A 144,179-nucleotide genomic window follows, 5' to 3' on the forward strand; every position below is an offset into this window, starting at 1 on the left:
GTGATGGGTTGGGAAACACTGCCGCATCTGAGCTAAAACTCAAGAGGGAGATGCTGCCTGGCAACCTAACGGCTTGGTTATGGACAGTGTAAAAACGGGGAGTAGATGGAAGCTGGAGACAAAGGTGCATGATTGCTGACCAGGGAGAACAGAGTTCCGATACTAGAGACTGGGTAGCTGGGTGATGCCATATTCACCCCTACCACATGTGCTCCTACATACCTACAGGTGCCACAACAATTCATCCCAGTAAGCTAAGCAGCGCCATCTAGTGGAGAATGGAACCATTACACTAAGCCCTGCTCACCTGAGCCAACCTCGCTCTTCGGGTACAACACAAGTCTTTCCGCCTGCTTAGTGTATGGACTATAAAGTGCCTCATAGTTCTCCTTCTAGGGGAAAACGATATAATTTTAATCATACTTCAGTCTGTTTGCTGGTCCATTTATTCAGTTTTTTTTCTTTTTCTTGAATACAGAAAGAGAAAATATTTTTATAATTCTGTTTAAGGAAGTAATAAAGGAATAAAGATTTCTTCATGCTGAGTATATAGATTAACACTATGACCCTCACTGGATCTGTGGGTCACATGGGTATGCCCATGTCATGGGGGTGTCATCCTGAGTAGGGAAAGAGGTTCTACACTGATGAGGGGCTGACAATCAGGCCTTTATTAATCTATTTGCTTTCCATGTACTGTAACCCATTGTTCTATACAGGAGCCCCATTAAGTAGTGTTATTAATATTTTTTACTTTTAACTAAAATGACCCTTACCAAATGAACAAGAGCCTTGAAATATTGCTATTTGAAGATAGTATTAAAAATGCATGAGTATGTAGAATAAATAGGAAGAGCTGGTACTTCCACTCTTAGCATTGACTCTTAAAAGGTAAAATCAGGGTGATCTAATTAGATCTGAAAAGCAGTTAGCTAACAAAATTCTAAATTTTTAGTCAGGCACTATTTATATCATGAATTTATATCCACAGCTGTTAGTTGTGACCCTCATCTTGGGTCTCTGATGTGTCTTGAGACAATAGTCTTTTAAATGTACGTATTTTGGGAGTATAAACTCAAATATGTTTCATTGCAAAGAAAATACAATTTATAGGGGCACCTGGGTGGCTCAGTCGGTTAGACGACCAACTTTGGCTAGGGTCATGATCTCACAGTCTGTGAGTTCAAGCCCCATGTCGGGCTCTGTGCTGACAGCTTGGAGCCTGGAGACTGCTTCAGATTCTGTGTCTCCCTCTCTCTCTGCCCCTCCCCTGCTCATGCTCTGTCTCTGTCTCAAAACTAAATAAAAACATTACAAAAAAAAAAAAAAAAGAAAATACAATTTACAAGTTTTGGGGGCTACTTGTTTAACAGAACTCCTGCACTGCTTGAGAATCCAGTAGTTCTGCTTGAGGACCTCTCTGGGAAGAAAAAAATGGGTTATGAGAGCACTGTGAGTCCTTTCAGTAGCTGGAATATAGAACCATGGGTTGGCAGCCCAGGGTAGGTCAGAAATTGAGAACCCAGCTTAATGCACTCTTCTGTTGCCCAAGAGCAAAGGCCAGAGCAGTGGATCCACAGACCTTGCACGTGATAGTTCCCTGTGTCCACCTCCAGTGTTCCTCCTCCAGCCCCACCACTGACACTTGCTAATGGACACTACAGAGACAGAAAACTAAGCACCTCACTTTTCAAGGAGACAGTGCCTCAGATGAACAATATTTTTAGTTTAATTGCAAGTATGGCTCAGCTGAACAGCTGGGTGGTTGTGGTGTAAAAAGGGAGGGAGGAAGGAAAGGCAAGAAAATGGAGCAGGGAGAATTTGAAGCTAATGCCGTGTCGGGTGAAAATTGTTAGCAGCATTCCTCTCTAACTCGTTTAGTCAGTAAATATTTACTGAGGGACCCCTCTGTTCAGATCAAGAGCATGTGGTTTCTCAAGTCTCATGGACTTTGTAGTCAATGTCAATGTATCTGTTCGAAGTTACCCTCTGACCTTTTTCTTTTGTACTGTTCCAGACATGTTACCCTTACATTCATTTTTTTCCTCTTTCTCTGCTTAGCCCCTTATCATAAGGAGATAACCCTTCAGGCTGTTTCCCAGGCTGTTTTGTCAGCTTCTTTACAATGGAGTCAACCAACAGGAGGCATTGGTGGGAGACACGAAGGGAGAAACCAGGACTATTTCTCCTCTCTAAGCCTTGGGGGAAGCTCAGCACTGGCTGCTTCTCAGTGATCCACCTCTTGCATCAGGACCATCCTGATTCCTTTGGGTTCTAGTAACATGGCCTCTTTCCTCTTTAGCTTGTCAATTCCTTAATTACATATGTACACAATCTCCTGCCTTGCATTTCCTCATTTAAATACAAGTACAAGTTTCTATTTCTCTGGTTGGGCACTAATTAATACATTGTTTAGATTAGAAGTAAAAAGGTGATCATTATTGAAATACACTTTACCACTTAGTTGCATGGTACTTTGCATCTGCCTCTAATTTTATTTCCAGCAAAGATTTTTTTCTATATAGATACTTTTTCCCCTTTGCCTTAAGAAATTGCCAAGGACTAGTTTTATTTCCAATATCCTAAAGGGATATTATAAGAAAAGTGATGGAGTTGATTGATAAAGCAAAATCCCAATTTATAATTGGTGAATCAGAGATCAATCTATATGATGGTGATAGGTCCTAATAAGAATATTTTCCTTCATTTCCTCTTTGCAGAGAGATCCCTGAAAGCACATTATCTTTAATAGGACTTTTTTATTTATTATCTTTTAAACGTTTGGAAGGATGAAGAGTTTTAAAGGAAAATTGAGATGAGTTTAGGAAAAGATTTCATGCAGGGAAAGATATATAAAATAAACCCTAGTATTGTCTTTGCATATGCAAATGAAGCATTTGACATATTTTCAGGAGGACACATTCTCTTGAGGTTTTCTAGTAATGGGAACGGTTTTATAGATAAATTAATTCTCTCTCCTGCCTAATCTACCCTTTGGTATGTAGGAAGAATGCAAAGAGAAAACTACAGTGTGGGGCTTAGTAAAGAACAGAAGTTAGCAAACCATTATGGCCTGTGGGCCAAATCTAGCCCACACCCTGTTTTTATAAATAAAGTTTTATTAGGACTTAGTTGCTTTTTGTCTATAGCTGCTTTCATGTTACAAAGGCAAAGTTTAGTTACAGCAGAGGCATTGTGGCCTGCAAAGCAAAAATGTCCCTTTATGAAAAAGTTAGCCAACTTCTGCTATAGAATACATTCCTTGTTTTTATGAAGGTCATTTTGGCCTTTTGCCTTTAAAGATAAAATATTTCTGGAGCACCTACTAGTGCCAAGTACTGTCTAGATGCTATGTAGAATAAAAGCATAGATAAGAAATAATCAGTGTACTGGAACATGTCTCACGTAGACTCTTTCCCATAATACACTTCAAGCCATCTCACCAACTCCCCAGGTCAACTCCAGCCCCTCCTTCTATATAACTCAGCTTTTCTTTCTTTCTTTTATTATTTTTAATTTTTTATTTACATATAATTGATATACAAGTTACATTAGTTTCAGGTGTACAGCATAGTGATTTGACAAATTTATACATTATGCTCTATTCATGAGTCACTCCCAGGTACCTTGATGGCCTCACTGCTGGCTTGCCAACTTCCCTTCTTCAGATTTCATCCCGGTCTCTGAGGCCCATCCTTTCCCAAACAAGACTCTAACTTAATAAAGAGACTTTAGATATTCAACAAAAATTTTAGAAGAAGAAGAAGAAGAAGAAGAAGAAGAAGAAGAAGAAGAAGAAGAAGAAGAAGAAGAAGAAGAAGAGGAAGAAGAAAATAGTGTAGATAAGGAATTCACTACGTAGTAGAGATGTACATAAGGACTGTTCTAGAAGATAAATTTCTTCCAACTGAGGTGGAGCCCACACATTGGGGATATGGATTTTGCTTTCTTTTCATATCATGAAGGCACAAGTCCTCCAAGGCATATAGAGAAAAAAAGGTCTAGGCACTATGATTTGTGCTTTAAATTTACCTGTTGGCCTCACATACTTCCAAAGAAAGCAGGATTTAAAAAAAAAAAGATTAAAATTAGGGGAAAACAAATTTGGATTATTATCAATCCATTTGTCCATTTACTCATCAATATGTGAGTATCCTCTCTTCCAGACACTGTACTTTGTGCTGTGTGACAATAAACATGGCAGGAAATAGTTCTGTCTCCAGGGAGTTTATATTGTAGTGAGTAGGTATTATATACACCCAAGCTCGGCCCACTAGCAAAGAATTCCATAGAAATCCAGTGGAAGCTTTAGGGGAAATCTTCAAATCAAGGTACAAGAAGAATGCACAGAAGTGTTGATTCAGGAGAGCTGGGAGTTGGAAAGCATGGGTTCAGGATTCAAACTGCCTAGGCTTGCTTTTAGGTTGCCCTTTATCAGTTGTGTGACCTGGGGGAACTTACTGAACATTTCTGTGTATCAGATTCCTCACCTTGAAAGTGAAGATGATGATAGAATCTAGCATAAGAATGTTGTAAGGGTAAAATGAAGGCTTGTTTGCAAAGTGCTTAAATTGGTGAGTGCCTGGAACATAGTAAATGCCTTGTGATATTTATTAATAGAAGAACCAGCCTGACCCTTTGCTTGTACTTTAAAATTGCCCACATTTTTTAAATCTTTTGAGATACCTCTCATAGGATGAGTGAACAAATCTGAGAAGAGTGAAATGTTTTGCTCTTTATTTATATTTTAAATAAAACACTTGAGGGTTAGAAAAATCAAGCTAGCATGAAGTTATAATTTAATTAGCATGCTATGCTTTCTTTACTTGATTTGGAATTTTTTCCTCCATATATGCAGGACTGCTTCTTTCAAAGGTCCCAAAATGTTTTCTTTGAAAATATGCAATTTTCCATTGAGTGATGAAAAGCAAAACCAAATTATAATCATCATTGTCATCTACATTTACTGAATGGCTACTGCATACTAGTTTTGCAAGTTGGTTTAATGTATTAATTAACTCTTTTTATTACTCATAGAAATTCTATGAGTAATATAGAAAAGCTAATGTTGTGATCCCATTTTAAAGTCAATAAACATGGGGTGCCTGGGTGGCTCAGTCAGTTAAGCATCTGACTTCAGCTCAGGTCATGATCTCACAGTCCGTGAGTTCGAGCCCCACATCGGGCTCTGTGCTGCCAGCTCAGAGCCCGGAGCCTGTTTCAGATTCTGTGTCTCCCTCTCTCTGACCCTCCCCCATGCATGCTCTGTCTCTCTCTGTCTCAAAAATAAATAAAGGTTAAAAAATTTTTTTAAATAAAAAAATAAAGTGAATAAACTCAAGTGATCCTCTCAAGTCACATGTGAGGAATGAGACAGAATAAGGACCTGTTCACAGGAAAACTTGACTTCAGAGTACGACATCTTTCTTTCCTGTGATGTGGTGTGACCTCAAGGGCACATAAAGTTAACATAAGTTAACTATAAGTTAACATTTAAAACACATGACATCTTTTAATAATAAGGTGTTAGTATTATACTTTATATAAATGATAAAATTATACTTATTTCTCTCATTTATCATAAAAGCATTACATATTTATTAGAGAAGTTTTGAGAAATTTAGAAAACCATGAGGAAGATGTATGTCAACCATAATCTTATTCACTAGAAATATCCATTATTAATATGTTTTATATATTCTTTTAAACTTCTCTCTGTCTTTTTATATACACGCCACATACACATTTATTTTTTTAATTTTTTTTTAGTGTTTTTTTTTTTTTTTTTTGAGAGGCAGAGAGAATGAGAATGAGCGAGAAGGGGCAGAGAGAGAGGGAGACAGAGGAACCAAAGCAAGCTCTGCCGTAGCAGCACAGAACCTGATGCAGGGCTGGAACTCATGAACCATGAGATCATGACCTGAGCTTAGTCAGATGCTTAACCAACTGAGCCACCCAGGAGCCCCCATATGTAATTTCTAAATGGTTTCTTACTATATCTTAATTCTGAGTTTTTTAAACATGTCATTAAGAGTTTTATGGGTTTTTTTATTAAAAATTTTTCAATATCCACATGATATAGATTTATGTCTATAGCACAATAAGATTTAACGAGATATTTTGAATGCTTTCATTTTTTTATAATTATAAACAATTTTATAATAAAATGCTGATGCATTTTTGATTCTAGGATTATTTATAAGATGAATTCTTATAAGTAGAATAGCTAGGTTGAACCATTAAAGTATTTTAAGGCTACAAATGTGTCTCCCAGACAGACAACATGAAGTCAATGCTAATTCATCTAATGGCCTTTTGGAACACAGAAACATCTATATAGTTTCCCACCTTAGTCATCAGGAACTTTATTAATTTTCAGGTTATACTTGGCACTGGACTGAACAATACAAATTATTTAAGGCAGCATGCTATCCCCCTTCTAAGGTTGTATAATCCAAGATAAAATCATTCAAACAATCATCCCTTCAAGCAATAGGTATTTGTTTAGTGCCCATAATTTTCAAAAAGAAAAATGGTAGGGCTAGGTGCTAAAGTTAAAACTGTAACTTTTGTGTGTTTCTGACTCTGTGGGGTGTGTGTGCGTGCGTGCGTGCGTGCGTGTGTTGGGGAGAGGTGGTGATGTGGAACATTCCCAGGAATTTTCTAAAATCTTCCAAAATCTATGGATATGATAAGCATTCCTAGGATACTAGTATCCTCAGGAGTGTAGTGGTAGCCAAAGTTTTTTGGGAGAAAAATATAATCTAATTCCTAAAATACAGAAATTAATTTCAAAGCAACACTTCACAATTCTATACTTCATTATATTACCTAGGAAATAGATAATCAAGTTCTGGATCATGTAGCCCTGATACCCCAGTAAGAGCTGATGATACCAGAGATGGCCCTTTGACTTCATGATACCCAATGCTGGCACAGAGAGAAGCAGAGAAGACCAGAGGAATTCTGGCATGTTGATGGTTGAGCATCAAAGAAAAACCAAAACAATGCCCTTAAGAATGAAGTTATGAGCTGTCTCGGTGCCCAGAGGCCTTGCTTGGCTCCTTGAAATTTCCTGAACTATGTTCTAGGTTCTGTAAAATTCAAGCCTCTTTGGGGTTTAGCTTTCTAAGGATATTTTTAAGGTTTTCTTTGGGTTTCTGTGAGACCTAGATGTTGTAAATCTCCATTATTTGGAGATGATATTATCTCTATTAGTTGATGCAATCTGAATGAGCCTCTATTTCTTGTTTTATACTACACTAATAAAGAAAATGAATTCTGAGGATTCTGAAATGTTAAGCTTTTACCCTCTATGTGCCATCAGCAATAATTTGGAAGTAAGAACTAAGAAAGGCACAAACAAGATTATAACAACTAAGAATAAAAAAGAGAAAAAAAAATTGATCTTATTCCATAATGGTAACAGTCTCCCTGAATAGATAAGTCATTTGTTAAACAGCCTTTCAATTAAAAAAAATATGAATGCATTAGTATTATAGTACATCTTCTAGCCTCTACCTGAGTGTCTGAGGATCATGTAGAGATTTGATAGCAGAAAAGAAAAACATATATGGGACTATAAATCTTTCTGCTGTCCCTGAGCAGAAAATGTGCTCTGTAAAAGGAATTGTAAGAGTCGCTGATCCCACTTGAAAGTAGGAGAGTAATTAAGCACCAAACTGATGGTAACAATTGAGAAGAAAATGTCCTCTAGTGGAAAATTCTCAGTAATTCAATTTGTATTGATAATAAATAATCTTCCCCAACTTTCTTTTGAATGTTGTATAATCTCTTAATGGCCTAGTTGTCAGTGGGAGGAAAATTAATGCTTTATTCATTGAAAAGGTTAGAATATGAAAGGACCATCCTCCTTGGTTGAAAGTGCAAAAGAAAAAAAAAACAAAAACTAATACTGATATGTTTAAGATATTCTTTTCCATATTTCTTTGAAATAATTTTGCAAGTCTCATGAAAGACAAATATTTTATTCTGCCAACAACATTTTTAAGACCTTTAACTATGAATAATCTGAAAAATGTTAGAACCTATGTACCACTAGCTTTAAATTAAAACTCCTAGTATAAAAAAAAAGGCATGTTAAAAATTAGAATGAAAGATAGGGAACCTGGGTGGCTTAGTTGGTTGAGCCTCTGACTTCAGCTCAGGTCATGATCTTGTGGTTCTTGAGTTTGAGCCCTGCATCGCGCTCTGTGCTGACAGCTCAGAGCCTGGAGTGTGCTTCAAATTCTGTGTCTCCCTTTCTCTTTGCCCCTCCCCCACTCTCACTCTGCCTCTCAAAAATAAATAAACATTAATTTATTTTTTTAATTAGAATGAAAGCTGATTGGTAGAGCAAGGTTATTGTTAATCAGAATGCAACTAATCAGAATTGTTAATTCAGTAATTACTTTATTGTGATACAAAAGCATTGAACACACAAACACGTACACAGGCTGGTATACATGTGTGTATATATGTATACATGTGTATGTGTACATATACAGATACACATGCATATGTGTACACATACATGTGTGTGAATATATATATATATATATATATATATATATATATGGCTGGTATATTGACAGATGATTATTAATATATCACTATCCACATATATTACTAAGTACTCAGCACACACAATGAATTTAAGAGAATATTCCATTTTACAGTATGATCATAGACATGATAAATACAAATGATGAAAACAGAAAATAACATGTTACAGGGTTGCTAAATAAATGGTGTAGATGTCTGATTTTCACACTGGACTGGAGACACATCAAAAACAGTGGGCTAATAACAGTAAAATTCCTAGTGAAAGTGATTATCTTTTTAAAAAAAATAATAAAAGCACTTAATGCTCTTACTAAAAATTTGCTCCTATCACTCAGTTGATCTACAAAATGTTTAAGAAAAGAATTTGGAGTTACAACTAGCTTGCTTAGAATTATACACCAAAGTGTGCTTGACATAACCAGTGTTTTGGTTATGTGTCACTTGGTGGACAAAGTTTGTTGTTCTTTGGTATACACAATAAGTACAGTCAACATGAAGACATGGACCTAGGATGTGTCCTGCTAACACACTGTATCATTTCTTTCTTAATCTTCCATATCTAAACCCCAAAATAATGATCATAATATCCTAGGTTGTCTTCGCTTGTACAGCTAATATTTATCCTTACACCAAACAGTAAATAGGAAGTAGGCCTTACATACATAATACAAGCAGGGAGAGGTATGGACCACACCTCAGTTATGTAGTAATTTTAGCTGACTAGGAGATCCTTCTTCTTGAGCATTCTGTTTAAGCAATGTCTTACTGTATGAGAATAAGACAGTCATCTTGACTATGTCCTAAACTAGTTTATCTTTGAAGTGGACAATTCATAAGGTCTCTAAAAATCATAGTATTTTAGAAGTATAAAGATCTACTCTTTGGGAAAGTGGTGAATTGGCCTCATGTATCCCATTTTATGGATGACTCAGTTAATTAAAGAGACTTGCCTAAAATAATGACTACCATATTTATTCAAATATAAGACATACACACATTTGAAAACACAACAACCACTTGACAGCTGAGAAACAGAGAAAGTGATTTGTGACAGTCATGACTGCTTGGGTCTCTATGAATCAACCATGCATGGAAGCCCATCCAATCATCCACACTGTTAATTTTCCTGGTATCACCACAAACAATTAGAGTCTTAACTTATTTTTATACTCTTAACTTACCACTAAGATTTCTCTAAAAATGTTCATTAGGAGACCATTTGCAATGAGAAGTTACTGCACGTGAAGTAGATAGCATGCCGCATGCTGTGCGAAGCCCTCAAAGGCAGTAGAAAGTGCTTGATCCTTCAGCGTAAATCTGAGTAAATCTGAGAGATCTCAGACTGTTTTGTGATTGATCCATGTGTCATAAAAGAGTATCACTTAGGCATGGAACATCTGTCAAAAGTGTCTTGCTGGTATTCAAGAAAAGCTTTTTAATTTAATTTTTAGAAATACATAATTCCATCAGAGAAAAATAAATGAAAGTAAGAGTTTCAGCAAATGGGAAATGAAGATGGAATCTTGTTATTGCTCAATTATACCATCCCTTCTAAAGAGGTTGAAGAAGTTAATCTAAGTTTGGAGAATAAAAAATCAGCTTTCCCTTATGGCGCTTTACAGACCCACAAAAGACAAAATCATTTATGAGATTTGTTAGATTGTACCTGTGGAGACATTTTAGACTCTTAAATGTTGCTACTGAAATTTAAGTAGTAGCCTCTTTAATGAAGGCTACAGTCCGTTAGCTGGAAAACCTGATGTCTTTCCTCTACCACTACCTTTCTTCCCCCAAAGCTGCTTTTAAATTCATGGTGAATTTTACATTAATTGGTAATTTAGCATAAAAGAAAATAGTCATTGGGGTGCCTGAGTACCTCAGGTGGCCGAGTGTTCGATTCTTGATTTCAGCTCAGGTCATGATCTCAGGGTCGTGGTATCGAGCCCCTTGGCGGTCTGTGTGCTGAGCATGTAACCGGCTTAAGATTCTTTCATTCCCTCTCTCTCTGCCCCTCTCCTTCTTGCTCTCTTAAAAAAAAAAATTAAAGAAAATAGTCATTGATGACAAAGATAAAACTGAAATTCAGGGCTCCAAATTTCAAATCCAGTAAGTTGCTAAAGTCTTTTATATCTACACTTTTGTCCTGCTACTATCTTTGGCAAAGAACCTTATGTAAATATCTTAAATCTCTGATGAGACATAGTGTATGAGACCATCGCTATTTTTTTTTCAAGAAAGTGTTGATATTTATCTAGGTGAATTAGTCACTCTTCTGACACAGAGAGCTACAGCTTGAGAAATCATCAATCTCTTTCCCTGCTTCTGAAAGGTCTGTATCATCACAGAATAGATTGTTACCTAAAATCTAAGAAAAAAAAAAGGAGTCTACAATTCCATGTGAAATTGGAAGCCCGACTGGTTTTCAAATATTAATTTATACATCAAAATAGTATCATTACCTCTTAATTTCCCTTTTGTCATTCACATTATACACTCCTCCAGTCCTACATTGTTCAATATGGTAGCCACTAGCCACATATGGCTGTCTACATTTTTTAATTTAAGTAAAAGTAAAAATTCAGTTTTTCTGTTGTACTAGCTGAATTTGAACTGCTCAATAGTCACATGTGACCAGAGACCGTTGTATTAGGCAGATATAGACCCTATCCATCGCCACAGAAAGTTCTACTGGACAGTGCTGCAGTTTAGTGAAAAAGAAAATCTCTTCAAGGATTCTTGGGTGCTATTTAAGATGAGCATTGAGGAAAATGATCTTGCCTCAGGTTGTAATCAGTAGATGTAGACGTTTGCATGTTAAATTTGTAAGGTGAGCTAGTCATAGAATTTTATATCTGTAAGGACCCTAGGAAGTAATTTAATACAGTTCCTCTTATTTTAGTGTTGCGCAAACTGAGGTGCAAAGAGGCTAAGTGTTTTGTGTAATGTCACTTAGGATTTTGTGACAAAGTTTAATCATCAGAATTGTTAGTGACATACGTTCACAAATTTTGAAATAAGGATATAAAATTAATTCTTGCCCTGAAACCAGGTAGTGCTCCCACTTGGGCAGATTCAAATTGGTGAGTGTGCCCAAGAGACCAAATTCAAAGTTCCAGTCTGGAAATATTTTTATCTAGTCATTCAGACCTGGTGTTTGGTTGATTCAATTAGGAGTATCTCTAAATGTGCACTAAAATACTTTTTTCAGCTTTGGCAAAACACTTTACTTTTCTGAGGTGTCTATTTAGCTAGACCTGTAACTGGTTTAAGGGTTGAGGATCTAGGGTAAGAGGTAATAAGAGGAGAGACTAAGTCCCAGCATATGTATTGCTCCTAAGCTTTCCTCATTCAGCTTGATCCTGAAGTGACAGGCAATTTTGCATTTAAACCTCACACTGACATTTAGTAGCATTGTGAGTCAGCCCATTTGGTCTAATATAACAAAATACCACAGAATGGGTGGCTTATAAACAACAGAAATTTATTGTTCATAGTTCTGGAGGCTGGGAGTCCACAATCAGGGTGTAAGCCTTGTTAGGTTAGGGCTCTGTTCTTGCTCCCAGACTTCTCATGGTGTCCTCAAGGGTGGAAGGGGCTGGAGAGCTCTCTGGAATCTCTTTTATAAGACCACATATTCCATTCATGGGGGCTCCATGCTCATGACCTACTCACCTCCTAAAGGCCCTAATTACTCTATGGATCATTTCTGGGGGATTAGGTTTTTAGCATATGAATTTGGTGGTAGTAAGGGGGTACATAAATATTTAGACCATAGCAGTGACCTTGCGTAAGATTAGGTGTATCAATTACTACCTGCCTGCCCACTCCACTTTCTGTAGGTAGCTTCCTGTCCTTGCTCCTGCCCAAAGTGTCCATGCCCACTGCTTCTCCAACTTCTTTTTTTAAAAAAATTTTTAATGTTTTTATTTATTTTTGAGACAGAGAGAGACAGAGCATGAGCAGGGGAGGGGCAGAGAGAGAGGGAGACACAGAATCGGAAGCAGGCTCCAGGCTCTGGGCCATCAGCCCAGAGCCTGACGCAGGGCTCGAACTCATGGACCGTGAGATCATGACCTGAGCTAAAGTCGGATGCTTCACTGACTGAGGCGCCCCTCCAACTGCTTTAACCAAGGCACAGGTGCATAGGTTTGTGCTTAGTTGGGTGCTGGATCCAAGAGCAGCTGATCCTTAAGTGGGCTGATGACATAGAATTTACAAGGCCTGGTTCATTTAGAATAAACCAGGTAAACAGTATTTTGAAGTTTGCAACTGGAATGTTAAGAGACCAGGCCAGTTAGTAGTGAGGGGACTACCCATAATTCAGGGTGGCCAAGACACAGAGACTCCTGCTGAATGATTTTGAGGTATTTACAAGGGGCAGTGATAAAGCACTAAGAAACTAAAAGCAGAAAAAGGTGGGTAGTGACAGAGGATGTAGGACAGGCCTGTAGAGAGAGAAACAGAACCAGACAGACTGCTTCAGAGAAGCTGAGAGTTGCTTGCGGAAGACAGGACAGCTCCTGAGCAAGCAGCAGCAAATTTTGAATAAAACCCAATTGCATTTGTCGGAAGTTTGTTTTCCCTAAGACTTTTCCCATTTGAGTCTCCATTAGCCCTGGGTCTCTTCAATATAATTTCTCCTTTTAGGTTTTTTTTTTTTTTTAACTTGAGGTAATCTATTAATTTTCTGTTATTTGCCGCCAAAAATTCTGATCTACACTGGGGCTAACAATAGCAATCTCAGTAGCTTGTTGCAAGCATTAAAAGGAAAAATAAAGATTCCATCCCCTGGAAACTCAATAATTCTTTTTTAAGATAGTCAGTTATATTCGGAAGGAATGAAGTTAAACAAGTTATTTCCCTCAAATCTATGGGGAAAAATGTATTTAGAGTTAAGATAACATTAGAGTTTTCTGAAATTTCCAATTAGTCTTCTCCAGTTTCCAGCACCTGTTGCAGTGAGGGATAATTCCCAGAAGCCACATACTATTAGAAAGAGGCCACCAGGAAAACTGAGTTTTGGACCACTCCTGTGGTAGAGATTACCGATGTCCACCCATATCTGATTCTCCTCTACTTTCTGGACACACGAAATACTGCATTTTCCAGACCCTTGTTACTAGTTTTGGCAATAGACTATGGGCAGAATTTACACATGTCATTTCTAAGCTGGGTCTGTCTTGACTAGCCCTGGCAACTCATGAGCTCTCTTCATCTGGCACAGTGTTTCTAAAAGGGCAAAAATATGATGAGCTTACAGAATGGAAACTGTACAAGTCTATAAAGTCATGTCTTAGAAGAAAATCATGACTTAGAACAGCACTGCCCTGGTGAGCTGTCCAAATTGTAATAGATTTTGTATAGGCAAAAATTTTAAAGGCTAAACCACTGAGATGTTGGGGTTTATATGTTACATAGCATAATCTTTTGCGTCCTGACAATGCCATAGGTGAAGAAGTCACTGCTTTTTCCTGTGCTCCAATATCCTCATGCATATAATAGAAGTTAGACTAGATTGTCTCCAAAGACTCTTCCAGGGTATACATTCATTCTGTAATTCTTCTCTAGTGCCTGCCCTACTTATCTTGCAGATTTACTGTGAAGATGCTTTGGAAAACTAACAAGGGCCTTACCAATACAGTCTTATAAACAAAAGATGTTGCTGTCAAAGCTGACAGCTTCCCAAAGAGATCTTGCTATTTCTGAATTAAGCATTTGGAATGACATCAATTTTAATTTTTAATTTGGCTATGTGCAAGTTTTTATCTTTTTCAGTGGGAAGATTTGAATAGACTATTTCCTCTTGTTTTGCCAGTATTTGAAAGCACAATTTTGAGAGTGCAGACAACCATAACTGACTGAGCAAGTCTGTTCCTCTACTATGGGTCTTCTTTGCTTGCTTTTCTCTATCACCCAATTGTGAAAGCTTCCCTCCAATGTGCTTAGCTAGTACTTTGATTTGTGAGGTCAACCCTGACCAAGCCTTGATGTAAAGTGGGAGCTGTAAAGCAGTCTCCTATTTGATCTTCCTGCCTCCATGCCTAGTCCCCTCTTACATCCACCTTCCACACAGTTTCCATGATTCAAAGGCTGCATCTGATGATGCACCTGCTCCTTCAGTTGCTCTACATCTCCTATGGAGGAAAGTCTTGACTGCTCTTCATGGCATCTAAAGCATTTGATCTGATAATGGAAATGATACATGTGGCTAACATTTACTGAGCATTCCTATGTACCAGATCCATCGTACTAGATTTTTTTATGTATATTACTCTACCTCTTAAAATAGTCTTCTGGAATAGATACTAGTATCCCTTTTATAAGGAAGAAGAAACTATTTCCAAGATTTGTTTGCCCAGTTAGTCAGTGTTAGAGATGAAATTTGATCAAGATCAGTCATTCCCCAGAGTATATGCTCATAGTACACTTCCTTTGCTCTCCTAAACTAAAAGGACAAATAAGAATAAAAGCTTCTTTTTATCTTGTAAGAGGTCCAGTGCGTAATTGAACAGAAGTGGTTTCAGCAAAAGTCTTGCAATTCATTTGAGGAAAAGCTAAAGTAGTCAGTCAAGTGCCTCAGATGAGGCTGTGATTCCTTAAATCAATGTTCAGGCCCAAGGCAAGCAGCTATGGGGAGCATTTATACTTTGAAATACTCACCTCCTCAACTTTTCATATGATTCACACTTTTATCTGTTATCGGATGATACTTTCAGTGCCTCTTTTGTCAGCTAAATGCAAGTTTCCAAAAGCCACTGGGGAATAAACATTTTAAGTGAGACCTAATAGCATGGCCTCCCAATCAGTACTTCTGTTTCATCATTATCTCCACTTTTGTCTGTGCTGAAATATTTGTTTTTGTAACTATTGGGAAATTTTACTTTGCTTTATTTTTTGCTTTGATTTTTTGGTTTCAATTATAGAAGAGCAAAATGTACTGACTATGAATATATATTTACATTTACATTTGTGAACACCTTTTAAGATTTAAGCAGGTCAGCTGTGTGTTGAATTATGAAGGAAAAAGAAAAATTCAAGAATATTCTTGTTCCTGGAAATTTATCATGAAAAGATGTGCTTAAAGGCCAAACTGTGATTAGGATTCTCTAATATTATTAATTGCTGGGAATGGAAACCCTCTTTTTTAACATACACGCACAGTTTGAATCACGCAGTCTATCTTGAAGTGTGTTTCCAGAAAGATGCTCTTTCTTAGAGACGAGGACATATGTGGTTTTCAGGTTTTCTGCATGGAGAAGGAAGGGATTCAAATGTTTGCACCCTCATTTTCCTAGCATCATCCTTTCTATTTGCTTAACAATCTCACTCAGAGGAACTTTTTTTCATTTTTACCAACAAAAGTACACTGTTGGCCTGGTGCTTGATGTGGTATGGAGCCAGTAGGTAGAGGCCTCTCTGGGGGAGACTGATTAAGTAGGAATTTGGGTAGCAGGTAGACAGCTGGGAGAGCGGTGAAAGTGAGCCTGTGAGGAAGGCTGTGGCAGCAAATAGAAGCTTAGTCTGCCTCTGGTGACAAGATCTTCAGAGACTCTTCCTCCAGGCTGGATTTGCAGCTGGGAACATCAATCTCCCTCCTGACCAGAGGCTTATTAGCATTCTGAGTATCGCTTTCAATTAAATTTCTTGAATGCTCATTTAGTTTCTAGTTAATAAGGCAGGATTGGATGTCATGTATGATCCAGCAGGTTGTTTTTAAAGGATAAAAATAAAAGGAGCCCTGGGATATGTTAATTGGCAGCCTGGGTCCCTGTGCCAACATGGTGCCCAAGTCCCCAAACCACTGTCCACTGTTGGCCTTGCAAATGGACATGGGGCAGGGTTATTTTTCCTTAATGGATGATTTCAAATATTCACTCTTAGGAAAACCAACATGTTATTCCCTGATGGCTACACAAATTCAGTCAGCTTTTTCAGTCCAAATTATTTGAGATTTATGTAGTAAAGGACTACTACAAGTAGGGGGCAGAGGTAGTTCTAAGTAGGGAAGATAAGATCTGTCACTCTGACCACCTTTTTTTGAGGTGATAATGCCAATAATAAAAATTTTTGCAGTGAGAGTCATTCTTTTTTAAAAAAAGTTTAACATTAATTTTGAGAGAGAGAGACAGAGTATGAGTGGAAGAGGAGCTGAGAGAGAAGGAGACACAGAATCTGAAGCAGGCTTCAGGCTCTGAGCTGTCAGCACAGAGCTCAACATGGGGTTCGAACTCATGAACAGTGAGATCATGACCTGAGCCAAAGTTGGATGTTTAACCGACTGAACCACCCAGGCACCCTGAGAGTCACTCTTTACTGAGTGTCCTCTATCTGTCTATCATTGTCGTCACGATTCACTTAATTTTCATATAATCCTGTGAGGCAGGACTAATATCCAATGCCAGAGGCTAAAATTAAGACACTGAGATAAATTTGCTCATGATCAAGAACTAGTTTGTACTAATAGAGAAATGGAAATTGTACAAATAAGGGTCAGGTTTTCATCCTTAGTCTTCACCTTTGACTCTTTTCCATTCCTCTAAAGTCTGAAAACACAGTATGGAATAGTCTTAGCACTGGACAATCTTTCCCTAGTCTTACTCAGGTGGAAGGGTGACTGAATGGGAGGCAGGCAGGGAGAAGGATAATGGAGACCTCATTATGTCAGAGGAGTTGTGAGGAAAAGATGCAGAAAGTCATCACTTTCCCCTCAAGATCATCTTTTTATGCCTTACCTATAATTCTAACTTAGGGCAGTGGAGGACTGAACGCTCCAGGGCTCTGGAGTCACAACCTCATCTGAGCTCCAACTGTGCCTTTTTCCAGTTATATGAATCTAGGAGAGTGACTTTATTCTAAGCCTAGGTTTTTTCAAAGGCATGACTTTCCCAGGTCAGGTCAGAAACCTTGACCCTTGATCACAGGGGTGGGAACATGAACCAGGCTTGTCAATTGCAGCATTGCATTCCTTTGGACACAGAAATGGTCCAGAGATAGTATTTGCACTCTTGTGAGCCAGGTCTGTCCAGAGAAGTAGGCTGTGTTTGGAAAGAGTCCCAGCTCTGCCACTGAATACATATAACCTTGAGCCAGCTTTTGACCTTTCTCTATGAGGCAAAAATCACGCGGTTGATTAGATTAAGTTCTCTACTTCCAGCAAACTCTAACGGTCTATTTTTCCATCTGAAGGAAAATACACAAACAGCTTTTCATTCAATAGTTTTGGGTTCTATGAAATATCAAATATGGGGGTGGAGGGTGTTTTGAGGACAAATCTCTGTTAGGTGGACAAAGGTATTTTTTAAATGAGTTTTACAAAAAAGACTGTTCACTGGGGTTTGATGCCTCTTGAGAAATAATCTTTGAAAACCAGCCCACTCACAAGAAACTTAGTAATCTTTGGTATATTTTTTGGCACATGACTCCAGACTCATAAAGGAAGGGAGGTTTCCCTGGGCCAGAGTTGATAAAAGACTGAGGGGCTGTAATTATAGTATAAGAACTTCATATAGAAATGTGCAAACAGGAAACAACAAGCAACATTGAAAATAAGAGACCCAAGGGGGAAAACAAATTCATGAAGAAAAGATCTTAAAATAAATACTTGCTGAGTACCTAACAAATTCAACAAAAAGGAAAACCCTTAAGTATATACATTTTCAATTGAAAATCAGAAGGTGGCAGTACTGCTTACTGAATAGACCCAGATGAGGGCTCCAAGGAAATCTGCAGAGAGAATAACCCATTTTGTAGGTTATGAGTAGCAGCTAGAACTTTACCACTAAAAATGAAATGTGTCTTGGTAAAATGTATCCCATAAACTTCTGAGCATCTTTGTGGGTTGTGCACACCAGCCCAATTATGTATGGCTTTCACCTCCAGGATGCAATGAACCCAGAAACTTACCAGAACTAAGAGGGAGACTAGGCACTGTTTCTGGCCTTTGGCTAAAGTCCTTTCCATCAGAAATAAAAAGTAAAGGCCAAAGTGTGGTCAGTCTCCACAAGTGCAGCATCAGAGCCACCTGGAAATTTTTAACAAATGCTAGTTCTAGCCCCACCCCAGACCTACTGGTCAGAATTTCTAGTGACAGGGTCTAGAAATCTGGGTATTCCAGGCTTTCCAGGTGATTATAGTACATATTCATCTTTGAGAACCAAACATATAGATGTTGAGGCAACTTTTATCCGCATTTCAAAATGTAGGGCAAATCCTCAAGTAATAGGAGGATTTACCAATTCTATGGTCTTCTTTATAACTTAAAGTTATAAATGAGTTTGAATAGCAAGTGTAGTCAAAGAAGGGTAACATGAAAGAAAGCAATCCCTTAGAAATGGACCAGAACAATCAGTGAGAAGTGTAGGAAGAAAGTAGTTTCTCCCCACCGTCACATCATTTGAATTTCTACCTACTTGCCAATAGGACAGAAATTTTCAGAAAAATAGCGTTATTTTAAAGTAATTTTCTCTATCAGAAATGCTCACAACTCATACAATGAGAAATAAAGCTCTGAAAATGATTTTTAATTGTTCTCAGGTAGAATAGAGGCATAATAAAAGTATAATGCAACCTAGCTGTTCAAACAGGAAAAGAAAGAAAACAAAAGCTGGATGTGAAAAGTCAATCACACTAAAAAAGCATAAAGACTCTTGGAAAAAGCAATTTTGCCACTTTAATAGGCATTGACTAAAGTCTAGTCCAGAAACATTTCTGTTTTATTAATTAATTGTGTGGTTTTACAGTGGATGGTAGATAATGGAACTGTTATTCCATTAAATAAAACAACACAACCACAGACAGCAAGACCACAAACACTGACCACTCACTCTAAGAGGACCTCAAGAAAGGGCAGTCCTTTTGTGTGGCTACACATTTCCAAGGTTCCATCTTAATTTAGTGGATCCATGACATTAATTTTGGAATGGCATCCAGACTTGCTCCGTCCTTCAGAGATGGTCTCTTTTTATTTATTTATTTATTTTTATTTAAAAGTTTTTAAAGTGTATTTATTTTGAGATCAAGAGAGAACCAGTGGGGAAAGGGCAGAGAGAAAGGGGACAAAGGATCTGAAGCAGGCTCTGTGCTGACAGCAGAGAGCCCAATGCAGGGCTCAAACTCACAAACCGTGAGATCATGACCTGAGCAGAAATCAGACGCTTAACTGACTGAGACACCCAAAAGCCCCTAAAAATTTTTTTTAAGTAATCTCTGTGTCCACTGTGGGGCTCAAACTCATGACCCCAAGATCATGAGTCACACGTTCTACTGACTGAGCCAGCCAGCTTTATTGTCCTTTTTCTCTTTTCTTTTCTTTTCTTTTCTTTTCTTTTCTTTTCTTTCCTTTCCTTTCCTTTCCTTTCCTTTCCTTTCCTTTTTTCTTTTCTTTTCTTTTCTTTCTAATTTAGAGATGGTCTCTTTTTTAAAAAAAAATGCTTATTTATTTATTTTTTAGAAAGAGAGCATGAGTGTGGGAGGGGCAGAGAGAGGGAGAGAGAAAATCCCATGCAGGCTTCTTGCTGTCAGTGCAGAGTCCAACTCGGAGCTGCATCTCATCAAATGTAAGATCAGGGCCTGGGCTGAAATCAAGAATCAGATGCTTAACCAGCTGAGCCACCCAGGTGCCCTGAGATAGTCTCTTTTTAACCAAATCTATGAGAGACTCTTATCAATATTACTTACCATACCAACTTTTTTTTTATTATTCAATTTGCTATGAGCAGCAGAAGTAAAGAGCCAGCCAGAGAGTTTTTTAGCTGATTGATGCACATGTAGCCTTCCTGGTGAATCTAAATGGAGAGTCAAATTAAAATTAGAGGTGTGCTTCAATGAACATAATATTATATCACAAGAAATTAGAGAGGGATTTTAATATCCTAGTGCATCCATCTCTGCTATGAGGGTACACTTGTCAAATAAACCTGTTCAGGTTCATAAGTTGTGGCATTATTGCCCTGGACATTGTATTCTGCCTTTGTGACTGATTTGTCCATATTTTCTACTAAACTACCCCCTGTACCCAGTTGACATTTTCTTGTTGGAGGTATGTTAATATCACTTATTAGGATTTGAATAACTTCAATTAAATTTCCAAGTTCCAAGAAGAACTTGGTCCTGAGAAATACTTTTTGTTATAGTTCTGTAGGGCTGATATTCTTGATGATGGCTCTCATGGTTGAGTGCCTCACAGTGCTAAAACCTTTTAATGCCAGAGAGCTTAGTTCTAGACCTTCTCAGTTTACATTCCAATTGAGACAACAGACCATAGCATAGGACATGCAATGAGAAGGGAACTAGTGGGCAATGATCCATAAGAGGGACAATTGACCCTATTATTGAGGTCAGGAAAGCCTACCTTGAAGAAGTGGTCTTTAAACTGAGACCAAGGCTAAGGAAATGGGAGAGAAAGAGGGAGAAGTCTAGGCAAAGTCAGTGGCAGGTGGCAGTGTAGAATCCCAAAAGGAAGGAAGAACATAACAGATTTGATGAATCAGATGGATTAATATGGCTCCAGAACAGAGTAGAGGGAATGAGGGAGAGTGAAATCGAGGAAGATCATATTAGAGATGTAAGCTGGGGCCACATGAAGAAGGATTTCATTAATGTCGCTAAGGACTTTGCTATTTACGTTAATGTGATATGAACCATTTAACAGTTTTTCAGCAGAAGACTGACTCAGTATAATTTGTATTTTAGAAGGCTCTTTCTGGCTACAGTATATACTATAGATTGAAAAGGGAACAAGGCTTGAGGGAAGAATAACTTAACATTTCTTGTTTTGTTTGTTTTTCAGTATAGTCCTATATGAAAGTGAATAATGATAGCTAATAGTTTTCTCTTATTATATACCAACAATTTTACACAAATTCCACTTAATGTTTGAAATAATGCCATAAGGTAGGTTCTATTAATATCACATTAATATGTTAACATTGGGGCACCTAGGTGGCTCAGTTGGTTAAGCATCTGACTTCTGCTTAGGCCACGATCTCACAGTTTGTGAGTTCAAATCTTGTGTCAGGCTCTGTGCTGACAGCTCAGAGTCTGGAGCCTGCTTCAGAGTCTGTGTCTCCCTCTCTCTCTGCCCGGCCCCTGCTTGTGCTCCGTCCCTCTTTCTCTCTCAAAAATAAATAAACATTAAAAAAATGTTAAAATCAGCACAAATAAGAAAAACTTGTTAGGAAGTTTAAATAACTTGCTCAAGTCACACAACCAGTAAGTGTTACAGTCAGGATATGAACTCCGGTTCTTACCCCCATACCACTGCCCCCATATTAAAGGAGAAGATGGTGTGAACTAGGTAGAGGCAGAAAGAAAGCAGAGACCACACATTTGAGAGGTACTAGAAATGGCAGGTCTTGGTGATTGCTTGAAGGTAGGTTGTGGGTGGAGTAAAAGAGATGGTATGAAGTCTTAAGCCTGGTTCCAAGTCCCTACAAGTTTTGCTCCCAACTTCACTTGCACCCTGTATACCTTTGCACAGATTTTTTACTTGTTTTCTGGCCCCATCTCTTTTTCTTCAGAGCAGACATCTCCAACGTTATCTATTCTTCTGCAGATGCTGTGCTATTCCATCTTCCCTCAATATCAGTCAGTAGTTGATTAGATATCCTACTTATTTTGAGATCTTTGGCTAACACTGGTGATGATGTTCTTTTTTTTTTTTTTTTCCCCCCAGGACCAAATTGATTAACTGGTTCTTTTTCAAAACGTTTAGAACATAATATGAAGAGACAGAAATCAATGAAAAACAAGACCTCTTTATTTCCTACCCATTATAATATCAAACAAGAGAATCTATTTCCAGCCCTGGTTTCTCAGCCTTTTGCTAGAGAGGTTTTATTCTTTTGTTTTAAATGCTCAGGACTTCTAGCCTCAGAAGGGACAGATAGTCAAAATGTTCACCGATGGTAGAGCCTTGTAAATACGACTTGGTCACTCCTTTCTCCAGAAATGGCAGGAGGTTCTCTGACCCTCTTCTTAATATCTACCTACCTACCTACCTACCTACCTACCTACCTACCTACTTACCTACCTATCTATCTACCTACCTACCTACCTACCTACCTATCTATCTATCTTTAAGTTTGTTTAGTTATTTTGAGAGAAAGGGAAAGACAGAGAGTGAGTGAGTGAGTGTGAGCAGGTGAGGGGCAGGAGAGAGGGAGAGAGAGAATCCCAAGCAGGCTCTGTACTCTCAGAGCAGAACCCAATGCCAGACTCAATCTCATAAACTGTGAGATCATGACCTGAGCTGAGATCAAGAATCAGATGCTCAACCGACTGAGCCACCCAGGCACCCCCTATATTTTAGATGTTTGTAGTGATGATATCCACTATCAACTTATTTTATCATTTGGGCCAGAAAGGCTTGACTTTGCTGTTTTCAAATAGAATTATTACAAAGTAGCAGACATAATCATGCCAGAGAAAGATTCAGTTGCTTCCATTTCCTTCCATAGGAAGAACTTATAGAAATAATTTCTTGAGACAAAATGGACAAGGCCTTGTGGTACCACACTCTAGTAACATTGGTTTGTTGAGCCAATTGCTTCCCAAATCCAGGAAGAATTATCACAGGAAAATGTCTAAGAAGATCTAAGATAGTGTACTTCTGAATTTTTGCTGTTATTTGGAGCAGTTAGAAATACTAATCTTTGTGACATTGTGTTACTTTGCCACACCTATCATAACAAGATACCACAGGCTGGGAGGCTTAAACTACAGAAATTTATGTTCTTACAGTTCTCTAGACTGGAAGACCAAGATCAATGTGTCGGCAGGTCTGGTTTCTTCTGAGACCCCTCTCCTTGGCCAGCAGGTGGCAGTCTCCTCCCTGTGTCCTCATGTGGCCTTTACTCTGTGCACAGCTATCCCTGGTTATCTCATCCTCATACAAACACCAGCCAGACTGGGTTAGGGTGTACTGTAACAGCCTCATTTTAACTTAAAGATCTCTTTAAAGATGCTGTCTCCATATATAGTCACATTCTAAGGAATTGGGGCCAGGGCTTTGACATAGGAATTTTGGGGAGACATAATTCTGTCCATAAAAAGCACATCCTTGTATTTATTTCTACAGTTATCCAAAAATAACAACAACAAAAGAAAAAGAAGAAAAAGGCTTCTGGCCCAGAAAAATATAGAGCTATTATAATAATGACACCCACTTTTTATAACATTTCCATGCTTTGAGACCAGAGAGTTTTCAGTGCTTGCAAAAAGGCAGACATGAATATTTTCTGCTAGGTTAGCCTTATTTTGCTTTCCTTAAAATAAGCCAAGGGTCCAGAAGTTTCAGGAGTCCAATATAAAAATCTTTGAGACAGTTGCCACTCTCCTTTATTTCTCTATTTTAAGCGGTAATAAACATACTGATTATTATCCATATCGGTTCCATCCCTCTGCTTATGAGATTTTATTCTTTTTAACGTGCAAGCAAATCAGCTTTTCACAAGAGTGACAGAGGGTTTGCTTATAACCAGGCATCACCATCAAAGGGGGGAAATATACTGGGTCTCTCATAAGCTTCCATGGTAACTACCATCTTCAGGTATTTGAGGTGTCAAATGAAAACCTGAATTTGTGAGAAAAGAGCACACAAATATTGTTCATAAATTACAGTTAATTTTTTTCTAAGATAAATACAAAGTCATTAACTAGAGCAATTAGCAATTATTAGGGGCCTTTGGAACGTTCAAGGGGCAATTTCTCCTGGTTTACTCTCACAGCTATCGTTACCTCCCCAAATCTCTCTAGATTTCTGTTACTCATATTGTTCTCCCTACTTGTGTTGGAAGATGGGTCTCAGGTCCAGTCCAAGCCCCCTTCATGTACTCTCAGGACTCCACCTTCTTCTATTTCCTCTGGGATTTTGCATTTTCAACTGCCCCTTTCTAGGCAATATCACACGTCACCCTCTGTTGGTTTTCTCCTCCTAAACTGCATACATGCTCATGCCTCTTCCCAGTTACATACTCTTATGATAAATCTACCTTTGTGTCTGCCTAAAAACTAAATTTCTCAAGTACAAAACCCATCTTGTTTGTCCTATGTCCCCACTGCCTAGCATGGTTCCTAACTTATTCTTGCTCCTTGGTAAGCATCTGATAAATGAATGGAGAAATGCATGAACATCCAGGCAAAGGTTTGAATAACTAGTTGAACATATTTTAATGATGCCAAATAATTGGATACTATTTAGAAAGATAAATTGAATGTTTGATTTCATGAATGACAAAGTTCATTAAAATCAGAAAATTTTATGGTTAATTATTTAGAAAATAAAATTTCTGAAAAGAGTCAGTACTGATAATTTGGGTCAAGATTACTTTCCCCTTCACCTTACTTAGACAGAATTGGGGACTTAATTTGTTTGTAAAAAGTGATCCAGGGGCACCTAGGTGGCTCAGTCAGTTAAGGATCTGACTTCCAGCTCAGGTTATGATCTCACATTTGGTGAGTTTGATCCATGTCAGGCTTTGTGCTGACAGCTCGGGACCTGAGCCTGCTTCGGATTCTGTGTCTCCCTCTCTTTCTGCCCCTCCCCCACTCACTCTCTGTCTAAAAAAAAAAAATATCCAACTTTCCTTTTATTTTTATTTTTTTTGGCTATGTGCTACATGGTACAAACTTAGAAACTAAAGCCTAAACGTTTTAGTGCAATACATCTGTATTTCTGATCACTTAGACTTTTTTCATGGTTTACAAACAGTCAGGCCATGAGAGACTCTCCCAGAATTTTTGGGATTATTTTTAACGATAACCCTAGGGTGGATAACTATCTACTACATCAGTCCTTCAATCAATAAGTGTTTGCTGAACTCTTAGAAATGCACAGTAACTGTGTTAAGTATTACATAGAACATGGAAACCTATATGAATGTAACCTTTATAATTGTCACCATCTACATTGATTAACAAAAGCAATAGATGTGTAGTAGAGAAGAAATGGTTATGATCTTTACCAATTGTTACAACCTTAAAAAATGTAAAACAAAAGAGTATTTTTTATTTTCTGCTTATAGCAGTGACTAGGATAGGTACTTACAGTATGCTAGATATTAATTATTACCAGCTTATTTAACTCAGTTTGTTGGAATTTAATCAGACAAGTTTCCATAAAGCAGGAAAAATTCACTAAGACTTTGCCCTCACCTGAGCTAAATAGAGGGTCTTGAGCTGTGGCCTGAACTTGTTTCTGACTGAAGGTGTCTCCTCCATCATTCTGGTCCCAGAAGACATCTCTCAGTTTACAACACATTTTTAAGGCAGGATGCAGTGGTGTGTGAAAAGGCTAACATTTCTGCAGGAGAGAAATCTGTCTGACAGATAAACATCCCTCCAGCCTTTCCTAAGCCCTATTTGTAAAGAAAGCTTGATGGAAAGGGAAATCTGTAAGACTTCAAGGAGAAACAGTGGAGCGATAGAATCAATAGGAGGCCTCCTTATTCCCATCTCAGGAAATCCGGAGATCTGTGTGTTCTTATTTCAGAAGGCTGGCATCCAAGAAGGTCACATAGTGACTTGCAATTATCAGCGTCCCAAAGGATAGCGCAGGACAGTGCAAAAAGTGTGAGACTGGGAATCAAGTGACATGGGTTATATTCTCAGCCCTGTCAAGGACTAGCTATGTGACCTTGGGAGAGACACTTTAGCCTGCTTCCTTGGCTGTGTGATGCACATTGTCTTACTTGCCTGACAAAGCTTTTGTGAGGATAGAATGAGATAAAATATGTAAAAGCACCCCTACAGTGCTTGGTACATAGTCAGAATTAAAACTGCAATTATAGCTAAAGACCTCTCTAGTCCATGAGCATGCTGCCTGCCTGGGTGATTGGAGGAAGGCTAGGAAGCTTTTACCCACTGTCCCCCCCTCTCATTACTATGGTCCAGTCTCCAGGACATACAGCTTCTCAGCTGATTGCTTAAATATCTTAATAAGGGACAAACTGTTTCACCCCTAGGTGGGGAAAATTAAGGCTGGGAAACAGTGTGGCCATATAGCACAGGGTCAAAAGGGGAACTCTGGGGGCTAAACGTTCTGCTCTAGAATTCCTGTTCAACTACTGCTTAGCTGTATGGACTTATAAGAGAGTTATTTTATTATTTTTTTGAATCTCAGTTTCCCTGTCTGTAAAATGAAAAATGATAGAAATGTAGGATAGAACATTTAAGCTGGACTAAGATGGAAAGGAAGGACAGGTAACTGCCTGCTCTTTCAGTGGATGTTCTGCCTGTGAACCACACATCTGTGACCTCTGTTGGAAGGGCACAGACTCATTACTACTTATGATACTTGCCCTGGAAGCTCTCCACTCTTGCGTTCCCTCTCCTCTTCTGAGTCTTCCTTCTCTGTGTGAGATGCTCAGGGTGACTTGTGGAAGCCCAGGAGCCCATCCCTGCAGCCCTCACCTCCCTAACGCAGGACAGGGATCTCCCAGAGTACTGTACTTAGAGACACAGCCTTCCCTCCTACCTGTCTCCAGTTTACTTCCCTGTTTGCTAGGATGAGGTTTCATCATATCATTTTGCCAGCAGGATGAAAATACCAAAGTAACTTAATCCTCCATCAACATCTGACAAATGGTTGGCATGCTAGAACAGGTTTTTTACATGTTAGGGAAATAAATGCTAATCAAAATAAAGGAATTTTCACAGGAGAAATTCTTCGAGAGATTTAGCTGGAGGAGTCTTTCTTTCCTAACATTGCTTTCACTACCTGGTCCTCCTTTTTCTAAGTCCTTTTAGGAGCAAGGCAAGCCATCATTCATTCGGGTAATGCATTTAATTAATCATATGAATGACAATTGAAAGTCAAGGTAAATCTCCTCTTAAAATGACAACACACTAGACATATGTCAGTTTTACTTGCTAGACATTCGTTTAATTTTCTCTAGTAACAACAGCTTGTCCTTTGGGGAACTTCTCCAGTGCATGCAGTCCTACTGAGACTCTCCAACTAAGGGCTCTACATGCCCAGGACAAGTGGTGGGAAGTGCTAGCTCAAACAGAGCATCTCTTCTCAAAATTATACCTCATATGGCACCAGGTTATTCATTCATCATGAATTAGATGTATATCTGCTCTTGCTGCTTGGCTCTTCTGAGATAGCATGTTCCCATCTTTTCTATGATCAGGCTGTGCCACAGCTCTTCTGATTCTTTGAGTTACCCTCTGCCTTTTAATAAATGTATTTTTCATTCTGAGGTCGAATGCATCTAGAAATGCATATAGAATGATAGAATGGCAACACCCAAATAACCCAAATGATAAAGCTAAGGAAAATACAACATATTCTGCAAGCATGATGTTGGAGGCAGAGGCAGGCTTTGCAAAGGTCTTGCCTTAAATTAATTAGAACCCTTATCAAAGGAGTGATCAGGTTGTTTTCCAAAAATTCCGTACTAGGTCAATTGTTTAAATGTGGCATCCATTCCCTTCATGGATTGGTTTCTTTCGCATACACTGCATTTGCACTATAGACTTCATGACACTATAGAATCTGGTTATCTGGCATCATTTGAATTTGGGAAATTTGTTCAGAGTTCCAAATTAGAAAGTTAATTTGCTAAGGAATGCTTAGATATTAGGCACTTTATATATTGTGGCATTTTTGTCATTACAATAATTCCAGAAGATAATTTTATCTGCATTTTTATGTTATAAAGAACTTGAAGTTCAAATAGGCAAGAAATACTGAGCTTATAAATAAAGGATTTGGATAAGAACCTAGTTTTCCTGGATGGCAAAGCTTGTACTCCTCTGTACCAACAGAAGCTACTTTCCAGACACCAGTAACCAGTTTTTTTAATAATACTCAGAAAAATTTTAATTGTTCATCTAACAACATTTGACAACCAATAAGCTCTTCTGTATTTTCTGATATTTTTAATAATGGTAGTTCTGCAAGGTGTATTTCATACAGGGTTTTTAAAATATTGTACATGCATATATGCAGACAGCATGCATACATACATGCACACAGAGCTCTGATTTTACAGGCCAATTTTTTTAATATGAAATTTATTGTCAAATTGGTTTCCATACAACACCCAGCGTTCATGCCAACAGGTGCCCCCCTCAATACCCATCACCCACCCTCCCCCCCTCCCACCCCCCATCATCCCTCAGTTTGTTCTCAGTTTTTAAGAGTCTCTTATGCTTTGTCTCTCTCCCTCTCTAACCTCTTTTTTTTTTCCTTCCCCTCCCCCATGGACTTCTGTTAAGTTTCTCAGGATCCACATAAGAGTGAAAACATATGGTATCTGTCTTTCTCTGTATGACTTATTTCACTTAGCATAACACTCTCCAGTTCCATCCACGTTGCTACAAAAGGCCATATTTCATCATTCATCAGCTGGTGGACATTTAGGCTCTTTCCATAATTTGGCTATTGTTGAAAGTGCTGCTGTAAACTTTGAAGTACAAGTGCCCCTATGCATCAGCACTCCTGTATCCCTTGAGTAAATTCCTAACAGTGCTGTTGCTGGGTCATAAGGTAGATCTATTTTTAATTTTTGGGGGAACTTCCATACTCATCCTAGCATAATAGAGGAGTATCTGGTTATCAGAAAGAATAAGGATAACATGAATATTTTCCATAACTATTCTTGCAGTTCAGGGTGGTTTCTGGGCAATAAGCAAAGGCTGAGAGAGAAATAGAGAGCAGGATTGGTTCTGAAAGAGACAGTGTCAAGGAGGAAGGAGTTGTAAAGACTAGGGTTTTTTGCTTAAAATTCCTGGAGGATAGTCTACCCTCTTTGTCTTCCTCATGTTGGCCTATGGGGGCAGGAAGAAAGGGAGAGGAGTCTGACCCTTTGTTATATGTTAAGTTTAACACCGCCCCCCGCCACACACACACACACAGTGGTATGTTGAAATCCTAATTCCTGTGATAAGATCCTACTGGGAAATACAGTCTTTGCAGATGCAGTCAAGTTCAGTGAGGTCATTAGGGTGTGCCCTAATGAAATCTGACTAGCATTCCTGTGGAAGGAGGAGAACACTATGTGAGGCAGAGACACATGGGGAGGAGATGGTCATGTGAAGACAGAGATAGGAGTGATGCTACCACAAGCCAAGCGACACCTGAGGCCATAAGGAAGTAGAAGAAGCAAAGAATGATCCTCACCTAGAGGCCTGAAGAGAGAATGACCTTGCCAATACCTTGATTTTAGTTATCTGTCTACCATAATCGTGAGAGAATAAACTATTGTTTTCATCCACCAGTCTATGTTCCTTTGTGACAGCAGCCCTAAGAAACTGATGATGCACTCCTCATCAGTGTCTGGTCCTCACCCGCTATTCATTCTGGACTCTTTTCTGTACCTACCAAAGCATGAAGGAAGAGTCTGAGGCATCAACAGCCCAAGACAAAAGGGAAAAGAAAGATCTAGTCACCATCAAAAGGAAAGATTATTGTGGACACAGAAGAGATATCTCGAATCCACCTTACCCAGTCCAGTGACATACAGATCAAGGCAGATGTGATGACTCTCCAAGATTTTATTTATGTGTGTGTGTGTGTGTGTGTGTGTGTGTGTGTGTGTGTATATATATATATATATATATATGTGTGTATATATGTGTGTATATATATATGTGTATATATGTGTGTGTATATGTGTATATATACTAGGGTTTTTAATTGTTTTTTTGAGCTTGCTTTTGTGGTCTCTATATCAAGGCATGATACATCAATGTAGGTAAGTTAATATTGCCCAAAACACTCAGCAGATCTGTGTTTAGAAACATGGCAAAACCCAACTTTTATTTATAGATGGGTTCTAGAATACTTGCTAGTGATTTCCTACTCCTCTCCATGAAGAGAACAAACTATATTGTAAGTTTATAGATGAATAGGAGACGACCTTTGCTTTAATATTAAATGGACTTTGCTTTAATATAAAAAAAATCATATCCAAACCTGAAGTTTGGATGAAAATGGAAAAACGTAATTTAACTTGTAAAGTTAATAAAAGTAAAGGCCAGTTAGATGGGATTTTTAAATTTTGAAAAAACATAACTATTTTAGAAATAATCAAGGAGAACACTATAGAACAGATTGTAGTTTTCAACAAAAATTCTATTCCTGAGGGTTTTGTTTCTGAACAAATGTACCCCATATCAAATACAGTAAAACCTTGTTTTACGAGCATAATTCATTCCAGAGACATGCTTTTAATCCAAAGCACCTGTATATCAAAGCAGATTTCCCCGTAGGAAATCATGGAAACTCAGATGATTCGTTCCACAACCCAAAAATATTCATATAAACATGATTACCGTATGACACATGATACTGTACAATGATGCTGTAATATAATACAAATAATAAAATACAAAATATACAGAAAAATAAATAAATTAACCTGCACTTACTTTTGAAAACCTTTGTGGCTGGTGTGAGGGAGACATGAGAGAAGAGGGTTATTGTGTAGGATAGCTTTCACTATCACCAACGGAAGTTGACACAGTACAGTATTAATAAACTGTTGTCATATTGCCAGTTTCATTACATACAGTATAAGGCTCAGAGGAAAGGGTATATATCTGCAGGAAGCCTTAACTAGAATGAAGCAAAGCATTCCTAAGCTCACTCTTGTATGGAAAAGCAAAGGACTGTCCATTGGTGCTTTGAAGTGACAAAAAATACACTAGTGCCAGTTGTGGGCACCTTCCAACATTCTGAAAAATCACTGATTTCTGCCAAACACTGTGGCCTGAGACAGAACATCTGAGCATGGGAGATAGTCACCCACAATTTCTCAATGAGAGAGAGAGAGAGAAAGGAGCCATTGGCTCACTTGTGATCATGTGACGTTCAGCATCATGGACTACTCATATTGCAAGACATCACTCATTTTCCAAGTTAAAATGTATTAGAAATGTTTGCTTATCTTATGGAACACTCACAGCCCAAGGTTTTACTCTACATCATAATTCTGACCAAGGAGATGCCACTAAGGCATAGATACAATTATTACAATCACTATTCAAAAACAGCAGTATATATTTCAAATTCTGTAAAATGTATATCCTGTAAAATCTTTTGAGAGATGGTTGAATGAAGAATCTAAAGTTCAGGCTCCCAAGCTGCCCTTTTGAGTTTGGTATCCTCTGCAACCAAGTAGCCATGAAACTCTGTGACTGCTTCCTTATCCATAAAATAAACATTATACAATCTATTTGGTTTGCTCAACTGTAAAATATGTGGTTGTAAGGATTAAATGATTGAATACTTATAAATATGTAAAACACCAAGTTTTATAGTGCCAATAGAAGGCAGTTGATAAATATTAGCTTTCGATAATGATGTCCTCTATGAGTAGGATTGCTGATTCAGGTCTTGTTTCTTGTGGTGATGGGTTCTTGGTCTTGTCCCCATGTAGTTTAAGACTGAGGGTAATAAGCATTTTAAGGCACAAAGTTTTAGAATATAGATGAAAGAAAGGATAGCTCTGATGGAGAAGAACCTAAGACACTTCCTGAAGATGGTGGCATTTGAACTGGTCTTAAAGCAAACTGAGAATTATCTGAGTTTGGGATCCATACAAGGATTAGCACAACCAAAGCACATAACAGTGTAAAGATTCTGGATTGGCTGAGTATAGGATATATAAGATCAATGATTGGATGTGTACATAGCTAGAAAATTCTGATGGCAGGCATGTCTTACTGAGGAGTCTGAAGCTTATTTCTGTGACCAACAGAGAGTCATAGAAGATGTCTGAACAAGGAGTGACAAAATTATAGCTTCCAGAGTAAAAAAAAAAAAAAAAAATCAGTATATCTAAGTAGACTATACTGGAGGCATGGTAGGATACAGAAAGACCAATTTGGAAACTATTTTCAACAATCAAATGAGAGACAAAATCAGTGAAAACTGAATTGTGGTTGAACTTGTCATTGGAAAGAGTAATGGTTTGCAGATATCAGAGGTAGGGATGACTGGACCTAAGAATGGCACAGGATTATCAGGAAGGGGGCAGTTCTAAGCAGGAGCAGGAGAGGATGTTAAATAAAGGAAACTGTCTCTACTGGGAAATAAATTTGAAATGGAAGCAGTTATTCAGAGAATGAAGGTTAAGAAAAGATTTTCCCTATAGGGGAGGGTGGGCAAAGTATGGCCTACTGGCCAAATTCTGTCTGCTGCCTGTTTCTATAAAGTTATATTGGAACAGAGTTACTCTCATCAGTCTGTATTTTGTCTGTGGCTGCTTTTGTGCTATAAGAGCAGAGTGGAGTAGCTCATCCACAGAGCCACAAAACCTAAAATAGTCACTCTCTAGACCTTTACAGAAGACATTTGCTGACTCCTTATCAGGAATATCATAATATTAAGGTAAATTTCAGAAATTGAATTGGCTTATGGAACCTCATTACTCTTCCTTTTTGGGGTATATTGGAAATCGCTTCTGAAATGTTGAAGCCTTTAATTAGGGACTTGGGAACCAGTGTTTTTAAAAGAAACACTTGGAGGATAAATTTGTTTCATACCATCATTTTCTACTTTGATGATAAAAGATGGCCACATAAACCTATGTAATAACAGATTTTTTTGTTCCACTAGAGGGAGAAACAGAGAAGAAAGGCATTACCAGGCTATTTTAATTAAGTCATCAAATTTTTAAAAAAATGTTTATTTATTTATTTTGAGAGAGAGAAAGTGTGAGAATATGTATGAGCAGGGAATGAGCAGAGAAAGAGAGGAAGAGAGAGAATCCCAAGCAGGCTCTACACTGTCAGCATATAGCTCAGTGTGGGACTCAATCCCCCAAACTGGGAGACCACGACCTAAACTAAAATCAAGAGTCGGATTCTCAACCGACTGAGCCACCCAGGTGCTCCATCGCATTTTTTAATGAAACCTGAACTCTAGTCTATGTAGGTGAATGCATACAGAGCATAAAGAAATGGAATGCATGGTGATTGCCCTTCAGGAATTTCTAAATCTCCAAGAGCAAAATGTCCATATATGAAAAACATGAAAATAATATAAGCACTATTGACTATACCAAACGAGAATTAATGTGAGAGTTAATTTCCATTTCTTGACTTCTTTCCTTTTTTCCTTAGGAGTAGGGACAAAACACACATGTCCACAGCAACTAAAGAATGTTTTGAAAATTGGAACATTTTGAACACAAATCCTGATATGTGGTTTCTCTTGAAATATCACAACAGCTGGCAACACTGGGCTCATTGACTTACCAATGCAGGAGCCCCCTGGAGCTGAGTGGTAGCTGCCCCTTCATGTGGGAAATATGCTCTTTTGTTCACACAATTCCTATCATTCCTTCTTATGTCAGGATGCAGGAGATTCATTTATTTATACAGTAGCCCCCTCCCCCCCCCCCCCCCCCCCCGTTTACCTACAGGGGATCTGTTCCAAGACGGATGCCTGTGGATGCCTGCAACTGCAGATAGTACTAAACCCTATATATACTGTTTTCTTCCTCTCTATATATATCTAGGATAAAGTTTACTTTATAAATTCAGAAAGAGATAAACAACAACAATAATAAAATCAATCCATTATAACAATAAGCTGTAATAAAAATGGTGTGAAAGTACTCTCTCTCAAAATGCTGTCCTGTGCTCATCCTTCTCGTGATGCTGTGAGATGATAAAATGCCTACATAATGACATGCAGTGAGAGGAATGGCCCCGGCACTGTGATGTGGGGTTAGGCTACTATCAACTTCCTGAAGGATCACCTACTTCCAGACCATAGTTGAAGGGGGTGAGTGAAAACAAAGAAAGTGAAACTGTGAATAAGGGGAGATTAACGTATTAGTCACTGGATTTTCTAAGCACTTGAGTTGCAACCCTTGATTTATAAGCACTGTAGCCTTCCTATTGGTGACTAGCAGGAGAGAAGAAAGCCCCTGATGATGTGCCTGCTGTCACTTCTTTGACTACTTTTTTGTCATCTTGTGTTACGTCTTCATTTTATCTTTTATTTCTGACTCTAGTTTTCCACTAGAAGGAAACTGACCAAAGAAAATTGGACAACTGCCTCTCTTCCCCACTCTCCATTTCCTTTCCTCTTTCCCTCTCTCTCCTCCTATTTTCTCTTGTTCTGATCCTTTACCCAAATGTCTTGTGAAATGCCAATAAAAATAACTATGGTGACACATAGCTCAATAGATGTCCCTGGGGCTCAAAGAGCGGAGTCCTCTTTGGCTTCATCCACTGGGTTCTGTTTCTGCTGAGCCAAGTGCATTTAATTCACTCATTCATTTGCTCTGACCCCATTATCAGTCTTTTCCCCCCTCCTTCCTCTGCTCCTAGGGCAGAAAAATCAATATATATTTTAGCAATTTTAAAAGGGAATTTAAAAGATCAGTCAAAGAAATGAGGGAATGAAGCCCCAAATGGGCAAGTGACCTGCCCATAGCTACAGAGTTCAGGCATGAACAATCTCTCCTCAGAAGAGAGAAGCCTCCAGGACTTGTTGTGTCTGGACTTAATGTGTCTGGAGCCCATTCTGGTTGCAGAGAAAAGGAGAAAGTCTTCCAGAGGGCTGTGGAAGGTGGGCTGGAGAATAATGCTAGAAAAAATGTCCAGCACATTTGTCTTCCTTTGTATTTGATGAGCAGATTCCAAAGGAGCCAGGAGACACATTGTGGTTTAAAACTTTAGATAAGGAGTCAAAGCAAAGTGCTTAAGGCATTTTCCAGGGACAAGATGAAAATGAAAATGGAAATGAGTATCATAAGGACCAAGGTGCTATTATCCTTCTCCAGCTACCTCATGCCCCTTCATCATTTAAGCCTAAAATGAGTAAAAATCAGAAAAGCAAAGCTTAAGTCACCAGTGGCACATTGTCCCCTAAATGCAAGTCGAAACACAAAAGGGATTTTCTGGGATAATCACAACATATATATGAGGTATGCATATATACCATAGAGTTCTGAATAATTTTCTTGGCCATCTGAGAGTAAAGGTTAAGTGAAGGAGTGTCCCCTCTTTCTCTCAAGCAACTGAAACATAAATAACAGAGAGATGGAGGGAGAGTCAGTAAGACTGTCCTTTCTCATCCCCAGTCTCAGGCATTTAGATGTAAGTCACACACTCACAGTATTATTCCTCTAGGATGCATCTTACCTGACAGCTTTCCTTTAAGAATAATAAACTATGTTCTTCACTAGTAAAAATAAGTCTTTAGTCTGGCTTTGTTTTATCAGTTGTTTATTCTTTGTAAAGGTGGTAAATATGAGATCTTTTATTTAAGGGCCATCACAAGGAATCTGAAACATAAACACTGTACTTTTTGAATGTGAAGTTACCAAAGTCACCTACAGGGTACATTTTCCGTTACTTAGCTGCATTCACTTGTGCTGATAGAGAAGCATTTGTCACAGATAGCCCACAGCACACATTAGCATATAGGCAAATGTAAAGCATTTGTAATTATAAAGTATATAGAACAGCATAAGCTTATGAGTATGTTTAATAGTTCTAAGGAAAAAACCTGTAAAACCATTGCTAGGTCAAGAAATAGCACATTTTTGGAAAAATATGGACTCTTCGTGGGTTTACATGATATCTCATGCAGCAATGCTCTCTTCTCTGGATCATTCCAACTATAGTGCATGAACTTATGAGCCCAGTGTGTGTCTAGTATTGTTCGTGACTACTACGGTCTACCTTGGTTATTTTACCGTTACCAGAAATATTACTTTGACTTTGCGTTTCTATGAGAACTTTGGTAGGGAACTTTCTTCCCCATTCAAACACTGGGTTATTTAATTTAGCTAATGCATCTCCTTGAGAACTTGCTCTAAACTGGTGCCACTCAAATTGTGGTCCATCTGTGAGGAGCTGTAAAGTTAGTTACTAGCCTGCTATGAAACTGACTATGCAGTTTGTGAGTAAGCTCTTAAAATATTTATGGCAATTTGTCAAAGAAATTTTATGACTCTTGAATCTAGTAATAAAAAAAATGGGCCTTGTTTTTTGTATGTCATTTTTATTTCATTTTTCTAGAAATTCATTTTTATACTATTTTATGAAAGTATATATCCATGAAAAATTGGAAGTAAAACAAAATGAAACAAGCAAAAATCTGGCCCCACACCAAGACGGTTTCGGAATCACTGCCGTAAACAAACAGAAAGTGCTTGCAGAACACTTTTACTTAGTACAGCCTGTGAGAAACAGGTACCTTGAGCATCCAAAATTCTCCAGTAGGTCAATGAGAATTTTCCAGTCTGAGCAGAAAACCTTGACATGCAAACCATGTCTTTTATGAAGACTCAGCTTCCAGAAAGAATGGACTACTTTATTTGTTTTTACCAAGGTCCTCTGTGCCTCAGGACCACCACCCCATCAGTAGTCATGAAAAATGACAAGGTTAACATCGCTATGTAAACAAAAAGATTCATCCCAACACTGCTTTTCATAGCAAAAATATTGAAAACACAAAAACTCCAAAAACCAAGTGATTAGTATACTAATTTATGGTGCATACAATGATGGTACATCCCTGATCATTCAAAAATGCTTGTGGTAAAAGAATCATTTGTCATGGGCACTCTAAATAATGTGCCAGGGAAAATATTTCAAGTTCAAAGGAATATATTTAGCATGATAAATTTTGGTAAAGAAAATGTGTAGAGATACACATACACAAAAAAATAGTGTCCATAATTATCCTTGAGTGGTAGGGCTGTTATTTTTCTTTAGAATTTTCCTTCGTGCTTTCCCATGTTTTGTATCAAATACGCTTTTGTAAAAAAAAAAAAAATGTTTAAAATACATGAAAAAAATGGAATGGGTAGAGCAGCTGGGACAGTTTATAAGAAAAATAGGACCATTTAGGAACATAAAGAGTCAAGTAGTCCAAGACAAAGATGTGATGAAAGCAAAGTTTGTGGGAGGCTGAGTGGAGAAGAGGAAGGTAATTTGTGCAATGACACCAGAATTTTGGAAGCTGTTTAAAAAAAAATGGTGACTGGACTCCACTTCAGACTATATAAATGAGTATTCGGGAGAGAGGAGAAGGCATCTTTAGTTTTAACACCTCCCCAGGTGATCGCAATACTTTCTGGGTTTCAGAGCCATTGGGGTAGATGCCAATTCTACCAAATTCTACCAAATCAGTCCATGTTGTCTAGCTGGCTCTCAGGAACTGAGGTTGCATTATTCCAAAGCACAAAACTAAAAGGGAGGGATAGCCCTCTCCTAAAAGCCTTTCTCCCCTCAGTCCTGGTGGCCTACATAAGGCTGTGGGTAATGTGTGTGTAATTACAAGTTTTGGAAACACCAGTTGAAATAATCTAAGCATTCTGAATATTAAAAGCTAATTCTTTAATGAGATAAAGCTATGATCTGGAAGTTGAATGGAGTGATTGCTTTGGGGTATACAGAGCTGCATCTAAGTCAATCCTCTTGAAAATGTTAATTAGCACCAAACAAAGAACAATGGAAGCCTTTGCATTCTTCCTTGGAGACCAAGATTGGGACAAGTCATTTTGCATGTGAGCAGAATGTGGAAATGGCAAAGAGATTTAAATAACAAATTTTAATAGGTTTCATCCCACTGGGAGAGACACTTTTGACTGTCTATGACCTGTACCAATTATCATGATTCTCCCCACCGGCTGACCATAATTTTAATAACTAATCAAACTAAGCCTGCAGGTTCTGTGAAATGCCAGATTTGTACAGGCACTTTTGCTAGTTACAAAGCTAGTACTTGCTACCTGACCTTTTTACAATTTCTCCAACTACTTATTCACACTCCAGCCACCTGTTTAAATGCTCAGTGGTGATTTGGTCCTTATTGATCCCAGGCCGCTACCTGTTTGGGCTGAGAAATGACCTTCTGTGGACATCAGCAGTGGGGGGTGGGGGTGCTGCCCTGCTGTGAGAAGAATTCCAAAAGAAGCTTGGTTGGGAATTTATTGCAGATCTAAAAAGGTGGCTAGTGCAGGTTCCTGTAGTGAAATAAGATACAGTTAAGTCCCTGGCGGTTGTCTAGGTCCAAGCAAGTTACAAGGGGGATTAACCAATGAGTCAGCCTGAGATCATGAGAGCAACCAGACTGAAATATGTGCCTCGGACTTTTAGATTTCCACACAGCAACCTCTGTCCACATTTTCATGCATTTCCTCACTTCTTAGATAGTAACTTACATGTTTGTACTTTGGGCTAAAAACCTCATTGAAATCCCGTTCACTCCTGTTCCCTGATATGGCATTAGCATCCTCGACTCAATGCCGGTGCTTCTAAAACTTTAATGTGCTAACCAATCACCTGAGGATTTTGTTAAAATGCAGATTGTGAATAGGTCAATAGGTTTGGCATGAGGCCTGAGATCTGAACTTCTAACATGCTCCCGGGTTGCGCCTCTGCTATTGTGCCAGACCACACTATGAGTCTCAAGGCCCCCACTACGGTTTTCACACATTAGTGTGCATTACAGGCTTGTTCAAACTCAGACCGCTGGATCCTTTTCCTGAGTTTATGATTCAGAGGTGTGGGCTAAGGCCAAGAATTTGAATTCCTAATAAATGCCCAGATGATACCGATGGTTGGGGTCCACACTTTGAGAACCCCTGCCTTGGACTATGCTGTTCCCAGCTGAATTCAGCTGTAAATTTTCAGGAAGACAGGTGGACACCCCTTCCCCTGATCAAGTGCTCCTCCCTCCTCCTCTTCTGGCAGTTTATTCAGGGATGACAATGGAAAGATAATAATCTTCTTATTCTTCAACTATCTGTAAAATAGAAAGAAAGGGAAAGCCTCCCAGCCTTTTAGATAGACAGCGAAGTGCTACAGCAACAGAGAAGAATGAGAAAATGAAACAACGCACAAGAAAATGCGGAAACCACTCTGATCAAAGCTTGGAAGGAAAAACTGATAGATGGCATGTCTCTAGCCACAGTCGTTTGTCAATCTGTGCCATCCATGTCTGCTTAGCAATCATCCTGTACCGACTCATGCCTGAGCTTAGACTTAGACTCTGTTGCCTGGAGCTGCGTAGAACACAGGGTGCCTAGGTGACTCAGTCAGTTAAGCAACCGACTTCAGCTCAGGTTATGATCTCTCTGTTCATGGGTTCAAGCCCCACGTTGGGATCTGCACTGACAGCTCAGAGCCTGAAGCCTGCTTTGGATTCTGCGTGTTTGGGTCTCTCTGCCCCTTCCCGACTCGTGCTCTTTCTCTCAAAAATAAATAAAAACATTAAAAAAATTAAAAAAAAAAAAAGAAAAGAACATCACCATTGCCTACTGTGTCAGAGTTGAAAGAGACCAAACCCAAGGCGCTGTCCATAGCAGAGCTTCTCACAGACTTGGAGGATGGCTAAAGCACAGATAGTTTGTCTGGGATGGGGCAAGAGCACTTGTATTTCTACTGCACAGTTCACAGGTGCTCCTAAAGCTGCTGGTCCCAGACTATACTTAGAGAACCACTGTTTTAAGGGATAGATTTAAAGAACACTCCTGTTTCACTTGCTCCTGTTTTTTCTACCAATTAAGAAAAGACGGACAAGGAAATGAAAATGTTACTTTTGCTAATGAAGCTGATAGTGGCGAATATGATGTAGGCATTATGTCAACAATGACTTTCATGAGACAGAGCCCCAGAATTGGATGAGTGCACCCGTTCACAAGCAGTGCTGAACCCCACCAGCAACCCCTTATGAGGAGGACCTGCCCCTACAAAACGGATAGAGCAAAGAAGCAAAGCAGAATGCATGCTTCCTGCAAGCAGCTAGCTCCTGAAGAAAACAAAGAGAAAAAGATTACTGAGCAGACTCAGTTCTTCCCGTCAATCAGGAGAATCACTCATCACTCCCAAAGAAAGGATATTCTATGAGAGAATAGAAAGAGACCAGGAATGATGAGCTAATGGATGTCCTATTTCTGCAAACAGAAGTGGGTGATTAATTAGTAGTCTCCCCATCCCTTCCCCCTAAAAAAAGCCTAAGTGTCAAGTTTACCAATCCACTCTCATCTCAAATGTCAGGTTAATGTTCTCCTCACCCTGCAGTATTTAATTAGTGACTAAATTGAGTTCAAATTCTATGCTTTCTTAGTCTAATCTCTCTGAGCCTCAGTTTACCATCTACATAATGGGGATGGTATGATAAATCACCAGAGACTATTGTGAAAATAAAGCAAGATACCACTTTATATCTAGGAGGGACTCTTTATGGCAATTTTCCTTCTCATCCTTCTTCCTTCATCCTTTAGCCTTGTGACTTAATACAATGAAATATTTCATATTTTACTTGACCTTGAAGAACTTGTAATCTTGAGGAAAAAGGCACAAATATGGCAATGTAAAATGTAGCATAAGACAATATATTAGATGTCTAAAAAGAGATTAGCATGAAGACTAAAGGAAATAGCGTGAAATTCCTAATGGTAATACTTAGTACCTAAGTAGTTTCTTAAGTCAAGATTTAATATATATATATGTCTGGGTGGCTCAGTTGGTTACGTGACTGAATCTTGGTTTCAGCTCAGGTCATGATTTCAGGGTTCATGAGTTCAAGCCCTGTATAGGAGGCTCTGATAGCACTGATAGCCACAGAGACTGCTTGGGATTTTCTGTCTCCTTGTCTCTCTGCCCCTCCCCTGCCCTCTCAAAAAATACACACACTTTAAAAATTTATAAAAATTATAGCTCAGACTACAAGATGGGGAAGGGGAGCTAGAACAATACTGTGGCACCTCCACTGGTGCTACATCATGGCTTTGGCTCCAGCAGGAAAGGCAGGCTGTTAACAGCAGGAGAGGAGAAGGACATGGCAGGAATGTTGTAGGAACGGAGAGCTGCGTGGGCAGAGGCTTAGCACAAAGCATCTAGGGGCCAGAGAGATAGACGGCCAGGCTTGGATGGGGTGGCCGTTCATTCTCCTCACGACCAGGTCTAGTTCCAAGCCAATCACTAGATTTAGCAGGTCTCCAGCCCAAGTTTTTTATATCCATCACCTGTGCAGGTTGCCAGCACGGAGAACACAAGTAGCAGTAATTTCTCTGCCTTTCATATGTGATGTTTCAATTGATTTGAATGTCTGGACCACTCTCAAAGTCTGGAGAGCAAGCGGTCCATTGTCTGCTTGAGCATAGTTCTTTTTCTTTCTTTAAATCATTGATTCTCTACTTGGCTGCATATTAACATCACCTGGGAGCATTAAAAATAGTAGAAATCCCCCAAGTCTACCCCAAATCAACGAAATTAAAATCTCAGAGAGTGGAGCCTGGCATCTGTATTTGTTTTAAAAGTTCCCCAGATAATTGTAATTTACAGCCTGAGTCAGGAAAGTCTGTTTGAGGCCAAGGTGGTCTGCTCCCATGTGTAGAGGTGACATTTCTCTCATTGATTTTTCTCAGGAATGATTATGAAACAATTAACAACAATTAACCAGACTGTGAGTATCCAGTGGATAAGAACAACACTTGCATGAAATTATGAAATAAAATAACAAAAGAAAACATGTTTTTCAAATATAAACTGGGGTTTGACTTCCAAGAAAAATAAATAGTCCTGCAAACAAACTGTATTTAAAGAATTAGTTAAATTTCATGTTAGTAAATTATATAAGTTATTTAAAAAAAGATGGAGGATACAGTAACAACTTAATAAAAATATCAGTGTGACTATTTCAGTTTGGATTACATCATTTCATGTATATTTATCTTTTTTAATGATATAATGGGATTAATGGGATGTTTTTTTGATAAAGTGGTAAGTTGTTTAAATAAATATATTGGTGAAATATTATTTTAGATATAAAATTGGACTGGGAAACATCTGTCTTGGTGCTCATTCTGTCTTTTTTTATCGCATTTATTCATTCATTTACTCATTCACTCCTTCATTCCACAAAGATGTATCGAATCCCCTCCTTTGGGTACCCAGCACTGGACTAGGAAATTGTTACAATATTTGTGATTAGCATGGATTAGATTTTTGACCTGTTGGTGTTTACAATTTGATGGAAGAAAGGTAGTAAATAAGGAAACAAATGATAGGTTGTATTAAGTGCTATGAAGGAAACAAACAAGATATCATGATTGGGAAAACTGTGCTGGAAAAGAGGAGTCTCTACTGAGATAGAATCTCAAGGTCCTCTCCTCCCTTCTGAGTCAAGGATAGTGTGAGGTGATGTCAGTTGTGGGACAATGGAGCTGCAAGGCACAGGGAGCAGAAGCAAGGGCAGACAGGGTGTTCAAGTCTCTGAAAGGAATACGTGCCAGAATGTTGTCACAGCATGCATTCATTATTATTTCTTGTATTGTACCACTGTATTCTTTATATCTTTTGTGTGCCTTTTTCCCCTCCTTTTGACATCAATTGAAGTTGATATTTGTTGAGTATTTGCCATGTGGTAGGAGTTAAGATAGGCTCTGAGGATGCAAGGATGAAAGAAAGAGACGTCTGGAAGGAGGAAAAATTGTGATGTAAGAGAGGTGTTGCTTACAAGATATAGAGGTGTGTTGGTTCAGGAAAAGGCAAAGGAACATGTCTAGCATTATTTGAGGATCTGCAGAATTAAGCAGGAATTCATCCATGAGAAGGACTTTGTAGACTCTGGGGAATCAGGGTCAGGATCCAAGGTTGTTTGGTTGACAACAGTTGAAGTTGGAAGAGAAAAATGCTTGCGTGTAAATATAAACAAAAAATATTATTTAAAACTAGGTAAGAAAATTGGAGAACCACCTCAGTTCAGCTCTCCATATTTGTTACCCAATATGAGTTCTTCAGAATAGGTTAGAGTCAGAGCTGATTTCACAGTGGTTCTCAATACCACCTGCATATTATAGTGACCCAGGGAGCATCATCAAAGCCCTGGGGTCTAAGCTCTACAACAGGCAATAAATCCAAATTTCTATGGAGTAGGGCCAGGGGACAACACTGGGAATTGGGAACAAATTTAAGAAAGATTATACATCACGAATCTCCATAAAATGTCAACCCAAGATGATAAAATGGTACGAACACAATGTCTCCCTCAAGCTATTCTTTCCTAAACTCTCTTTCCATCCCTAATTGTCAGACATTCAGAAATTTCTAAGCACAGTCTCATGATGTCTTTTTTTTTTTTTTTTTTGTCTTGAAACACCACTTTTTTTTCCTGACTGGGAAAATTTGACTCATCATTTAAGAATAAGTTCCAATATTATGTCTTAAGTGAAACATTTATTCATAGTCCTAGGAAAAATTAATTGTTCCTTGGCAAAACAGTATGAGAAGAGATCTGTTGCAGTACCTCTTACCCAGGTCATCATATGAATACTTTACATATCAGATGGTAACCTTCTCAAAGGGTTAGTCATAGTAGAATGCATAGCACCTGGCTTGGGGTCTGCAATATATTGTCTTGAATGTGTGGAGAAGGGAAGGAGAGAAAGAGGGAAGGACACAAGTAAATAAGAATGAATAAAATTTGCACAGTGGGATGCCTTTGGCAGCCAGAGAGGTGCAGGTACCAGGGACCTCAGGGAAAAGGGTATAAAAAGAAAAAATAGATATGCCAGAAAGACTTTAATTATGTAAGTACTTCCAACATTTGAAACATTTTTAGCTTGAAAATGCTTTCTTCTAATAAATTCTTATTAAGTGATCCAATGTATAACATGTTGAGAATTCTCAAAGTGGGACTCTCAGACCAGCAGCATCTTGGAACTTGTCAGAAATGCAAATTTTCACAACATACCTTAGGTCTCCCAAACCAGCAGATTTTGGGATGGAACTCAGCCTTCTGCTCTTAGAAGTTTTTCCAGGTGTTGCTGATGTGTGGCTGTATGGTGAGGCAGGAGAGCAGTGGGATTACTTTGGTTGAAGTCAACAGCTCACCATCCCCACACTCTGTTGAAGTCACAGGTCACACACCCATTTTGGTTTTGCAGGGACCCTCTACATAAAGTCCCTAAATTCTTACAGAAAGAAATCTAATCAGCTGGCCTTGTAGGTTCAGATCCTCTTCTGTGTCAAATACAATTCTCAGTGTGGCCTGACTCCAGATGGTTCTCTGCACGTGTACTTCAAGAGGAGTTTTTTTTTTTTTTTTAAGTTTATTTATTCATTTGAGAGAGACAGAGGCAGTGAGAGTGGGGCAGGGGCAGAGAGAGAAGGAGACAGAAAATTCCAAACAAGCTCCATACCACCAGCGCAGAGCCCAACTTCGGGCTCAAATTCACAAAATTGTGAGATCATGACCTAAGCTAAAAGCAAGAGTCAGATGCTTTAACTGACTGAGTCATCCAGGCACCCCCAGAGGAGTCATTTCTATTGATTAGTTTTAGATCTAGATTTTGTCAATTCATACAACCACATATCTAATTATTACCAGAACTTTTGCCTGAAAAAAAATCAGTTAAAGCAGTTGCCATTTTAATACGCACAGCCAGTTCAACACTGCACACTTTCTACCAAACAGTGTCTTCATAATATTGTAACCTTCGTGACTGGCCATCCACACTTCTTTTTTTTTTTTTTTTTTTTTTTTCAATATATGACGTTTATTGTCAAATTGGTTTCCATACAACACCCAGTGCTCATCCCAAAAGGTGCCCTCCTCAATACCCATCACCCACCCTCCCCTCCCTCAGAGCTCACCAAACTCCACACCCGAAAAACAAATAATCCAGTGAAGAAATGGGCAGAAAACATGAATAGACACTTCTCTAAAGAAGACATCCAGATGGCCAACAGGCACATGAAAAGATGCTCCACACTTCTGCAGGTAACTTAGATATAGCATATGCTGAGCAAATCCCCAAGTTTCCATTTTAGTGAATCACATGTTAGACAGTTGAAGTCCTTATTCTGAGAAGCAGTCTAATCTGAGGATTTTTTTCCTCCTCTACTTAAGAATTCATAGCTGTGTTAATTTAGCATCCCTCCTCATTACATGGCTTCTGAGTAAGTTATATAGTAATGATGAATGATAAATCAGATGGCCAGGCCTATATTACTCATGACATTTTAATAGTATTAATCTGGGATAGCTTTTAATTGTCCATTCTACAGTCTTTAATACTAAGAAGATATAGATGTTTCTATTATTCTAATTGTATTTCAAATAAATGTATGGGCTCAGATTTTCCCTCTAACCCTGTAAAAAATAAGGCTAAATTAGAGATGTCTCTATGCATGAAAAATGAATTATTTTACAGCAAAACCTTGATTAATCACACTGGAACCTAGCAGAAACCTCAATTAACTGTACATTGTCTGCACTTGGCTTGTTAGAAAATGACATAAGGGATAGGAAAATAAAGTTTCATCATGAAATTTAAAAAATTTTTCAAAAAACTTTCAAGGCAACCTCCCTAAGCCTTTAATCTAGTTAAGTGACAGTTGTTCAGATAACCTTGTGATCCAGTAAGATTTTCAGTTATAAAACAAAAAGTCAATTATTTTCAAAGGCTCCATTTGCAAGACAAGAAATGGACTAATGCATTTTCAAAAGAGTTTCACCAGGACTATTGAGACAAATTGGGTTAATTTCTAAGTTATCAAAAAGACCACTTTCCAAGTGTTCTACTCAATCAAACTTTTATTACACTAACTGCATATATTGATCACATTTAAGAGAAAGAGGGAATCACCCAGAAAGGTAAAATTTCAAGATAATTAATGCCTTCCATATGAAGCACCAAATATTTGTAAATAAGTCAATTTGGTTGTGGTCAAACTGTGACCTGATTCAAGTGGAAAGAGATTGTTTTATGTGTTACTGATGGCATCAGTCTCATTCATAAGAGAATAGTTGATACGGTAGTAACAAGACTATAAAATATTCTTATACTACAGACAATAAAACTCACTATATTTCTTTGTTTCTATAGTAAATAGGTCCAGGCTATAATCTGTAAATCTTAAAAAGGAAGGAAGGAATGAATGGAAGGAAGGAACGAAAGGAAGGAACGGAAGGAGAGAAGGAGGGAATAAAGGAGGGAAGGAAGGAAGAAGGAAAGAATGAAAAACATTTTGGTTTTATCTGTAGCTTCCCTTCCTGCTATTTCTGACTGCTACTATGGTCTGGAGCAAGATTTTCTGCAAAGTTATTTGGGTCCTAGTCTGCAAGTGGCTCTGTCTATGCTACTTCACAGCTAGAAGGTTGTGGGGACAAGGCAGACAATTGGGACCAGAAAAGCAGAGTACAGGGGATTTATAAGCATTTAGGCAGTAGTATGTCAGAGGCCAGGGAAATAAGTTGAGATCAGGAGTGCAAAATGAGATTTCTAAAGGCTGTGCAATAGACAGTACTTGGGAAATTGCCAACCAAAGGGTCAGAATAAAACACAAAGTCAAAGTGCCAGGCAAAATAGTTAGCAACTAAGAGATTTATGGAGATTGAAGCAGATTGAAGAATTTCAAGAGGAGACACAATGTTTGGAATCAGATATAAGGAAAGAACACCAACAGAGAAGCAATTGATAGATATTACCTTTAGCATTCATTATTTTTTACATCCTGCATCCACCCACTTCACTCCATCTGCAATATCATCACCCTATACTGAGCTATTCTATCTCTTACATGAACTTTACTGCTATTGAAGTCTTTCTAGCTGGTCTCTTGCCGCAGGAGATTCTGTTGCTGTCCCACCCAGGTCCTCTTTACCAGGTAGGGCTGCTAATGGTGGGGAGTTGCATCCTTCCCCTAAGACTTGTTTTAGTGTAGAGGGAAGTAGCGGGGAGACCACAGCCTCTGCTCTGAAGATATCCTGCAGCCAGCATCTAACTGATACCAATATGCCAAAGGCCAGCTTCCTTGCCTGGAGAGTAGATGCATCTGTGATGCCACCTATGCTCCAGAGTTCCCTGTAGGAAAAGGCTGACTGATACTAGTTAGCAGTTAAACCAGGTCTTCCTTGAGCTTCTAATCTGGCTGTATTCCAGTTCCCTCTATTCCTTACTGGTTGTGTTTGGAGTTTACTCACGCCCTACATACTTGTATCCCTCCTTCTTAGGCCCTGCTTCTTGGAAACTTGATTTAAGTAAGGTACACTGACTGCACCAGTAAATATAGTTCTTTAACTTACAGTAATAGCATGATTTGCCAAAATTGTATTTTTAATCTCATTCCAGAGAGAAAAAGTCCACATCATTAAAATGAGTGAAATTTGTATTAAAAAGGAAAAAGGGGCAAAGTCAATTTTTGACTTCACAGAGATTGGATATTGTGTCTTACTGGATGTGTCTGTAATATGTTTGAGGAACTCTCCGAAAATGAGCAAATACATAAAACTGAGAAAATGAAGGTACTTTAGAAGGAAAAAGGATTTTTTTTAAGGAAGTGAAGCAGAGGAACTAACAATTCTTGTTGGCTACTTTGACTTTTTCTTGGGTACATCATATTCATGAACTTTGACACAATGATTCAGTTTTTTTGTTGATTTCCTTGACCACTGAGGCTCTTTATGACTTAAGAAACTTGCTCAAGATCATATAACTACAAAGTCTTAAACTGTCCTTTAAACCAAGGTATCTAATTCTGAGCCCTTTGTACAATCCCTCCACCAATGTATTTCAAAGAGCATTCTAAGGAGCATTGGACTGGGGAAAATGCATAGGAAAAAAAAAAAGGAAGGGTAATTTTAGTGATTTATGTGAATTTGGAAAACACTACATGTTATATCCTTGTTGGGAGTAATTCTCCCTATGTGTCTTATATTTTCATACATTCTTCTGAACAAAAGCATTTTAAGAATTTAAGAATGTCAATGTAAGAATGTTTGTATGGGGAGACATTCCAAGAGAGTAACGTAGAAATGCTTCCCTCTCCTCCCTGGCCAGATTTGCTTATATTTCTGGTTAATAAAGGTAATGTCCCTTTCTGTAGGGGAGGATAGATGGGTTTGCTAGCAGTTCTCTTGTAAGATTAGGGGTTGCCTAAGCTCGGTGTTCCTCTGATGTGACACAGACAACTGGGCCCTCCAGGCATCACCCCTGTGGAACTTGGGAAGCCAGAAGGACCCAGGAAAGCATGGAGCTCATGTCACCTGCTGCAATGATAATAATACATGGTTTAAATCCATTGTCTCTTTATTAGCCAAATCTGTGGAAGTCTGAAAGCCAGTCTAGCAGCCTCCTGCCATGCTACTTCATAGGAACTGCATGACCACTTAAAAATCCCCTTCCTAGGGATTCCAAACTCCAAGAAAGTGCTCTAAGAAGTGTTCTAATAAGGAAACACATTTATTTTCTCTTTTCCCTAATGTGACTAGTTTTCTTCTATCGCACATCGATATGGAATACAGCCCCACAGTGACAGAAAGGCAAAGAGCAGTGCTAGTTTGGGGGCTCAGAAATAACATTATGCTAGCTGCCACTTTCTGTCTTACTTGAAGTTTGATTCTCCCCTTCCAAGCACAAACAGAGGAATTCAAAGAGCAGCTGCTACGCCTTCTTTGAGTCACTGCTTTTATTTGCTTTTCCTGTATCAACTACCTTTCTGGTTTTAATTACATGGCTTGGCACATTCTTGAAGTCAGGATAAATTCCTAACAGAGATTTTCTCCTCTTAAATGGCAGCTGTGGAGGAGGCCTTAGATCAAGAATCTACCTGTATGTCTCTGCTTCCACATCTTTTCTTCTGCTTACTCTAATTGCTATGCAGTACTATCTAACCTCTCAAAGAGAATCTGACTTTCTTCTCCCTCCTGTTGCATTCCTCACTATAATGGTATAAACAACTAAGAAACTGGAATAATGTGATGTGAACTCTTCTCAAAGCCCGTCTGAGAATTCTGCAAGAAGAACTACCAAGTAATAAAAAAGAACTCAGCTGGAAATATACATTGGAAAAATAAATTGGAAGATGGCTTTAAATGCTTTTGAGTGGTCCCAAGGAATATAAAAGGAAGCAGAATACAAAAAAAAAATGATAAACAAAACTTTCAGGGCTGACTCAATAAGTAGCTCTTAAAATAGCTGTGAGTTTGCCTCCTAACACCCAGCAGGCTGCCAATAACTAGACAGACAAATCGAACAATTAGATGTTATGAGGCAGCATCAGAACAGATCCATAACATAACATCCTGAGAGGAGCCTTAACCGTTGTCTGAATAAAAATGGTGCTAGGCACAAGAGATTGTTCCTGACCTGCACAAAATAGTGGGGAAACTCTTATGAAATGCATTCCTTTATTGAGCATCTGTGATGTGTCTGATGGTCTGATGTGTACTAAGGATGCTGAGATGAGAGACACAGATATTTCCAAAATCCAGAGGAGGAAACAGATGAATAAAATAGTTAATAAAGTACGGTTTGGTAAGCATTATGAAAGCAATGCATATATGTGTTGTTGGGAGATCAGGAAAAAGGCATTTCACCCAGATGTGGGATATATGAAGGGGCTGAGTCCTGATATGAGTCTTTCTCAATTGGTAGAAATTTTTCGGGTAAAAAAAAAATCAAAGAATAGACCTTCTAGGAAACGGTCGTGGTGTGTTCAAGGGCATCAGGCTATGAAAGGGGTGGTGCTTTTGGAGATACTGCAGGCCACTCTGAGTGTAGTGTTGCAAACACATGAGGAAAGATTCAGAAATAAATCTGGAGATCGGGAAGAGGCAAAATCATGAAAGGTCTTTTGTGCGATACTCAGTGACTTGGGATTTCATCTGGAGAGTTAAGAAGAAACCACTGACATGGTTTACAGTCAGGCAGTCAAGTATCACTCTTTCTTCCTCTTATGACCTTCAGGGGGCGCTAACACTAGCTAGCTGAACAGCCCACTCAGTTTATAGATCAAAGTATACACTTCTTTATTTTTTTAAGTTTATTTATTTATTTTTGAGAGAGAGATAATGTGAATGAATGAATGAATGAATGAATCCCAAGCAGGCTCTAAGCTGTCAGTGCAGAGCTGGACATGGGACTCCAGCTCATGAACCCCGAGATCATGACCTGGGCTAAAATCAAGAGTTGATGTTTAACCGACTGCACCACCCAGATACCTTGTACACTTGTGATAAAATGAATTCTAAAGTTGGTTAAGCTGCTTTTGAACACAGTGTTTCTGTTTCTTGACCTAATTTATATTTTTCTCCTTATTTAAATTGTTTCTACAAGTAAAGATTATAGTTTCTGTGCTTTACAAAGACTAAAAAACACTAAGGAAACTGCATGCTCAATTAATTATATATGGTAAGTTATAATCAGAAAAAAAAAATTGACAGTGTTAATAAAGAATCCTGAAAACCAAAGAAAGGATCTTGTTTAATTGGCACATTTATAATGCCACATATCCCAGCGGCAGTGGAAATGAGAAGGGGAAAATTGGCAGCAGATACCTTAGGATTTGGCATATGTGTGGACTCTGGCCTTTGGCCAACTAATGCATTTCAGCCAAACCTGAGAATGGCAGCCCCCTGCACCTCCTCCTTCCTCTTCCTCTTCCTGTGGATTATTCTCTCAGGTGGTGTCATCCTTGTCCCTCTCTGGTAAGATCCTGGATCCTGACTGTTCTTTCCTTTATATTGTTTCCACAGACCTAGCTTTTTTTGCAGAAAGACATTTTAAAATCTGGAACACTCCACAGAGCACATCAAATTCCAAAAGCTGTGTTTTATAAGGCTCAAAGACTTGCTTCTTTATGAAACTACTTTTGGTTAATACTGCCTAAGTAGTTATGTGGATGCTTCAAACTATAGTACTAAATAGCATTGTGATGAGCATCAAAAATGGTAGGATAGTTTATTTAATCTGAAAAAACTGCATATTTTTCTATTATTTATACTGTAGTGCTTGACATATCTCACTGTGTTTTTCATTTCCTTGCAATTGCCAGCCTCCTAAATTGCTATTTTTAAAATCATGTTTCTATTACATTCAGATTTCTTTCTAGACAAGTTACTCTGAGGGGTAAAAAACCCACTTTTGATCTCAATTTTCCTGGCGTTAAGATTCATCCATACAATTAAAAACCCTAAAGTTTATGCCTAGAGAGAAATTAGAATTCTTTCAGACTTATTTTATAAGACCAAATTTCCTCAAGTCTATGCCGTTGCTTACTTTTGCCATGTAACTATTGTTTATGGAGCTAGTAAATTAGAAGTTCTGGCATTTCTGTTCATGATGTAAAGGGTTTTTTTAATTTTGTAATTAATGGTATTTGTCCACATGAAGGCCAATAGTGCATCAAAATTACCAAAATAAATATGAAAATATGAATAAATATGAAAAAAATATTATGAGTTCATAATGTTTATTTTGCCTTAAAAATATTGTTGCCACATATGAATAACATTTTGATGTATTAAGAAAGGAATCAACAGTTAAATAAGCCACCAATTACACTGAGTAGGAAAGTATTTCAATCCTCTAGCGATCAATGCAATACTTTTTGCTTAAATTTTCTATGTATGTGTGTAATTCTAGAGAAGATAAGACTTCATTATACTGAGTATAACAAGAATATTAGAAGAGAAAATGTTATCTGCTATGACCTTGAAAGGTTAGGCTTTTGTAATATAACAAATACACTGTCTAGACAGCAGAGGTGTGATTCTAGCTTTTGAATGAACATGGTTTCAAATGATTTGTCTGTATTGGGTCAGTCATTTCAATCAGGAATCACCAGCTCTATATATTCAGATTAGTCATCTGTAACATGTCACATTTTTATTTTTTTCTTTTGATTTTTATTGTTTCATAGGTAGCCTCTTCTTTGACCTTCATCAGCTTTTAAAAATTATGCTTTACAGTTTTGATCTGTTTTTATCACACAGTGATTGTATTGTTGTGGCAAAATCATACAGATGTGTGTGTTGGGGAGTATGTAGAAAATATTGTTGTTAAAACACCATAGCTTAATTCCATTTTTTGAAGGGAAGTTTTCTAAGAGAAAGCTGTTTGAACCTGAATCTGATACATCCCAAAGAGGTGATGAATTGAGACCATGTATCTACACTTTTCATTAATGTATTCATTCCTGTGTTTGTTCATCCATTAAGTGAGCATTATTTGATGAACAAAGCACTACTAAGAGGCAACCATAACAACTATGAGAAATGGAACCAAGGACATATGCTTCTGGCAGTAGTACAGAAGACATGCTTAGCAACGCCCTCCTACTACAAAATAAAGATCTTAGGTCAATTGTAACAGCATATATTGTACTAAATTCCTAAAATTTTAGGAAAGGAATTCTCTGATGATCTAGACACACTCACAATAACAATAATTAGCTAAAACTTAGGAAAAAAATTAATGTTAAGCAATCTGGAAACCCAGCATTCATGCCTGTAAGTTCTGAGATTGGAAACTAATGTGGGAGGGAGGGTCTCATTAAAATGCTGGAAGTGAAACTGAGATCCCTGCATTTGGTTCAGACCCTCAAGAAAGGCTAAAGGGATCCCAAGTCAGCAGCAACTTGTGGCTGCCAGCATGAGAGTCCAAATCCTATCTAGAGGAAATCTTCATTTTTGGCTCTCAGGAATCATACACATTAAATTCAGCCAAATGTGAGCTTATCACAAAATCGAAGTAATGAATATATAAGATATAAACCTCCACAGTGGAGAGTCTGCAGAAATAACAAACATATCTAGACTTCCAAGGGCTTAAACTAAAATTATTAAATATTGAATATAAAATAATACATATGAAGTAGTTAAGGAAATAACAGCTGAAACACAAATATAGCACAGAATGAGAAATTACTATAAACAATTAAACAGTTATGGAAAAGATTCACATAGAACTCTGGAAATCATCATCACTGAAATGATAAACTATTGGTCACTGCAAACCTATCAGAACAACTAAATTTTTTTTTTAAAAAGTGATAATATTAAATACTTGCAAGGATGCAGAGAAACTTTATTTCTCATACATTTCTGGTGGGAATATAAAAGGGTATAGCCACTCTGGAAGACTGTTCATCACCTTACAAAATTAAATATGCAATATCATTTGACCCAGAAATCACATTCTTGGACATTTATCCCTAGAGAAATAAAAACTTATATACACACAAATACCTGCATACAAATATTCACAACAGTTTCACTGGAAACAACCCGAATGTCCTTCAGTAGGTGAATGGTAGAAAGTTCTGGTATATTCAGGCAATGGAACTGTTCAGCAGGTGTTCCAAATGATATATTATGGAAGGAGAGAAATGATTCAGTAAAGGCTCAAGAGTTAAATGAAAATAGAGAAATTGGTAAGTACATAGTAAATACAGCGTGCATTATATGCCAAGAGGGGCTGACGGATCAGTGTTGGTATTTCAAGTACTTGAATCACTTGGAGTCAGGGCCGTTAACATATTGATTGACTTTAGACATTAATAAGTCTTTATGATGAACAGTCAGGGTTACCCACTATCTTGATCTGTTTGGTACCATGACAAAATACCACAAGCTAGATTACTCAAACAACAGAAATTTATGGGGCACCTGGGTGGCTCACTTCGTTAAGCGTCTGATGTCAGCTCAGGCCATGATCTCACAGTTGTTGAGTTCAAGCCCCACATTGGGCTTACTGCTGTCAGCACAGAGCCTGCTTCAGATCCTCTGTCGCTTTCTCTCTGCCCCTTTCCAGGTTTCTCTGTCTCTAAATAATAATAATAATAATAATAATAATAATAATAATAATAAATAAACAGAAATTTATTTTCTCATAGTTCTGAAGGCTATATATATATGATCGGCCTGCCAACATGATCAGCTTTTGACAAAGGGTCTCTTCCTGGCTTAAAACAGCTGCTTCATGGCAGTGTCCTCACGTGTTAAAGAGAGAAAGAGCAAGCTCTCCAGTGTCTCTTTTTATAAGGACACTAATTCCATCATGAGGGATTAAAACACACACACACACACACACACACACACACACACACACACACAGAAAGAAAACCCTCCATGTGTGGGATAAAGACAGCTAAAAAAATTCCTAAACTGAAAGACTTGAAGAAAATAAGCAAAAAGGAAAAGGTAAAGAATATGAAACTAGTGTTAAAAGACTTGGATGATGAATGGATAGGTCTAACACAGGTCTAATGGGTGTCCCAGACAAGTGACACCCTCAGGACCTCATGACTTCATCTAACCCTAACTGCTTCCGTCTCCAAATACTATCATACTGGGGATTAGGGATTTAACATATGATTTATAGAAGGGATACAAATATTCAGTGCATAATGCCCACTAACATAATTAGAAATAAAGAGAGAAAATGATGTACCTAATAAGGATGAAACAGGGAATACAAAACACTGAAAAGGTATAAAGAACAAAGTATGAATTAATAGCACAGTATTTCTTTAATCTTGTAAGCTATCTTGGGAAAGCAATGATCAAATAAATGCATTGCTTAAATGAATGACAGAGATAACAAATTGAGGAAATAATGCTATCACTATGGGGTAAAGAGAAAAGATGGCTTCAGGACTGGAGCCTGCAAAATGGGTTGAATTTGAATAGAAAGGGCATTATGTGGAATATCCAGAGCTGATTCTTGGAATCTGATGAAGAGACCTGCATTAGTCTTCTCTTATTGCCACACCAAATCACCACACACTTGGCAGCTTAAGCAACACAAGTATATTATCTCGCAGTTTCAGAGGTCAGAAGTCCAGAAGACATTGGGCTAAAATCAAGCTATCAGCAGGGCTGTATTCTTTTCTAAAGGCTCAAGGGGAGAATTCATTTCCTGCTCATTAGTATTATTGACAAAATTCAGCTCCTTGCAGCTGGAGGGTCCATGTTCCATTATCTTGCTGGCTGTGAAGTGAAAACCATTCTTACCTTTTCTCTAGAGGCTGCTGCATTGGTTGGCTTCTGGTCTTTTCCTCTGACAGCAAAAGCAGGGGTTTGAGTCCTTTCAAATCACGTTTCTTTGACAGCACAAGGACAGCTTCTCTAATTGCAACAGTTCATGTTGTTAGAATACACCCACCTAGATAATTCAGGATACTCTCCCTATCTCAAGGTTCCTCACAATAATCACATCTGCAAAGTCCCTTTTGCAACGTAAAGCAACATATTCATATTTTGGGGGACTAGGACATAGACATCCTTGGGAGCTATTATTCCACCTACCACAGGAACATCTGGAAGAAACAGAGGGTCTAATATAAATGATATAGGATAATGGAGGACTCTGAAAGAGTCAAGATTCTGATACAATTTGATATATAAACAAAGTTCATTGTATTTGAACCAAATCAATTGTATAAAGAGTTTAAATTTTTTCATAAGGGCAGCAGGAAGCCTCTGACGTCGTTGAATGCATCAAGAGTAATACCAAATCAAAGTTACATGCTAGAACTCTCTGCTTGCCACTTAGACAATGGATTGAGAGGGAGAAATCTAGAGGACAGAATTGAAATCTAGTTTTAAGGCTTATAGTAAATTAAAGAGAGGCCATATAAAGAGATAAAAAGCTGTGGCAGAATAAAACATAGGAGTCTGAATCTGAAAACTTGGGGTGCATTAGTGGTTGTTCTGCATTGAGATACTGCCTGTTACAGACTTAGGAATTCTGTGAGCTTATTTTTAAACTGTTGGTAGTTGGAAATCAGCTCTTACAGGAGTAGTTACACCAGGAAATTTGCTAACTCTGTCTCTCAATCTGTCTCTCTCTTTCTCTCTCTCTCCCCCTCCCACCATTCCTTCCCAGAAACAGAGTCCCAGCATGCCAAAGGTAGAGTGATATTGAAAAACCTCACCTTTTAAGCAGGGGAACTAATATTGGCTCAAGATGAAAATGAGGTGGTATGCATGAGGGAGCAAGGTAGACAGAATTGCAAAACTGTTTTGATGCTTTTGCAATCATAAAAAAGGTAGTATGGATCCTGTTAAGATCCTGTGAACAGATCATAGGTAAAATTTTATGTCACTAATAATTTTCAGTAGCTCAAATGCATTCTCATCACTAGAGTATGATCTATTTGGATAATTGCAAGTAGAAATATAAATACCTAGGTAAAGGAATATGGTTCCTCATACGTAAACATATACATATGCATACATGCACACACAGTCACACACACAGAGAGGGTTAAGGAAACTTACAAACTTCTCTTGATCTTCCAACTTTCTATTGAGTTAAACAAAAAGAGAGACAAATTGAGATTAAAATAATGTTACTGCTATTCTGACAAGCTGATTCAGAAATAAGGATTTAGATCTTTGACCAAAGAAGTTAGCTCACTCTGCCCCTCAATTAGACCAAAACAACCACTGATATCATTGTAGGCAATGCTGGAAAACCATTCCTTACCAACATGAGCAAAGCCTTCTGCCATGTGCAGAGCACCAATGGTCTTCCTTTGTAAGCAGCCTGGTTCTAAAAGACAAAGGGAAAAAACAATATCAAAACACATTCATGCCAAATTCCTTCTCTCAAAGCCAGCAAATCAGAAGAGAAGCATCCCTCTTTCTCTGGGGAGCTAGGAGTGTGAGGAGAAGAGAACCACAGAGAATGACTTTAGTGCCGTGGTTAAGTGATAGGTGGCTCCCCCATCATGGAGAAAAGGGGGAATTTACATTATGGAAGGGAAAATATCCCAACGATACTATTGTAGTATTATTTTTATTTTAAGAATGACATTAATTTTTATATTAGCATAGAAAGTCACATACATGCTAGTAGTAATGATTGAACTACATGGAGCATGAGTGAGAGAGAAATGACATTTCTGCAATGGTGGTAAGAGTATGAATGGATCCAACTTTTGCAAAAGAAAAATAGTAGTATATTTTACAACCAAAAATATGCTTTCTCCAGGGTGCCTGGGTGGCTCAGTCAGTTAAGCATCTGACTCTTGATCTCGGCTCAGGTCATGATCTCACTGTTCTGTGAGTTTGAGCCCCACATCGGGCTCTGTGCTGACAGCAGGGAGCCTGCTGGGATTCCTTCTCTCCTCTCTCTCTGCTCCCCCCACCCCCACTGGTACTGTGTCTCTCACTCTCTCAAAACAAATAAACATTTAAAAATTTTTTTAGATATGCTTTCCCCTTGATTAAGCAAGCACACTTGAAGGAGTTTAATTTATATTTAACAAATAAAAGCTGAAGGAAGACATAATACCTGCAAGTTTATGTAGTTGGAAAGGAAGGGAGCACGTGGACTATAAAAGATAGAAAAATCTTTTACATAAGGTATGACTTTGGCCTTGAATAACAATGCCATTCTTTAGCTTGCAATTCCTTTTTTAACCTGGGTCCTGCTTACACCCATTTTGCTGTTTTTCTTTCATCTGTAGGTCATTTCTCCACATGGAATAATCAGGATTTCCAGGAACTACTCACATATTCAAAAATTCTGAAAAAAATAAAGGAAAAAAAAGTTCTGTCTCAGCATTGTCTCCTTGATAGTCTTTAGCAAGAAATAGTTATAAAACAAATGAAAAAAAATGACTGTAATAAGAGAAGATGTTTTAGTGTCAGATATCCTAAAGAACTCTGGATATCAATGTTATGTTTAATGTATGTACTGGTCTAAACACTTACCCACTATGTTGTGATTGTAGCTGGCAAGTGCCATTCTTCAGAGCTAATTCATTTAGGATATGTTGAGAAAAAATTCTGTGGGCAGCAATAACTGAGGAAAATTGAACGCTTGAAATTTTGTCAGAGAACTGGCTCCACACATCTTATCTATTAACCAAGAGGAAGCTGACAGCTTGTTATATCCTGAACTTGTTTTAGGGAAGATTATGGTTGTGCAGGGCATGGGTCCACCTGCAGTGGTGTGCAGTGTGACCACCCATGCCAGTGCTCAGGCAGTCATCTGTCCTTCCTCAGAAGTCTGTCCTTCCTCACCTGGACTGCTGCCTTACGATCACACCACCTGAATATCCCTCATTGTTTGGCCTGTCTGGCTCATCATCTTCCTGATTCAGCAGCCAGAGTTACCAGAGAGAGTCCATCCTCATAAGGATAAATGACTTGAGAAAAAAAAAGTCGGTGTTTGGCTTCTTCTTCAAAGAATGCAATAGATTTTGTGAAGATAATATCTTGGATACAAAAAAAAGGAGTAATTATTTCTGAAAGGATCTTGTTTTATCTTTAGCGATAGCCTCCATATGTCAATAGAGGAAAGGAGACAGAATCTTAACATGCGGGAAAACCCACATTCACTGCCACTTGACCTCCTAAGTTGAACTAGAAAGGGAAGTATTCAATTTGTATCCATAGAACACTTCCAAGAATTGCATATTTTTCCAGAGTCATACCTAATCTTAATCTGATTTAAGGCTAATAAAAGATTAAACATATCTGACTTTTGAAAAAAAATATGTAAGCCCCATGGCCTAAAAATATAGCAAGCACATTTATGAATACTGTGATTTTTCCAAGGAAGCAGATTACTTTTTTTTTAATGTTTATTTATTTTGGGGAGGGGTGGGCAGAGAGAGAGTTGAGACAGAGGATCCGAAGTGGGCTCTGTGCTGACAGCAGAGACCCCGATGCAGGGCTCAAACTCACAAACCATGAGATCGTGACCTGACCAGAAGTCGGATGCTTACCTGACTGAGCCACCCAGGCGCCCTGGAAGCAGATTACTTTTTATAACGCCCTTCATTCTCAGGCCAATATAGTAGGGTCAATAATAGCTATCAAGTAAGATTAACTATTAAAGAAAATTCTTCATTCTAGAATCTAAATGATCTCTCACATTATATCAGAATTACCCTAATATTCTTTGCTAAGATATGAAATCATCTATTAGAGCAGAGGAACATAAAATTATTTCTAATAACATGTTACCCAAAATTTTTGTCTTACTTTTCAAAATAAAATATAAAACATATTTGACTTAGGCTTTTATAAGAATAGAGGAATGTGTATACCTTGGCTGATAAACAATTATGTCATCCTCATTCACAGTATGGGAGATTTTTCTATAAATATTGTACCTTGTGGATTAATTTTCTCTATCTCAGTGTGTGTTTCTTAAGTCTTCCACCTCATATCTTATTTTCAGCTGAAGCAAGTATTTCTGTACTGACTCAGTCGCATTTTAAGAGGCATGGTAGACCAGAACATTAGGACCATTTCATGATGGCCAATTCCAAACTTTCCTTAAGAATTCTTTTTTTTTAAGCATCTGTTGAGCTTGATGTTAAAATGCTAGAACCAGGTGGTTCTGATCCAGTGACCTTTCCACTTATGTGCCAATATGTCAGCATTAGCTGGATGTGAGCAGATACCTAAGTAATGGATTTGATTAACATTATCCTGAAAGTATCATCTTTTTTAGATATGAGATAAAACCTAGCTTAGAGAGGGTAAGTCTCTTAAGCTAAGACTTCATTTTCTTTTCTATAAAATGGAAATGACAACACATACCTCATAGGGTTTTAGTAACAATTAAATTATGACATATGGTAAAAGAAGCCAGACAAAAAGCCTACATACTGTATAATTTATTTTATGTGACATCACTGAAAAGGCAAAACCTTAGGCACGAGTCAGATGGATGGTTTCCAGTGACTGGGAGTACAGGTAGGAAGTCAACTAGTAAGGAGCACAAGCAGAATTTGGGGGATGATATATACTTGTCTTTATCAACTGTTGTGGCAGTTATACAGCTATATACATTTGTCAAACCTCATCATGGACTTTTACTTTATGTAAATTATGACTCAACAAACCTGTTTCTTATTTTTAATGAACATGTGTAATGAGTTTCACACATAATGCAGGATCAATAAACATTAGTTCTTTCCACACCCTTTCCCCAAAGGAGCTAAGCATAACAGTTCTTAAATTAATCTCCTTTATCTTGCAAGGTATAATTGGAAACCAAAGCAAGCATTTTCATTCTTAGCACGTTTCTAAGGCCTTTGCATTTCTCTAAAGAAGCAATGCAGACGCGTGATCTGATTCTAGGAATCTAAACTTACTAAAAAGTCCTTGAAAATCACTACAAAAGCCTAGATCTAAAAACATTCTGAAATCCATATGCAATCAACTGATGGAATAGTCCATATAGATACAATCTCTACACTTCATTGCTTGTTTTTGTATCTGCCAATGCACGCACGCACACACACACACACACACACACACACACACACATATAATCATAAATTAAAAAGTATCAATAACCCAATGTCTAAGAAGAATCAAGTATTTGTATTTATTTATTCAACACATCCACTGTGGGTTTTAATCTGTGCTGGGAGTTAGGGACCCAGGGATGATTATATAGAATTTCTGTCCTTAAGAATCTCATAACTTAAAATGATAAAAAGATATATATGGTGAAATTGACACTCTTATGTGAGCCTGAATGGTTTCTAGGCAAGCAAATGGTCTTCATGTACAGCATTCCCTAACCATCCTATCCATAACAGTAAATGGGGCCTTGAGGCTTTGTCTTTATTAACTTGCTTGTTAAAGTGCCCCATATTTGAACTTCTCGAGAGGGGGAAAAATAGTAATCTTAAGACATACTTGGCTATTAGAGAAAGGAACAGAATAAAGAGACAGGAGGTTTGGGGTGATTCTGTTAGAGTCAAATAATTTTATTTTAAGAAAAACAAGTATATACCCTAACACTAGCTTTAAATTTTTACTAGAAAATTGAAGAGACTTTTACAAATTTTTGAAGTTCAGAAGTTAACTGTGAAGCAGAAATGACTATATTTATCATGATTGCAAATAATGGTATATGCTCTATAAATGCATTGGGAAATTCATTGACGAACTGGTAATAAATGAACAATAGTGACTGAGTAACATCAATGGGCCAAAGCTTCACAAGAATTTTTTTTTTAATATAGTAGGAACCCTACAAGAGTTAACTTGTTTTCCTGAAACATGAGATTCAACTACTTCTTTGATCTGATGCTAACCTTTATCTCAACTTCATCTCTGTTAACTATGGACAGACCGTGTCTTGAACTCTTCATATAATTTAATTCTTTCAAAAATTTTTTGTAGTAGTTATTACTATCATTCCCATTTTAAGGATGAGAAATATGATACTAGATAGATCAAGTGACTTACCCAAGATGACACAACCAGTAAGTAAGAGAGATGGAATTTGAACTCAACCAGTCTGGGTCCTGATTCTCACTCTTGACTCTGTAAGATACATTGATATGTTAAGTGCTTAGTTAGATAGAGATACAACTAGAGGGGAAACATTATGCATCATCTTATTTAGTCCTCAAAACAACTCCATAATTTACTTACTATTATTATCCCAATTTTATATATGTAATGAAATGTCCAAGGAAAGATTTAGTAGTGAGTGGAACATACCAGGAGAATCTACTGCTAGACTTAAAGCCCGTATATTGCTCAAATTGAGATATGCCAATGTAGATATCTAAAAATCCTTTCTAACCCTGAAATTAACTGATTTTAACTGGGAGTTTCGGGTTTCTGTAGCTGGTAGGGGGTAGACTCATGTTGGTGACAAGTTTAGAAATGTCCTAAAGCCATACACAGAAATTCAAGGATCAGCATTTCTATCCCACTTCTGGGCATTATGGAAATTTTCTCTTATTCTTATCAGCTTCCTTATAATCTTGCTTGAGCTGAGCTTAAACTGAGTAGATTTCAGCCTGCAGGAATATTCTAGCAGGCCAGAGGAGCCTCGTAAATTTTCATTCTCTAAGCAATGTTTCCATGAAGTCTTACAACTGATTCCCTCTGAGTATATGGCAGCAGTAATTAGAAAGCTGTAGCCAGAAAACAGAGAATATTCACATTTCCAACAATTAAAATCACAGCACTTTTTGTTTAACCATTTGAATTGCAATCTAAAAACATATCACACAATTAAACACAGTTCATAAATATTGGATACCTCTAATCTATGCTGTTCTAGGCTTCGGCAATAAAAACAATAATAAGTTGTCTCAGATTTCAAAGAACTACCCTTTAAGGTGACAGAGATATCTAAGTAAATAAATTTACATTCTTGGTAATAAATATACAGAGACACAAGGGAACTGCCCTGAAGGAGACAAAGTTCACTGTGATAGGATGCATAAAGCAGGAGAATTTGGGAATGAAGTCAGAAATGTCTTTCCAGGAGAACTGGAAAATGAGATGGGTTTTGAAGGCAGGATGGGAAAACATACTGATTTAGATAGAGTGATTGATAAAGAGACAAAATTTCAGAGAAAAAAATTAGGTGCACATACATCTTAGTTGTTAGGGACTTTATCTAATTGAGTGAACAACTAGACAACAATTAGTGATCAAAAAGTCCTCCGTGATCTGATTCCTGGCTACCTCTCCATTTCTGGAAAATTTTCCCATTGCACCATGGGTAAACAACCATGCCCTGGTACATCACACATCCATGCCTTTGGACACATCACTCCTTCTGCTTGAATGGCTTTGGCTACACAGAGAGGGAAAAGACCCACACTCATCCTTAAGGTTACAGCACTTCAAGTACCTTGTCAACGAAAACTTTCCTGACTTTCATTTCCCAAATTATGGATCATTCTTTCCCTTGTGACATACTTTCATTGCAACAGCTGTTCTCCAACATTATATATATGTATATGTATATACATATGTACCTTTATTGAGAAACCATATATCATACAGCTCACTAATTTAACGTATACAAGTCATTGGCTTATGGTACATTCACAGAGTTGGACAATCGTGATAGCAATCTAATTTTAGAGTATTTTTATCATCCCCAAAAGAAACCCTATGCCCATTAGCAACCGCTGCTGATTCATCCCAGCTCTTGGGCCCTTGGCAGCCATTAATCTGCTTTCTGTCTTTATACATTTGCCAATTTTAGACATTTCATATCAGTGGAATCATACAATATGTGGTCTTTGGTGACTTACTTCACTTAGCATGTTTTCAGGGGCTATCCCTGTTGCAGCATGTATCAGTATTTCATCCGTTTTTATGGATGAATAACATTCTGTTTTATGGCTGGGAAAAAGTTTATCCATTCTTCAGCTGATGGAAATTTAGGTTGTTTCCACTGTTTGGCTGTTATGAGTAATGACACTTTGAGCATTTGAGCATTTGAATACATGTGGGTTTTTTTTTTTTAAATGCCTGTTTTTTTTTCATGCTAAGCTTTATCTTTTTAAAAAGTTTTTATTGTAATTCTAGTTAGTTAACATACAGTGTTATATTAGTTTCAGATGTACAGTATATTGATTCAACACTTCCATACAGCACCTAGCACTCATCACAGCAAGTGCATCTCTGAATTACCTGTAGGGTCATTCTTCCTTTGTCTTGAAGAACAATTCCTGGCCTCTACTAAAAAGGGTTATCCACTCTAATCTCCTTATCTAGTGGTCTCCTGGCCACACCCTGTGTTATCATTTTTTGCAATATGAATAGGCTGAGAATTTTCCAAATATTTAAGTTCTGCTTCCTTTTTGCTTAACAATTCATCTTTAAGTTTTTTCTCTATTCTAGTATTTTAGTATAGGTAATCAGGAGCCAAGACTCTATTTCAAAGATTTGCTTAGCAATTTCTTTTGCTAAATATCTAATTTCATCACAAATGTTCTTCCTGTTGGGGCGCCTCGGTGACTCAGTTGGTTAAGTGTCCAACTTCAACTCAGGTCATGATTTCTTGGTTAGTGAGTTCAAGCCCCTCATTGAGCTCTTGTTGATTCTCTCCCCTTCCCCTGCTCTCTCTCTCTCAAAAATAGTAAATGAACATTTAAAAAAAAAGTTCTACCTGCTATAAAACACTAGAACATAAATACAATTTAGCCAAGTTCTTTACCACTTTGTAATGAGGTTTGCTTTTCCTCCAGTTTCCAATAGCACATTCTTCCCTTCTGTCTAAGACCTTGTCAGAATGCCTCTTACCATCCATATTTCTTCCAATATTTTGTTCATGGTTCTGTAGGTTTTCTCTAAGAAGATGGAAACTTTCTTTACAGTTCTTTTCCTTCTGAGCTGTCTCCAGAATCGCCTTTAAAGGTCCATTCACAACAGTATGGGTTTTTTCTAGAATGTACCTCAAATGCCTCAGTCTCTATCCATTACCTGGTTCCAAAGCAGCTTCCACACTTTTAGACATTTGTTACAGCAACATTCCACTTCTTGGTACCAGGTACCAATTTCTGTCTTAGTCTGTTCAGGCTGTATAACAAAAATACCATACAGTAGGTGGCTTAAACAACATATATTTATTTCTCACAGCTCTGGGAAGTCCAAGATCAAAGTGCTGGCAGATTTAGTGTCTTGTGAGGATCCTGGATCATAGATGATTGTTCATTCTCTGTGTTCTCATGTGAAGAAGAGAAAAGGGAGTTTTCTGGGTACTATTTCATAAGGGCATTAATCCTGTTGATGAGGGCTCCACCCTTATAACATAACCACATCCCAAAGGTTCCACTGCCAGATGTCATCATGTTGGGTATTAGGTTTTAACATAAAAATTTTGGGGGTGGCCATATTCATTCTATAGAAATTTTTAGATCCTCTTTTTTTTTGTTTTTTCAATTGAGTATTGAATTTGGATATATTATTCCTACTAACTCATATTTCTTCTAGACAAAAGTTTCAGAAATGGGCAATTGTCCCATTTCAATCTCTAATGTTAAGCCACTTGCTACAGTCATGGACAGCAAGTAGAGAAAGGGGTTTTACCCGATGCAACTAGCTGGGAAGAGCAGCCATTTCAGAAATGCTAAATGCCTTGTGCTGAAATCCATTATAACAGAACTTGAGAAATAAATGTAAAGTAGTATTTGAATCCTCATCTCAAAGCTGCAATCAGTAATAAATACGAAACCAACAGCAGCAAATATTTAAATGACAACTTTACATCTCTTTAAATGCAATATAATGTCCTGACTATATGGTAATGACATCATTAAACAGAAATGCCTTGATCTTCAGTACCAAGATATTTTATAGTAACTTTTGCCAAGTGACATCCCCCAAAAGCTCCATGCCCTTTAACTAGACTCCTGTTCACCCATCATTTGGGTGACAAGGTCTGCCTAAAAAATTGTAGGGTAGTGGTAAAGCATGGTCTTTAGGCTCAATAATCTGAAGATATGAATTTGAATATTTCTTGTCTTTTATTAGTTGCTTAACATTGCTTGGTTTCAGATTTAATACCTTTAAAATGGGAATAATAATGTTCATCTTGAGAGTAAGATAATCAAATAAACTATATTACTTATAAGATGTACTTATAATTCAGTAAGATATTGATATCATCATTATCACCATCAATCGTCATCTTCATCATCATCATCATATTTAAGTAATATTAAGGGATTATGTTTGTAACGGTAGACTAAGTCTTATCCTAGGTTCAGTGGATCATAGTTGATTTTCACAATGCAAGACGCTAAAGTGTACTACCCATGAAAAAGTTTCACTTTTGTGTGTGTGTGTGTGTGTGTGTGTGTGTGTGTGTGTTTTGAATGAAAAAAAAATGTGAGTGACATTGGTATGGTTGGGATTATATAATGTGATTTAACCAAATAATAATATTCAAAAATATCTACTGAGTCATATAACAATAGTTGCAGTGGATAAATCTATAACAACTCCAAGTTTTGATGGCTTAATATAATAAGGATTTATTTCCTATTCATGTTATAGTTGATTTAAGATACATGGGGGAGGAGGGGGTAGGTTGGTTCTGCTCCATGCAATTATTTAGGGTTTCAGGCTTATTCTGTCTAATGGCTTTGATAAGCTCTAGAGTCTTGGAGTGTCCCACTGGACCTGCTTTGATCAAACTGGGAGTTGAAAAGAGAAAATATCATAAAGGATGACACAGGAGAGTGCAGGAACCAGGCCTGAAAGTGGTATGGGCCAATTTCATGCAATTCCTATTGGTCTCAACTTGGCACATGGCAGCACCTAATCCCAAAACAGACCAGAAACTAGAGGCCACATATATGTTTAGGTGGAAAATATAATGGAAATTTGGTATTGCCAGCAGCCTCTGCCACAGGGTTCTAACATATTAAAACAAATCATGAATTTAATTGAATGAAAGACAATGTATAATTTAATAGTGTCACAATCATTTGTGGTACTTATAAAATTGATGTATAATCTATTCTCCCCTTTCTTATACAAGTAAAAATTAGCAGCACTTTGATGATGGTCTTCTAATTAGTATATACCTCTGGGGAACTTCAAGATAAAAGACTTAGTTTTCTCTCCTGAATGTACATGTGGAGATTAAATGCTCTTCATGTGAATGAGGAACTCTGTTTCATAAAGATGAAGCTAGGTTCTCAAAAGAAAAACAGAACAGAAGCAACCAGACCCTTCTCAGGATCTTTCTCTAGAGATAGAGATGATGAGAGAGAGAGAGAGAGAGAGAGAGAGAGAGAGATGGTCCAGAATGACTTTAAGTGTTAACAAAATGACAATTTTCTCTCTGGGATTTAGCTGAGGTCCATGGCAGCTTCTCATCAAGGTTGTAGCATACCTAGGGCATCAGAGGTCTCCCAGTTTCCTTAGAGGGTCTTTTCATCTTTTTATCTTATAAAAGTTGAACTCATGACTGAATACTACTAATTTTTGTCAGGGTCCAATCTAATATCAGTTTACACTTTATATCCCATCATAAGTCCAACTTGACCTTACTTGCCATTTGATTCTATGGCCTGTTTATAACATGTTCTGGTCAGTGATAATCACCCCCTTACCATATCCTGGCATTAGGGATGTCCAGAACTGCGCTAGAATCATCTGATAGCACTCTGGAATTCTGTCAGTACTGTTATTTCATCAAGTGGCATTTAGCCATTCACACTTTGTGACCATGGTTATCAATAATTCCAAAACTATTTCCTTAGAGGGTATCATGAGAAAGAGGGAGGGAGAGAGGGAGGGAGGGAGGAAGGAAGGGAGGGAGGAAAGAAGGAAGGAAAGAAAACAGAAAAGTAAGGAAAGAACAGAAGGAAGGAAGGAAAAAGGAAAGATCTGTCCTGACTAATTCAAGGAAATCAAATGCAGATGATACTGCTATGATAACATAGGAGGTTTTTGTCACCAAACTCCATCAACCATTTTTATAGTTTTACTTTGAGGAAACAAAACAAGTGGCAAACTGTCATACTTCATTTTTTCCCCCATGGAAACTTCTTTATATGTGAATTGTATATTCCTTAGAAAATACAGTTCCTTGGAAAATGTAAAAGACATAATTAGTCAAAGTGAGCACCAACCTAAGTAGCAATCTAATTCCAGAAGTTTGAGTTCAGAATTATTTAATGCCTTAGGATACAGGAGACAATTTGGTTTTAAGATATGTACTAAGAGACAATATGTTTATATATCAAAACAAAAATTAGCTGGTTGTTGTTCTTAATTCCATTAAATTTTCAATGTTTACTGTTACCTTAACACACCACTAAATTTTGCATATACTTATTTAAATGCCACATTTCTCAAGAAAGATGCTTTGGTGTTTGAAGGGTATTATTATTTTCATTATTAGAAATTTTGTTAAACTATATTCAAGTAAGATGTCTTAAATGCTTACAGAATTGATTGGTGAATTTATCAGCATAAAAAGAAGGACATTTTAAATTAATAGACTTCCTGGTTAAATTACTTTAATACATTCTTATTTTGACTTGGTCTGAATGAGAATTTTGCATATGTTGAGGGTAGATATGAGACACTCTTGAAGTCAAGAACATTACAGTGTTATTGGGAAGATTATTCTGTTGAGTGCCATTTGTCAGTTACTGAGAATATAATGGAGAATGAAACACTTAATTTACGTGTGATTGTCTTGTCTCTCCTTCTAGGATAGAAGTTTCAGAAGGCAAGGGATGTGTAATATATTTTTTCCTTTTTTTAACCACTCTAAGATTCCCATAAAATGCCATATATTTGCAGCCAACAAACAATAGTTGAATAAAATTAAAAAGAAAATAAGTGAATAAACACAAAATAACTTTTTACAGAGAGGGATATCAGTACCAAAAAACTTCCATTCTCCCAGTGAAATGTCTCTGCACGTACAGTTTGGAGGCAAACAGTTCTGGTTTTTCTAAATCTTCTTAATACATGGCTGTTATCCGTTTGCTGTATAGATGATTGTAAAAGCTCACAGAGGCAAGTTGCTTTTAGCTGTGAATCTTCAAATACTTGAATGTTTCCAAATGAATTAAAAGTGCCGTTAGAAATGTCAGTAAGTGATTATCCATGGACTGTGGGATTCATGGCTTACTATTTATTTATGCATTTATTCATTTATCTTTGTGCAAAGGGAAACAGGTATACTCACTGTTTGAGACACATGGTACAGGGGTATGAAAAGATTCATTGGTTGCAATTTCAGAGCACATGATACAGAAACTCCTATTGTTTTTCCATCAAGACATAGGCTGGAACCAGCAGACTTCAACATACTGTGAAAAGCATCCTGGGAGAGAAAACCCTGCCACTGTGATCTTCTGCCCACGAGAAAGTAGGGAAGCAGGGAACATCTAGGTAAATAAAATAATGGAAGCATCTTGCCAAAGAAAATGACCTTTTCAAAAAGGGTCAAATATCATGAGCTCAGTCTATGGGATCTGCCTGTTGTTCCATTGATTTATGTCAGATCTGCAGAGCCAGCTTCTCATTCAACTACTGAAAGGGAGAAGGTAACAAGGGTCCAAGGCCACTCACATTTGCCTCCTTGTGTGCATCTTCCAAATTCTCCATAATCCTTATGTATCATTTTCTTAATAATAAAATAGAATTGTTTTTTTTTAATGTTTATTTATTTTGAAGGAGAGAGAGACAAGTGTGAGTGGGGGAGGGGCAGAGAGAGAGGGAGACACAGAATCCGAAGCAGGCTCCTGGCTTCAAGCTGTCAGCACACAGCTGACGCAGGGCTCGAACTCACAAACCATGAGTTCATGACCTGAGCCAAAGTCGGACGCTCAACCGACTGAGCCACCCAGGTGCCCTCATAGAATTTTTTTTTTTAATAAGGCACATTAAATCTTATATCGTACTTTTTACTCTTCAAATACCTTTTACAAATGCATCCTCCCATTTTATCCTTAGAACTACCTTCTAAAGTAGCCCTAAACAAGTGTTATTCCTGATTCACAGCTGAAGTAAAGAAATTAAAGTGGCACGAAGTCAGTCACTTCTTCAAAGTCATCTCAGGAAGCTACACCAAGCCTACTAAATTAAAATTGTGTGTATGTATGAGTGTGTGTGTGTGTGTGTGTGTGTGTGTGTGTGTCTATGACCATACCACAATTCTTTATACTTACCTTTGGCTGTGGCAAAAAGTCAGAGAAAGAAAATTCCTTCGAATTAGATTATTGAGTTTATAGAATCTGAAGTCACCCATTTGAGTAGGGAAGAAAAATAACAGTTATACTGACTGCTTCTGAGGGGACACGGGAACAAAATGGTCAATTGAGTGCAGTTGTTATCAACACCAGTTTAACTTCTCTTTTTATTTTATTGTCACATTTACAGATTTAGAGCATTCAGAGCCATGGGAAAACACATTATGCAAGAGTAAGTAATTAAGTGGGTAGTGACTATAGTAGCATTTTATGTTAACTGCATCCTTAAAGTAAATGTTACCATATCCCAGCTTTTCTGGAGAATAATTTCAGTGATTTCAATTAGCTTGTTTCAGTAATTTCACACGATGCACCCCACATAGTAGAATGGAAAGAAGAGAGTGAGAACCAGTGGACATCAGCTTGCAAACACTCGTGAGCTTTCTGGTCATAAGAAGAGGGAAGGACCATGCTCTCCCCTGTCATTTCTACCACACAGGGTCTATATAATGATCAAATGAGACAACATTGGTGAAATATGCTAATCCAGAAGCATAAACCATTTCCTTTACAAGGAAAATTAAAGTACAGATTGGAAACAAAAAGGATCTATGAGCAAAATCATTAAAATTAAAAGCTAGTTTAGGAAGGATTTAAAGAAATTTAATGATGTAATATAAAAACTAAATTAAAGCCTTTAAAAGTAAACAAGATTTGAAAAGACCCTTAACTCAGTGATTGGAAGTGTAAAATTGCATCCGGGGAAAAATGGTAAAAAGAAAGTTAATTGAAAAAAGGAAGGGGCTTAAAGAGAAAAAGCTCAACGCTGGTGATAGAACACACCAAAACAACAGCAAAAATAAGCATCTCAGAACAAAAATCTACACCAGAAAAGAATCATAGTTAAAGCACAAAGGCAACTATTGTTCTTCTTTCATTTACTCAACAGTACTGACTAAAATCAGGGGTGAAACAAAAGTAAGTGAAAACAGTTTGGCTGCCCTCATGGAGCTTCCTTTACTGAGGCAGGAAACAGATATTAAATAGCTACACATACACATAAAATACATGCATCTGGCATTGCTCTTGTGCCGCTTAAAATAACCCCATCCTTCCTCTTCTCGAGGCCCTGCTGTCGCGACCGATTGGTGACTATTTGTACCAGTTGCTCTCAGGTACAAGGTGGCAGCACTTTGCCCTTGTACACGCACAAGCCCAGGGCAGGACACTTGATGCCTATAGGGCCATTCTTGATCCAAAGGTGGTGTGGTGCTGGTGTGGAAATTCTGAGAGATGTTCGACAAAGCTTCTCAGAAGGCCCCCTGGGATCAAGAATCTCCTGTAGTGAAGGCCAAAGTGATAAAGTAGCATTATCTTGGCTTTCTTTACTTTTCAAATCTCCCTTCTATCACTCACTTTACAGATAAGAATGATCAGGGTTCAGATAGGTTATGTAATTTACTCAAGGTCACCTTGTTTATAAGGAAAAACAACACTTGGTCTTAAGTGCCTTGCTTCAGAACTTGAGTCAGTTTAAATTTTTTTCTTCTTCTCTCTGTCCCTAAGTAGGCCTTCCTTTCTCCCTCCCCTCTGATAACTTTAAGACATTCGTGCCCCTTCTCATGTGAAGATATCAGTAGTGATTGCTTATTATAACCCTTTCAAGCATATCCATATGGAAAAATATTACTCCAGAGGGTGGAAGTGTAATCCAAAGGAGCTGATCTCTAGTGAGAACTCCAGGCGTTTTCATTCCTGAAACTGGTCAAGTCTTTTCTTCCCCCAAACTCATAATGACAGTATGTAGATGGCCCCTTAGGTAGTTCCACACAGGTACTGATAAAGCCTCCCTGGTAATAAAAATTAAGAATAATAGTCACTCCCATCTTGGGTTGGTTTCAAGTACATCAATAGAACAACTTATAGAACTGTCATATTTTAGGGAAAATTGCAGAAAACAGTGTTTCCAGTCATTTGCTAACTGAGCCAGAAATTATAATGGCATGCCAAATTAGACTGAGCTGTAAAAGGAAAGTATTCACATTATTCTTCTCTGCCCTCACAATATACATAAGAAGCTGAAAAGGCAGTAATTTTTTTCTTTTTCTTTTCTTCTTCCTTCTCCTCCTTCCCTTCCTCCTCCTCCTCCTCCTTCTTCCTTCTTCCTTCTACCTTCTTCCTTCTTCCTTACTAAACTTTTTCAAGATTTTTTCCACTCTAGGAAATAGATTTTTGCTTCATTTATTTTCCTTTGCATCCAATCCCCTTACAGCTACAGTAACTCTGTCACCCTGTAGAGCAAGTGGGATTGGGCTCCTTTCTGGTTACTGAATGGTTGAAAGAAATACATGACTGAACTCTTTAATCACACGTCATCCCTCCCCATTGTGTTTTGAGTCTTATGTGTTTTTTAAAGTTCTTAAAAATAGACAGCATTCTGCTCTTTTGGGAGAGATGATGGAAATAGGGCACCTGTTGTTTTTTGTTTTTTGGGTTTTTTTCCTCTAAAGTTTCCCCTTGCCAACGTTGCTGCCTGGTCTGGTGTGAGAAACACTGTCTCTAACTATGGAGGTGTCCTTTTCCCTGTTAGTATGTACATTGCTGGAAGCTCTGTCCTTGACCAAGTCCCACTGCCTCCTGCTAGGAAAGGGCCTCTTTCATGCAGGCAAGAGGACTATAACTGAGGGAGGGATGTTAGATACCATCTTTGAGACTCATGAATGGCACAGACATGGCCAGTTCCTTAAATAAAAAACCAGAAACACACCTCTCAGCTTATGAGCATTTGTTTTGCCACATCACAACACTTGAACTCAAAAGTATTTATTGAGAATTTACCCTAGAGATAATCCACAGGGCCCTGGGAGTTCAGCAATGAATAAAATGGAATCCTGTCCCTAAGAGATTTCAGTCTAAGGAGCTAAAGAATTTGTAGACTGGGATTTGAAAAATCAGAATGCATTTCGCTTTATTAATGCCATTAGGTGTGGGATCTAGTTTTTCCATAGTAACCTATAAAAGGTGCCTTAAACAATAAAGAAATTAAATAAACTGCTAAGGAGAATTTAAGCCTAAATTCTATATTCTGGCAGGAATAAATAGATGGAAGAAGGTAATCCCATTTTCTTTTCCTGAACTCAAGGCCAATAAGCAAGATTTAAAATGATAGTTTGTCTCAGCACACAAAGCCCTAATTTCATTTTCAACTACCTCCTTCCTTCTTTCTTATGCTAATACACTTGCCCCAGAGCTCCTATTTGGAGAACAAGACCAGTAGCTTCATGATACAAAATTGTTGTTCTCCTTCTTTCTAACAAAGCCTCCAATTTTTACATAGTAGTTCGTCTCAGCTGTGCATTAGGGGAAAATAAGCTGATTAAGCTAAATCACTCTATAATATGAATGACAGAACCTTTGTTCTCCTAGAGATATTAGCGTTTAAGTGTAAATTCTCCTTCATTTAACTTTTTACCTCAATGATTCTCGAACTTCTGTGAGAGACATCATACTCCTTTGGAAGGAAACACATTTTCAAGGACTTCTGAAAATATATCTATGCATCCTCAAGAGTAAGAGGATAATAGTTGGAGAAGCACTGCTCTGTTTCACTGAATCTCAAGGCAGGGAAGTGCGGAGCAAGGAGGAAGATGTCTGTCAAGATGGTGAGGCATGTGGAAATTGGGCCAGCATGTAGTTTGAAAAGATTTAAGCAATATTGAGGTGTAATCTCATGTTTAGAAAAAAAGCCACAGTTTCTGTAATCCAGATTACATAAAGTAAAATTTTATTTTATAAATCATAGAGAACATGCAGAAAAAAAAAATTGCCACAATTCTCAGGTAAGAAAATGTCTCTTTAGAGGTTCATTCCAGAGCCTCCAGATGTTTGATTATATAAAAAATGACATGAGCCAGTCTTGAGCACCCATCTGGTTACCGATAGCTTAGTTCATATCAAAGTGAGGTGAATTGGAAAAGCCCAGAAGAACCAAATGGCACTGTGGTATTTGGTTAAGAAACCCACCTGGACCAGCTCTGGCCAGGACTCTAGAAAGCTGGGATCTCTAGACTCTCCATCTTTTCAGATATGTTCCCTTGAACCATTTTATCCACACAAAAGAAATAATCCAGACCACTCTCATGGTGGCCATGGCATTTATTCAACAGTATACTGAATATCTATGTACCAAGCATAGTTCTAGGAACTGAGGATACATCCTCTTCTTTCTCCTGGGGTTCCCAGATAAAGCAGAGTGTCAGATGGTGATAGGTACTGTGAAGAAAATTAAGCATAATAAAAGTGATATGATAGGAAATGACAAGGGTAAGAGTAGGTGATTGTTTTCATTTGCCTTGTGGTTGGGGAACTCTGAGGGGCTGACACTTGAGCCCAGGTTGAATGACAGGAACCTAGCCCTGCAGAGAACAGGAGACAGAATTCCCGGTATAGGATACAGCAAGCACAGAGGCATGGCAACAAGAAAGAGTTTGGACTATAGAAACAGAGAGAAGGCCATGTGAATGATAGAGAGTAACAATGGTGAGACAGGCAAAAGCTGAAGCTTTGTAGGTTCCAGAAAGCAATCTCATTTTTATTCCAAATGAGATTATTCTGCAGTGGGCAGATATGGGAGAGTTCTTAGTAGGAGAGTAGCAGGCCCTACTATTTATAAACAGCCCCTTATAATTAATTAAATGCTTGTACGTCAATGATTGCTCAAATATTATGCGGATTCCTTGAGAGAACACATGCCAGAAGACCAGGACAATCTTACTGTTCTAGAAAGTGGTGAAGCCAGTGACAAATACAGCTTTACTGTTCAGGCCACTGTCACCAAGCCATGCAAAGTTCAAGCTACTTTTTGCATGAGCCTGTAAGACTTCTGAGGCCGAAAATTGTCTACCTATTTAGCATGCACGTTGCAGTTTGTCTAACTATCTTGTGGGCTACCCACTTTACTGTGATCTTCTTTTGGAGTATTTTAATGGATTTTAGAAGAGTGTTAAATCTCTGCTTTGTAAAGCCTTATTCCTATCCTCAAATTATCTTAATTCATTACCTTCTTGCTATGATAGTTTAATTGAGTGTAGGATATAAAGCTAATTTATTTCACATTTTTGCTCTTAATAGTTTTCACTTTCTTTATTGAAAAAGTAATTACTGAATTCTAATACAATAACTGGAAATTACTTTTTCTAATAACACATATTATCCCGTCACCATCTGCAGAAAATACTTTGAAGTACCCCCAACTTTGGGTTACTGGAAATGAGCTTAAAATTGTTAATGTGGGAAAATCACTAATTGGTTATCTCAGTGCTGGCCTTTTTATTTATTTATTTTGAAATTACATACTTGCCCAAGTTTATTGAGAGAAAAATGATAAAATATAGAAAAGGAAAAGTAAATATAATCCTAAAACTCAGATATAAGTACTATTGGTATTTGGTTGAAGGTCTTCCATATATGTTTCTAGGTACATATCTATAGATATACATACATAAATATATTTAATAGTGTTCTGGTATTTTTTTATTCTTATGTACTCTAATTATTAAAGTGAGCCCTATTAAAGTGCCATTTTCTTAGGTCATAGATAATTAGTTATAAATTATTTCATTTTTTTTTTAATTTTTTTTTTCAACGTTTTTTTATTTATTTTTGGGACAGAGAGAGACAGAGCATGAACGGGGGAGGGGCAGAGAGAGAGGGAGACACAGAATCGGAAACAGGCTCCAGGCTCCGAGCCATCAGCCCAGAGCCTGACGCGGGGCTCGAACTCACGGACCGCGAGATCGTGACCTGGCTGAAGTCGAACGCTTAACCGACTGAGCCACCCAGGCGCCCCAGTTACAAATTATTTCAATACAGTGCAACATAATGTAATAATTTCTAAATTTTAAATATTTGTTTTTAAATTTTCAGTATCTTTAGAAATACCATGTATACACAATCCTGTGTTTGTCTAAATATATGTAAGTAAATGACATTTGCACAGTTGCCTACTAATTTCTTCAGGATAAGTTCTCAGTAGTTGAACTGCTGGTCATGGAAAAGCATATACATTTCTAAGGCATGTGACATACATTTCCCAAATAAGTCCCCTGAACTTATTTGTGCACCAGCAATACATGAGGTTGATCATATCCTCAGCAAAACTATTATTCTTTTATTGGCAATCTTATAGAGACAACAAAATCTTTTCCTTTGCATTTCTTTGACTTACTAATCAAAAGAGTTGAGCATCTTTCATAATATTTTTTCACCATATCTGGTCATTTAACTTTGTTTGAATGGTATCTTTCCACAGGTTGCCGTAGGTCCATGAACTTTGTTCCCTTAGCAAAGCCTTCCTAGGAAGGATCATCCCCAAGAATAGAAAGTGGGCTAAGCAGTTGGCATGGAACAGTGAGATAAACTGTGAGAGTCACAGGTGGTTCATCATTATGTGTTTCATAAATTAGCTGTGGTTTGGGGCAGGGGCACTAAAAATCAACCAGCGCACAATACAGATTTCACCAGGCTCTTTTCTAAAAGCCCCATGTAGACTTTCTGGAATCAGAATCTTCACCACATTAATCCATCAAGATATCTGGTTTAAGAGCCATCAGATACAAACATTTGAGAATAATGTATATGAAAAACCCATAAGCCTTCATGATCCCTACCCAAAGTAAGGACCTAGAAGTCTACACTCACTTATAAGAGTGACAGAGGAATACATTTTTGCCTGACTAGAGTTTTATACACCTTATAGGGAAGGAGGACAAGGGAGTGTAAAGGTAATTATTGACAGAGCAACATGAGAAAAAGCTGGCATGTTGGGATTTATTCCCATGATCTCATCCAACAATCAAGCCCTCAGTTCCTTTCACATAGTCCAGACAATAACCGAGGACAGAAGCTAAATGAGCAATTCTGGAATTGCTGAGGACCTTGTTACTCAGTGAGGTCCCTGGACCAGCAGCATGGCATCACCTGGAAGTTTGAGAGAAGTTCAGAATGGACATGTCCAAACCTGCTGATTCAGAATGTGCGTTTTAACAGGATCCCAAGCATGCTTATGCATCTTAAACTGTGAGAAGCCCTGATTTTGGAGATTAGACTTACAGAGCCTGGTGGCAAGTGAGACACAGAAAGTGAGAGAGACTGTGGGAAAAGGAACCATTGAGTTTCAGTCTCCATAAGTAAATGCATTGTTCAATACACAAGTGGCTGGATATGAGTGGTGAGCTAATGGTCCAAGGTGGTGTGATGAACAGTAAGTGAGCATGTGCTCCTGACTCCTTGTGATGCAGAACTCTGGAGAAGAACAAGCGCCATGGGTTGAATTAGTTTGCCTCTGACGCATTGAGAAATGCTTAAATAATTTTCTTGACATCATTAAATGAAAGGATGTATTTCAAGGGCTTACGTGATGCCTGGCATATGGCATGCAGACAACCAACTTTACTTATTATTGTGGTTATTATCATTGTCAGTATCTTTGTTATTTGTCAAGTAACTAGATTATTAAAGAAAAAACTATACGTATTAAAGAACAATACTGTGCAGATAAGGGCATGGTATGATTATATAGGCCACCTTAATTACTAAGAAACAAAAAAAGGAGAAGAAAACAGAAAAGAAAAAGTTGTCACTTTTAAAAAGCTCAGCAACTGAATATCCCCACATCAGCACTTAGTGGATATGCTTGCAATTAAAGCCATGGTGGGGAATTCCTGATGACTCAGCTTTTGCAAATTGAAGGGATAATAAATAACACAGGAAGGAAAATGGTTACTTCTTCAAAGATGTATAGAAACAAACATCTAATTTTCATGTTATGCTTGTTTAATTAGGTAATTTACTGTAACATATTTATCAGACAAGAGTATAGATAAGAAGAGACTCTTTTTCCCCTTATATCATTTTATGAGTATTAATTTATACTGCACAAAGGAACTTGCTGATTCTCACATAACGATCCTGGTGATTGAAATTTACAGGCAAAAGACATAAGCATGAGTATAGACTATAAAAGGACAAAAAAATTGAGGGGAAAATGATTTGAGAAGAATGAAGAGTAACATAAAAAGAGTGAAAACACTGTTCTAGTATAGTAGCCAATTCATGTTCTCAGAGTAAAGAAACCTAGACTCAAGTGTGAGGTCACACCAGACATCAAACAAGTCTGGTGTGTGTAATCACACCACTGTGGGATTCTTTTGCTCCACCCCTGAATAGAGAAACTGGGGTCAGGTTCAAATCACCTCAGAAATGGTGGATAAATCCAATATTGTCATGTCTCATCTTGGGGTCAGGACAACTTTAGTCTGCCTCACCCACTGAAACAGCTCTGTGAATGTGATCAAATTGACAGATTTGCATATTAAGAAACAAATGAGTGCTAGATTCCAAGAAGAGTAAATAGTGCTAATAGTATTTTCTGGAAAGTTGCTAGAAAGGAGCTACCAGAGAGGAAGTGAAGTACAGCTTCAGGGCTCCCTCATCTTTTGTTGTTACCTCTGATTTTTACTTTTTACTTGGGCTTCCAAGTGAGAGTTTGTTTGAAAACAGATTTCCTCCAGGGGAAAAAAATGAAAACTACAGTATGTATTTCAATATCTTATGTGAGAAAATAACCCGGGTCGTCAACTCTCCTGAACATGCCTACCATCTGTCCCCACTGAGGAGAAGCAGATGACTATAGATTATTGAATGGGCATTATGGCTTAGCTCAATGACCAGTGAACATGGCCAACAGGAAATAAAGAAGGACAGCTAGTAATCAAATGGAGGAAAACACTAAAGACTTGCTACGATATTCAAGTATACATATGTGGCAGGCATCTGTACTATAAAATGCAAAGCTTTTAGTATTACAACTATTAGAAAGTTACATAGAAAGGAAAAGCAATTCCTCTGATGAAATGTTAAACTCTGGTGATCTAAACACTCATATTATTGAATTAATATTTTACTTTTCATCTAGCATTGGATAACAGTCATGTCTTCAAGTTATCGTGCCTCTGTTGATTTCTTTATGAGCTCTAAGTGTCAACAAAAGAAATCAAAAAATTTAAATTGACATACCCTATTTCCCTAACTTTGAATTCATTGGTGATTGAGGCACCTACGTGGCTCAGTTGGTTAAGCATCCAACTCTTGATTTTGGCTCAGGTCAAAATCAGATCTTACCAGTTTATGAGTTTGAGCCCCACGCTGGGCTCTATGCTGGCAATGCAGAGCCTGCTTGGGATTCTCTCTCTCTCCCTCTCTCTCTCTCTGCCCCTCCGTTGCTTGCTCGCTCTCTCTTTAGAAAATATATAAATAAAACTTAAAAAAGAAGTTTGAATTAATTGATAATTGACATATATTCTTAGTTTATATTTTGTGTTCATTAGATACTATTGAAGAAGAGCCATGATTATGGGTAATGAATAAATGAGCCAGTCAAATCTTTAGGGTGTTGCTTCAATATGAGAATACAATGCATGGAGCACCATTTGAACTTGATGTATATTAGCAATAACACAAGGGCTTGTAGTGTTGAGATGACCTGTAAATAAGGCATCACTCAGAAGTGTGCTTACTTTGAAAAGTTATGAACAATCATGTTAATTAGGAAACCACCAAATTCCCCATTAGAGTTGTCGTCCATACACAAACTCAGATGTTTGCCAAAGAGAAGTAGGTAAATTTCTTGTCCAAAAATAGTTAATATAGCAAGCTTGCATATGCTTGGGCATGCTTAAAATGTTGACCCTTGGCTATCACCTGGGAACATGGATTTTGAGAGGGTTGTTCCCTGGCAAAAATGGCTTATTGTACCTACAGTCTTTCTACAAACAATATGCTTGTGCTGAACACCTTTTTTTCTGGGTGTCTGGAATTTTGGTAGATGCAAGGCAGAGGGTGCCTATATGACCAACCCCCAATGAAAACCTTAGGAACTGGCTCTCTAATGCCAACTTTTCCCACACGTTGTCAGAAATTGCTGAAGAATTAAGTATGTCCCATGTGACTCTACCAGAAGAACTCTTAGAATTTTGCACCCTCATTTCCTCTGGGCTTTATCTATGTATCTTTTGTTTATTTTGTTTAGCTTTAGCATCCTTTTACTGTAATAAATCACAGCTATAAGGATGATTACAGTATTGTGGGTCTTCTTAGCATATCATAAACTCCCAATGCAACCATATTATTGTATTCCTTAATATTTACTTAAAAAACAGATATTAATTGGTTGCCTACCGTATGTCGAACTCAGTTTGGGCTACTAGCAATACAGCAGTGTTCAAAAGATACTGCCCCAGCAAAAACTTAAAAATGTCACAAACTGTCTCAAGCAGAATGCTAAGATATCCTACACATTGATTATCTGGGTCCCACATGCCTACTTTGGCCATCTACAAATTACTGTCAAATTAGCAGCCAAATTAACAAGACAATTTCTAAAATGCTCCTTCACTTGAGACATGCATTGATTCAACATTTTACTTCTGATACCATGCTAATTTTTTCAGTTTTCATGTCTGGGTACCAATTCATTATGGCCAAACTATATGTTTTCCTGTATTGTTTTGTAATTATCCTCCAGTATATCATATGGGTACACTTCATCTCTCTAGTAAGTTGAAAGCAAGGAGAATATATTTTTTCTTTGTCTTTTTTATCCTAAGATGGCTCATTCTGGTATCCTACAGATAAAGTGTGCTTCAAAAACATTTAATACTGTTTTAATATTTCCAATGTGCTAAAATTATCATTGCATTTCTACTTTTGAGCTTTATTTTTAACCTCATGGCCACCACAGGTCCATATTATATTTTACTTTTGGGTTTTTTCAGAAGAATGGTGACAGAAGGATGGCATTTTCCCTTGGGATTTGACATTGTCTGTGACGGGTCATTCCAGTCTTTGTCCAGCTGTGACTTTTGGTACAGTCCCTGAGCCACCACCAATCCATGCATTATTAACAATACACAATGCTCAGAGAACTTGTCATTTCAATTACACAGCCATGAAGGAGTACCACAGACATTTGGCTCTAATGAGACCGAGTTCATAGACATAAACACTTTCATGCAAATTTCATAGAACTGAATAGTTCAGAGAAAGGAAAGGTCTTCTGTTCCATTGTTGTTGCTTGCCTGTGTCCCCCATGATTCAAAAATAATAGTAGGCTGGAAAGCCAAGAGACAGCAGTCAGTGGAAGACTGGTGGGGGCATTTGGGAAGTGAAGGTCTGGAGAGCAAACTTTCAGTCACTTGTCAAAATGATTTATACACATTCTATACCCTAAATAATGGGTAATATGTGCCTTTGTCGATAATTGGAAAGTCTGTTTCTGTACTTTGGTAATCAATCCCCAAAGAAAAGTTATAATTTCAGATATGGCCTCCTTTTCTAGTAATTCCATGTCATTGGGTGAGAGGAGGGAAGCATATCTTAGAATAAGACACATAGATCAATCGCTGCTTTATTAGGCTATATTTATAAACACGTTCTCAGTCCTAAGTCAAAATTGCAGTTTCTAATTACTTTTTTATTGGCATCGTTAAATATTGTTTGGCTTCAGAATGATGAAATGGATTAATCATATGTCAAAGAATGATAGTACATGTTCTAAGTACATTGCCTGAGGCATATACCACCATTAATCTGGAGTTGTACAATAGGCACCCATATTTTTGTTCCTATGTTACTGTTGGAGTATTCTGTATACCATTCAGTGACCTATCTTTTACTGGCTTGGGATTAATTTGAAAATTTTTTAAAATTATTTTTTTACAAATTGCCCCAGTGTTATTGAATTTAATGAACATTGAGGAGCGCCCGGGTGGCTCAGTCGGTTAAGTGTCTGACTTCAGCTCAGGTCATGATCTCACAATTTGTGGGTTTGAGCTCAGCGGCAGGCTCTGTGCTGACAGCTCATGGCCTAGAGTCTGCTTCTGATTCTGTGTCTCCCTCTCTCTCTCTATGCCCCTCCACTGTTCACAATCACTCTCTCTCTCTCTCTCTCTCTCTGTCTCTGTCTCTGTCTCTGTCTCTCTCTCCGAAATAAACATTAAAAAATTTTAAAAAATGAATTCACAGTTGTTAAAATATAGAGGGTTTTTTTCCCTCTTATGTAAGGAAACCTTTATCAAGAATTCTGAGTGTACTGGGGTGCCTGGGTGGCTCAGTCGGTTGAGCGTCCAACTTTGGATCAGGTCATGATCTCACAGTTTGTGGGTTAGAGTCCCGCATAGTGCTCTCTGTGCTGAATGCTTGCTCAGAGCCTTCTCGTGCTCTGTCTCACTCTGTCTCTCAAAAATAAATGTAAAAAAAAAAATTCTGGGTGTATCGCTAAAAGCATGATAAATTCTTTTATCCACATTGTGGACAATCCACATTGTGGCTCCAATGTGATTGAAGTCCCTTGTTCCCATGTTAATTTAAGTTTAGTGTACTGTTCTAAATTTGCAAGTGTAGCATTATATGACCGTTGAAGACATTTTACATACTTCCCCCAATATGAGCATTTTGGCCCCTGAATTTAGGAAAAGTATTTTGACAATTATAAACACAAATGTCTATTTCCTGTGTACAAGTGATAGCTCTCTTTATGACTATGTATAATCCAGTAGTTTGGCCAACGTGATTTAAGTGAAAATGCTTTCGCCAGCTAAAAGCAATACCTATTTCAGAGTGTAACTGATGGACCAGAGTCTTGGAGAGGTCACCTTCTGAATGCTAATAAGCCTTCTCTTGGCTAGATACTGTAGTGGTGGCAGAAATATTCGGCAAAATCTTAGCTGGTTTGATCATAGAACCTTATTTAATGAGATACATACCTGCACAATCTGGAAACCTAAAAATATAAAACAGAGAGGAAACAAAAAACAAGTCAAGATTAGTTTTCTGTGACCCCATGCATGCCCACAAGAGCACCAAATAGCAACAGAGCTCAGAACTTGCCTAGTTGCTCAATTAATTTTAGCTTTCATAATTAATGTCCCACCAGGGACCCAGCATCCTTCATGCTCCTTCCAGAGGTTCCAAGGCCAGAGAGCTGTTTCTGAGTCCACTGATATTTAGAGGTGAAGTTCTCCTGCTTGGGTCCTGGCGTCTTGTTAGCTATAATTAATCTTGTGAGGTAGGTATTGTCATGCCAAAACCTTGGGGACTTGTGTATCAGAGTTTCTGGGGTTTTTTGTTTTGTTTTTTAAAGTTTATTTATTTTGAGAGTGAAAGAACAGGAGAGAGACAGAAAGGGAGGGAGAATCCCAAGCAGGCTCTGTGCTGTCAGTACAGAGCCTGATGTGGGGCTTGAACTCAAGAACTATGTGATCATGACCAGGAATCGAACACTTTACCAATTGAGTCACCCAGGCACCCCCACAGTTTCTGGTTTTAAATATTAGTTCTACTCCTAACTCCCTGGGTGATTATGGATAAGTTACTGACATATTTTGAGCCTCAATTCTATTTTTAAACTGAGAGTCAACATTCCCAGGTAATGTTGGGAAATTCAAACAATATCTATGCCAAAACACAAGACAGGAGTAAATAAACATATAAATAAATAAGCACATACAAAGGGATGGTAGTATGTCAAAGGGACATGGGGACCTCTCTGAACAAACTCCCAAATACAAGAGCTAGAACAATATGAGTAACAGAATTAATAACATCACACTAGATTACAGCCCACAGTATAAAATAAATATACATGAGTTCATGCTGATATAAATAAGTGTTGACTAAATAAATAGGTAAGAGAAAAGTGGCAAATGATCCTTATAGGAGGATTCCACACAACAACATAGGGTGATATTATTTCTTCCAGGAAGTGGAGTGTAACTCCTATGCCTCACTCCTCCTTGTGTGGGGCCTTGACTTAGTGTCTTGTATCCAAAAAATATAGTAGAAAGGGAAGGGGAGTGTTTTTATAGTGAAAATTCCAGGCAGGTTCTACTGTAACCTAAGTGGTCAAGGTTAACATCACCAGTATAAGTCATGTTGATATCATGTACTCTCTGATATAACATGAAGAAAAGAGCACTTCACCTTCCCCCCAAACTGATAACCTAAGCCAATAAGAAGAGAAACATCAGACAAACCCAAATTCACAGTCTATAAAACATCTGAGCAGTATTCTCCAATTTATGAAAGTCTTGAAAGGCAAAACAAGACTAAGGTATTATAATAGACCAGGGGAATCTAAGGAGACATGATGACAAAATGCAGTGTGGTATTCTGCATGGGATCATAAAACAGAAAACATAATAATTAGTTAACAACTAGTAAAGCATGAATAAAGTCTGATTTTTAGTTAAAATTATAGATCACTGTTCTCTTAGTCTTGACAAATGTGTTAAAAATGTTAACATTAGGAAACATTGATAGTTGTTATACAGAAAACCCCTGGAAAACTTTTACAGCTCTTCTGTAAATCTAAAATTATTCCAAAATATAAAGTTTGTTGAAGTAGGAGAAAAAAAAAAGAAGGCAAGGAGGAGGGGGAGGGGAAGGAGAGCAAGAAGGAGAAGGGGTGTCAGAAAAAAGTCAGTTCTTTTATTCTCTTTCTTCTTAACCATTTTGCGAATGAGGGTCTCAGACTGTGTGGCTGCCTTAACATAAAGGTCAATGCCAAGAAAAGCTGGTAGTTGTGCTGGAAGTCAGGATGGCTATTAGCCTTGAACAGGCAATAGTAACCAGGCATGGGAATGAAGAGACTACCAGGGTTCTGGAAATTCCTTGTTTCTTGCTCTGGGTGCTAGTTACATGGATGTGCTCACTTTGTGAAAATTCATCTAAATAGACAATTAGCATTTGCTCATGTTTCTGTGTATTATACTTGAATTTTTAAAGTTTTTATTAAAAAAATGCCGCAAGGGAATAAAGAGTGAAGATTTAGAGTTCAGTTAAGAATTGGACCATCTATCACTTCTAAGTTTCAATATGTATTCCACTAACTGCATTAAAACTAACTCCAACCTCTTCTTAGGGTGATCTCTACCACAGCCTGTGCGTGCTGCCCTTCAAATGCTGGTAGAAAGCAAAATTCTCGGTGGGGTTACCACCTTCCCTGAATCATACCTTAACTATTTGGGAACTGACAGTTCATTCTGATCACCTCAGATAGCAGTAGAGCACGGTATTGAGACAAGACCCACTTACAGACAGCGAGACACAGTTCTCAATAACTTTGTGCTAAGTCTAAATGCATGGATCCATATATGGATCCTCAGTTCAAGCCTCAGTTATTTTTAAGTTCCTTATCTCTGGCCGCAAAAATCAGAGAAAAGTCATTCCCCCTTTTGGACAATTCGACTGGAGAATGGGGTCCTCATTTTTGTAACATAATCTGAAGCTTTCTAAGGTTTGTCCATAAGCAGTGGCAGGCAAATAGAAAATATTGCTATGGCACAAGGAAAAATATGGAAGTAGTTTTTGACTCAAAGGCACTACTCACTAGAGCAGGCTTTTCCATAAGAAATACCTATTAAGTAGCTTCAAAATAAATTGGAAAAAGAAGTAGAAAAAAAAAGTGTTTCGGGGTGGGAGGAGAAGGAGTGAATGAAGAGTCAGCAAATGAGCAGGTTTCCATTTGAAATTTAAATTGGCAGCTGGCACTATTTGAGTCATTCTGCATTTAATATAATTTGAATGGGGTAGATGATAGTGTTGCATTTTGAAGAGGCAAAGCAAAACCTTGAATATGAGGAATGTACAAACCTCTGTTATTCTGCTTTGCTCAATTGGACACACTTCCCTTCACTATGCTTAGAAGAAAATGAGCTGTAGGTATTTTAGCGGTTTACTCCTCATCAGCACAATGGACAAAGCACGTGCTCTGTGGCTGTAAACTGTTCAATGAAATTCTTGAAACAAAGGGTGAAGACAAAACTTTGAACTTGTGCTAACACTGAAAGGGAAATATCCATGAAGTGGAAATTGGGTTTAAAAGATAGTCATTGGGGAGCCTGGATGGCTCAGTGGGTTGGGCGTCAGACTTGGGCTCAGGTCATGATCTCACAATTTGTGAGTTTGAGCCCCACGTCTGACTCTGCTAACAGCTCAGAGCCTGGAGCCTGTTTCTGATTCTATGTCTCCCTCTCTCTCTGCCCTCCCCTGCTCACACTCTGTCTCTCTCTCTCTGTCAAGAATAAGTAAACATTAAAAAGATAGTCATTAATTGGGTGCCTGGGTGGCTCAGTTGGTTGAGCGAACAACTCTTGATTTGGGCTCAGGTCATGAACTTATGGTTCTGAGAGACAGCCTCTGGAAGTGTTCTGTGCTGACAACAGGGAACTTGCCTAGGATTCTCTCTCTTCCCCTCTCTCTGTTCCTCCCCTGTTTATACACACTTGCCCTCTCTCTCTTTCTCTCAAAAATAAATAAATAAGCATTTTAGGGGCACTTGGGTGGCTTATTTGTTTGAGCAGCTGATTTCAGCCCAGGTTATGGTCTCAGGGCTCATGGGTTTGAACCCTACATCAAGCTCTCTACTGACAGCACAGAGCCGGCTTTGGATTTTCTGTCCCCCTCTCCTTCTGCCCCTTTCCCCTCTTTCTCTCTCAAAAATAAATAAACATTAAAAAATTTATAAACATTTTAAAAAATAGGTAAAAGATAGTCAATAATAAAGTTATCAATCATACTAGCAAAGGTTAATCAGATAGGCATGATATAATTGTAATAGGTCAACTTATAAGATATGAAAGCTTATTGTATGTAAGTTCGGCTTAAACTCACCTTTCATGAATAATTGAGATAAAAGCTTATGTAGTTCCCTATTAGGGTTATCAGAAATTACTAACAACCCTATCTCGCTTCTGTAACTTCGCCTGCTTGCTAAATGCATAACTTAGGTTGCAAAACACTCCCCCATCCCTTCTACCAAGATCCGGCCTAGGCAAAGACCAACATGTAAAAAGTCAGGAACTCACTGCCCCAAGGTATCTTAGGTGTCTAACTATGATTGGTCATTTTAAACCCTCTTAGAACAAAGAACTTTAAATTGATAGGTTCCCACCAAAACTAACGTCTATATGTCACAATATAATTGGCTACCATGAAATGCTGTAAATTGTAATTGGTTAACTAAATAATGACATATTCTGACTTGCTAAAATCCATATAAGCTCACTGCTACCTTTGTTCGGGGCCATTCTCTGCACTTTTCTCCTTAAGATCAGGAGATCAGGTTTGGCCCGGCCGTGAATAAAATCTTTCCTCGCTTCTATTCGGCATCTGGTGGTTTTTTTCGACAGCACCCTGTTTCAATAATAGAAAGGAAAATTTAACCAATATCAGAAATATGTAAAATTACTTTTTATAGATCCAAGAGAATATACTCTATTTCCCTGAACACTGATTTTGTACATTTATTTCAATTAACATTTTGAATACATGCATCTCAAAAATACAAGCACTTCACATACAAGGAATATAAAAATTAGGATGGAAAATAGAGAACAAATGGATGAAAGCCAAGGAATTTTATGAGCAAGACGTTCTGACAGGCATACGGGAACACAGTGTCTTAGACACATGATATGTATTTTATCATCTCACATATTAGAGAAGGGAACTGATAGTTATTGTTCCTCTAGAGAGGATAGGCATTTTGCCTATATTATCACATTTTATCCTCATGACACTGAGAAGTGTGTGTTACTATTTCAGTTTTATCTGTGAAATAACTGAAGCTTGGAACAGTGAGTAACCGTAGGCCCAGACAGCTGCAGAAACCATTAGAATCAGAACCCTGGCCTGATGTGAGCTTGAAAGCTACTACTTTTGTACAATGCTTTGTGGACCCTGCATTTTCCTTAGTGACTACCAGTGAAAACACAGGTATTAGAAAAAAATCCTCAGGGGAATTTTAATACTCATTTGGAGCATGAGGAACAAAATGGGGATGTTTTTAACGGCATTCTTTTCTTGAACCCGCCTTGTGATGGTACAGAAGATAAAGAAAACAAACACTTGATATGCGACACTAGGAGGTACAACTGATCCTAAAAAAGTGAGCAAGAAGTCTGGTCAGGACCCCAACTCTCTCCTTCAAGGGCATCACTGTGATACATAGAGAAGCCAAACTTAAAGACAACCAACTTGCGGTGTGGCGTGTGACTCCACACAACTGTTCGTATGAATTTGCATACAACCTCTGTGTTTCAGTTTAATTTACAAAATGGAAGAGAGAATGTGCATCATTGGGATTCTTTGTGAGTATAAAAAAAAGTGATGCACATAAAGAATTGAATATAGTGCTGGACTGCATTAAATGTTATTTTGCCTCCTCATTTTGTATACTTGCATTCAACAGAATGAAGCAAACTGACAGCAAAGGACTGGGTTCTTTTATGCTGCCTATGCCAAAGAAGTATCCCGAATCCTACTAATTATTCAGCATGATGTGGATCAAGTGGAGAGAGATTTGTTTTCTTTTATTTTTTCCAGATTCATGGATTCATGTACATAAATTTACTTGTTGCTTAAGGTCCACAGACTGACATATTCAAAGTGGAGTTGTTTCTTTATGTGAATGCAACTCACCAGTTTCCAAGTTTTTACTTTGCTGTGTGAATGAGATCTTTGTAGGGGTTGTCTCTTGGTGTCCACAGTTCACTCAATCTGCCTAATTCTAGGTATTAAGGCAGTGTTAGAAATAGGAGGGTAAATAAGCCCACCAATTGGTCCAGTATTACTCACTTCTCATTTAAGGTGTCAGTCTGGAGAAGAAAAATATGTAAATTCAACAAAGAAGTAAAAGAATGTAAATTATCGAGTAACCAATATCTTAAATACATAAGCTGAGAATATAATCAGGCATGAGGTTCCAAGAAGGGTGTTTTCACAGTTGTGCATAATTTAAAAGGAGAGGGCAAGTATAAATATAGGTAATAAGGGATGAAAGTATTTAAACTTTAAAAATATTTAAATGCCATTTGATTACATCCCAAAACAACTTTTCCTGCCCTGTCATCTGGTATAACTAAATATAGCCTTGTGTTCTAGTAGATCAGAGATATATGTACTCAGTGGGTAATTAGCCTCTTGTATTAAAAATAAAACGTATAAATATCACCTCATTAGTAGGATTGTATCTTAACTATTACCTTCTCTCTTCGTGATCTGAAATAATACATGGGGCATTTAGAAATCCAGTGTCCAATATGGAATATCCAAGGCTAGGTTTTAGGACTCATGTGTGTCGTTGATCAATAATGAAAAGTGACTGCTCTTGGATTTTAGATCACTGAACTCTGAAAGGACATAAATGAAATGAAAAGAGCTTGGGATTGGGCAGTTTACTAGTAGTCTATTTTTTTTTATTTACCTTTCTGTATATTCTTCTTAACTTTTCTTGTGTATTAAACCATTGTGTTCTCACCAAAGATATAACAAATGAGTATTTGGTTCTTAGTTGTTCTCTTTCAAGTGAGTCCATAATTCTATCAAAGGCAAATGGTGATCCGATAATCCAATTATTCTAAGGATATCTAAGGATAATCCAATTATTCTAAGGATCACTGGGTTCATATGTGCAGACATTAACATAAGTGTTCAAATTCTTGTAGATCTTAACGTTAAGAAATTTAACATTTCCCCAGATTTTCCAAGAGTCACCAAGAATATGTCAAATCCATATATTGCTCGTCTCCCAGTCTTTCCCTGGATTTCGTGAGAACTCAGGGGCATTGCTTCTGAAGAGCCAAGAATTCTACTACCTTCACCTTTGGACATAGAAGTGCTTCCTGTACCACTCTGGTGCTAAAGGGTACTGATGCAGTGGTATGTGTTGAGGGGTAATGGGAATGAGGCATGGGCATCTCCTCCCCTTAATGGGATTATTCCTGACTACATATCCCTGATGCAGATGCTTGGCTCAGACACATAGAAAATCTAATCTGAGCAAACTCCTTTGGTCCCCGCTTTAGCCCTTCTCTCATCATTATGTTCTACACCTAAAGCTAGTATTATATATAAACTATACTTCCATTAAAAAAAAAGAATAACTTGGCCACTCATCCCTCCCTAATATGTGTATGTATGTATATGCGTGTTTGTGTGTATTTTTTTTTCTTCTTCTACAAGATGTCTACCATAGGCCAGCATGGGAGCACTCCCCATTAAAGGTAATCAGAGACTCAGGTGCAATCATCAGTTCCCATCTCAAATTCTACTGGTTCCTTTTTAATGGACAATTATTGTTTGAGGGTGATACATATCACTTTCACTTACAACTTGGCCATAGTTGTCATATGACCTTACTCAAGGAAGGGATGATGTCCAGGAAGTATCAATATGCCAGGTGCCCTGATGGAGAGAGAACTGGAAGCACTTGATGAATAGCACCACCAGTTTGCAGTTGGGTGCAAACCAGGCGAGTGAGACCCACTGTAAGCCTTTTGCCTGGATTAGGCACCACTATTTCCATTTCCTTCTCCAAACCTCTGCCCAGGCACCTCGATACCAGACTATACCGTCTTCAGAAAATAAACAAAATTACCCAGCTATCTCAGAAAATCAATTAATGAAAAAAGATATTTCAGCTTCCCCACTCTCTAGGTTCACTAATCTAGTTTGGACTCCTCTAGGAGACCTGAGTATAACACAGTCTTATTTCTGAAGGATGTTTACATTACAAGTTACTTTAAAAGCTGATTTTACTCTCACAAAAACATTTAAGAGTAGAGTAAGTCTATTCGACAATATGAAGTTAAATCACAGAAAGGTTGTGTGGCTTACTTAAACCTTACAACTAGCTAATGGTAAAGTTTAGTTTATAATTTTTAAATTCAGGCCTAACTATTCTTTTCTTTCTGGACCATTTTAATTCCTTCTCAAAAAAAAAAAAAAACATGGAATAAGTGGAATTATACACTAGAGGCTATACAGATTTATTTTTTCATTTTAGTTATACTTTTCATAATAATTGAGAGTGATGGGTGTAAGTCTGAGTAGAAGAATTTGTTCTTAAATCTTAATGAATTATCGTAAAGGCATTAACTGCTTGATAATTTTAGTAAGTGGTCATTGGGTTTTTAATTTTACATATTCACTAATCCCAAAAGCATAGATCAGGAAAACTATGCATATTACAATAAAATCAAATGCTAGTTGGTGATATTGAAGTGCATAATAATCTCAGTTAATACCATCACAATCCAACCAATTACTCAAGTAAAACATTTATAATCCTTCCTGACTCTTTTCTGTACTCTTCTATCCCCACCTAATCTAGCAGGAAATCCTACTACAGCTCTTATTTCAAAATATATTGAAACTATCTTGCTTTCACCATCTGCACAGCTAATCAAAGCCACCAGCATCTTTCTCTTGAAGCACAGAAACAGCCTTGCCACTTATTTTCCTGATTCCCTGCTCACTTACTGGAGTCATTTTTCACCCAGAAGCCTGAATAATCTTTTTTTAACACTTTTTTTATTATGCAATATAATGCAAGTATAGAAAAGTATATAAAACATAAACACAGCACTTAACCAGTTATTATCAGGTGAGCACTCATGTAGTTAACCAATTTAAATAAGAAATAGAAAATTATGCATGCCAGGAAGCATCAGGCACTGGGTATCCCAGATCAAGGTGTCCCTGATCAAAACCATTTTTCTCCCTTAGATGTAATATTTATCTTGAATTTGATGGTAATCATTTCCTTGATTTATTTTGTATGCACCCTCATATGATAAAAATTTTAAAGTTCTTTTCAAATTTTACATAACTAAATCAGAAAATTTGTATTATTTTTGTGTCTAGCTTCCTTTGATACATGTATCCACATTGCTCCTGTGTGTCTGTGGTTTTGTTGATAGGATTCTTCCAGTTCTCCAGTGCTGTGTAACAAAACTGTCCCACTGACACTCCAAAATGGCTTCACATGAACAACTATTTTCTTATGCTCATAGATTCTGTGGGTCAGGAATTCAAATAAAGCATAGCTTAGAGACTTGTCTCTGCTATGCAGTATTGGGGCCTAATTGGAAAGACTCAAATGTCTGGACTTTGGAATTATCTGGAGTCTTCTTCATTCACATGGCTGGCAGCTGAACCAAAATGACTCAGCTAATACTATAGGTTAGAGTGCCTCCAAGTGCCCCCTCAAGATGGCATTTTCTTATAGCATGGTGGTGTCAGGGTAGACACTTTTTTATGTGGCAGTTTGGGACTCCAAGAGTGAATGTTAGAACGTTCAGCTTTAGGTAGAAATGCATGCCTATGTATGTATGTATGTATGCATGCATGTATGTATGTATGTATGTATGTATAGAAAGAGAGAAAGCAAGAAAGGGAGAGAGGGAGAGAATCCCAAGCAAGTGGGGCTCGAATTAATAAACTGAGAACCAAGAACCAAGGTCATCACCTGAGCCAAAATGAAGAGTCAGATGCTTAACCGGCTAAGCCAGCCAGGTGTTCCCTGTATGCCTTTTTATGACCTAGACTCTGAAGACATGTGGTATTTACACCAAGCTGTCAGAGTTGCCACAGCCCAACTAGATTCAGAGAGGATACATGGATCCCACTTCTTGACTGGAGAAGTGTCAAATAATGTTTGGCTGTGTTTTAAATAACATGGTACTGGGGCACCTGGGTGGCTCAGAGGGTTAAGCATCTGACTGCAGCTCAGGTCATGATCTCGCATTCGTGGGTTTGAGCCCCGCATCAGGGTCTATGCTGACAGCTCAGAGCCTGGAGTCTTCTTTGGATTCTGTGTCTCCCTCTCTCTCTGCCCCTCCCCCACCCACACTCTTTCTCTCAAAAATAAATAAATACTTTCAAAATAATAAATAAATAACAATACTATTCCATTGTATAGATACACTATCATTTATTCACTCTATTCTCTTTTTTAAATTATCTTCTTTAATTATCAACTAATAGCAATATTAAAAGAAAACTGTTCTGTGAGTCACAATTTCACCACCTGAAGTAAACAGGTATTTTTATTACACTGAATTCCCTTCCAGGGATTTGTCCATATGGCTGAATATTCTTACCTAGAAGTCATCATACAGTTTTGTACTCAGGTTTTTTCACTAAACATTATAACATTGAACATATCTTTGCTGCTTTTTATTTATTTTTATTTTTAAATTTGATTCATGTGTTTCTTGTTTATATTTTAGTGAAGTCTAGTTGACATACATTGTTATGTTAGTTGCAGGTATGTCATAGGAATTGATAGTCCTATACATTATGCTATGTTCACCACGGTAAGTGTAGTTACCAATGTCACTACACATTATTACAATATTTTTTTTTACCCTATTCCCTATGCTGTACTTTTGATCCTCATGACTTCTTTATTTTATAAGTATACATTCTATTCTTGATAGGTATTAGGATTGTTCCCATTTTGGACTATTGTGAACGATGTCCCTGTAAACATTCCAGGGTGTCTATTCTGGTACACATCAGCGTGCATTTCTAGGAGAAATATACGTAACAGTTAGAATTGCTAGGTCTTAGGTATGAAGTATTCAATTTTGCTAGATACTGTCAATGTGTTTATCCAAGTAATTGTACCAATTTACATTGATCCCAGGGATAAAAGTAAGAACACTCTTGCCAACATAAAGTGATCTCTTTAAATATAATGCTTTTTGCTTTAACGTCCCACAGAAATTCCAACAGCACTTGCTGTGAAAGTTAAAGCCTTTTCCATGGTCTACAGGAGCCTTTATGACCTGGTCTCTGCATACTTCTGTGACCTCTTGACACATCACCTTGCAATAAAGCTCCAACCCCACTGGCCTTCTTTGCAGTCCTAATATAAAACACACTTGTCCCCTTCATAGGACTACGGCACTTCTATTTCCTCTGCTTGAAAAGTTTATATCCCCCAGTTCAAATATCTGTTCCTCTGAGATTTTTCTGACCACCAGTCAAAACTATCCCAGCCCCCACCCCTGGTGTCTCTCCTTCATGGCATTCTATTTTCATCAGATCACATATCATCACATAAAATTATCTTTACTTATATGCTTATTTGTTTTATATATCATACCACTAGAATCTACAATGACTTGAAATGTGTTAAAGACTGCTTTTTGAACTGCATTATTTCTATAATTAATAAAATAATTGAGCAGACTTGCCTAGGTGTTTGGAAATAGAAGCTGTGTTTTATATTCTTACTATGTGTTTACTTACACCTACTACCATGCTTGAGGCAAGTAAATATTCAATAATATTAATAATTTGAATAACTTGGCCAAAAATAATGTTGAAATTGAATGAAATTGTATGGTGTAGATTGATTGGCTCTTGATAGTTTGAGTTGATCACTACTGAGTCTGAGATGTCAATAAGAACTATGGTCATTCGTGGGTGTGAAAAGGCAGTTTGAAGAATAAAACCTACTTGACTGCCGTCATTATTAATTTTCTCCTTTTAATATCTCTAGTTTCTTTTCATTGTCTCTCCCCCACCCTTTGATAGATAATGCTCAGGCTTCTGCTGCAGGCTATTAGGATGCTAAAATTTGTCTCTAATATTTTCAAAACTGTGATAAAAGTAGCAGATGCTAGAAAAACTGTCTCTTCCACACAGCAAGCAGCTCTCTGTGGAAACTTAAAAAAAAGATTTTGGTGCAAATTGTCCCTTTTCGTGTGACCACCACGTAAATGGGTCAGTTAATTATATGAATTTAAAACTTCTGCAATGAAAACAGCTGAGAAGCTGTGTAGGAAGAAGTTGCACTGCTCTGGAGAAAGACATAAATGGTCATTTTAGTTGAAGGCAGTCACATCTCAGCTGAGTGTGGTTCCTTCAGCACAGTGATTTTTCAAGCTTTAGCTGCATGGGGCTTGTTAGGACAGATTAGGCGAGGGGTGCAGAGTTTATTCAATAGGTCAGAAGGAAGAGGAAAGTAGAGCCTGAGAATTAGCCTAAGTTCCAGGTAACAGGAATGCTGCTGGTCTGGGTGTCTCACTCACAGAACCACTGTTTTCTAGGTGAGATGTTATTCCCTCCATCCCATCTCTGACTTCATGCTCTCTGATCTTCCCTGGGGGTTCCAAGGCCTACATGCAAATATTCAGGTTTAACCCCAGCCCCAACGGCTTTTGGAATGGGACTCTCCTCTCTCTAAATGATCAGTAAACTTCTGTAATTGGATGAGATTTTGACAGTTCAGACTCGATGACCTTGGGAACTTCCTCACTAGAAGGAAGGTCCTCAAATCCAGTTCCATCCCCTCCTCCCATATTTTGGTAAATCATGTGCCCTTGTTTCTCATGTTATCCAGATTTAAATCTTTTCCACCTGTTTTACTTCCTTTCAATCATTGCTTTTGATTTACTTGATTATCATAAATATGAAGAGAGATTTCTAACTACACTAACAGTTACTGATGACAGATAAATTTACTATTGTGGGCAAAGTCCCTACATCAGCTGTTTCTGAAATCTGGTACACAGACAAGTCTTGGTGGGCTGAACAAGAACTCCTGAAGGAGTTTACAAGTAAAACGAGTTCCCAGCCCCACCCCAGGCTTGCAATTTTTATTCAGAAACCCTGAGGATTGTGCCCAAGAATAAGTATTCGTAAAGAGGAGTTGTTGGACCCACCTTTATAATCCAGTAATTTACATGGTGATAGAAGGTATTTCAGTACTGCTTGCTCAAGTCTGGGGTAATCCAAGCCTTTTCATCCCCTATGGACTGAGCTGATAGTCACATTTTCCAGCAATATCAGTATTTCCAACTCTTCTTTATCCAACATTCCCTTGGTGTGTGTGCAAATAGATGTTAGTTTTATGTTGCTGCATTGGTGTTATTTTCTTTATTCCCTGCTGATACCCACTTTGGAACTCTGCATGCAAAATCATGGATAATGATGTGACACAGAGAAGGGTCCTCACCTTAGGTTTCCCTCTGAGCCTCTTTTTGCTAGCATTCTTTTAGTTTGCCATAGCAGTTTATTCACACAATTGATCTTATCCTTCCTGTCAATGAAACTTGCCCAGGGGTTTTCCCCAGAAGATTTTTCTGATAACACAGAGGTGCAACAGAAAGGGCATCATGTTAAAAATAGAAGAGATAATATTTTCTAGGCAATATGACAGCCCGTGCCTTCTATGTCTTTCTCATCCCTGAGTTTCTCCTTTGGATGAATTTTTTTTTCCCCCACAGATTTCTTCTAAGGCAAACCAACAGTGAGGAAAACAAGCTAATGCTCTGAGGCCTAACGTGAATTTTCACAGAAGAGGCCAGGAGTACATTCTCTGTCTCTCCTTCCCAACAGCAACAACAATAACAAGACAGCATTTTGTATTAAGATTTCAGGTGACTGGAGTAGGAAAAACAGAAATTGTACAAATTATACAATTTAATTATTGAAGTTGCAACATTTCAGAAAGCCTAACTCAATATGGTGAACGAGGACATATGTCAGGAAATGAAGGACCATGGGACAATTGAGGCGTGTGTTTAGAATCCTCATTGTCCCGTCTCTGTGCACATTTTTCATGCTCCGTACCTTCTTTCCACCAACACCCTGTCTCTCCTGCCATTTCCACTGCCACCATCACTCCATCATTAGCACTGCCCCCCCCATCATCATCACCTCCGCCATAACAATAACTTCTAATTCCAGTGACACCATCACCACTCTCTACACCTCACCAACCCCAAGCTTCCAGTACCCTCTCTTCACTTCCCACCCTCCCTTCTGAGGAAAAGATCCCATTAATGCTATAGTTTAAAAGATAGATGTGGTCTGATCCATGTGCTCTCTCTACAACAAAATAGAAGAGATCCACTTTTTTTCTGAACTCACATGAGTGGTTCAGATTCCCTATTTTTCTCAGGGCAGGCTTTCAAGAACAAAAATATCTCACTAGAAGAGGTTGTCTGAGGCCTGGTGTCTCTGCCCTGACTTTCCAACTCCTGTGGGACCTGTTCAGGGCACCACTCCACTTTGCCCTGCATTCCTCTCCATAGGTTTCCAAACCGAAATCAGTCCTGTTCAAAATAAAATATAAACCTCTGTGAAAGAGCACTATCAAAGAAAGCTTCTTTTGCCTGAAGGTAACACCTACTTTTAATTTTTAAGTATTTTTTGAAAAGTGTGCAAATCTACATACTTCTCAAGAGTGTTCTTTGTGGGAACCATTAGTCAAAACCAAGGGAAATTTGAAGTTAGAAGGCGTCAGGACCTTGGTTTGCTATATTGTAAAGACTCCAGTGTTTTCTCAAAGTGATTGTACCTTTTTCTAAAGAATAATAACTCCCAATAAAAAACCATGCAGCCTCAATGCCTTTGTTCTCCAACCCCACCCACATCCTCTTTCACCCTTACTTCCACTCCCACAATCTTTAGGGTTTTTGTCTTGTTTGTTTTGTGTTATAAACATTCTAAAAAAAAAAAAAAAAAAACACCTGGGTGATTGGCACAAAAATGAAATGGAAAAGTTCACAGCTCTATTCCTGCAAAGATACGGTTTGGGGTTTATAGAGGCCAGATCTCCAGTTTACAGAACAAAGCAACACATGCTTGGCTAATGCTCCAGGGTAGACTGCAATTTGTGTTACTCTGTTTTTTTGTTTTGTTTTGTTTTGTTTTGTTTTGTTTTGTTTTGGGGAGAGGGATGGGAGTCTGCAATTCCCCTGAGCATCAGTGCTGATGCAGCATGCAACTTACAGCATGTTACCTGTGCACAGTTAAGCCTCATGACAACTGAATTCCATACAGGGCACTGCTCATCTGCATTTTCCCTGTGACTGTGTCATAATCAGGATTCAAATAGTCTTGTTACTGATCCCAACTATCCCTAAAGGGATCTTTAATTGTGGCCTTCTTAAAGCAAACAAAAAATGTGTTGATAATGAATGAACAGACACTCTGAGAGAAGAATGCTGTACAATTTACTACAAATAATCATGTACAAAAAGAATGCACATATGCAAAGGAAGGAATCATGCAAGCCAGTCATAGACATGTTTGATTTTAGGCTCCAAGCAAAGCACAAGCTAGATAGGGGAGCTCTGATGATTTGGCTTCTCAGAGTTTCATTTTCTTAATCTGTAAAATGGGGATAAGAATACCTAAATTATAGACAATATTTGCAAAGTGATTGGAACCATACATAGTATGCACTCAGTATAAGGGTCCCCACAGACTCTGGGTTCTGATATGAGTCTTTAGTTTCTCCTCAACAACACTGTGCCTACAAAAATAGGTCTGTGACTGATGGCTGATATCTGCTATACTGTATGATCTATGATGTAAATTTTTTGCTTCAAAACCCTTCTGCTTTATTCTACTTTTAGTCTTGTGAAAAGCACGGCTAAATGGTGTTAGGACACTCCAAGACCCAGATCTAAGCATTTATTATTATCAGTGTCTTTGGGAGAAGCGTTATGTCTGTGGGATTCACATTATTCTCCACTGTAAAGCACTAGGTTGACGAAGAGAGGAAACCACTTCCAGTGGGAAGAGGTTTTTTTCGGCTGGGAATGGAAAGTGGATATGGAGTCCTTATCAGGAATATGGGTCTCATCACCTTGTATATTTCTATTAAATATTTCCCTAGAAATGATAGCTAGGGAGAAGGAACTCGTGTTTAATGACTTCATGCTAAACATTGTGTGACTTACATTGGCATAGATGCATAAACACACACACAGCTAAGCTGGCCATTAATTCATTAACTATTTATTCTAAACCTCTACCCCTTATCTTATTTTGGTTAATCGGAATATCAATACTTATCGAGTGCATATGTGAGTCATTGTTTCAGTAGACACGATGATGAATAAAAACAAGTATTAAGGGGCATTCCTTGCTTTTAAAGCTTACAGAGTCTTAGGAGCAAAAAACAATCATTTGATACCAATTAAGGACAAGTAATAGTTTGGAATGGTGGTGATTTCCAGTGATATGAGCTTTCAGAGGATGTAAATTATTAATTAAATAATGATGTTTGGAGTCTTTTCTGTGTTCAAATTGGGAAATGAGGGAAGGGTAATTTATTTATTTATTTTTTAAATTTTTGTATTTTTTTAATTCCAGTATAGTTAACACACAGTGTTAAGTTAGTTTCAGGTGTACAATATGTAGTGATTTAACAAATCTGTACATTAGTCATTGCTCATCATGATAAGTGTCCTCTTAATCTCTTTCACCTAGTTCACCCCCACCCCTGCCTGTACTCTGGTAGCCATCAGCTTGGTCTCTATAGTTAAGAGTCTGTTTTTTTGGTTTTCTCTTTTATTCTTCTTTGTTATTTGTTTTATTTCTTAAACTCAACATATGATTGAAATCATATGGTATATGTCTTTCTATGACTGACCTATTTCACTTAATACCCTCTAGATTCATCCATCTTGTTGCAAATGGCTAGATTTCATTCTTTTTTGTGACTAATATTCCATTGTATATGTATATATACCACATCCTCTTTATCCATCTATTGGTGGGCACTTAGGCCACTTCCATAATTTGGCTGTTATAAATAATGCTGCAAAAAACATAGGGGTTCATATATCTGTTTAAATTAGTGTTTTTGTATTCTTTAACTAAATACCCAGTAGTGGAATTACTGGATCATATGGTATTTCTGTTTTTAATTTTTTGAGGAAACTCCATACTCTTTTCCACAGTGGCTTCACCAGTTTGCATTCTCACCAATAGTGAACAAGTGTCTTTTTTCTCCACATCCTCATCAACACTTGTTTCTTATGTTTTTGATTTTAGGCATTCTGACAGGTATGAGGTGACATCTCATTTTGATTTGCATCTCCCTGATGATTAATAATGTTGAGCATCTTTTTATGGGCCTGTTGGCTATCTGTGTGTCTTTGGAGAAATGTGTTTTCATGTCTTGTGCCCATTTTTAATTGGATTATTTGTGTTTTTTCTTTCTTTTTTTTTTTTCTTTTTGACAATGAGTTGTAGAAGTTCTTTATATATTTTAGATACTAACCCTTTATCATATATGTCATTTGCATATATCTTCTCCCATTCAATTGGTTGCCTTTCAGTTTTGTGGAGTGTTTCCTTTTCTGTGCAGAAGCTTTTTATTTTAATGTAGTCCCAATAGTTTATTTTTGCTTGTCTCCCTTGTTTCAGGAGACATTATCTAAAAAAATATTGCTACATCTGATGTCAGAGAAATTACTGCTTATGCTCTATTCTAGGACTTTTATGATTTCTCACATGTAAGTCCTCAATCTGTTTTTTTATTTTTATTTATGGTGTATGAAAGTTTCATTCTTTTGCATGTTGCTGTCCAGTTTTTCTAACACCATTTGTTGAAGAGACTTTCTCCCATTGCATATTCTTGCCTCCTTTGTTAAAGATTAATTGACTATATAATTGTGGGTTTATTTCTGTGCTCTCTTTTCTCTTCCATTGATCTGTGTGTCTATTTTTGTGCCAGTACCATATTGTTTTGATTACTACAGCTTTATAGTATATTGACATCCAGGATTGTGGTGTCTCCAGTTCTGATGTTTTTCAAGATTGTTTTGGCTATTTGGGTCTTTTATAGTTCCATATAAATTTTAAGATTATTTGTTCTAGTTCTGTGAAAAATGCTGTTGGTATTTTGATAGGGATTGCATTAAGTCTGTAGATTGCTTTGGGTAGCATGGACATTTTAGCAATATTTATTCTTATAATCCATGAGCATGAAATATCTTTCCTTTTTTGTGTGTGCCATTTTCAATTTCTTTCATCAGTGTTTTACAGTTTTCAGAGTATGCATCTCCTTGATTCAGCTTACTCCTAAGCATTTTATTATTTTTGGTGCAATTGTAAATGAGATTGTTTTCTTAATTTCTCTTTCTGCTTCTTTGTTATTAGTGTGTAGAAATGCATTGAATTTATGTATATTAATTCTGTATCCTGCAAACTTACTGAATTCATTGATAAGTTGTAATAGTTTTTTGGTGGAGTCTTTATTGCATTCTATATATGGTATCATGTCATCTGCAAATAGTGCAAGTTTTACTTCCTTACCAATTTCAATGCCATTTATTCCTTTTTCTTGTCTGATTGCCGTGACTAGGACTTCCAGTACTATGTTGAATAAACATGGGTAGAGTGGACATCCCTGTCTTGTTCCTGACCTTAGAGGAAAAGCTCTTAGTTTTTCCTCATTGAGGATGATGTTCACTGTGGGTTTTTCATATATGGCCTTTATTATGTTGAGGTATACTCCCTCAAAACCTACTTTGTTGAGCATTTTTATCGTGAATGGATATTGTACTTTGTCGAATGCTTTTTCTTCATCTTTTGAAATGATCATAAGGTTTTTACTCTTTCTCTTGTTGATGTCATGTGTCACGTTGATTTGCAAATATTAAACCACCCTTGTATCACAGAAATAAATCCTACTTGATCGTGGCATATGATTTTTTTAATGTATTGTTGGGATTCAATTCATTAATATTTTCTTGAGGATTTTTGCATGTATGTTTATCAAAGATATTGGCCTGTAGTTCTCTTTTTCTGTAGTGTCTTTACCTCATTTTGGTATCAGGTTAATGCTGCCCTCATCAAAAGGATTTGGAAGGTTTCCTTCCTCTTCTATTTTTCAGAATACTTTGAGAAAAACAGGATTAAATCTTCTTTAAATGTTTGGTAAAATTTTGGGTGAGGGTTTTTTATTCTTCTTCAGTTTACATTCTATTTCTTAACCTCTTTGCTCTCCAGCTTTATTTTCTTTCTCTAGAGTAGCACTGTACAATGCCACATAATTTAATTTTTTCAACAGCCATTTTCTTAAAAGTAAAACTAAGCAAGAGAAGTTAATTATAACATATTTTATTTAATCCCATATATTCGAGTATTGTCATTTCAGCATGTTACACTAGTACATTTTAAGCGTTCAATACTCACATGGGGCTAGTGAACACTGCATTTATTGGATACAGCAACTCTAGAGTCTAATCACCACTGAATGACATCAAGGAGATCTGGGCATTACCATGTCTATTGTTACAAAGAATGCTGATTTCCTGATGGAGGTTCCACTTGAGGTACATTCTCCTGTAAATGATCTTCTTTTCTTATTCTTCCCCTCTTTGTCTGCAGTGGTCCAGGTGAGAATTCTGTCTTAGTTCTCAGCCCTTCCCTCTTTCCTCCAGTTGCTGCTGTCGCTGCTCCTGTCCAGCAAAAGAAGAGGGCAGAGCCACACCTTGGAGAATTTAGCACAGGTTTTGGAGACTTGGGGTTTTGGTACAGAACATCCAAAGGGACCTGGAGGATGTTTAATTAGAATCACAGATAAAGGAAAGAGAGGAGGCAGTGGAGGAAGAATGTGCAAACCTGAACAGAAGGACCTTCCTGCCCTTCTACTCCCTCTCACTTCAGCGCTCCATTAATATGATCTGCCAAGTTCCACTTCCCCACATGGGGATGGTGCTGGCAGGTGGTGGGGTCAGAGAGTCAAGAGAAGAGACAGAGCCTGATTTGGGCATTTTCAGTTTCACCACATAGTTCGAATTACATTTTGCATATAAGTTCTGAGTCCAGAAAAATTCTATCTTGATGCTTGATCTGGAGTTATTTGCATCTAAGACATTCATTTACTTCAAAAGCATAGCCTTAGCATCTAAAGCTGGCCAAGGACTGAGCCAAAGGCTGAGGATATAAGGAAAGGTAGGAGTTGGTCCTTCTTCTCAAGGGTCTCTGTCACACACTAGCCAGGAGGTTGTGGGTATCATCAAATTAAAACTTTCTAAATACATTTGTTCCTTCAATAAATGTGTCTTTAGGACAGAAGGACTACAATAATTCTTGGTTTATTGCCTTATTTTTATTTGAATGTCATGTACTTCTTTAATTACGCTTCAGAAAAGTTAGCTAAATGAACAAAGTGAATCAGAATAATCTGTAACCTAGGTAGAGTTGCCAAATGGTTGACCTTCTATTAGTGGAATTTCAAGCATCACTAAACACGTAGAAGATACATTCAGGGGGACAGACTATGTTTCTACATTCTCAATTACATTATCACTATGTATGAGAGTAATCATGGTGCACAAGCTGACACACCAAGAACTGGCAATTAGAAGTAAAATGTCTCATTTCTCATGAAGTCACCAGTCTCTTGGATTGGGTAGGTCCCAATTCTGCCACTTGCCTTTTGATCTCTGACCAGTCACTTAAATTCACATAGCCTTTATTTTTCTCACCTCTAAAATGAAACCAATTATTTTATCTAACTAGATGTTTGTTAGGAAGAAATGAGATAAAAATCTGTACATGAAATACATCTCTTAGAATGTGTTTGGCATTTCAAAAGTAAACATAGGTCATTTCACCTTCAAAATAAAAACCAAAGTGTCTTCATTCCGCATATAGAATAAAATCCAGTCTGCTTATCATTGTCTTGACCCTGCACACAGCAGACATGGCCTCTATCAATTCTCCACCTGTAGTCACATGAGCTTCCAAACTTGTTCCAGCCTCTAAGTCCTGGAACTAACCCTTCTTTATTTTTGGAATTTTCTTCCCCAAGACCAAAGGTCAACAAACTTTTACTCTAAAAGGGCAGATGGTAAATATTTGGGGGCCATGTGGTCTCTGTCACTGCTGTTCAACTCTGCCTGCTATTGTAACAGAAGACCAGCCACAAGTAATACATAAACAAATGGGAAAAAAAATACACAAACAGATGAAAATGGCTATGCTTCTCTGTTCCAGTAAAACTTTATTTAAAAAAACAGGTGATAAGCTAGATTTAGTCCACTAGAGTCTGCTGACCCCTGCCCTCGACCTTTACACATCTGACATTTTCTGGTCATTTTGGTCTTAGATTAAGTGACATCTGAGGCCTTCCTTGTCAACTCTATCAAAAGTCTCTTTGTACCATCTCTTAGTTGTATTGCCCTGTTTTATTTCCTTTCTAGTGTGTATTTATATATTAAATTATCTAAGTTATTCATATGTTTATCAGTTTATTGTAAATGTTCATTTTCCATACCACCGTAATCTTAGTTCCTAGAATAAAGACTAGAACAGGGTGGACGGTAGGTGCTCAATAAATGTTTTATTGCACATATGACTAAATAATAATTGAATGAAATTCCAGATGGAAAATTCCAAATTTTAGTAGTAAGAAATCAGGATTTTAAAAAAATTTTTTGTGATATTTATTTACTTTTGAGAGAAAGAAAGAGCAAGCAGGTGGGGTAGGGGCAGACAGAGAGGGAGACACAGAATCCGAAGCAAGCTCCCGTCTCTGAGCTGTCATTACAGAGCCCAACACGGGGCTCAAACTCATCAACTGCGAGATCATGACCTGAGCTAAAGTTGGATGCTTAACCGACTGAGCCACCCAGGCACCCCAGAAATCCAGATCTTTTGGGGACAATCAGAGACATATGAAAATCATGGATTCCTGTAAATTATGAATCTCCCTACATGATCTTTCAAAACAAGACTTGTAAAATTCCAGACCTATAATGAAACCAAGTTATTTTCTTTTTCTTTTCCATATCCTGGCACAAAATAAACTGAATATAGCTATTTTTTTTTTCTGGCTAAGAAATAAATAGATTGGTCATCACAGTCCAAATCAAAGACATAAGTGATTCTAGCTCATTGGCAGCCTGCGTGCCTTGAAATGGTTTTAATGAAGGCTTTTAAAAACAACTTTCAAAAAAAATGAGATAGTGTATACCCTGTGCTGTCAGTCAGCATTCTCAGTCAAATGCCAAGTGCATGATTGTACAGTGGCCTGTGAGGACCCAAGCACAATGAGGCATCCTTTTCCTTCTGGCCCATCAAGAATAATTTTTGTAATGGAACACAGACAAAAAAATAGATACTTTTAGTGATAACGATACTGGCAAATCAAATGTTAGTTTAGCTAGAACAAAGGGCTTACACCAAAGTTTTAATCAAAGGGAAGTTAAAGAAGCTATGAGAGTACTATTTACAGAAATGAGGACAAGGATAAAGGAACTATGTAGGAAGTGTGAGGCACTCAAGGAATTACAACAGTTGGAAGTCATTCTACCCGTTTAGCCAGAAGGAATTAGGGAAGAAAATTATCTTACCAGAGTTCAATGAGAGCTGGGTCCTGAAGGAAAGGCCAGCCAACAGGAACTCTGGCCATGGAGAAGTATGCTTCTAAGAAGAACCTCAGCAAGGCAACCTTTCCGTCCTTCCACTCTGCCAAACCCAACAGGAAATGAGAGGGTATGGGAACTGACATCTGCCGTCTATAGAAGCCAGGCTCCCTGGATACCAAGTAAGACAGAGAATAGATCTGGCTTTGGGTGATGGGGAGAACAGAAGAAAAATAGCTAGCATGGTAGGTCAGCTACATGATAAGAGATTACATCTTAGAAATCTACATTTATTCAGTTGATTGTATTTGCCCTCTGGTATGGGAATGCAACAGAGAAAAAAATAATCAAAGAAGTTTTATGGGTGTGTATTCTTAATACTTAAGAAAGTAGGTCAGAATAGTTCCAGGATTACTGGCACAGTTTGTCTAACTCAAGCCAATCCATTTGGAGGCCACCAGTCTTGATGAATTAGAAAATACCATTCCATTCTGAGGCCTGGAGAAGAAACATCCAGAACTAACTAAGTCTAATCTTTAGCCTGGGGCAAATAAACCAAAGTAAAATCCTTCATCATCAGGACAACATTGAATCTCCATTATTGCCAAAAACAGAAAAGAAAGAGAGCTTACACATTCCTCGTAATTATGGTTAAATCACTCATCAGCAATATTCCCTCTCCCCCCTACCTTTTTTTTTTTGACTCTCATCATGCAAAATAAAGTCTCTTTTTGTCTGCCAAAACAAAACTTATAGAACCAAGTCCTTTTTTAGGTTGTATTACTTTGAAACCAGCATTCTAGGACTATGATCTTTAACAGAAGGCCATTTGGCTTTAACATCTACTAGAATGAATGCGTATTATAGATGTTAATCCATCTCTTCTACAGATTATATACTTGCCTAGAGTATATAAATATCATGCTATTCCTACGTGTCTTTTCTACTATGTGCACCCTTCCTTCCCACTTCTTGTCGTTGTGCCAGTGCCATTTATTGAGTGTAATATTTTGTATATTTTACACATTTCTTCAAATAACTATATTTTAAAGTGTTATTTAGAGAGAGAGACAGAGCATGAGCAGGGGAGGGGCAGAGAAAGAGGGAGAGAGAAAGAATTCCGAGAAGCCTCTGTACTGTCATTCTGTTAGTGTGGGTTCTGAACTCACAAACTGTGAGCTGAAATCAAGAGTCAGATGATTATTCGACTGAACCACCCGGCGCCCCTCAAGTAACTATTTTATTTTATTTACTATTATTTTTTAATATTTATTTATTTATTTATTTAATATTTATTAAATATTTATATAAATTTATATTATTTATATAAATATTTAATATTTATTGATAAATAAATATTTTAATATTTATTTATTTAATATTTATTGAGAGAGAGAGAGAGAAAGAGTGCGAGCGGGGATGGAGCAGAGACAGAGGGAGACACAGAATCTGAAGCAGGCTCCAGGCTCTGAGCTGTCAGCACAGAGCCCAACGTGGGCGGGGCTCGAACTCTCAAGCCTGGAGATCACGACTGGAGCCTAAGTCAGATGCTTATCAGACTGTGCAGCCCATGTGCCCCCCCAAGTAACTATATTTTAAACTCTTATTATGAAATGATAAGTTTGATTTTCCCGAGTAACTAGTTGTTTTTCAAATTTCCTTAAGTTACATGTGATCTAATCTTGTTGTAGTCTTGTTGCATGTGTGGCTGCTGGAGGGAAGGAAAGCAAGAAGGAAAGTATGGTTGTTGTCTTAGGAGATTTCACGAGCACAACTTTTTAATACTAAGGTATTTATCTCTCATGATGTTCATAGTTGCCTTCACATGATGCAAGCAACTTATTTTGTAATTTTCTCATCATAGATGTTATTAAGCTCTTAAAGAGAAATTTAGTAAGAAAAAAAAAAGCACTTTGTATGAACTGTTTTCAGTAGCTGTCTGAAATTAAAGCTGATTTCATTGTTATTCCAGTTTAGCTGCTAACTTTGTGACCTTAGACAAACCACTTACCCTCTGTGGTCCTCAGTTTTCTCATCTATAAAATGAGAAGGATGGGTTAAGAGGTCCCTAAAGCCCTTTATAATTCTAACCGACTGTGATTATGAGTCTATGTCATCCCAGGAAATACCATGAAATATAAAAATAAAACTGATTGAGTTGAAAATGGTCCAACAATTACAAAGAAATATTTGACATTGTAATCATGAACTCACATCAGTTAGTCTTTTGGCTCTTTAATTTGAGAAACAGATGCTTGATTGCTTGTTTAAAGCCTGTGTAAAAAGCCCAGCCCAGCCTTGTGAAAGCTCAAAATATTCTTAAACAGGGATGTCAATTACATAATTTTCTAGACCTGGCAGTTTGGTTGAAATTAACCCACAGCATATTAGAAAGCCTTTTTCTTTTGTGAGCATCTAACGTAGTTCCTATTGCTCTCCTCCTGGGTATCCATTTGTTATCAAAACCAGAAGCACAGTGTGGCATCCAAATTGAAGTTCAGTGTCAGCTGAGGTTACTTTTCTACATTTCCCAGAAAAGGAACAACTATTGTCATGGGAGAGGATTGATGTGTGGCCATTTGGGGTCCTTATTATAATCTTTTCTTTAAGAATGAGGGATTAGAATGTTAATGCATTCAATAATCTATGAATTATAAAGGTAGCTATACTTCTTTGACCTTTTCAACATTTGGTATTTTGATTGAGTGGCCATTCTGAGCCCATTCTTTTTAACAGCTCTATTACTCTGCATGAAAGAGGAAGGCTAGCCAGGTTTTGAAAATACATTCCTCTTAAAGCAAGTGTAGTAGGATTTGGTTTCAGTGTGCTAGAGAGAGTGCTGGGTGTTTTAGGAAACTTTCTCATGAAATCCTAACAATGTTACTTATGAGATAGTATTATTATTAGTGAAGATATTGAAGCACAGAGAATTGACCACAGTACCTCAGAGGTGAAAGGGAAAGGCAAAAGCAATCAGGACTGTATGGTACCAAGTTCTGTGCACTTGCCAGAGTATCCCAGTCTTGAGGTTCTGAAAGTTGTAAGTGGTAAACACAAGTAAACATCCTAAACTCTTGCCTTATTCTAGACGGAACTTTTAGTATTGGTATCTTCTTCTAAGAACCTACTAAGTACCAGGTACTCTTCTGTGACTGGTAGAATGATGAACAATGCCAGAATCCCTACCCTCAAGGAGATTACAGCCAAGGAGTTTAACTCAGGATTAAGGGAACACACAAAGGATGATAAGGTACCCAGGGACAAGCAATCTGGGGACACTGGTACCTAACCTCTCTGCCCAGATCTTAATGGATGAAGGAATAAAGTAGTGTTATTGGAGCGTAGTGGAAAAAGGAAGTGGATGAGAAGCTACCAAGTAGGAAGAATATTTCTGGAGGTCTCAGTTACCTCCAAAAATGAAATATTGTCGCCAGAAGGATGGAAAGAAGAAATACTGTGCTCTCTCTCTCTTATCCTCTTTTCTCTCTCTTTTAAAAAAATTTTTAAAATGTTTTTGAGAGAGAGAAAGATAGAGCGTGAGTGGGGGAGGGGCAGAGAGAGAGGGAGACACAAAATCCAAAGCAGGCTCCATGCTTTGAGCCGTCAGCACAGAGCTCCATGCAGGGCTCGAGCTCACAAGCCCTGAGATCATGACCTGAGCTGAAGTCGGATGCTTTAACAATTGAGCCACCCAGGCGCCCCAGTGTCCTCTGTTCTCTTGACATTGCCTTCCATTAGCTGAATCTAACCAGACAGCAGCCATCACAAAACCCAGTCTGTAAAGGTCAGCCTCTGGTGACTCAGAGCAGACAGGGAACATGGAAAGTGGATGAGGGGGAAACATGTGGGATCACAACAAGATGGCTTTTCAAAGCAAAGGGATGAGGTGTCTCAAAGATAAATTCATGTCTCTATTTCTTTCAAAACAGAATAACTGCCTGCAGTTTTTAACTGATGTCGTTTCTCAGCTTTTTCACATCAAAAATCTCTATGGCGTTTTAGGTGGAGCAAACTTACATGTGGAATGCTGAGGGAATAAAGTGGTACTAGGGATAATGGAATAAACTCAAATCAATCTGTGCTTATGACCTAGGTGTTAAGAGTGAGAAATGAAAGAAATATTTTCCTTCCTCATTTTGTTGTAGAGATTCTAATCCTACACTCTTCTTCAGTTACTGAGATAATAGCATATAACTAATGATGAATTCGCAGATAACATTGGGGGCTGTGTGCCTTTGAAAGATTGAGAGAAAGACTCATGATATTGATAGCCCATCAGAACTGAAGATGAGATTTCAAAATGACAGTGGTAATGAGGGTTCTTTATTGGCTCCAACCTTGATTCCGTTCTATATAAGGCAAAGAAATAAATACATGATTCCCTTGAGTGAAGTTCAAGCAAAAGCTGATTCTGTGACATTTTCAAATTGCTTTCAGAGTCCATGCATTCAGTAAGTTTTTAGCCTTTTAAGATATTTGATAGACTACAGTTTTGTGGGGTTTTTTTAATGAATTAATTAATAGAAACAAGCTTACCTAGAATACTGACCAATAAAAAGAATATTAGGAATTATGTTATAGCTAGGAAGACTCTGGGAATATTATTAAGTTAGAAAGTGAACCATTGTGTGAAGAACCTTGACTTATAGCATTCATAAACCCAAACGCTAGAAAAATATGTAAAAAAATTTTATTTAATAAAATTTCAGGAGACCAGTGAAAATAGCCTTATGATAGAGCTCTGTATCTTCCCCTGCAGACACTCTATTGTAGATAAAAGAGAGACACGTTCTACTAATAAGAAAGATGAAATCTTGGTAAACCTTCTGCAGTGATATTCTCCAGCAAATAGTCCTGAGAGTAGGTTTTGGTTTGATTCACTTAATATGTATTCATTGAGAATCTTCTCTGTCTGGTTAATTCAATGCTATAGAAAGTAGAAAAGTTATCATCAGATCAGCGGGGTAGACCTAAGAAGAGGAATGCAGTTATCAAGAACTTCAGAAAAGCACACTTCCTGCTGTGAGCATTGGTAACCTCATTTGGTGGCATAAAATCTATCAGGGGTCTTCCCAGTAGGATCCAAGAGTGACTGCATGTCTTTCCATCCAAAGCATTTATCCAGGGTTATAATTAGTTTAACATTTAATATCTGGGACTTCCTCACAGGCAGAAAATGTCATGAAAGAGGGAAGCACTGAGAGCTAGGAAAGGGATGATGCAAAAGTAGGAAGGCGTGCATTTAGCCTTCTTTACTGTTGATAAGAATTATATGCCTGCAATTTCTATTTCCTTTATGTTAATGTGCTGGCTGAGTCATTGGCCAACTGGGACTCAGGGTGACCACCCAACCTGGTATACTTATTTCCCCACTGGATGGATATATGGTTGCCCTAGGATTTTCCTGGATTGTGGAATATTTTCTGAACATCAAGAAGTTATCTCTTCTACCTTTTCCCCAAAGCATTACTTTCTTACCAGTGTAGCCATAAACAAAAGACACGCTAGGCTATACATTGCCTAAATGAATGATTCATTGAAACATTCTATGAATTTTATGTTCTCTCAACCCAAAACACAGTCCCAGGATTTGAGAAGAATAGAGATGTATGCAGTTTAATATTTTTTTTTTTTGCCCTTTTTTCATTGGTAGTGAGTCTGAAAGAATAGATGTTCGGTTCAGTAATCTTGCAGTATGTAGGGCAAGCATGGGCACTTTACACGTGGGGCTGTACAGCCTAAACAATGGAGGATAGAAGGAGGTCAAAAAAGTACAATTGAGCTCCCTTATATTGGAAAGGAAAGGAGATGATTTATAATGTAGCAAAGAAATTATCATGGTGTTTCTGTTACCTATGAAGCTAGTTTCAGCTTCAAATTAGAAGTTAATCTTTTTTCTCAAAGAAGTGGTGTATAAAATGTGCTGCAATTGCTGCAGTAATGCAGACAAACTGAGAATATTTAGAGACGAGCAGATCAAAATTCTGTCTTAAAAAACAGAATAACAGCATTTTCAATTAACAAATATCTGTCATCCAGCATTTTGCAGCATATGGAAGGAATAGAGTGAAACTTTGCAGTGAGTAATTAAGAAGAAAGGTTGCAAAGGCTACAGGCATTGTAACTGAAGTTTAGTGTTTCAAGTCTGAACTTGGTGAAATTGCAGACAAGAGTCTGAGAAGTCGCTCTAAATGGCAACATGTGATCAAATAGAGCAAAAGCATCCCAGGAAAGTAAGTTCAAAGAGCCCTGATAATATGTGAATTAGGTGTGACTAATATATAATAAAAATGATTTATTTACACTGTTTATGAATGATGTTTCTGAGCATTTAATAGGCATGGAGAATGTTAAAATAGAAATAAATATGTAGGAACACCCAAACTTAATAGAAAAACAAGTATTTTTCCTCAAAGCCTTAAGGAATAAGTGCTTTTGTGTATATACTTTGGGAAATGTTTTTATAGGATGTGTATCTGACCCAGGTAAACTCTAACTGGTAAGCATTATGGTTCCTAGAATGGATGGGCTAGATAAATGGCATCCCTTCCAGAAATGTATTTTAACACTTTTGATTCATGTGATGAGCAAGCTTAAATAAATTGAATGTGCTCTAAAAGTAGAAACCTGATCTTCATTGAACTCACTTAAACGATTATAAAACAAATACAAATAAGTGTTCAGTCATCAGAATTGGAACCATGGAAAGATTGGCAGAGAACAGGCAGATGACCATGATGTGGTAATCTGTAGAGGTGTGTGATCATTAATATGGAATTAGACCATCCTAACCATAGTCAATGCCATTCAGGTGATAAGAGATGTTTTATGGGAAATGATTCAGTGATGTTTCAATTAATGAGTCTCTTCATAGTACAAAAGCAATTGTAGGTACTGATTTGTGTATGAATATATTAAAGAAGTTGGGACATTACTTTGGTGATCCTGACTAGTGGGGACAAGGCCACAGTTAAGGCTCTGCATATAAACTACATTAGTTGGTTAATAATTATTTATATTCAGTGAATATGTTTATTATACCTGACTGTGGGTAGTCTTATCAAACCACTTTTCATGGTTTACTTTGTTGTTACATTAATTTCTTGGTTTGTGTATGTGTGTGGGTCTGCTCACAAGTGTTTAATCCATTAAGGTCTCTTAGCATATCAAAATGTTTTTTGTTTTGTAAAAAGATACATACTCGTTTAGCTAGGAGTGGGGAGGGGTACATAGAACAAGCCCAAATTGTGGGGCTGACAATTTTGTGAGCATGCAAAGCACTCAACATTTTTGTTTCTTGGTGAGCCTCTCTGCCTTTCAAAGGCCAGCATGCAACTTTATTTTCCCCCCTTCTGGCAATCTGCTTTCAGATATGAATTTTTTTTTTTTACCTTGAATTTCGCCATTTTCTTATTTTACAATATTTAAAAGCAGGTTTTTACTCACACATGCAGTGACTCTGTTTTTCTCACCTTATACAAAAAGCTGCATTTATTAAGTATTCATCTTTTTTATTGTCACAGGCAAAATGAAATTTGCTTGTTCCGTTTATTTTGACATTTCAATGCCAATATTCTATTTCTGAAAAAAAAAAAAAAGTGGCATAATTCTGTGTGCTGTTGTTTCAGAGACATGAGAGAGAAAGCAGGAAGAATAGTGTAAGTGTTATTCTTCCATAGTGGTCAGATAATCTCGAAAGGCTCGCATTTTCTCAAAAGGAAGAATTTTCTTTAAGGGCACCCGGGTGTCTCGCTCAGTCAGTTAAGCGTCCAGCTCTTGACTTCCACTCAGGTCATGATCTCACAGTTCGTGGGTTCTAGCCCAGTGTTGGGCTCTGCCCTGACAATGTGGAACCTGTTTGGGATTCTGTCTCTCCCTAGCTCTCTCTCTGCTCCTCCCATTCTTGTGTACTCACTCACTTTCTCTCTCAAAATAAATAAATAAACTTAAAAAAAAGTTTTATTTAAGAGGGACAGGGGCGCCTGGGTGGCTCAATCGGTTGACCGTCCGACTTCAGCTCAGGTCACGATCTCGCAGTTCATGAGTTCGAGCCCCGTGTCAGGCTCTGGGCTGATGGCTCAGAGCCTGGAGCCTGCTTCCGATTCTGTGTCTCCCTCTCTCTATGCCCCTCCCCCATTCATGCTCTGTCTCTCTCTGTCTCAAAAATAAATAAACATTAAAAAAGTTTTTAAAAAAAGAGGGACAGAACATAAGTCTTGTATACAATTGTATGACTCCACATAAGGTTAATTATAATTAATTTATTGTCATTAGCATTTCTTTCTGTCATTGTTACTCAGAGAAACTTCTAGTGACACAATTAAATATATATATTATAGTGTGTGTGTGTGTGTGTGTGTATATGTATATACACACATATATATATAGTTAAAGATAAACTGAGGCATATCAAAATTTTAGGGAGATTATCTGAGCAAAAATCTATTTGAGTCAGGCAGCATGCTATCTAGCAGACAGAATGGAGCTCTGAGGAGCTATACAGAATGAAAGATATTTGCAGACAGAAGAGAACAGAAGGAAGTTATACTAATGCAAAAAAGTGGGTTGGCTATTGTAAAATTACTTTCCTTTAGGAGAAGGCAGGGGGCTATCAGTCAGATAACCTCACTAGTGCTAATCAGGTGATTTCTGAATGACTGGTTTAAGATTCCATTTCTGGGACAGCCAGCAATGTAATTAAGTCTTGGTTTGATGATGTGGGACTTAGCCTAAGTGATTACACTCTAGACCTTTTTCATGTTTTTAACTGTGTGTGTGTGTGTTATACATACATATATGTATAATATATATAAATATATGTGTTTATGCATATACATATATGCATATATGAATATATATTTATATAATTATGCACATATATAACTATTCATATATGTATATAATATGTAATTATATATAATATAAATGTATTTATATTATATATGCAATATATAATATCATTGTAAAATATACATATCATATATTATAATATATTTATACATATATATTTTTAAACTGTGTATAGATAATATATAGTTCATATATATTCACATATATGTAAACAAAACACATTTTTATACATGCACACATGTAGGGAACTGCTATGTATTGAGAGTCTACTAACTTGTCTATGGTAGGACCACAAAATGTGTTACACCATTTTTTCTCTCAGTGATCGGTATTTTAGATGGAGGTGACTTAAAGTACCCATCAAATTCCTAAAATAGTGCCTTTCATGAACAAGGAACTAACTCAATATTTGCAAAGCAATTAACATGAAACTGCACAAGTACAAAGCAATATGTGTTATCTGGTGAGCTAAAAATGCACTAGGAAGTTCAAGAGGTTTTAAGAAGTGGAAGAAACCTGAAGACCAACACAACTATTGATGTCTTCACAGGGAAGTTATCCAATGAAATGCCCAAGTTTAAGATGGGACATATACATATTGCAATGCACTCATGTAGGTTGGGGCTGGGAGGTTGTACACAGAGGAATTAAGGAAGAAGTCTGTTTATTTGTTTTTTAAGAGAAAGAGAAAATGAATAAATAATCCAGGGCATAGAAATTTTTGTGTAGTGCAGTGAAAAGATCATGTTCAAGGGAAAACAATAAATAAACTTGAAAAGAACAGGTAGTTTGTACATGGAGGAAATCAGATTATAAAAATGTTATATCTAAGGTCGTTACTAGAAATAGACTAATTGCTAGTGAGTGTAGCCATTTGCAAATTGATTCATAGGACATTCTTGTTTAGAGAATGATAGAAGTCAGGATATATGTCTTCTCAAATAGAGAAATATGTTTTATTTGCTTCAAAATGTCTAACATTTTTTAAAAGTTTCTAAAATAGGTGAAGTTTAATACCTTATTCTCTAACACCTATTAAAAACATTGAAATAGTGACTATGTCTTTTCTCAACAAAAAATATCTGTTTCAGAATCCACATTATCCCTTCTTTTTACTCTCCTCACTCCTAAGCAATCCAGTTGGGCTCCAGCTACCACTACAGTCTGTCTTGAATCCCCCCATTTTCCTATTATCCCCTCTGTCTTTAGATTATTAAGTACAACCTCTCATTCCCTTTGAGTGCTATTCTCCTCTGGGCTCTCTACTAAAAATGCTTCCTCTGTCATCTCTTCACTCTAGCTGGTCTTTCCTACCTCCAGTTGAGTTTCCACAGCCACGGCAGAATTTTCTGTATAAATACTTATAGAATACATAAGGCCCCATGTTATAAGCCTTTATCACTCCTTCTTGCAAAGAAGATAATGCCAAACTCCCTACCATTGTACTTATATGTGTCATAACTTGACCATTAATCAGACTCTCTTGCACTATTTCCCATTCCTTTATTTCCACTTGCAAGGAGATTCAGTCCCCCTGTTTTGCACTTCTCAAATAGTCTTTGAGCTTCTCAGCCTCTGTGCTGTTTTGGTCACACTATTTTCTGCCTAGCATAACCTCCTTTCTTTCTTTTGGCTGGAAAATTCCTATTCACCTTTCAGGACTCCAGTAAAATGTCACATTCTATTTAGTCACTCACTGTAAAATATTGTAATCTCTTAACTTTTCTTTCCCTATTTACATACCACCTTCTACAGTGAATTATTTACTCAGACATGCCTCCCCGCCTTCTTGTTACAACCCAGCACGCATACTGCCTGGCACATACTTCATTCTCGTGAACTGCTAGATGGGATTGTTTTGAAATTGAGGCAGATATAACAAGGTTTTCTTTTTTAAAACCACTTCTGTCCTTTGTCAATTTCCCGCTGCTAATAGATATCTTTTTTCTATATCTCTGCAACACACAGAGAAAGGTTTATACATAGTTTCTTTATTAGGCCTAATAGAGAATAATTTTACCATACTAACATAGAAACAAACTCAAACAACTTGTTAAATTCGATAAGCAACAGATTTTTAGCATTAACTCTTTAGATTGTATTAACCAAACTGGTTAGTCACTTTTAAATTTATAGTCAGCTCATCATTAAAAAAAAAAAAAAATCAGTGACAAAAATTGCTCAAGCCTCTTGTTTAGTGTTAGGTTATCTACACAGATTTTAGTGAAAAGTTTCATTTTCAACCCACAGTGGAAAATCTAGACTATGCAAAGGTGTTTATTTTGCTATACTTTCCAAGAACATCAGAAATCGTTTATTAACAAAATAGATGATATAGTAACAAAGGCATATTTTTTGTGGTAGTAGAAGAAATGGGAAAATAAGAAGTACTATTGTTGTAATTACAGTGTTACATTGTCTCTGCTTTCTCAAAATGTTATACTAAAATTTCTTCAACAGAATATACCTTTAAAAATAGTTCTCCTTATAATAGGTTCATGTACTTGTGTCCTATATTTCACTATAGGGGATGTTTGTAATATATTTTTGGAATGAGAAATGGGTCAGATATCCAACAGTTCAGTATTTCACATTTATGAACAGAGCCACCGAACTGAAAATTAGCTTTGGGTATAACCCAGGACCAACTCTGAAATAGAGGCTTTTGGAAAGCACATAATTACGACCCAATTTACAGAAACCATGTTTATTTTCCCTGGCAAAGAGGAGGTATCTATCTAAGTTTTAATTACAGGCATTGAGTATCTCTGGCCAAAAGTGTCTGTTCTGTGGTGTATTAACATGAAAGATCATTTGGAAAGGCTGGGTTTGCAGAAAAACAGTTAGAAAAAAGAAATTAGATGTATAGAGTTAGATATTCTGCACATAATTTGCAAAACCTTTAGCTCATCAAAGGGAGAGGTCAGAATTCGATTTAATGGAATTGGAAATTAAGTTGCAGAGAAGTACAATTTAGCAAAAATGCCACACTGATACTTCAAATAGTTTATCAGTAAGAAGACTTAAAAAAAAAAAAAAAAAGAAAAGACTGGTTATGTGTCCAGATAAGGTTTGTTTTTCTCTTTATCTTTCCTAGAAAAAAAAAGAAAAAAAAAAGAAAGAAAAAAAAAATCCCTAAATGTACTTAGGACTTTAACCAAGGCAAAAAAATAAGAGACGATCTTGATGTCCTTAATCCTGACCTCTTCCCCCACCTACTTCTCTATACATATATTTATACTTAACGTATTATTATCTTCTCAGATTAAAATTATTTCAGAACCTCATCTGGACATGTTTGAGTGACATCTTTTGCTTAAATGTATTTTTCATGATTTATTTCCCATTTTTTTCTGACTTTCCAGAACTGAGTCATTCCTTGGTTATGAAACACCCAAAGTTGTTCATGGGAGGAGAACACTTTGAAAGAGCTTTTTTATTTCTCAATTAAAATTAAGTAACATAAATATATGTTCTTAAACAGAACATAACTCTCTCAGATCTTGCTCAAGATGAATCTTCAAAATGCACACTGCCTCACCCTACCATTGCCAAAGTTTCTATGAAGAAAGGCGGAAAAGATATTTCTAGGTATTTCACCACTTACTACTTAGAGTTAAATCTAACTTACTACAGCAAGGACCTTATCCAACAGTAGTTGACATTGTTTTTTCTTTCGTTTTTGATTCTGCTCAGAGTGTCTTGGCTTTAGGTAGACAATCGTAACTATAAATGTACCCTTAACTTAGCAATACCATTTGGTGTTAATGCAAAACCTTCCATCAAAATTGCGCAACCTTCATATATAACTTAGGGTAAATGGGCAAAGATTATTGTTTCCTAGGTATAGAGATATCTAGAAACTTAAGCAAATATTTGAAATCAAAGTTATAATCCAATATATGTATGGATAGATGAATGGATAAACAGTAATCTAGAGCAGTTATGAAATGCTTTGTCCATACACCTCTACCAGAAAAAAAAAAAAGAAAGAAAAAGAAAAAGGGACATGAATTAAGGCAACCTAAGCATGTTTCTGAGAAATTTCAAGTGATCTAAGTATTTATACTTTGACTAATCATGACTGCTATTTGGAAGTGAAGCCTTGCAAGAAAACATATATACTGTGTTTACATTTATACAGTAGTTCCTCCTCCCCCTCTTACCTGCTGTTTGGTTTTCCATAGCAGTTTCTGTCCCCAGTGGTTAACCATGGCCTGGGAGCAGATGCTCTTTGTTCTGGTGAGTCTTAAGAAGGTCAGTAGTGTGCCTAAGGCTATGTCACTATGGCCACACCATTCACCTTACTTCATCTCATCAAGTGGACATTTTATCATTTCATGTCATCACAGACGGAAGGGTGAGGACATTGCAGAAAGATATTTTGAGAGAAAGGGAGAGATTGATCACATTTCTGTAACTTTTATTACAGTACATGGTTATAATTGTTCTATTTTATTATTAGTTATTATTGTTAATTCCTTACTGTGCCCAACTTATAAATTAAACTTTATCATAGGTATGTATATACAGGGGGAAAAAACAGTATATATAGGGTTCAGGACTATCTGTGGTTTCAGGTATCTTCTGGGGGTCTTGGACGTATATCCCGTGGATAAGAGGGGATATTGTACCTATTTATCTATATATGTGTGCACACACACTCATACACATCCACACTGTGATTTATAATCTTGGGGAATATGATATTCTAACTGTAATTCAAGATAAAATAACTAAAAATCACATATTCAAAATTGTGTAAACAAGGGTGGCTATTTTTCGGACTTGTGAGTGAAAATCTTGACATTCTATTCCTCCAGCTAGATTTTTCTATGGCATATTCATTTGGCATAATTGTCTATAAATTTTGCAATAACAACATATCAGCTATACAGTTTACTAAGTCAACTGAAAGAAACTTTAGATATAATTTGTGGAAGAAATCTAGGATGTGACTGTCATGTTTAAACATTCACAGTAAGTTGTTTAAGAAAAAACTGTTGAAATAAATCAAGCTTTAAAAATATACCCACTTGGGGCGCCTGGGTGGCTCAGTAAGTTAAGCCTCCGACTTGGGTTCAGGTCATGATCTCACGGCTCGTGAGTTCGAGCCCCACGTTGGGCTCTGTGCTGACAGCTCGGAGCCTGGAGCCTGCTTCCGATTCTGTGTCTCCACCTTTCTCTGCCTTTCTCCCACTGATGCTCTGACTCTATCTAAAATAAATAAAGGTTAAGAAAAAAATTTAAAAAAAAATATACCCACTTGCCTAACATTTTTGACTTTTTTCAATGAAATTATCTAGATGTTTCTCAGGCTTCACTATATATTTTATCCTCAGTAAATAACCTTTCATTTCATTAAAATATGTCTCCTGAATAACAAAACATCTTTATTTAACCATGAGATCACCCTTCACACAGATAAAATAAAATAAGGAAAGCTTGAAATCAGTGAGCATAGTTCTTCCTCTTGGTTACATACAGGCGGAGAGTATATAACATCAAGAAATATACTGTGACATATTAATTTTGGGCCCTGGATTTTGGTGGCTTGTATTATACCAGAGTCAGGCAGCTCTAGGTTTGCCTCCTGTTGTTGCCAGTGGTCTCCCTGGGTCTTAATTTTCCCATCAGCAAATGTGATTATTGTTCCTTATCTCATTATGCTCCTATGAGGATTATATAAAATGAGCTGCTCAAAAAACGCTTTTAGCTCAAAGCCTGACACACAATAAATATCCAGTAAAAGGTATCTATAGACAAAGGGACAGAAAGACAACACTTGATGTGTTCAGAATCACCAATCCTTATTTGTCCTACGGAAGTCTACACACAAGACATTGCTGTGACACATGGTGATGCTTTTCTCTTAGTGACCCAAAACCAGTCTGTGAAAGCACAATGATTGAGTCTGTAGAACTGCCACTAGGAGATACATATGTATATATGTGTATACACATAAAGTATACACACACACACACACACACGCACACACACATATACACACACACATATGTATACACATAACTTAAGTGACTTTTTTTTATCATTTTAGCTTTTAACCATATCATATTAATGACAAAATAAATATGTGCTTGCTATATTACTCATTTGCTTAGTTCTTGCCAGCATATTCTGGCTTTTCTAGCAGCAGGCTGATCACTTATTCCATAAATCCATCTAATCCAAACTGTCCTGGAGGGACTCAGGCATGTTCCCAGCTGAGGTCAAGATCTTGTTTCCTAGTCACTAAAAGCAGATTTACTCTTAGTGAACAGAGCATAGGAACAGATTTATTTTACTTATTAAGAATAAAGGTAAACTCCAGAACCACTTGTGAAAATGCTTGTCAATCTGACAAACACAAATACATGTCATGTCCCCAGTAGGCTATTAAACTCTAGGAGAAGAAATGTGGCCCCTGTCACTGAGTTTACAATTCTATCAGAGGGAGAAGAAGAAAAGCAAAAAGACTGCATATAATTATTTCTCAATTGTCTGATGAAGTCTATAACCGGAATCCTTTTACTTTGAATGCTGATAACTGAGAGAACCCTTTTGAGTGACTAGTAATTATATTTCGTTTTGTCATTTATCTCCTTTTCATGATTAAAATTCAAAAAGATCTATTATCATTCCCTTGTAGGTTTGGACACTTGTTGGTGTGATATCTTCACTCTTACCTGCAAAGCCCTCCTTCCATCCACCCCTAACTTTCCCCTAACTCTCTGACAGTCCCATGCAAGGGGACCAAAAGTAAAGTAAAATTCCTTGTCTCTAAAAAGAATTTCCTGAGTCCCCACCTAGAAATAATCATTCTCCTCTGCCTTCCACAGCACTACATGACACTGCTCTATTTGTGAGACATGGTACATTCTGCTATTGTTCATCCATAATTATAATTCTCCAGTTGTCCTTCTTGAGGGCATGGTTCTTATCTTATCCCCAACAACAGGTAGCAGAGTCCTGAAGAAAGCACATATTTAAAAATATTTGTGAACCCATGAGTGTATTTCAATAATTTGGGTACTTCAGTCTGGAACGTTCAATGCTTTAACTCAACTTGTATAATGAAAGCCTCTGTTTTCTGTCACAAGAAGTGCAGAAGTTGAAAAAAAAAAAGTGGGAACGATAGAGGAGCAGTAAGTAGCCATGTGTTAGATCAGGCAAATCTAAGCTGTGGCAACAAACCAACGCCTAAATCTCAATGGCAGTTAATATTTATTTCTCACATGATTTGCCATTCATGCCATTGCAGGAGGCAGTTTTACTAAGGTTCATCATTCCATAAAATACTCATTATTTTTCTGACCTCTGATACCAGTGTCCTCATTCCCCACTGTTCAATAATGCTGCCTATTTGCAGGCTTTGGATACAATAGCAGCCTACTTACGGTATTAATTTATAGAGTAAACAGAGCTGTGATAACCAGTGGATACTAAAATATCACTGGCATCCCAAATTAAAGGCTCCCCTCTATCCATTGGCTCTGCCATCTGAAAAATGTATCCTCAAGGTCAACATACTTGAGATGAGAGAGAGCCGAAATACCACATGGGATACTTTGAAGGGCCACAGTATTTCTACCAAATCCATTGGTGTGAACTCAGTCACATACAACCTAACTTCAAAGAAAGTGGGGAGAGCACATGGATACTTGGTAAGCAATAATAGCCGCTGGCACTAGACCCTACAATGACAATAGAAGTTCACTTAATTTAGACGTGCCTGGGTGGCTCAGTTGGTTAAGGATCTGACTCTTGATTTCAGTTCAGGTCATGATCCCTGGTTCATGAGTTTAAGCCCCACATTGGGCTCTGTGCTGATAATGCAGAGCCTGCTTGGGATTCTCACTGTCTTTCTCTGCCCCTCCTGTGTGCTTGCTCAATATCTCTCAAAAATAAATACATACATATGTAAATAAATACATGTTTTTAAATTAAAAAAAAAGAAGTTAATTCCTATAACAAAGCTGATTTTAAAAATCACTGAAAGGTGATTCCAGTTCCTCCCCAAGACTGTGCTTTATGTCAGCCCAGCAGATGCCGAAGGCATATTTCAAGGGTTGCCATGGAGCATCATTGTGTCTGATCACAGCAGGTCGCTTCTGGGTCTTAGAACCTGTCCTATCCCATCCATGTGGATTGCTTCCCTCTCTCTGTACCTCTTGTCTCTCTGGGCTTGGGTTGACTGTTCCCTATCTCATACACTCTTTGCCTTTCCTTCTGTCACTTCATTTAGGTGTAATTTTATGTTTTGACAAATATTTTGAGAATATTTTTGTTTAATGTTAATCATATTTTGGAGTTGTACTTTGTGTTTTCTCATGTAATGATAGATATTTTCATGCTTCAACATGATCTCAATTCTAATAACAGAATTTTGATAAGTATGCTATGGAACATCATCTTCGTGATTAACAGAGATACTACTTTATTTCATCGCAATTTAATCATTGCTTGCCTTATCTTAACAATTATATCTGGGATGGCAAAACTGTATGATCTGTATTGTGACAGGAGGAATATCTAGATGAATGGTAATTAAATACATCCTATTAACATACGGCATGAGAGAGATGGATTTAAGTTGGAAAATTGCTTCTTGGTGACCTTAGAGAGTGTCTAGATTGGTAATCAGATAAGTCTACAACAGATCCCATGGAGTGAGATGACTTTTTTGAGCTAAACACGTATAATATTTCCATGAGTTTCTCTGTATATCAAATTCTATTAGCAATCTTCAATAAAAGGTATTAATACCAAAATAATAAGGCCAATTAAAAAATAATTACTACTCATTTGGAGTGACAACAGTACAACAATGAAAATGAAATCAGTGAACTTAGGGAGTTTTGTTAATTAACCAAATATATCCTTTTCTAGTCTTTTAAGGAAATTCGGATGCTTATCAACTGTCATACATATTAACTTTCTTATAAAACTACTTTATTCTTTTGTCCTGCAATTTTGTTCCCTCCCACAGTTGCCCCTTCTCTTTCCACTCATTTTTTGTTCTCTTTGTACCTAGAATGAGAGAAAAACATTTGTAGTATTGTGCAGGGGAGGAAAACTTTTCTCTTTTCCCTCCAAGTTATTTGACTGGTCTTATAATTAAATTGATTGATATAAGACAGATTAACAGAAAGGAAAAAAATAATTTTGTACATACTGGAACCTCAAAGAGTCAGGCAGTAGAAGTTTCTAAGGCATCCTAAGCTAAGGAGAAGGTTGTAGGGTTCTGAGGCTTCAAAAGGGAGGAAGACAATGCATAGTAAGACAGGAAAAACAAATGTTTGCTAAACAGATATTTTCATCTCATGCAGATAAATATTTCTGATACAATAGGTTATCTCTGGCATTAGATCTCTTCCTGGTACAGGCCCTCTTTCAAAATTCTTTTAAGCAGCTAAGGGAGAAATTTAAAAAACACAACAAAACCTCCTGAGTCTGTTAGGCCTTGATTGCCTTTAGCTGAAAATGTTTGGCAGGCCAAGTGGAAGATTTTGGGTTATATATTTTGCTCCCCCTCAACTGTGAATCAAAGGGATAATTTTTAAAGATTCAAATCCTTGTTTGTGGCAAATATTTAAGAAGAAAAGATGAAAAATTCTAATCAATCTAAGAAGACTCAGGGTTTAGGATTTTAAGAATTACCTTTAGTAAATTGGGTAGCTTTGCATGTTAAGGACCCACAATTGTAAAAAGAAACCTGGACAGTTTTATGCATGAAAAATGCAAGAGAGATCTGCTGGTCTATATACCATTTCAGGAGACATAGTGGTTCCCTCCAAGTTTATGTAAAGCTGAATTAGAATAATATTTCTCCCCACTGTGAAAATTCTTAGGCCTTCACATAAAACTGTTAAACAACAAACCAGTGTTTTTCTAAGTCAGTACCTAGTACCAGTTTAATCAAATCAATTGAAAACATTCATAAGGCATGCGTAACTTGTGATCTGGCCCTTGCAGGGTGATTATGGATTAAATGGATGGAGAGAATTTTTTTCCTTTGGTTTAGTCTGGATTGTTTTGGTTTTCCCCAGCTGAGAGGATTATTAAGAACATTTTTTGACTAAAATGGGAAGAGTAAGAAAACTCTGCTCAAGAAGAGGTATACATACAGAGGGCAGGAGAAATTATATTCAACCAGCTGTCTTGGACAGGTTATTGTATTCAAAGTCACTGAGCTGGGAATCAAATTCAGAATTTTCTGGTTCTGCGACCTATACTCTTTAGTGTATCTAGCTAAATAGAGGGGCCCCTGGATGGCTCAGTCAGTTAAGTGTCCAACTCTTGATCTTAGCTCAGGTCATGATCTCATGGTTTGTGAGTTTGAGCCCAGTACCTGGCTCTGTGCTGACAGTATGGAGCCTGCTTGGGATTCTCTCTCCATCTCTCTCTCTCTCTCTCTCTCTCTCTGCCCCTCCCCTACTCTCTCTCTGCCTCTCAAAATAAATAAATAAAATAAAACTAAAAAAATAAAGCTAGCTAAATAGATTACAAATTTTGAAATAAACCTAAACCTCCCAAAACTTATGAAATATACTTCCTTTTCACCATTTAAAGTAGGGAAACAAGTGAAAAACAAACAAACAAAACTTCTCTAAAATCCGATCATCCAAAACGTTTAGTTTAATGTAACAGATTTATTCAAGAACAGTTGTCATTCTGTTTAGTTAGAGGTTGCCTATTGGTTTTTATCCTCTAACTGTATTTGATGCCAGCAGTCACAAACTATTTAGGCTCTGTGGTTGTCTTTCCCTCACTAATCAACATAAGGGAGAGGAATTTTATTGTCACACTATTAAACAACTTCTTTGACAAGTTTGTGATTTTCCTGTGATTTTTCCTAAGCCTTATAAGTGACTCATTTAATTATGACTAGAATCCTGGGCAGATGGAGTTTTTTATCCATATCTGCGTCTGCTGCATGGGCAGACAAAATCAGCCTCATAAACGCAAAATATATTACACTAACAAGACTCTACCAGAGAGGGAGACAGGAATCTGAAGCAGGCTCCAGGCTCTGACCTGTCAGCACAGAGCCTGAGAAGGGGCTTGAATTCATGAACCATGAGATCATGACCCAAGTCAAAGTCAGATGCTTAACTGAGGCATCCAGGTGCCTCTTACAAATATCTTTTTGTTTGTTTATTTGTTTGTTTGTTTAAGAGAGAGAGAGAGAGAGAGAGAGAGAGAGAGAATGAGCAGAGAAGGGGCAGAGAGAGAGGGAAACAGAGGACCCAAAGAAGTAGGCTCTGTGCTGACAGCAGAGAGCCTGATGCAGGGCTTAAACTCATAAACCATGAGATCATGACCTGAGACAAAGTGGGATGCTTAACTGACTGAGCCACACAGGTACGTCAATCACAAACATCTTTTTAATGCAATTCTTTCTAAACTGCTAGAAATTTAGGAAAATCCTCAGAGGTGGGAGAAAAAAGTAGAGCCAACTGAAAACCTAAGGCACACAGTGACAGCTGACTAGGCTGAGAAAAGAAAAAAGAGAGACGCTGGAAATGAGACAGTGGTAGAAAGGCAAATTGCCCTGAAACAGTTATATATTCAGTAATACAGGAGATTTAGAAAAAATCTGCTTACTGTCAGGGAGATAAGAAGAATGTCTGGGCTGAGGTGGGAACAATCAAACAAAAAGGTGTTTGAGGCTCATGCCGTAGATATGCCCTTACAATATTTGTCCTTTTAATTTACACCATTCCCCTACATGCCTCTGAACTCCCCAAGATGATAAGTGAATTTAAAAGTAATCCCAGGAAGATAATATTCATCTGATTCTTGGCCAAAACCAGTACAAAAGCTTGTTGGAGAAGCAGTGTCCACAGGGCTTCTAAATAAATCTGCATACTACTCATGTTTTTATCATTGGTCCTCTGAAGAAATAAATATGTAGCCTCAGGGATATTTTTATGAATTGCTATGTTAATTCCGGTTTGAATCCTTGTCCTTTTTCTTACAATGATGCGTAACGTTTTTGACTCCATGCTTCCCTATGCTATGATTGTTCAACAAAATAAAGATAATTTAGGAGTGGACAGAGTATGCAGGGGTTTCCTGAACAACAAAAAAAAGTAATTTTCTTCTATCCACTGCTTATTTTTAGGATGTGTCCTTAAATTTCAATGTTTGTCATTATTGTTGGTAAAGCTTATCTATATTGACCTTTACTATCCTTTTTAACATCTTAAAAGCTTCAATCATATCTCTGCTCTTCAGTGTCTTTTCTTCAGCTATTGTAATCTCAGTTTTTCTCGCTCTCAAAAGTAATATAACCTCCTTTCCCATTTATCATTCTGGGCCCGTCAATCCCTTCTGCCTCCTCAATGTCTTTCCTGCGACATTATTCCTTTCCCTACTGAGGGAGATTGTCTCAAATGGTAAGTCACTGAGTGTATTTAATCAGCCACCATTACAGTGTCTGGCTCCCCAAGACATGTTTGTGGCCTATTTCATAAATTTATTGTTCTTAAAAGCAAACCTAATTTCGCAATGAAACTACCCAATCTCCTTTTCATCAAAAACCAGGGTAAAATATGTCTTCGGTGTAAACAATACTGTTCAGCTGTGATCTAATTGGGATTAGTTTACACTGTGTGTTCTCTAAAATCATTTCTCTTGGGCTTCTTATTATAGTGGCTCTTGCTTAGATTCCCCCTTTAGTCCCCTTTTGTCCTCTATTTCTCCTCTATTTTAGCTTTCCTTCACTCTTAGATCAGGCACATTCCTGTAACCTAAAGCAGGCAGTTGCCCATTGCCCCTGGTATACTGTAAGTCATAATCTTTGTGCAGTGTTTGTATGCTTCACACCTGACCCTTGGAACAACCCTGTGAAAGAGACAGCATGGCTACTAACACTCAAAAGACAAAGTTTCCTCAAAGGCTGAGTGCCCTGCCCAAGATTAGATAATAGGTTACACAGGAGCCAAAATCAGAGGCCAGATCTCCTCATTCCTCCTCTTTCCCACTTAAACCAGTAATCTGAAAACTAGAGATATTTTTGACATCTAAGTATAGGCTATAGAGGTATTACAAGGTGCTTGATAAGGTTGATATTTCTTTTCTGTGATTACAAGAATAACTAGATTTGCATATATTTGCATAATCCTGCCAAAGTCCCCAGTGTTGAAGTACACAGCTGAAATGTAATGAATCTACAGAAGTCCACATGATTCTCCTAAAAACTGCCTCTGGGAGTGTCCAACTACATTTCTCAATGCCTGAAATTTAAATAATTCTATTCCTACTTTCTCTATGACCCTCCTTTATCAATCTTCCTCTTTTCCTCCTAGGTTAAGTGATATATGTTATCAATTTATATATTTATACATTTAAACTGAATACTTAGGCAAAAGTATATGAATTCCATGGAGGTACTGATGTAAAATTAATCTTGAATAGAGTCAGGGTTGGGAGGGAATAATAGGAGGAAGATAATGTTCACCAAGTTACTTACCAGACTTTGTACTAGATGTATTACACACACTTTCTCAGTAGATGCATTCTCTTATAACATTTGTACAAGGCAGTGATATTTTACTTACTTTATGAAAATCAAAAAGAAACTCTGAAGAGTGTATTTAGTTGTTAATAAAATAAAGGGGCAGGATTAACATTTGGGTATATCTGACTCCAAAGTCAATGCTATTTGCACCACATCAAACTCCTTCATGTGATAAGACATTTCTATATAACATCATCTCAGGTCCTACAAGGTTTTGGAGTCTAGATCAGTCAACCAAAGGGCATCAGACTCCTCCCAGATATGGGATGCTGAGAGGTCAAGAGATAAGCTTCCTAATCAGGATACTTACAATCTCATTAGGAAAACAAGAATAGCAGATACCAAATGATTAATAAACACTGCATAATAACTCAATAAGGTGCTATGTGGGGATGGGAACATATAGGAACGCTCTGTGCCTTCCACTTAAGTTTGCTGTGAAACTAAATTTTCTCTAAAAAAAATAAACTTTATTATTATTTAAAAAAATTTAATTTTTATTTATTACTGAGAGACAGAGTGTGAGCAAGGGAGGGGAAGAGAGAGAGAAAGACACAGAATCTGAAGCAGGCTCCAGGCTCTGAGCTGTCAGCACAGAGCCCGTCACGAGGCTTGCACCCACAAACCGTGAGATCATGACCTGAGCATAACTGACTGAGCCACTCAGGTGCCCCAATAAACTTTATTAACTTAAAACAAAATAAGAGATAGTTGAGGATTCCTTGGAATTCTTATAGTTCCCAGAATAAGATTCCTACCGGAATCACTAACCCAACCCAGTACATCTCTGTGAGGCAGAAAGGGCCATCAGGAACAGGCCTGGGATCTAAGCAATTTTTAACAACATTTTAGCTGTTTTTCAGCAAATTCTCTGTCAGTGGGCTCCCTCAGAGTGTTGTATCACTCGTCTGGGTGGTATGTGAACCACAAAATGAATTCCAGCAACGTTGCAGGTTGACATCTGCAAAAGGTGTGAAGAAATATCTTTGAGTTGTCAAGAAGTGTGAAAAATCTAGCCATTGGAATATTGCCAATCACTCCTAAATGGATACATTTTTCTGTAAGCATGCCTCCTTGCTTGCTTCTCACTCTTTCTTGTGGCAGGGCTAATGTACAATACTTGAAGGTGTTTGAAGAGGAAAACTCCATCTGAATCTGTTTATTTCCCTAGTTGAGACATTGAAGAATAGACCATGAGCAGTCTGGAGAGAAAACTGCCTTTTTTATCATGACATCTTCCTTCTGACTCACTGTAGATATTTCTTTCTCATACACATATATGTTTATGTATTGGATCTCACTGAGGACAAGCTTAAGGAACAGGCTGTCCTAACATGACCATGCTTGGGGCCATCACAGTTCAGTGCTCTACTAATAACTTCAGTGTAATATATCATAAACATAAGTGCCTCTGATGATGTATTAATAAAAATCCATCATTACTTTAAGAAAATCTTAATGCTATATATTTATCTTGAATTGAGGCTAGTTAAGAACCCAGTTATTCTAATGCTATCTCAACCCTATGGCATATTATACTGAGAAATCAAAATACCAAGCCATGACTTTCAATTTGTTTTCATGAATTTAAATATGCTGATCAATTACTCAACAAATAATCTAGGAGAAGGCTGTAAGGATCTGTTTGATTACAAAGTGTCTGAAATAGGGTCTTTAAGAAACAAAAAATCATTTCTCAGTTGCAAAAATAGATCTGAAAAGTCCATGGCAGAATAACTTGTAGGGAACTTAATTGTACCCCTGTCCCATCCTTCTTTTCCACAATTTAGACCCAAATAGATAAAGTGAAGTTGTATTTTTCCCTAAATATAAGCTTCACACTCAACTCTGATTTTTCTGTTTTAAGATGAGGATTGAAGATGGCCAAAATTTGTCTTCTGGATTCATCTCTGTACTGGCATGAACCTAACCACAATTGAGACCTCATGAATACTGCTTGATTTCATCAAGCTCCACATTCTCTATCAGTAGACTGCAATTTCAGAATTGTCCATAGGAACATGAGTGAGGGAAAACCATCTCTATTGACCAGCCTTGTGATTTCTGGCTAAGTTGTCTTCAAATTGTTCTTAAGGGGGGTCAAGAGGTAGAAAAGGACGGGTAACACCTGTTCATATGGTGAGATATTTGGGTCCGATTGTCATAAGAGCCAAAAAAGTCCTTCTCAAACAAAAAGTCTGCACAATTTCTGCTTGATTTTTTTTTTCTTTAGCATGGCTAACCCTCTTTGCTTCCTGACACTTAGTGTGGTGTAGTCCCTAGTTACTTTCAGTACCTTGAGCCTTGCTGGGCCTTGCCTCAAACTCTGTTCCTTTCACAACAATTTTAACAGCTCTGTTACCTACAGAGTCCTGCACAGTGTCATACCTGGACTGTCCACCTCTGTATCCCCCATATACAAACCCAGGTCAGCCTCATCATAGTTGTTTACTTTCATTTTCAATGCTGGGATGATGTCTGACTTTGTGAAGCAATTCCTCCTAGTGTATTAACTGTAGTCTTTGATCATTGAATCAACAGCCCTTTAGTTTGTAAATTCCTTAAGAATAAGGACACACTCTTATTTGTTTCTACACTTCCAACCCTTACAACAGTGCCTAACACAATTGAAACTATGGATAAATATCTCTAGAATGATTGTCCTAATAAATAAGTGAGCAAAAAATCAGTTCATCTGTAGAAAATTGATACTATGTGAGTGTATCCAGGGACAATTTTTTGTAGAAGTGAAATAACAACTACCTCCTTTATTTACATTGTGTGATTTTAATAGTCTTGATAAAAGTTCATCTTCATAAAAGTTATCTTTTAATGGGCCTGCTACAATAATCACTCCTTTATGTAAAGGCATTGGTTTCACTAGCTAAAATGCACAGAATAAATGGTAGGTCATTTCTATAGTTAGGGAAAGAACACTGAACCATGGTTCAGGTGACAGGGCAAACCAACTTTGCATGTATGCACTAACATTAATTATAATAATAGTATCATAATAATAACAACAATAACATCTAAAAGGGTTTAAAGACAATGAGAGGAAAATTAATAGCTATTGTAATAAAGTCAATGTCAAGGTAGTTAGCTTCACTTATGCTGCCAGAAAATACCAGACCTGAGAAATGGTCTTTCATGTCTAAAATACTAAAAACCAGGCTCCTGGGTGGCTCAGTTGGTTGAGCGTCTGACTTGGGGTCAGGTCATGATCTCACAGCTCATGAGTTCGAACCCCATATCAGGCTCTATGCTGATAGATTGGAGCCTGGAGCCTGCTTAAGATTCTGTGTCTCCCTCTCTCTCTGCCCCTAACCCACTTGCATTCTGTCTCTGTCTCTCTCAAAAATAAATACACATTAAAATTTTTTTAAATAAAATACTAAAAACCAAAGGGGATCAAGATGTGTGGTCCTGCACCCAGGTGAGGTGGGGAGCTGGCCATAACTTGGGATCTTTCAATAATAGCCCAAGTTCATAAAATAGACCCTAGAGGAACTTGGCTGACATACAAGAGATGACAGATAAGCCAGCCATCTCTCTATCCTATTATTTGTGGAGAAGAAATTTTCCCATGAGAAACTGAAATGTCCTATCTGGTGCTGTGCATGAAAGTTGGGTTGGACTTACTCTACATTAGTCAAAGTCAAGAATACAATAGATATGAATCCAAGATTCATGACATCCTTGGGGTTCTAACAACAGAAATTTAAAACTATTCTATAGGGATACTTTCACAATCCAGGACACATACTACTTACAGGGCAAATAAACCAAGTCCAACCAAAATGAGTTCTAATAAGAATTGCAGTCCCCTTGAGATAAATAACAATAAGGGAGTTTCAGAAGATGCAAAAGACAGAAATATGATACCCCAAGGACTATAAATAAGGAAGCCTTATTTAACATTCCAAATTTTTGAGATTCAAAAACATGGTATCACATAGATACCACTAGGATTTTTATCAAAGAGAAACTTGATGAGAAACTGAAGAAAATGAACTCACTGTGATAAATATCATGCCACAATGACTTACATAAGTCTTGTCTTATCACACATCTATTTGATTTGAAGAGCATTGAGAAGGTTTGTGTTTCAAGAGGAAAGGCCTTCAATGATCTGAAAGACGTTAGAGCAAAAATACTAATGAATGACCTCAAAGATATTTTATAATAGTAGCTACATGATCTTGGATCCAGTAAAAACCTGTTGGTGCCCATATTCGTGTTGCCCAGTTGGTTCTGAACAGGTTGATTCTGGCTTCAGTCTGATTCTTCATATACATATTTACTCAGATTACAAAGCTTCTATTGATTGATTTCCATGTGGCTGAGTGATGCCCCCGTCCCCAGCCTCTCTGAAATAATTGCTCTGGGGTCTCTGTTCTCTTTGCTTTGCTATCCTCTGCCAGGTTTCATATGTGTGGAGTGGGGCAAGAGGATATATAAACACCTTTTACTTAAAGTCACTTCTTAAAAGAAATCCGTATTCCACAGAAAAGTGGATATCAAACGCAAATAATTTTTTTTTCCTGTTAGCAGTAGCCAAGAGGTAGTTCAGGAACAGCATTTGTTGTAATCTTAACATGCCCAAAGTAATCTAGATGACGCACCATTTCTATCTTGCTATCCTTGACCCTGATCCCAGGCACCTTTTATTTTTAGGATGTCAGAGAGTTGGCTTATCTTAACATTTCTGAAGAAAATTAGATCGACATTAACCCAAAACCTAAAAATAAGTGATTAATTGAAAGACTATTAAAGTAGCATTCTTTTTATAGAATAGAATTCTCTAATATGAATAATAAATATTGCAGATTAAATAAACTACTGCTAATTCTTTTAAAAAGTTTGTACCATTTGACAGAAATCATTTTTAAAATCATCATTATCATTCCCTAAGAGGAAGCCATTATATTGTTCCCAGTTATCATTGTTTTGTTTTGTTTTGTTTTGTTTTGTTTTTTTCCAAGCTGGTAAGGCTTAATATAGATCCTGGAGACTAGAGCCAAATGGACTTGTTGCTTAAGATGCCTCTCCCTTATTTTTGCGTCCAGACTTGAGAATGGGTTTCTACTTCTCTGTATAGGCACTATGGAGGTTCAAGGAGAAGGGAACACACACTGCAAAGGGGCCTCCTTTCCCTAAGAAAAGAAGAATTACAAAAGACTCAGGCCACAAACTTCACATTATTCTTTGTTGCATTTAGTCTTTAGGAGATCTATCTATCTATCTATCTATCTGTCTATATATAGACAGATAGATATCCTATATATTTATATATTTATGTTTATATATTTTTTTTTCCTGCACTGTAACCAGCAATGTTATCCCAGGTATTTTTTTTCATGTATTTTTAGTTTCTTTGGAAACCTTCCAGAGATTATTTTGTTCAGTATTTTTTGTACAATAGGAACTTAGACCATTTATAACATTTAGAATCAGAAATGTTTGTGTGATATGAATGAATTCTCTAGACAGAATTTTATATAACTGCTTCATTTTGATTTAGTACCTTGACTCACTTTTCCCTCATTATTTTTTTATTATAGAGAGGATAAAAGGCCGGTGAAGGGAAGATCAAAAGCTAATTAAAAGTAATCAAAAACTTTTCTCTCTAACATTTATTCCTGACAGCACTTTTGGCTCATATCATTTGTAGCATTTTTAAAATCAATGTTTGGAAAATTATTACCCTGATCCTTATTCAGGGTTTAATGATTTCCTTATAGATATTGTTAGACAGGAGTTTATGTGTGTTACTGAAGGCAAGCCTAATACAATTAACAACTGCCTTGTACCAAATACTTATTCTGTATCATGAAGTACCAAGAACATTAACTCTCTAGTTTAATTTAACCCTCACTGTAACAATGTAAGTACTAACATCCCCATTCTACAGGAGGTGTTTATAGTTTGGGTTACTGATTTTATGCACTCACCAGGATATTGAGCACCAAATATGCGTCAGGTCCTGTGCTAGATTTTAGGAGTTTCAGTAAAAATAAGTTCAAGTCCTTCTCTTAAGGTTCTCAGTATAACAACTATCAAGCTTAGTTACACAGTCATTTACATAACTCTACACTTTGACTCAATCTACATTAATGATCCTTTAATGTAATGGTTTTAAGCTAAGTGGGCATCAACCTCAGCTCAGAAAAAATACATCCCCATAGCCCCACAATGCACATATCTCTAACTAACACAATTGTAGGTATAGTGCCAGGAGACTTGGGGACCTCTAGAATGCCCTCTGGGAACTCTCAGGGTTCAAGGATGGCAGAAAAGAACCTCTAGAAGAATGAGTTGTACCTGTAATTTTTCCCAGGGTAGACGAAAGAGCCTGATTAGTGCCATATTCAGGGACCTCTCTGAGATGCTTTTACTTTGGTCTCTGCTCACCCCAGGCCAGAGTCTAGTAGGCCCTCATTGTCTCTCATTTATATCATAATTTATCTCCTTTGTGGCCCTCCTGGTCCCATTTTCTCCCTTTTCCAACTCCTTATCTACATTGCTGCTAGAGGGGCACCTGGGTGTCTCAGTCTGTTAAGGGTCCCACTTGGCTCAGGTCATCTCGCTGCTCGTGGTTCTAGCCCCACTGTTGGGCTCTGTGCTGACAGTTCAGAGCCTGGAGACTGCTTCAGATTCTGTGTCTCCCTCTCTTTCTGCCCCTCCCCTGCTCGTGCTCTCTCTTTCTCAAAAATAAACAATAAATCATTTAAAAAAATAAATTCCTGCTAGAGTTATTTTCATGCAAATCTGATCTTACCTCTTCCTTTACCAAAAAGTTTCACAGGCATTTGATGGCTCATAGGGTACATATAATCTCATAGCCATGACTTGCAAAACATTCATTACCTGGACAGCCCTCACCTTTGCAGCCACATTTTCTACCCTCACTGTTTTACCCATGCCCTCTTTCCAATGTTCAATGTCTATTTTTTCTGCAAATGTTTATAGGTATTACATCCTGTCTTTTAGTATAACCCCTAATATATACACTGAATTCCTAGTGACTCCTATGAGCCTGCAGGGCATGGTTCAAACATCACCTCCCTGACCCTTCTAGACAGCTAGTGTTCCTGTTCTTGATCTACCTGCTTCCATGATAGTACTCACAGCACTGTGCTGTAATCATACACTGGAGCTGCTTTTGACTACAAACTAGGCCTATTGATATTTACATTCTAGTCATGTATTCCAATGGCTGACACCTAAGAAGAACACAATAAATATTTATTTAATGAGTTGATATAAACAAAACTCTCTCTGTCTGAAAAAAAAATCCAGATGTTTACTTTATTTCCCAAGTATGTTACTTCATGCTACTTCCAGGAAGGAATACATGATTTATTAAGTGAATTTTTGGTGATAGAAATTCCAAAAACCTATAGAGCTGTATTTTGATCAGATGGCTTTTTGACTGGACTCAGTGTAACCATCTACTCCATTTAAAAGTAAGGTGCATTGCGCAAAAGAAGCTAGATAAACTTTCATGGTATGATTCTATTTAATTAAATTTTAAAAACTAATCCGTAAGAACAGAGGACAGTGGTATCTGGTAAAAGGTTTGAAAGCCTTCTGGAATATTGAGATGTTCTATAACTTGATCTAGATGGTAGTTACAGAGATGTAAGCATATGTGAAAATGAATTAAGCTAACAAGGAAATAGGATGACTGGTAGTATTACTACTAGTAATGATTTTTATAAGCAGGGCTGACTCTAAGACTTTCAATATAATCTGCATCATCAAGGCCACCATTCTGAGTCAGCACTAAAAGAGAGGGCATGGTTGGTTGGTCAGTTTCAAGAAGACTGACTTAACACCCAGGTTTGCAAAATGTCAGGGGTTTTAAAGACCCGCTGAATTTGACCCCTGGGTCTCACCCTATTAATTTTTATAGATGGTGTGACAGTTTGAAACCATCTCTGTGCATCAAATTATTTGATATCCTCCCTTCAAGAGTAGGGCCTAACTTCCCTCCACTTAAGTGTGGGCTGAACTTGCTTCTTTGAGTAGAAAACAGCCAGTGAGAAATGATACAGTGAGATTTGGGAGAACAGGTAGTAAGAACACACTGAGGCTTCTGTCTTTTTCACTCTTTCTGGGATCATTCACTGTGGAAGCAGGCAGCTGCTCTGATGTGAAGGGGCCTATGAAGAGGGCCATATGGTGAGAAACTGGGGCCTCCACAGCAGCGTGGTAGGAACTGAACCAGTCTTCCAACACCCATGTGATGTGCTTGGTGGTAGATTCCTCAGCCCAGGTCCAGCCTTCGAGATGTCTGTATCCTTGGCCAGTATCTCAACTGTCACCTCAGTAGAGACCCTGAGTCACAGCTGTACAGCTAAGCCACTATTGTATTCCTGACTCCAGAAACTCTATGTGATAATTAGTATCTGTTGTTCTCAGCTTCTAAGTTGTGAAGTAATTTCTTATGCAGCAATAGATGACTAATATGTAATGGGAAACTAAGGCCCAGAGAAGTTAAGTAGTTTGTGTGGGATCACACATGCACATTGTCATAATCAAGATTAGAACCAGATTTGTCTCTTCTATTGCCTAACTCCTAGAGCTGTCATGAATCTGAGAAGAGATATTTTTCTAAAGCATTTAGAACAGTTTTGACACATAGTAAGTTGTCAACCGTGTTTGATTTTCACTTATTATTTTTCTTCACAACTGACCTTTCTCAATTGTAATCCAATGTAAAATGCATTGTAGAGTTTGTATCTTCACCTTAACTCCATTGTCATTAAGTATTTTCAAGAAACAAGGATAAAGAGATCTTCTGTCTACAGTGTTCAAAAGCCTAATACTATTCAATTTATATGAATACTGATTGAAAACATAAAGCACCTCTGGCAGAGAAGGCTGTTAATGCCCGAAAGCTTCAAGAATACTTTACAGTCTCAGAGGAATAAGAACAGGTGCCATAGTCGGAAGGCAGATATGACCTTGAGTGGTAAAAAACAAGGCTTGAAGAAGCTCTCAAAAAATCTGTCATTTCCTTTGTTATGGAAATTGTAAATACTTGAAGGATAGGGTCCTTGAATATTGCTGTTTAGCACCTATAAAAGTAGAATTAAGGATTCACTCACCCTTGGGGGCATCAGATATATGACACTTCCTTTTAGGCTCTCTAACTTGTCTTTGAAAGACATTCATATTTGGTCATATTTAAGTTGGGGGGCAAAAGTTTGGGAGTGGATATCTGACTATTTCTGACTATTTCACAGTGAGAGAGCATGTACACATTTGTGTGCATGTTCATTTTTAGAAACCTTGTTTCGATCCACAAATAATTTTTTTTCTTTTTCTATTTTTATTGAGCTGTCATTGACATATAACATTATATTAGTTTCAGGTGTACAACAGTGATTCAGTATTTGTATACATTAAGAAATTATCATGGGGTGCCTGGGTGGCTCAGGTCATGATCTCACGATCTGTGAGTTCGAGCCCCACGTCCGGCTCTGTGCTGACAGTTCAGAGCCTGGAGCTTGCTTCAGATTGTGTGTCTCCCTCTCTCTCTGCCCCTCCCCCACTCATGCTCTGTCTGTCTGTCTCTGTCTCTCTCTGTCAAAAATAAATAAACATTAAAAAAAAAGAAATTATCACCACAATAAGTCTGGCTAACATCTGTCATTATATATAGTTAAAAAAAATTTTGTTTTCTTGTGATAAGAACTTACAAGATCCACTCTCTTAGCAATTTTCAATATACAATATTACTAACTATAATTACTACAGTAATATTTACCATGCTGTAGATTACATCCCCATGACTTACTGTTTTATAACTGGACGTTTGTACTGTACCTTTACCCATTTCTCCCCACCCCACCTCTGGTAGCCACCAATCTGTTCTCTTACTATGAGCTTGTTATTGTAATTATTTTTAGACTCCACATATAAGTAAGATCATAAAATATATGTCTTTTTCTGTCTGACTTATTCCACTTAGCATAATGCCATCAAGGTTTATTTATGTTGTTGCAAATGGCCAGATTCATTCTTTTTATAGATGGGTAATATTCCATTGTGTGTGTGTATGTGTGTGTATATATGTGTGTGTGTGTGTCTGTGTGTGTGTGTATGCATATGTATATAAATATATATACATATATATGTATGTATAATATATTTATCCATTCATCTATTGATGGATACTTAGGTTATTTCCATATCTTGGCTATGTAAATAATGCTGTAATAAACATGGGGGTACAGATACCTTTTTGAGTTAGTATTTTATTATTTCATTTTCTTCAGGTAAATATCCAGAAGTGGGATTGCTAGATTGTATGGTAGTTCTACTTTTAACTTTTTGAGGAACTTCAATGCAGTTTTCCATGGCGGGTGCACTAATTTACATTCCCACCAACAGTGCAGGGGGTTCCTTTTCTCCACATTCTCATCAACACTGGTATTTTTTTATCTCTATGATAATAGCCATTCTAACAGGTGTCATTGATATCTCATTGTGGTTTTGATGTGCATTTTCCTGATGATTAGTGATATTGAGTATCTTTTCATGTGTCTGTTGCCCATCTGCATGTCTTCTTTGAAAAAATCACATCTCTGCCCATTTTTAATTTTTAAAATTTTAATGCCAGTTAATGTTAGTACAGTGTTATAATAGTTTCAAGTGAGCAATATAGTGATTCAACAATTCCACACATCACCTGGTGCTCATCATGCCAAGTGCACTCTTTAATCCCCATGGCCTATTTCACCCATCACCCTACCAACCTCCCCTCTGGTAACCTCCAGTTCATTCTCTTTGTTAAGAGTCTCTTTCTTGATTTGTCTCTCCCCTTCTTCTTCCCTTTTAATTGTTTGTTTTGTTTCTTAAATTCTATTTTTGAGTGAAATATGATATTTGTCTTTCTCTGACTAACTTATTTCACTTAGCATTAAATTCTTTAGCTCTATTCATGTTGCAAATGGCAAGATTTCATTCTTTTTTATGGCTCAGTAACATTCCATTACATACATATATACACAGATACTTGGCCTGCTTCCACATCTTGGATATTGGAAATAATGCTGCAATAAACATTGGGGTGCATGTATCCCTTTGAATTAGTGTTTTTGTATTCTTTGAGTGAATACCCAGTACTGCAATTGCTGGATCATAGAGTAGTTCTATTTTTAACTTTTTGAGGAAACTCCATACTCTTTTCCAGAATGGCAGAACCAATTTGCATTCCCACCGATAGTGCAGAGGGCTCCTTTTCTCCACATCCTCCCCAATACCTGTTGTTTCTTGTGTTGTTGATTTTAGCCATTCTGACAGGTGTGAGGTGATATTGAACTATAGTTTTGAGTTGCATTTCCCTGATGATAAGTGATGAGCATCTTTTCATGTGTATGTTGATCATCTGAATGTCTTCTTTAGTGAAATGTCTGTTCATATCTTCTGCCCATTTTTAATTGGGTTATTTGTTTTTTAGGTGTTGAGTTTTTTGCTTATGTTTTTGTTATAAGTAATCTCTGTGCCAAGCATGGGGCTTAGACTCATGACCCTGAGATCAAGAGTCACATGCTTTACTGACTCAGCCAGCCAGGTGCCCCTATGGCTATTGAGTTTAAGTTCTTTATATATTTTGGATAGTAACCCTTTATCTGATATGTAATTTGCAAATATCTTCTCCCCTTCTTAGGTTGCCTTTTAGTTTTGTTCATTGTTTGCTTTACTGTGCAGAAGCTTTTTATTTTGATGTAGTCTCAATAGTCTAGTTTTGCTTTTATTTCCCTTGCCTGAGGAAACCTATCTAGAAAAAGTTGGTATGACCAATGTCAGAGAAGTTACTGCCTGTGCTCTCTTCTAGGATTTTCATGATCTCAGGTCTCACATTTAGGTATTCAATCCATTTAGAATTTATTTTTGTATATGGTGTAAGAAAGTGGTCCAGTTTCATTCTTTTGCATATTGCTGTCCAGTTTTTCCATTACCATTTGTTGAAGATACTATTTGTTTCCCATTAAGTATTCTTTCCTGCTTTGTCAAAGATTAATTGGCCATATAACTATGAGTTTATTTCTCAGTTTTCTATTGTGTTCTATTGATCTAAATGTCTATTTTCATGCTAGTGCCTTACTGTATTGATCACTACAGCTTTGTAATATAACTTGAAGTCCAACATTGTGATATTTCCAGATTTGCTTTTCTTTTTCAAAATTGCTTTAGTTATGTAGGGTCTTTTGTGGTTCCATACAGATTTTAGGGTTGTTTGTTCTAGTTCTGTGAAAAATGCTGTTTTTCTTCCCATTTTGAAAATCAAATTGATTGGGTTTGTTTTTTGTTTTTGCTTTTGCTTTTTGTTTTGTTTTGTTTTGTTTTTGTTTTTGTTTTTGGTTTTTTTTTTTGGTTATTTTCTTATTTATTTATTTATTTATTTATTTTTTACTATTGAACTGTATGAGTTCTTTATATATTTTGGATATTAACCCCTTATCAAATATATGGCTGAAAATATATTTTCTCATTCCACAGGTTGCCTTTTCATTTTTTTGATGGTTTCCTTTGCTGCACAGAAGCTTTTTAGTTTGATGTAGTTCTACTTTTTATTTTTACTTTTGCCTTTGCTTTTGGTGTCAAATTTTTAAAAAATCATCACTAAGACCAATGTCAAGAAGTTTATTGCCTATGTTTCTTCGAGGGGTTTTATAGTTTTAGGTCTCACATTCAGGTTGAATCCATTTTGAGTTAACACTTGTGAATGGTATAAGATAATCCACAAAAAAATTAATGCAGAAATATTACTTTTGGTGTCAAATCACTGATCTCCTTCTACCTCCAAACTTCAGTGAGTCCACAGAAAGGCAAAAAAAAAAAAAAATACCTGTTGAGATATGATACAACAAACTCCTTTCCATTCCAGATAGATTCAATTTTCAATTTCATTAAGAAGAGGAAATATTAAGGAGGGAAATGAGAAGGGAAGGAGATAGGGAAGGAAGAGGAAGATGAGAGAAAATAGGGAAGGAAAGGGAAAGGAAGGTACAGGAAAGGAAGAGAGGGGAAGGGAGGAGAAAGGAAAAGAGGGAGGGAGGGAGGGAGGAAGGAAGGAAGGAAGGAAGGAAGAGAGGTAGGAAGGGATTTTTTTAAATATATTATAATACATGGTAGTAATACAGACCTCCACTGTAGAACCTCATTGAGAACACCATTTAACATAAAATGGGCATTTATTTTAGCAACTTCTGGTATATGTTATCCAAATTGAAATGTACTCTTGGAAACTTCCCCAAACTATCTGTAGCCCATATGTGAGCACAACTTCCTTCTTTTCCTCCTTTTTAAAGTTTATTAAAGTTTTTGTTAAAGTTTTTTAAAGTTTATGTATTTATTTATTTTAAGTGTGGGTGGGGAGAGCAGAGGGAGAGAGAGGGAGAGAACTCTTGAGAGAGTTCTCAAGATCTTGATCTGAGCCAAAACAAAGAGTCAGAGGCTTAGCCAACTGAGCCACCCCACAGCTTCCTTCTTTGTGATGTTAAAGTTGTACTAAGTATCACAATACTTTTGTGCTCCTCTCCTAAACATATTAAGGTAGTCCTGTCATCTAGTAAGCCTCTGACATGCAAAGCTAACTAGAGACAAGTAGGGATTCTTACCACACCCAAAGATCAGCACCTTACACCACAGAGATAATTTATAAGAGGACATTTTAAAATCCCATAAGTCCATGCAATTTTCTTTTTGGTAATTCTAATTTTTTAATGGCTTGTCTTATATAGTCTTGGATGAGATGTTCTGTTATCTTAGGTCTCATGTAAATACACTCCAGACAGTTTCTTGAATGTTAGTGTTGCAAAAAGTATTTGACAAAAGTCACATCTTTAGGCGTCTTTGAGGCTAAGTGAAACGCCACAGAACAAACTGTTAATATATTTTTCAAAAATTTTAATGTTTATTTATTTTTGAGAGACAGAGTGTGAGGGGAGGGACAGACACACACACACACACACACACACACACACACACAGAATCCGAACCAGGCTCCAGGCTCCAGCTGTCAGCACAGAGCCTGATGTGGGGCTCAAACTCAGGAACTGTGAGATTATGACCTGAGCCGAAGTGGGACGCTTAACTGACTGAGCCAGCCCCGCACCCCAAACTGTTAATATTTTCCTTCATTTGACAAATTATTTGTATCCTGAACTTAGAAGAAATTTTAATGAGCCAGGAGGACAAAGGCAATAATGAAAAGAAGAAAAACAAGAGGAGAGTTCAACACTTCAACAGGAACTTTACGTAAGAAAATACTTTAAAAAGAGCTGAATGTCATTAGTTATCACTGCTATGCAAATTAAAATCTCTTATGTCATTACACATCTATAAATGACTGACTTCCTAAGACAATTGAAAATACCAAATGTTGGTGATGACACAGAGAACTAGAAACTCTCATAAGGCATCAATGGGAGGGTTAAATGTGAAAAAATCGATTTTAAAATTGTCTTGCAGCATTTCCTAAAAACATACCCTTGACCAGCACTTTCATCCCTGTTTGTATAGAACAGAACCATACAATAATGTCACCAGAGATAAATGGAGAATTTTCAGGGCAACAGTCTTTGTAAGTAGCTAAAAACTGGAAATATTTAAAATGTCCATCAACATTATAAATAGTCATTAAAAAATAAAATATAATATGCAATGAAAATGAATGAACTGCTACATGCAATAGTATAGGTCTCACAAATGTAACATTTACGAAAGAAGTACACAAGGAGACAGCTGCACAAAATTCTACATTTGTAGAAGTCTCAAAAACATGCAGAACTAATCTCTAGTATTAAAAGTCAGAATTGTGATTAAATCTGAGTTGGTAAGGAGGGTGCAAGAGAGTTAATTCAGCTTTTATCTAGATTATACTTACATGAGTTTGTTCACCGTGTGATAACTCATCTAGCTATACACATGTGATATGTGCACTTTTCTATACTTCGAACTATAAAATGTAGTGGACAGTGATCATAATAAGGCAGTAGGGGCTACAGTTTTTCAGTGCCCGATACCTTTCCATTATAATAAATATATAGCAGTTAATTCTTACAATAATTTTTCTGGATACATATTATTATTCCTTTTTGAAAGGAATGGAGGTTTTGAGGGTTTGAAAGAGGATGCAACCATCTAGAATCACCCAGAGCTAAAAGTTGACAGGAGCAGGATTCTAATGTAGGTCCCTCTGAATCCAAAGCTTTTAATTTTTCCTGACTGATTTTCAGTAGACAGGAATTTAGTTTCTAATTCACCCTGTAGTGCTTCTAGACTGAAAAAATATTCATTTATACACTATGTAAAAATATTGCCTCCTTTTCCCCACTGTTCTCTAGAAAGAGAAAATGTTCCTGGGGTATAATGTGAAAGAAATTGTCTTTCCACCCCATAGAAGTTTTGAATAGCAGTGTCCTTTTCAGAGCCCTCCTTTCTTCTCACTTGCTGGCTGGAGTCTTTCACACCTGACCTTACTAATCAATGGAAACTTTTATCATCAGGGTTAAGTAAGATTGCCTATGCCTACTGGCCCATCCCCCTTGGATGCATGCTTTGGCACACTGTCTTCTGAGCTCAGTTTTTCTTCTATTTCTTGTCCTTCCTTTTTGGAGGTTGGCTCTATGCTCTGGAGTTCAGTTCATCTTCCTCCTCACAGCCATCCCAGGCCCTGGAAATATTTCTTGGACTTTGTTTCGTAGGGGGAATGTGGGGTGACTTTAGTAGTGCTCTCATTGTGAAGACTCACAGGTAAGAAGAAGTTAGCTGTTAGAAAAATAAGTAAGATACCTGACTGAAATAAGTCCAGTGAAGAAACTCAGAGATGAAACTGATGAACAGTCTCTCAAGAAACAGTTGCCCTTATTTTAATTAGCAGTCACTAGGTTAACATCCCAGTCTAGATTGAGAGCTGTTTTCTGAGTTTTCATGAGGCAGACACAGTAGTGAACTCTGCCTGCTTATTGTGCACATCACCTTGAGAAGATAACTAGACTTTTTGAATCTCAATTTCCTCATTTACAAAATGGGAATAAAGATGTCTAACTTATAACTCTACGACAGTTTAGGGAAAATAAATAAATGTGTTTTGTGACATAAAAAACCTGAAAATGTTAGGGTTTTATTAGTATTATTATTTACTTTTTAAAATCTAATCCTCATTCCTGAAGTTCTAGAATATAATGATACATTTTAAGCAATCTTTATATCCTCACTTTTCTTTTTCCTTTCTTATTCCTTAAAAAAATACTTTGGGGGCACCTGGGTGGCTCAGTCGGTTGAGTGTCCGACTTCAGCTCAGGTCATGATCTCATGGTTCATGAATTTGAGCCCCACATCTCTGTGCTGACAGCTCAGAGCCTGGAGCCTGCTTTGGATTCTGTGTGTGTGTCTCTCTCTCTGCCCCTCCCCCACTCACGCTCTGTCTTCTCTCTCAAAAATTAAAAAAAAAAATTAATTTAAAATACTTTGGAGTATTTTGTGTGTTTATGAATTAACTCACCATGATCTAGCAAACAAGGTGGATTGCGACAGGATTCATATGCAACAAGTTACTAATGGAATGTACGTCGATGGTATTGGCAATGAACATTTTCTTAAAAAGAGCTTTGCAAAATTGGCAGTATTCTTTGTGCTTCACTTAGAGTAGTAATTAAAATGTGCACTATCTGTTAAAACTGTGAAAATTATCAGATTATTTTATGAGTATTATAGCTTTGACTTGAATTCCAGTTAAGGTTTAAATAAGACATAGAACATTACTAGAATTACTGTTACACCTGCCATTCCTACGATGTTTACAGTGCACTCTTTGGGTGTTCTTATTCCTCAAAACAAGTCCGTGAAGTGCTTTTTAATATTCCTATTTTACATAAAGAAATATGGAAACTTTTCCAAGGGAATTTAGGAAACTAGATAGCTACTAAGAGGCAGAGCTGGGATTTGTATTTGAGTGACTCAAATCTTTTGCTCTTGTCCCCACATACAGTCTATCTACGCAGGCTCTCCTTTGTTATAAA

The sequence above is a fragment of the Panthera uncia genome, assembly GCF_023721935.1.
Source record: "Panthera uncia isolate 11264 chromosome C1 unlocalized genomic scaffold, Puncia_PCG_1.0 HiC_scaffold_3, whole genome shotgun sequence".
Taxonomy (NCBI): domain Eukaryota; kingdom Metazoa; phylum Chordata; class Mammalia; order Carnivora; family Felidae; genus Panthera; species Panthera uncia.